This window comes from Pseudonaja textilis, chromosome 1 (genome assembly GCF_049901715.1).
Source record: "Pseudonaja textilis isolate UNSWEBS1 chromosome 1, rPseTex1.2, whole genome shotgun sequence".
In the NCBI taxonomy this organism is placed as follows: Eukaryota; Metazoa; Chordata; class Lepidosauria; order Squamata; family Elapidae; genus Pseudonaja; species Pseudonaja textilis.
Window position 1 is genome coordinate 95,531,184 of NC_141990.1, and position 144,179 is coordinate 95,675,362.

The 144,179-nt window shown below is 37.9% G+C and overlaps 1 protein-coding gene across 1 annotated transcript; it reads left to right on the top strand.

Annotated features, from left to right (window-relative positions):
* The first annotated feature begins 49,078 nt into the window (after nt 1–49,078).
* MAN1A1 (mannosidase alpha class 1A member 1) lies at nt 49,079–117,053 on the top strand. The gene is made up of 12 exons (XM_026705437.2): nt 49,079–50,363; nt 68,312–68,408; nt 81,927–82,042; nt 97,318–97,398; nt 97,944–98,038; nt 100,464–100,587; nt 102,453–102,546; nt 105,197–105,312; nt 106,612–106,831; nt 108,826–108,998; nt 110,480–110,595; nt 112,103–117,053. Exons 1-12 carry the CDS (start codon nt 49,737–49,739, stop codon nt 112,221–112,223), a joined length of 1,980 nt encoding a protein of 659 aa, XP_026561222.1. The 5' UTR covers nt 49,079–49,736; the 3' UTR covers nt 112,224–117,053.
* Nucleotides 117,054–144,179: the final 27,126 nt, after the last annotated feature.

Sequence of the window (144,179 nt, forward strand, 5' to 3'; positions counted from 1 at the left end):
CCGCTGTTATTGGAGTTTGGGCTTTGTGAGAAAGGGACAGCTGCAGCTCGGCCTGGGCACTTGGAATGCAGGAACAGGCTGCACACTGGGACTTTTGAAAACTTGCAGAGCCCAAGGCTGGAGCACCAAGCATAGCAGCAGCAGAGATGCTCTCTCGGCTCTTCTCACGCCCGCTCAGCTGCTCGGGATTAAAGCAAAATGTAGCGCACAGCGCTCCCAGGTACCTCAAAATGTTTTTTTCCCTGTTGTGGGGACGGGGGGAAAGCGGGAGTGACTCAGATGCTGTTGTTGCAGACGGTGCTGGTGAGAGAGGTGCCAGCACTGGTGGGAACCATGGAAGCTATGGAGGCGTGAGTAGCAGCTGAAATGCTGCCAGACATCCATGTTGATGCCACCCGCTTGCTGATCCGGGTAAGGGAGCCCTCTGTGCTCCACCATGGTGTTAGGAGAGGCTGATGGTGAGGCATAGCTGCCTGCTGGGCACTCCTAATGGCAAGTTCCCCACCACCTTCCCCCTCCCCAATTTCGCATGTTTTAAACTAGGCCTAAATTTGGGGGCAAGGGCTTAATTTCATTTTATGCCTAGAAAACATGCTGGGTCTTCCTATGGGGGGGTGGCGTATTGTTGGAGAAACACGGCATATATATATATGTATATGTATATGAGACAGGCTGAGAGAAATGTGCAGTGCTATTAGAAATAAAGGGTATATGGATAAGTTCAGATTTTATATAATTTGGCTGATAATTTGGTGTTTTAAAAACATTTGAAAATAGCTATGGTAATACAACACCAATAAATAGTCAGCAAACCAGATGGCCATTTTCTTTAGTGCTGCTCCAGAGAATATCTTGTTCATAAAAATGCATGTGAAAAGCCCTGTCTTCCAATTACCTTCTACTTTTACATGCCTTTTAAATGCTTGTTCCTGGCTAATATTTTTCCCAAGTTGTAGCTATGTTGGCACTGGTGTGTTATAACTGTAAAAGACTTTATCTGATTGCCTAATACAGATTATCAGACCCCATTTTGATTAGCTTTACAGACAACATGTGAGAGATCTCCCATCCTCTTCTCTGTCTGTAGAGGCTCCGAAGAACCAGTCTACTTACCAGTTCTTCAGTCTTTGCTGTGGCCATTGTCTCTTTCAGAAATATATTTAGTTTCTCATGCTTCTCCCAGAAGTCTGTAAAAGATTATTTAAAGGATATTTTTCAGTGTAAAATTTGACTCGGAGATCTGGGGTGTAAGATTTTTGTTTTGAAAAGGGTTATGTGTCACTTGACAGATCACATTTTACATTGAAACTCTTTGATCTTCATTGTTCTTTTATTTTTTCCAACTAATATATGCACATATCTATTACATAGCTATGACTATGACCTTTCCAGAATCAGTTTGATTTGGCATCTTTTATACATGCCTTAGCTATATCTTGTTCAGACTTCGAGCCTACCCCATATACAATTACAGTAGAAAGTATCCAGAAGATTTAATTAGTGCAAAATGTGGCAGGTAAATTATTAGGGCTGTAATTCTGTGGTCATTGAATTGTGGCATGTTATTATTATTTTTTTGTTAGGGAAGGAAAGTCCAGCCTTGTATGCCAGGTTGTTGGTTCATTCTTCATCAATACTGCAAGACAAGAAATCAATATACAGGTGGTCCTTGTTTAACAAGCATTTGTTCAGTTATCATACTAATTTGCAGCAGTGCTAAAACACTGGTAGTTATGACCAGCCCTGAAAATACCAGCTGTTGCAGCAACCCATTGCAATTTGGGTGCTTGGCAACTGGCCTGGATTTCCAACTGTCTCAGGTTCCCATGATCAAATTGTGATTTGCATCCTTCCCTGCCCACTTCCCACAAGTCGGTGTGGAAGCCAGCAGGAAGTCACAAGTTGTCATCACATGAGGTACTTGCTTAACAACCTACATAGTCTTTGCTTAATGGCAGCAACTGGGATTGCCAGAGCTGCTGTCCCTAAGCAGCAAGATCATATATCACATTTTATGACATCACTGTTTAGTGATGGAAATCCCAGTCCCAGTATAATCATTAATAATCATTAAGCAAAGACTACATGTAGCCTTCCCAAACCTGGTTCCAAGAGAACACAAGACAAAGGCAGCAGCAAAATCTTTTAATGTTTCATCTATGAATCCTGTTTCTTCACAGATAAAAGGCTGTTTCCAACTAATTAGCTCTGACAAGAAAGAACCTTGCCAAGTTTTTTGCAAGGCTGCCAAAAACCAACATATAAGAAATAGTTTACAACACAAGAGTCTTCAAATACCAATTGTAATGTCCACGAGGCTGAGTTTCAAAATGTCTTTGCTTCCTACAAAGAATGTTTGCTTCACAGCTGGCTTTTATCTTCTTGAAGGAGGGGCCATTACCTTGCAGCCTTACTCCCGAGTCGCCTGTGTTGTTGTAGCTGCTCTTTCCTATGAGCAATCCTATTTGCATGCGCACTTGGCACAGGCTCCTCGGGAACCTCCTCATCGCTGCTGCCAGCCCCCACAATCTCTGAAGGCAGCAGTCCACTCCCTAATGGTCCTGGCCCCTCATCTGAGTCCTCAGTCTCCTCAGCCATCCTCACCTGCTGCCAGCTAACCAGTTAACCAGTCTTTTAACAACCAAAGTTATGATGATCTCTTTAAAATGTCATTTACGACCCATTCTCAAAATTATGACTGCTGCATCACTCCCACAGTCACATGATCACATCTTGGGCACTTGGCAATGGGCTCACATTCACTATCCCTTGCAGCACTCTGTGGTCACATGGTTGTGTTTTGTGAGGTTTTTTTTTTTTTTTGTAATTTTCTGGAAAAAAATACCCATTGGTTAAACTGGATTTGGACTTACAACCATGTGATTAGCTTAACGATAACTGTGACTTGCTTAAGAACCATTGTAAAAATAATAATAAAAATGAGTTTGCTCACATTGTGATTCAACTTATGGCCACAACAGCATAACTAAAATTCTAGGTTCAGTTGTGGTCAAAAGTTGAAGACTCACGGTATATTCAATTATTTAAAACTAAACCAATGAAAAATTGGAAATTTTCTTACCCTATGATGCTTATAGACTCTTTCCCTATACATATACATATACAATTAAAAACAAAGGAATTGAATGTTTCCTCTATGACAAAGATAGAGGTGACATCCCAAAGATATGTTCTTTAAAATGATTATCAAAGCAATTTCATGACACAGCAAGGAGAACATGATGAGGTTGTGAAAAAAGAACCCAGAATGTCACATGTGCATATGAGCAGGAGGAAGGAGGGTAAAGAAAAGATACAGAAATTTGAGGTGTCACAGAAAAGTATTTTATTGTTCTGGAATTAGTTATCTAATCTCCTAAAATGCCAATGTGAAAGATTTTACTTAATTCACAATGGTCAAGAGAATATATATAACAATGTGTAAATTAATAACCTTATTATATTCCGCCCTGACTGTGAATCCATTAGTCATCTAACACCAATGAATTCCAATGGATTATGCCATGGGCATTGGTACCCAAATTTTGCTAATAGATGTCAGAAAAGAGCATAAAGATGTACCATTGATGTACCAAAGAGCATAAAGATGTAACACCATTGTATTGTCCAAGCCACTCTATCTTACCTTTTTGGATCTAGGTAGGGAAATGGGGAAATGAGGCTAAAAAACATAATACCCTGGGCTGCCTGCCAGTGCCATCATCTGCTTTATTTGAGGAGGGCCAGCAAGTACACCAGGTATTCCTTCATTCTATCCAATTTGTTGTCTGCTATGCCTGGTGAATCCTATGAAGACTGTTCATCATTGAACCTTAAGGTGATTGAAGCTAACAAGCAGAGGTCTATCAACGACCAAAGATAGGATAATGGAAATTAGGCTGAAACTTTGTCAAGTGAAATTAGAGTGCATGAAACGAAGGAATAATGACTGTTTTGCCTCAACAAGAGCATTTTTTTTTGTTTTTGTTTTTTGTTTGTCCCAGAAACAATTTTTGGAATTTGCCATTGCTTTTTAACGTAATGCAACTCTCTTGCATGGCTGTTCCATCCACACGTATATAACAACAATGCTACTTTGGTATATCCAAGCTGCATTCCAAGCAGCATAGCCACTACTTTTAGATCTCCACAGATGTTCCAGTTGTGCTTGGTATACTGGATATTCTTCAAAAAAAGGTTCCATGTTTTCATATGTCTCTTTTGTGTGCTCAGCAAGCCAACTAGTACTGAAAGACATACATTGCCATTGTATAAAATACAGTAGTTTTCTATAAAATGGTATGCAATAGGTTAAATTATGGTTTATTTTTGTGATTAGCAGCCAAACTATATAAGATACACCCAAGTGTTCATGAAGCAAATTTTTTGTTATCCACTTTTTTTAAAAAATAGACAAATGCATCCCAAAACTTATTGCAGGCATTCAGTAGTGGTCTAATGAAGCATGTTCACCCCTTTTCCTCACATACTTTGCTTTGGTAATCAGGCTCCTGGTTTTCTTCAAAAAGGGAAAGTTGCTTTGGAGTTTTACCAATAAAGGAGAATATTTGTAGTTTTGGTTGACATGAGGAGTCCTTGGTGCTCTCTGAGTTTGGTTGTTTTCTTGCAAATGTTTCATTACCAAAACTAGGTAACATCATCATCAGAACACAAAGGACCGCTCAGACTATTTAAGTCACAACATTTCCCTTCCTAAATTCTCATTTCATTTCTGACATTTACTTATCTATTTATTGTTGTTGTTCTCCCATAGTGAGACATTAATAAACATTTACATTCTTTGTGGGAAATAACCAACTTCTATCTATTTGCAGCTGTTAAATTGTTAATATTCTTACAATAGCCTTTAGGAATTCTCATTATTATACAAATTAATAATAATAGGCGAGGTAATGAGATTTAGAAAATGAATTTTAAGAGGATACTTTCAAATACAGCTACCCAGAGATGTTATTGGTGAGGCTCAGGGAATTAGGTCCATGTAAGCAGATAAAGAAAAAGACTTTTTAATTTACTTCAGATCTGCACTTTCTTTCCTATCTTTCCCATAGCAACATACTCAACTCCCCTGAATATTGGCATGAGACTTTTTCCAGCACATTTAGAGAGATGAGGAAGGAGAAAGAAGAAAAAAATGTAGGTGAAGACTTTACGATTTCAAGACTTACTTTCAGGGGTTACTTTTTCCGAGTACTAATTGGAATAGTTCCTTGTCACCCAGAAATCTTTTTGTGCCAGGAATAGTTTTGCCTTACAGGGCAGCTTTTCAGATGCATTATGAGGATGAACAGCCCTGAACAGTTGAGGAATGGGGAGGGTCACAGGAATGTAGGCGCAAATGTTATTTAATGGAAAGAACAAAGTTAAAGAAGTTCCTGATTCTGCTATTTTCTCTCAGTGAGGTCCAATAGACTAATAGACAGTGGGTGCTCCAAGGTCAAAAGCTCCATGGCTGAGTAGGCACCTCTATTTTCCCAGCTCAACTCCTACTCTGTACACTAACCATTATATCATACTGACTCCCACTTTTTAAAAAAATGTCCTAAAGATTATTGGACCAGAGCTTTTGAATAAACATCATTGGCGAGATTCACATAACATACTATAAGCCATAAACCATGATTTATAAATGATAGTAATTGAATTCATATACTAAGCCGAATGAAAAAAATCATGTTTAACAGAATAGCAGCATAACAGAGTTGGAAGGGACCTTGTAAGTCATCTAGTCCAATCCCCTGCCCAAACAGGAGACCCTATACCAGGGATGTCAAACTCAAGACCCGTGGGTTATACCCGGCCTGGCCCGCAGGGTGCTTAGATCTGGCCCACGGAGCCAGCCTGGAAACAGCAAAGGATTGGCCCATGGTGCCTCTGCCAGAGAAAATGGAGCTTCAGGGGTGCCGGCAGAGGGCTGCAGGAGGCCTTCGCAGCCCAAAAAAGGGCCCCCCAAGCACCGTTTTCACTGGCAGAGGGCTATCAAAACAAACTAAAAACAAAACAAAAGGAGAAATGTTTCCTCTTTTGCATTTGAGCATGCAACAAGGGACAGGAAAGGAGAAAGGGAAAGAGGAAAGACAAAGAAAAAGAAGGAAAGATGGGGCGAGAGCAAGGAAGGAAAAATAAGGAAAGAGGGGAAGGAAGAAGAAAAGAGAAGGGAAAAAAAGAAAAGGAAGGAAGGAAGGAAGGAAGGAAGGAAGGAAGGAAGGAAGGAAGGAAGGAAGGAAGGAAGGAAGGAAGGAAGGAAGGAAGGAAGATAGATTATGATGAGAGTGAGGGAGGGACTCAGGTAAGTCCTGCCTTAGCACTTGGCCATCACAGGTGCCTCCTGACACAAGTCCCATGTCACGCCAAGCCCAGGCCAGCCATGCCCACCATGGCCACTCTCACCCCTGGCCACATCCAAGGTCAAACACAACTCTAATGTGGCTCTCAATGAAATCAAGTTTGACACCCCTTCCCTACACCATCTCTGACAGATGGCAGTCTAGTCTCTTCTTGAAAGCTTCCAGTAGTGAAGCTTCTGAAGGCAAGCTGTTCTATTGGTTGACTGTTCTCACAGTCAGGAAATTTCTCCTTATTTCTAGGTTGAATCTCTCCTTGATCAGTTTCTATACATTATTCCTTGACTGGCCTTCAGGTGCTTTGGAAAATAGCTTGACCCCTTCGTCTCTGTAACAGCCCTTCAAATATTGGAAAGTATGATAGATGATAGTATATAACAGATCATTGTCAATGTAATATTCTCTATCGCTTTTTGTGTTTTGAACCCAATACCTCAATGAAAAAGAGTGTGCCGCAGAGCTTAAAGTAATTAAAAACTGGGAATGATATTTTAAGAGACTCAGTGACTGACTTAAATGAATAATTCCAAGTTCTGCCATTTCAATTTGATATTTGATGATGAAAATACCGCCACAGTTCTTCTAGAACCACAACTATGGAACTGGAAACATTAACAGAAACAGCAAATGATTTTCTTAATATCATGTCACTACAAACAGGCAGTGGCAGATTTCTAGTAACACATTATCTCACTCTCAATAATGGCTATTATTTTTGGCTGCATAAGCCGTAGTTGCAGATGTCAGCTTGTCTCTATTGCAAAATATAACAACTGCATCAAGGCTGTAATAGACTGATTTATCACTGTCATATTTTTTATTATTATTATTCAATTTCAAATGGCTATCATTATTAAGGTACTTTTAGTGATTACACACATATTTATAAGTATATTTTCTGTGGGCTTATAAGAAAACACTACTAGGGCCATGGAGTTTTCAGAGATTATTTGATCTTTGTTAGGTAGTATGGAGTTTCTCATTCCCCATCTATGATAATTGTTGCCTGTAATTGAGAGCATCTGCTGTGTTTATTGCACAAAACCTTGCCTTCATATGGATTTGCCATTTTCTTTAGGCCAAAAGCAGATTTTTATCTTGATAATAGGCAAACTCTATCCCAATGTACCAGAGCCAAGGGGCCCTACATTTTCTATCAATTCAAGGAATGATATGGAGGTAGGGGAAATTCACTTGGTTTGCTTTTTTTATACAAATTGCGCTCCTGTCAATACAATTTAATAATTAAACAAGTATTCACTGTGGAAAAGGTATACCTTTTCATATTTGTAGACTTTAAAAATGAAACGATACAATGCAGAAAAATTACTTTACAAAATTATAGAAACCAATCTGATTTGTCCACCCTTGTCCACATTTACTTCATAACTCTTATGCTAATTGTTATTATTGAGGTCTATGTTTCTTAAATTCTTTTTTTCCAAGGACCCCTTCTCATGTTTTAAAAAATATGGAAAGCGTTTGCTTATGTGGGTTATATTTCTTTGTAGGTTTTAACTATAGGTATTAGAAAAATTCAAATAAAATTGCTGTAATCCATTAGTTCAATACATCCCCTTTAATATTAACAGGACTATTTGTCAGGATGCGCTTTTGTATCTTCCTTGCAGCTGTTGCAACCAATGCAATAGAGTTATATTTATTGATATTTTTTCATGTTAAAAAGTGTGGTCATATAATATTTATTTATTTATTTTAAAAGATTTATATTACAGTTGTATAATATGGGCAAATATGAAATATTCATAAGTGTCCTCCTCTCCCATTCTACCCTTCCCCTTCTGCCATTCCTAAGCTAAAGGGCCTATGTTACTTAAAATAAACAACAAGAAATAGATTAGATCCATCTAAGCTACCAATAGAAGAGGACACATCTCCCTCAGGGTTGAATTATGGGGTCTTTGGTGCTCTCTGAACTTGGTTATTTTCTTGCGGACATTTCTTTACCAATCTAGGTAACTTCTTCTGTGCAGTAAAGGAGTGGGTTTTGCTCTCTGTTTATACACAGTAGCTTGCCTTGTCAGGGTGAATAGGGATGTTGTTTTCTCCTTGGTAGTTCCTTGATTAAACTGTTGTTTATTGCTTGATTGTTTGTCTGAGTTGGTAGTTCCTTGATTAGAGTATTGTTTACTGCTTGTCTGGAGTTGCTTCTGGTGTTAGTTCCTGTTTATGTTGATTGCTGGCAGGAAGTATTCCGATCTTTTTCTTCCTTACCTATTTTGTTCTCTTTTGAATAGTTATGGATTGGTTTATCTTTGTCTTCTTTAATTCTGGATGTGCTTTCACTACACAGTCAGATCTGGTCTGCAACTTGGGAATTCTCCTGGACTTGTGACTCCTGCTCAAAGAGCAGGTGGCACTTGTGGCTAAGAGAACCTTTGCACAACTTTGGATTATGCACCAATTGCGACCTTTCCTGGGTCAAGAGTCAATCATTTAGGCCATAGTTATCTTATGATTGGACTCAGGGGTGGGATACAACAGGGTTAACTACCGGTTTGGGATTTACGAGCTTCCCTGCATGCTGTGAGCTGCGCGTCTGTAAATCGTCATCAGCATGCTGTGTGCAGATACACAGCCTTTGAAACAGCTGGCTTTTCCTGCTTTTTTAACTGCAGCTGTGGCTTGTTCGGCAGCTGAAGTTGAAAAATCAGGAAATAAAGATCAGGTAAGAGTCCAGGTGGGTGGGTGGGCAAAAACATCAGCAGGCATAGAACTGGTTCTACGTCTGTTGCTCTTCAGAGCTACTAGTTCTACAGAGGTGGACACAACTGGTAGAAACCCACCCTTGATTGGACTACTGTAATGCACTCTACATGGAGCTCCATGGTGCAGAATGCAGTGGTGTGGGCAGTTCTTGGGGTCCCAGGAATGGCTTATATAACACCACCTCCGCAAGCTATATTGGCTGCCAGTCTAATCCAGGTACAATTCAAGGTATTTGGTAATCACCTTCAAAGCCCTTCATGGCATGAATCCGGGCTTCTTCAGGGACCATTTCATCCCACTGGGATTGGCCTGCCATACCCATGCTGGAAAATGAGGTATGGTGAGGGCCCTGTAAGCACGATTATTCCAGCTGTCCAGAAGGCCTTTTTTGTCATTGCAGCTGCCCTGGGGAACATCTTGCCCCCACCCCCACCCCTGTGTGAAGTTGGTCCCAATCATCCTGACCTTCTGAAAGAGCCCACACCTGGCTCTGCTGGTTAGCTTGGGGGCCCAATTGGAGTGAAGATGATTGATTAACAACAGATCCCATCTCCCTACCCCATCCTGTTCCTACACCAACCCCCATCTTTTAATCGTGCTGTGGTGTGCTGGATTTTATATTTCTTATGTTTTTATTTTATATAGTTTTATTTTTATGACTGTAAGCTGCTCAGGGATATCTTCAGGTAAGGCAGCATATAAATTTAATAAATAAACACACATGTAAACAAACCTGTTGGTGGCTGATTTATCTAAATATCAAGATTCCAGGAATTCCCTAGCATTTTTGGATTTAGCTTGGTCTAGGATGGTTAGTTTCCCAGCCAAGAGGCTATCAGTCACCCCAACATCACTCCAAATGCAAGGGATTACAGGGCTGTCCAAAGGAAAAGATATTCTTTAAATTAAACATTCATGATGGTAAAGTAATCAACTGGCACTCAACCACCAAATTCCTTTGATAAATACAGTAAGGGACATCTGATTTTTAATGAAGTTTCATTTTTATTCAGGCAGCTATTTGAAAACAAGGGTGAGATGAGTCTGCTTCCCCCTTAGTCTTACTGGTTCTTCATATATCCATGCAGATATTCAGGCAAAACTGAAATCACTTCTCTAATAAGAAGATCAAAAATTCATCTGTCAAAGAAAGGTCAGTTGACAATCTGTTTGATAGAAATGCCAACCAATACTGCTTTAAGTCATTTCTTAACTCTGGACAGAAAGCGTTAACATAAAATGTTATATACATTATACATCATACTTATAAAAGGTATGAGTTTGATATTAAAGTAAAGGGGAAATATTTTCTCCTATACTTTTCAACGAAATACAAAACAATTATTCTAAAAAGTTTGGCTGAATGTCTTGTCTCAAGTGAATAGTATTAAAAACATGAAAAGGTGCACATTTTTCCTCTTTTAATCAGATTCTTTGAATCTTTAAATGTACTTCATTGTTACACAGATGAAATCATAGGCATGAACAGATTTGGCACAGATAGAAGGATTCTAAAAAGTACAAATACCAGGATTCAAAGGTTTTGTAAAGATGCGAGTTAAAAAGATGCATAAATCATATTTCACCCAAATGGTCTGTAACCTACTACATATGAAATAATCCCTGATTTAGTCACTACCACTGAACTATGGAATTAGAAGGTATTGCAAGATTCATCTAGTTTAACTCTCTGCAATGTACAGGGAATCCAATTACTGTAAACCATCCTTGAAATATGGCTTTCCAAATTCTTAAATTATTTGTTAAAAACAGAGTACCGCAACTTATGAAGGTAGACTATTCTATTGTTGTACAAGTCTTACCATCAAGAGTTTTTCCTTTATGTTTAAGTGAAATAGACAGAGTTACTACTTCTACCTATTATTTCTGATCTAGTTTACCTGTGAATAGAAAATAATTCCTGACCATATTCGTAACGGTACTCTTTTATGAACTTAAACACTGATATCATGTTTCCCCTTCAGTCTTTTTTTTTCTAAACTGAACATATGTTCCTTCAACCTATTTTCATAATACATATCCTCAGTTTCTCGAATAATGTTTGTCATCCTCCTCTTAACTTGTTAATGTCCTTGTGGTGTCTAGAACCATAGAGACCTCCAAATGTGGTTTTCTTACCAGTCAAATTGAGATTAAGGAAGCAAGGATTTCACATGTCTGTGCAATGCTTATTTTAACATAACCCAGAATGGTGTTAAACCTTGTATCAGCTGTCTTACACTAAGCTCAATGCAGAGGTGGTATTCAGCAGGTTCTGAGCAGTTCTGACTGGAGATTTTACTGCATCCTTCCCCTGCCATGCACACCAAGCTACGGTCACAGAACTGATAGTAAAAAAAATTGAATCTCACCACTGGCTCAATGATCACACATCCGGTTCTTTCTCAAATGTAGCCATAAAACCCAAACTTATATATATGATCTGTACTTTTCCTCCATATATGTAATGTCTTTTTGAAGGATATCTCATTCCTCTTAGACCAGTGGTTCCCAAACTTTGGCTGATCCAATTTTTATGTCAACTAAAATTCTGACGACTAACACTCAGCTGTTACTCCAATCCAATAAGGAAATACATCTGTTCTAGTTGTCTGAGCATGCTTAGCCAGCCAACTGTGGACCCATCTTATTGAAATGCCATGCAAGTCATCAAGAACTTCATCAAAAAACTTGGCTTAAATTAAAATAGATAATAGTCCTAGCATTTTCCTTATCCAATAAAGTAGATACCTTATCAAAAGAGATTTGTCTCACATGATTTGCTTTTGACATTGCTGACACTTAAGACTCTCAGCATTTCCTCTCAACCTGCTCACAAATCACCTGTTTTATTACCTTCTATAACATCTTTCCAGATATTGACATTAAGTTTACTAATGGAAAATTGCTAGATCTTCCTCTTTTTTAAAGAAGGGGGGCTGTATTTGCACTTCTTTTGGTCTTCTGGCACTTTTCCAGTTCTCTATGATCCATCAGAGATAATTGGCAGATAGCCCTGATAGTTCTTCAGTCTTCCCTTTCAGTTCTCCAGAGTGTATTTCATCAAGGCTTGAAGACTTCAAACTCACTTTAATATCTTCAATCAAGTACTCCTATTAATAAGAACCAATAAAAGCAGCAGAACCCTAATACTTATCTCAAACTTTTGAAAAAGAAAGACTTGTCATAAACTTGTCAATTTATGTGACATCTTACAATTGGTAGAGTATTTTTCCAAACATCAAAATAACTGAAATATCCCATTCCAACCACTTCATGAGATATTTTTGTTCTTGAAGCTTCAGAATCAGCTTTAATAAGTCTTCATTTATCTTTTTTAACTTATTTAGCACTATGTTCATTTGCTTTTTATCTTAATTTGTTTCACAATTTACAAATTTGCCCACCATCTTGCAAATTTTGACACACAAATCCCTGTGCACACTTATTAAGTTTAATGTTCTGTGAGTGGAAATTATTCCACTATATTTCTGTATTCCATATTAGAACATACTTGCCTTTGTGCCTAATAATATTCATATTATCTTACCCATACTTAATACATTATAAATTATATGTGATAATGGGTTTCATTTCCTCTGTTCAGTCTCTCCTTTTCAGTTCCACTATTTCTTTGTTAAATCATTAGATTCCCAAACACTATTTTACTGCTGCATTTAATTCATTAGATGCAAACTGATTCCTCACTAATGGGCTTATGTCTCTGACTTTCCTGTATTTCAGCCACAAGCACTCCAAATCTAGTCAACTAGGTATTGTTCAAAGATGTACTTTGCCTCTTAGTGTGATGAATTCTAATCTCTGCAAAGGACCCCTTCATCCCTGAAGTTTGCACCACTGTTGAAAAATCAAAATTCTTTCACTTATATCAATCTTTCGATCTGTTCTTTGAAAAAATAGCTTCATCTTGCAGGGCTTTTGCCTTCAACGTGAAGTTCTGATGAAAACACCATCTGGGTCCCAAGATCCTTCTCCTTCCTCTCCAAAGCCAAGAAATTGCTCTTGATATACAGAAGTCTTGGCTTGCGGTTTCATTTGTGTCCATGTGGACAGGTCAGCAGGTTTGGTTGAGCTTTGCCAGTCTTTCTGTCACATCTTAGATTTGCTTCCAAGGACATAAAATACATGTCAAGATGAAAAATCCAGATGATAAATAGGCAGTTCTCTGCCTCTTAAGCTCACTCAGGATTATAGAATCCTGAGATGTTCATAGTTGGAATCAGTTGCCATGGTTCAGGGGAATCATCATTTTTATCTTTTTATTAAAACTGTTTTCTTCAGATAGTTCAGGTTTCATGAACAACTGCTTCCAGCAGCAACTGTTAGAAGTTACAACAGTCCTGAAAAAAACTTTTTGCAACAAAGCACCATTTATGACTGGTGCTTTCTCTGTAAGTATAATGATGAATGCATGTTCATTATTACATTCAATACACATTGCCCTGTGTCTGACTCTTTTCCCCCTCCCCCACAGATTATTTACACAAGCTATCTGTTCCTGAGCTGCTTTTCTCTACAGTGCAACTTTCCCTCCCAAAAGATCCTGACTGCAAGTTAACAAGCTTCTTCTACTACCCTAATTAGCTGGCTTGCAGCTGCTACCTGTAACTGACAATATTTTAATCACTTTCATAACTTTTGCCTCCTAAGCAGCTGAGGATCAGAATCAGGAGCACACTAGGCAGATAAACAGTAGCATTTATTTCAATGTGTATTCACTACTATGTGCCTGCTTACTCTCTTGCAATCACTTTCTCTCCAATAAATGTGAATACCTACTTTAATTCTCTTTCTGCTAATTATCCCAGCAGTAGGAGGAGCATCCCACAGTACAGGGGAATGGGAGGAAAGAAAGCTGAAGTAAAATTGTAAACACAGTTGCAGTCGGGGATGGGATTCTACAGGTTCGCACCTATTCACTAGAACCGGTTGTTAACATTTTAAGCAGTTCAGAGAACTGGTTGTTAGAAGAAATTACTGGCCTAATCCTGTAAGGAAGGCAGGAAGGAAACATTCTGGTGTTGCTTACAGAAACTGCCTCTCCGTTAACCCTTTTTACATTCTTGGCAGGACTACACTTCCTGTCTCTGGAACTTCTCTGGAGGTTTTTTTCCTCTACTTTGCTGGTACTTTGCTTGTGTCGAGTGACCATTGAAAAAAGTGACTTATGACCGTTTTTTATACTTACGACTGTTGCAGCATCCCCACAGTCATGAGAGGCCAGGCAAGGAGATGCGTGCCTCGATGTGAGTGATATTGAGTTGGCCACACCCAGCCAGTAACATGACCACCAAGCCATATCCACCCAGTCACATAATCACCAAGCCACGCCCACCAACTAAGCCACACCCACCAACTAAGCCACGCCCACAGAATTGGTTGTTAAAAAATTTGAATCCCACTCCTGGTTGCAGTCACATGATTTTCCACTTAGAAGGTGCATCACTTAGCAGCTGTCCCAATAAACAAGGCCTATAAGTTCCTCCTTCAATTTATCCTATTATTCAAGATGTGTAAAGGAAAATGGCAGTTACCTTGAAGGAGGAATTGAACAATGATTATGGAGACATTAACTTAACCTGGATAGATAAGAGGGGTGAGGATTTTATATATGAGGGATGAAAGAAAATTTCTGTCAGACTTTCTAGATTCTATTATTGCTCTCTGTGACAATAGAGTACCGGTAGTTCTTGTGGTATCTATTTCCTGATCTGGTCTATCTGAAAAGGGTGACAAAGAGTAGTTATTTTGACTGAAATGAGTGTAGGAATGATGGGCTAGCCTCCAATTCATTGATCTTTGTCTTCCAAGTTTCCAGCTGCTGACATGTTATCAAGCTGAAGTCTGCTTTATCTTTGAAAAACAGATAAACATAGTCCATCTATTGCAGGTGAGTGCCAGGACGCTATCTCCCATATTTTGTATGGCAGATAGATTTGTTAAATTTCACATGCCTTTACAGAAAAGTTTATTTGATACAGGAGATGGGGGAAAACATGTTAAACAGACTCAGATTCCACCTTAATTATGCTAGGTATAAGTTGATCTGCAGAACTGTTTGCTACCTCACTAGCAATAAAGATCATTCTAAAGAGTCCAAGTAGTTCTTGTTCCTGTGGATGTAAGTTTCAAATGACATAATGTCATCAGGCATGTGGGCTGCTAGCTTGAAATGGTCAGAAGTCCATCTTTTCCAGCTCTTGCAGTAACTTCTATTCCCTTCCCCAAATATGCCAGAATGCTCCTATAAATATACATCAGTTGATCCTCAGATCTTGGGTTTTTTTTAAAAAAAAATCAAAGTCATGGCATACACACAAATGTTTTAGTCGTTATGCACAAGAAATGAATATTTTGCTTCTGAGGAATGCAGTGTGATTACATGTCCCAAATATTTACTGGCAAATTTATATTATAGCCAAGCCTATATGGTTTTCCAGTACACAATTAAATGTGCATTTTTGAAAAAGCTCTTGGGATCAACAAATTACAGTCCACTTTGCCTTGAAATTGCCAAGCATATCCCATATTAATATATCTGGACAAGAAAGCTTAACCTTGGAAAGAGATTAAGTGAAGAAGATCAGCAGGATGTGTAGATTTCTAAGCTAGATTTCCCTTGCCTATATTCAAAAAATTGCTTAGTAAATAAGAAATGCCACAGATAAATACATGAAGATGCCAAACCATCCAAACCAGTGAGGTTTATTGGGAGATTGCGGAGTTGCTGTCTGAATGCTGAAGGAAGCAGTCTGTCTAGTTATGTGAGCATAATTCATGATAGATGCTAAAGCCAAAGTGCCAAATAGTAATTAGCCTAGCAATCATTAAAACTGGAGCTAATTGTGAAATTAGTGATTATATTAATATCCTGCACTATACTAGAATATTTCAGGAGCACATATGAACTGAAGACCAGAACATACATATTGATTTTATTGGCAGTGCTTGAAATAAAGATAGTTCTAAAGAGGGATGATGTTATAGTCTCTTTATAGACCTATACAAATTAGAATTTGCATGTGATTACATTGAGTAAGTAGGCATTTCATCATGTGTCTAGTAAAATCAATGAGGCCATTAGGATGTAACTACAGATAATCCTAGCTTAATGACAGTAATTGAGACTGGAATTTCAATGAAATCATAAATTGTGACTTCACATCACCATATCACTTAAAGATGGCAACCCTGGTAGTCCCCATTGCCACCATTGAACAAGGATTGGAGTTGTTAAGCAAAGACCTCATGTGACCCTGATTTATGACTTCCTGCTGGCTTCCCACAAGCAAAATCAATGGGGAAGTCAGAAGGAAGTTGCAAGTCTCAGACAACTTGCTAGCAGGCTGGACAGTTGGTAAATATTAGGTTAGAGGGGAGATGCTCCAGCAAGTTTCTTTGGAGAGGTTTTTGCACCGCAACATGAGAGTGCAGGTAGGCTGGAAAGGTAATGTTGTGAAGTCACAAGAGTGCATGTAGACTGGGGAAGGTGTGGTGCAGATCCATAGGAACACAGGTGGTATTCAGCAGGTTCTGACCAGTTCTGGAGAACCGGTAGCAGAAATTTTGAGTAGTTCAGAGAACCAGCAAATACCACCTCTGATTAGCCCCACCTCCACCTATTCTCTGCCTTCTGAGTCTCAGCTGATCAGCTGGGTCTTCTTTTGTTTCCATGCACAGGAGAATGGAGCTGGAAAGCAGGTTAGTGGGATGGGGAGGGAATGGGGATTTTGTAGTAACCTTCCCCCAGGAGTGGGGAGGGAATGGAGATTTTACAGTATCCTGCCACGTCCTCTAAGCCATACCTACCAAGCCATGCCCACAGAACCAGTAGTAAACAAATTGAATCCCACCACTGCACAGGAATGCATGCAGACTTAGGTATCCTGTGGAGCCAATAGGAAGTTTGCACATCCTGGATGATTTGCAAGTAGGCCAGAGTGTTGATAGATACTATGCAGTGGGAAAGGGGATGCTTCAGCGAGTGCATGCAAGCTGGGGAAGGAATTCTGCAGAGCCACACAAATGTATGCAGGCTTGAGATGGGGTGCTGTGAAGCTACATGAATGTGTGTGGGTTGAGAAAAGGATGATGTGGTGCAATTGCATGCTACTGAGGAAGACATCTCTGAGGATGTGTATGGGATCGCATATGCCTTAGCAGGGAGAACAAGTGGGAGCAACTTGCAACCTTCCCTGCAGGCTTCCCCATTGATGTTGCTAGTGAGAAGCCACACAAAGAACGCACGTGGTAATCAGGAGATTATGAGACAGTGCAACCATTGAAAGGGTGAGCTGGTTATCAAGCACCCAGGTTGTGATCGCAAGGCCACGATGGTCTGCCTATGTAAGGCAAGGGGGCAGGTCTTCAAAGACAACAGCGCTTTGAAAGAACAAAGAGGCAGGATTTCATGAACACTGTGCCTTTCTAGGGAGAAATTTTCTTCTACTTTCCCAGAGTCCTGCTTGTCTCCAGTATATCTGGGGTCCCCAACTCCCAAGTCATGGGCTGGTACTGGGCCACAGCCCATTTGGAACCAGACTGTGCAAGTAGTGAGTGAGCTCACTGGCGTGCGCAGCTCCATTTGTGCAAATAGTGAGCATGTGCTCATATGTGTGAAGCTCCATTCGTGTGAGTAGTGGGCATACGCACCTGCCACTTGCACAAATGGGGCTGCCCAGGCAAGCCCACGTGCTGCTGCTCATGCCCATCATCCCCTCTCCCCACCCCACTGCCAATGCCACTGGGCCACAAAGCTAGAATTGGGGACCATTGCAGTATATTTTCCCAGTTTACAGTACAGGTAGTTCTTGACTTACAACAGTTCATTTAGTGACTGTTTGAAGTTACAGTGGCACTGAAAAAAGTGACTTATGACCATTTTGCACATTGATGACCATTACAGCATCCTTGTGGTCACATGATCAAAATTCAGACACTTGGCAACTGTCATGCCCCCTGGTGGAGACTGACTCTGAGGGAGAGGAGGAACAGCTGACAGGGAGTGGAAGTGTCACTCCGGAGGTTGTGGAGGAGGCTGGGGAAAGGCAGAGGCCAGCTGAGCAGTCAGAGGAGGACCCAGGCCCATCCCCTATCCATCCTAGGGCATGCAGGGAGGAGACAATAAGGGAGAGACGTGGTCTACTCGGGAGGAGAGGGCCTTGATCCTCTTCATGGGCTGCAGCTGTGACAACTGAATAAGAGGACGGACCTGTGTATGGACGAATGCTGGAAACAAAGCATGGAAATATCTCTCGTTTATGGTTCCTCTCTGAATTTGGCGTCCTTCCCAGTGTGTGTTATCTGTGGATGCCCTCCAGCCCTTATCTTGCCTGGTTTGTGTTGTTTTTTCCCTTCTTCTTGTAACTGTTTGTGTGGGAAGGTTTTCTTTTTGCTTCCGTCAAGAATATTCAGAGCTTGGAAGCAAAGTGAAGAAATAAAAGGGGCTTCACCTATTTTCTGTGACTTGCTTGTTTCCCACCCTGGGTCATCACAGCAACTGAGTCACATTTATGATGTTTGCAGTGTCCCAGGGTCATGTGATCATCTCTTGCGACCATCTGACAGGCAAAGTCAATGGGAAAATCCAGATTCACTTAACAACTGTATGACTAGTTTAACAACTGCAGCTATGCATTTAACAAATGTGGACAGAAAGGTCGTAAAATAGAGCAAAATTCACTTAACAAATGTCTCACTTAGCAACAAAAATTTGGAGATCCATTGTGGTCATAAGTTGAGGACTACCTATATCAGCAGTTTTTGGCCTTCGAAATGTTTTACGACTAAGCTAAAAATATTAGCTTTTCTGAGAAGCTGTGTATGGAGTAGTAGCTTTTAACTTGGCTTAATTTCCTATTTAGTTTCTTACAGATTCCCTTTGAAATGTGTCAAATAATATATAAATGTTTTTGAAATAAAGGTGAAAGGAAAAACAATAATAGGATTGAGTACAGAAAAAGGCAAGGTGTTCTTCAACATTGCCTACCTTACAAATATCTTAGTCTGTTAAAGAAAAACCTGACAACAATAACACAATAACATCCCTAAAGGATGTAATAATAATAATAATAATAATAATAATAACAACAACAACAACAACAACAACAACAACTCAGTTTTGTTCTCAAAGTGCCAGGCATACTGATCACACAGCAGGAAATGTATTGTTTTATTTTATGATAATGAGTATACTTTGATTAATTTTTCATCTGAAGTTGTCTATTGAGATCCTTTCCATGTTTATTTAATAAAAAAAAAAAACATTGCCTGTTAATAGATAGAAGTTTTTTATACGATTGGTGGTCTGCACAGAAATAAGACAAACATCAGCCTGATATTCAGCAGTTTTGAACCTCACATAAGGGGTAATTATGCAAGTAAATGTCATGTAACTCTGTCCATAGCAAAACACTACAGGTACTGTCAAAAAGGGATCAGCCTGCCTTAATATTTCTTCAACATTTCCTCTGAATTTGGTCTGATTTCAACCCATCAAAACAACAAAAGCATTGACTTCCTTTATGAGTTTTCCACGCTAATCAATAGCAGACACAAATTAGACCACTTCTGATTTGATCCTAATATTTTTTTTTTCCCTATGTACCAAAGAAGGCCCAAACTTGTGGCAGATGTACAAACTTATTCCCTTTATTTCCTTCATAGAAATTCACCTCTGACAGTAAGAAATCAGCTCAGAAAATAAGATTTATCCTCCAGCTTTTCCATGTTTCTATGCAAACCTTCCAAAAAGGGAAGTTGCTTAGTGATCAATGAACTGAATGTAAGGTAAGGCCACCCAATAATTACTCTGGCATAGAGTCAATGTTCACTGCACCACACAACCTGCAATACTAAAACAAAGTCATAAATCAGATCACTTCCCCCCCGCCCTTTGGGACACTTGAATCATCAAGATAAACTGTAAGCCCTCCTCTTCCGATGCAACCAGAAAAAAGCAGAAATTTCCATTTAAAAAGAAATCAACAGCACATTTTAGTTTTAAGTGCAAACATTAAATGCTGGCAAATTATGGTTAGAATAACAGAGTTGCAAGGGACCTTGGAGGTCTTCTAGTCCAGCCCCCTGCTCAAGCAGGACAGCCTATACCGTTTCAGATAGGAGACTGTCTAGACTCTAGACTCTTTTTAAAAACCTCCAGTGATGGAGCGCCTACGATTTCTGGGGCAAGTTGTTCCACTGGTTAATCGGCCTCACTGTTAGGAAGTTTCTCCTTAATTCCAGGTTGCTTCTCTCTTTGATTAATTTCCAACCATTGTTTCTTGTTCTGCCCTCTGATGCTTTGGAGAATAATTTGACACACACACACACCCCTCTTCTTTGTGGCAGCCCCTCAAATTTTTCAGTTTTCATTTTATAGTTTTTCAAATATACTTCAGTATTATTGAGAAAGTGCTGATGAGAAGTTGCATGGTCATGTTAACTAGCTAAAATTAACATCTTATATAAACACAAATATTTGATAACTTCCAACAAGCCGATTTTAGATTTTTCAAATGTTAGAAAAAGCATTTGTTATGTTTGATTATTGCTTGTCTTCAGGCAAAATGATATGTTATTATTTATTTTTAAAAAGGAGTGAAATGTTCCCCTCTACTCCTTGTTCCCAAGACTTCTGACATGTAGAGATAATTTCAACTTATAATCAGTCGCTTAATGACCATTTAAAGTTCCAAAACCTACCTGGGAGGTACTTACAACCTGCATTCAAAATTACAACCGCCATTCTCATAGTCACATGACCACACTTCATATGCTTGGCAACTAGGCCACATTTACAGCCATTTGAAGTGTCCCACAATTTTGTGATAGTTTTCCTGAAAACTCTCTCACTTCCAGGTTTTGGTTTTTACCACAGCAAACCATTGGCTCATTTAACAACTAAAGATTTGCTTAACTGATGATTTGCTTATCAAACATTGCAAGAAATCTAATCAAACTGACTGGGAATTGATGCCACAAGTTACGACCATGATGAGCAGGCTCCACTACAATCATAACTCAAGGACTATCTGTATTCTTTAATATATACATATAGAAAATATCATCAAATAAGAAGGGTTTGCCCATAGAGGCTTTCTAGTATTACTAGAAAGCAGCCTTAAATTGGCCTCTCTAAAAGAATCTAAAATGCAAATGACCAGCTGTCTACAAGAAATATAAATCCTTCCATTCTCCACCATCCAGTCGGAGCTAAGCTTCTTGAATGAAAAGCAAAACATCTTCCAAGAAATCAAGAAAGTTCAGTTGCCTCTTGAAAAAGCACCTTTGGGATAATCATGAATGACTGAGAATCTCCATAGACATTCTAAGCTAGGAACAGCATTTTTCTGTGCCTCTCCCCTTTATCTATCTATCTATCTATCTATCTATCTATCTATCTATCTATCTATCTATCTATCTATCTATCTATCTATCTGGCAAGATGTTATTTCTGTCTAACTAATACAAGCTACAATACAATACTAAGAGACAGCAAATGCTGCTGAATAGATTGTTTTGCCTTTAACTGGACAAAATATTGCATGATAGGGAAACAATTTTTGATTGAACCAACTCAAATGGGCTAACTTACAGAATGTGTCCAAAATCTGGGACCCATAACTTCCAAGGGAATGTAATTTGGCAAAACCAGGTCTTGAGGGCCTTTCTAAAGAGTGTCAAGCTAGGATCCAATCTTATTTCTGCAGGGATTATTCTTCACAGGGAAGGAGCCACCATGGAAAAGGCCCTTCTTCTTGATCCCACTAGATGGAACTCCTTAAGAGAAGAAACCCATAACATACCCTGTCTCCCCCTTCAATGGATCAGGTAGATGTAGCAATAGCACTTAGACTTATATACCATCTCACAGTGCTTTAAGTGGTTTACAGAGCCCTCTCTAAGTGGTTTACAGAGTCAGCATATTGCCCCCAACAATCTAAGTCCTCATTTTTACTGACCTAGGGAGGATGAAAGGCTGAGTCAACCTTGAGCCGGGTGAGATTTGTTCTGCCAAATTGCAGGCAGCTGGCAGTCAGTAGCCTGCAGTACTGCGTTCTAACCACTACACCACCATGAATGCAACTGGGGAATTTCCTGCCAGCTTCCCCACTGCCTTTCTCCCTGAAGGGTTTCCACAAGCAAAGCAAATGGGGAAGCTGACAAGAATTCCAGACATGTGAGCAGGAATTGTAATTGTTTGCTAGGCTATTCACTATTGGCAGAGTACACACATAACACCAAACTATAATGTATTACATTCACTTTTGGGTTAGTATGGGAAATGATTCCACTCTATATTATAGCAGAATGTGCAAATAAAGATGGCTGTATTTCTGGAATCCCCTAAAAATAAATGTTCTCTGAAACATTATTTTTAACAGACATGTCTACGGTTAAATACAGTATTTGCTAGTCCTGCTAACTAATCAGAGCTCATGATTAAAGATGGAGAGAAAGCAGATGAAAATCAACTGATAGAAATTTGGAAGGATTTCCACACTAGCGATTTATAATGTCATCCAAGCATCTCCATGATAACAAATCACTAATGCAGACAGGCTTTATATCACCATAGCGATGGAGAGGTGACGTTATAAATCACAAGTCAGGAAACAGTCTTAGTGATTTGAAGCAGATCAACAAGGATGTCTCACTCCCAATTGTTTAACATTAGCAAAGGCAAAATTAATACTTTCTAAATACAGTATGTGCACTGAAGAAAGCTTGTAGCAATTAAAATTTCTGTAGAACTGTGTTTTTTTCCTACAAGTTCTCATTCATTATATTGAATGAATACGATATACTATCGAAATTAATTCCAAAGAGAAAATAATTTTTGAGAAATACTTATACATGGAGTGTAGGTTTATAGCTATTAGGTAGTCAATCAGTATATAGGAATGTTTTTTAAATCAAATAATTTTCCAATAAACTGCACCCTTCCTAACTTGCAATACTTTGAACATACCCAAATAAAAAACATGAAACCATGCCCACTGTTTTCACACACACACCCCACCCCCAGTAATGATACTGTTTTTTAAGCTATCCTGGAAAAGTTGCTGAAGTTCTCTTTCCCTTGGAAAAAAATTAAGATAATTCTTTGATTTAATTTTTCTGATCATGAATTTGGTAGAGAATGTTGAAAGCTCAATAAAAAAAACAAGTCACAGGTCTCAGACTATATTAATCCTAATTCAGTTGCATCCAATTTTAACAATTGATTATACAATCTAAAAGCCTGTTCGGGCACAGACCTAATTTTGAAATGGGATTGAAATAATTTGATTTCTCTAACCATGAAATGAATTTGAAAACAACGTATTCTTCACTTTTTTCTTTCTTGCCTTTCATTTTTGTGCCTTCAAATCAATGTTGATTACTGCAAGGACAAGTCCCTACAGTTTTCTTGGCAAGATTTTGTAAGTGGTTTATCCTTACCTGATTCCCAAGATAGAAAAAGAGTGACTTGCTCAAGGTCATCCAACTGGCTTTATGCCTAAAGTGAGACTAGAATTCATGGTCTCCAAGTTTCTAGTCAGATGCCTTCATCACTACATCAAACCATCTCTCACTATTGCCAAAGGTTTGTACTTACAGAGAAGACCGTGAGAGAGAGTGAAGGTTACTAACATGCTCGCTGCTAGAAAGTTTAACATCCCAGAATAAACTATTAATAATAATAAAATAAAATGTCTCAATGGTTGTACCTAGCCAACTTTGACTGCTCCTGAATTGAAAAGTTAATCAGGTTTTGTCCTGTTTAGTACTTGAATGGGGGAACCACTTGGGAATTTCAGACTATATTATAAAGTAAGAAAAAAATCTTAGCATAAAACAATAGCCTAACAATGATACCATGTTTCTCCAACAATACGGCCTCCACCAATAGAAAGGCCCAGCATGATTTTTAGGCATGAGGTAAAATTAAGCCCCACCCCCAAAATTTAGGCTTATTTAAACCATGCGTTTCCCCAACATTTCTCACATCGTTCGTTAGAACTACACGAGGTGAAGAGAAATGGGGGGGAAGGGCGGGGCGGGAGAAAACTTGCCTTTAGGAGTGCCCTGCAGGTAGCTTAGGCTAAAATACTACTGATCTACTACTGATAGAACATCAGCCAATAGAAGCTCCCCGAAGGCAAAGTCACCAGCTGCTTCAATTGGCTGGTAGAAGCTTCGGGGCGAGGCGTGGCTGCCCATGTCCCCTCACCATTAGGCAGTGTCTTTTGGGCAATGGAAGCTCCCCAAGGGCAGTCACCAGCCACTTTGATCAGCCGGTAGAAGCGGCCTCGGGGCGAGTACGCATGCACACTCCCCTCACCGCACGGCCACTTCTATCGGCTGATCAAAGTGGCTGATGACTGCCCTTGGGGAGCTTCCATTGCCTGAAAGACACTGCCTCATGGTGAGGAGAGTGTGTGGGGGCACTCCTGTCAGGCAGCCACGCCCTGCCCCGAAGTGGCTGGTGACTCTGCCTTCTGGGAGCTTTCATTGGCCAATAGAAGCGGCCTCACGGCAAGGGGAGTGTGTGTGGGTGCTCGCCCCAAGGCCACTTCTACCAGCCGATCGGAGTGGCCGGTGTCTGCCCTTGGGGAGCTTCCATTGCCCAAAAGACACTGCCTCATGGTGAGGGTACGTGGGCAGCCATGCCTCACCCCAAAGTGGCTGGTGACTCTTGCTTTTGGGGAGCTTTCTTCAGCTGATAGAAATGGCCTCATGGAGAGGTACGTGCGCATGGGCCACTCTAGGTGGAGGAGGAAATTAAGTCACCCCCAAAAAGACAGCCTAGCCGTTTTTTTGGGGGGGTCAAAAAAAGGCCCAGCCTTATTTTGTGAGAAACATGGTAAAAAAATATGCATAAAAGCAGCCCCCAGTGTTCAAGCTTGATTTGTGGATATCTTTACTTTTAAAATGATTTTTAAAAATTGTATTCCATTTTTTTTAAAAAATGCTGATACACTAAACAGAATCTATTGTTGTCATATCATTTGTTCACTTGAAATACTTTTATATATTTTTCAAAATAGCATTGCAATTCAAATGTATATTTCGCTGTGTTGATAAAAATGATGCATTATGATCTATCATATAATTTAAGGTATTCTCTATTTATAAGAATACAAATTCCAAATGTAGCGAAGGAAACACAAAATTAAAGATTTAAAGTTTATATTACATATTGCTGAATTGCCTGAATTACTGTACCTGTATATTTTATCTTTTTAAATTCATGCTACCTTGCTTTTATGTATACTCATTCCTGAAAGCTACATGGACCTGTAGTATATCATATGAATAAGTCAACTGCATGGCAAAAGAAAAATACAACACATGATCAAAGAGCTGACTCCTACAATCATTTTCACAACAATAAATGACAAGAATGTTATTGTTTTATCTACCAAAAATAAATGATTTCTATTTCAGTTTACTATTTTTAATAACTTGTATATGGCAATGTCTGAGTGTATAATAATTGTATTTCCATTCTTATATTTCTAGTATTTTTTAAAAAAAACTGTTTTACTTTGGGGGGAAGAATACCAATGCTATGCTCTCAAGCCTTAAGGCTAAAATCACTTATACCATACTGTCATCCACTGTGCAGCTCAAACTCATGTTTTGTAAGTAATGCTTTAAAATGCTTCTTCTTATTGCTCATTGGTTTAACACTGAGGAGAAAAGTGTTTAAAATATGTGAAAATGGCTGGAAAATGCCACCAAAAAAGTTGTCATGTTGGTCTTGATAAAGGTATTTGTTTAGTTTTTATATCTGGTTTAATCCACATTCAGGGTTCTTATAAATACACTGGACTTGTCTGGATATAAGGTTATGCCACTGTTTAATCATGTTATATTGAATAAGCCAAGATCTGTTTTTCAAATGCTAGGCCCTCATATGTGAAATAATTTGTTTCATAACAGGCTGAAGTAACCTTTACTCTCTCACACACACTGCCTTCTCTGTAAGTACAAATCTTTGGCAATAGCCAGTGAGTTTTCACATTACCTACTGTCTGGACAGTCATCAGCTACAAAAATGAAAGAAGATGAATGCTTTGTTCCTCAGACTACTTTGGCCAGTCTTGGCACTATTAAGCAATTGAGAAAAGAAGGAGCAGTTTGAGAAAATGTTGCACTTCAAATACTGAAGAAATTATTGCCATTTGGGTCAGAAAGTACCAGTACCAATACAGTACTTGCCTCGATACAAAGCAAAGTAACCTAATATGTAACCTTTCAAATGTTATTTATAAATGCTGGCTCTGTGGAAGCTGAATTAGTTAGGGACCACAAAATATGTAATTGAGATGGTCCATGCATCTTGATGCTAAACTGAACTCAATTATCATTAATTATATGTACATTATACTACAGCATCCTATAGAAGGAGGCAAAGAATGGAGGTGTAAACTATTTATTCTTCCTTCCATGGAAGTAAGAATCTTATCTCTCCCACATTTAGAGATTAAAATAAGTGAATGTTCATGAACAACAGCAGAAAAAAACCATTTCTGCATTCATTCTTCAGAAAAAAATTTTTTTTAAGAACATTCAGTTATGGAACAGATTACCTTTATTTTTTCAAGGTCGGTATCTACGTGGGCTGTCTCCCAAGTAATTGTCAGTCATTTATGTTGAAAAGGACCAGGGTCATTTTAACAAACAAAAGAGAACACAGACATTTGGTGTTTTCTTCTTTTTGTCTTGTGTTATTATAGAATTGCTACTTTGACAAAACACATCAGGAAGATGTACTAAGCTGTCATTTTAACCACTAAAGGAACTTACTAGATAGCAAAAATTTTGTGGTTAGCACTAGACTTCTGCCACTGGGGGGAAAAGGTTGAATTGTTCTCCCATAAAAATAAATCTGGGCTCTCAATTTTAAATAGTTTAAGACAAAAAAGTGTTGTCAGGAGGGGTTAAGTGAGAAATCTGCAGAGGATGTGAGTTTGAGTGACTTATTCAGGACAAATAAATCCTAGGCAGCTTACTTAGAATTAGTTGTAACCACGGTTTTGTGCATTCACCTCATAGTCACAATTACAGTTACTTTATATAATACTCTTATCAATACAAATTTATAAATCCTAGTATCTCTATTAAAGAAAAAAAAATTTGACTAAACTTTTATTCGGTCATGCCTTTATGAGATAACTATATTTTAAATGCACAAAACCGATGGACCAACCGACTTACGGTGTGTACAAAAATATGGGGGAGCTGATACTTTTATGTTTTGTTGTTGTGTTTTTTATGTTAAAAAAATAATAAAAATTTATAAAAAAAAAAAAAGAATTAGTTGTAACCACTTGTGATATAGATTATATTTTTGACTGGGCCCTTCACACATCCTAACATTACCTACTTTAGTTTCCTCTGTTCTTGTTAGAACAAACTTCAAAAGGTTAGAAAAGGAACCATCCTAGAAAGAGTGCCAATGTAATTTACAAACATGACAGATATCAGGAGTAATCTGCTAGCACCTTTTCAGACTAACAAATGTCATTTTAAGGCACAGCTTTTGTAAGCTACAGCTCATTTCATCCAATGCACTCTTATCGAATCATGAAACTATTCCTTTTGATAACATTTGTTAGTCTGAAAACGTGTGGCAAGACTTTTGGTGGGGGGGGGAATTGTGATGTATGCAAGTTTATGCAGCCTTTGCATTCCCCTGTTGAAGAAATGTCTCAAATTCCCTAATGTCCTTTTTTAAGATTCTATACACTATATACTAGTGCCAACCAAATATATATTGCAGAATTCTAAATATCTTTCTCCTAGAAAAAAGATTAAATGGCATAGCAGTATATTTGCAAAAGGTTTCTATCCATTTCAATGGAAATTATCTAAAGCTTCTTCTGCAGAAAATGTAGCTGAATGAATATGGAATATGTAACATTAATATTCCCTCTGGGGCATTAAAACATATAGCCTCTCAATTTCCACTCATCAACACATATCTATAGCTGTTGTATATTAAATAGGATACTGGAATAATCAGTGTTTCCTTTCATGTCTTGTAATAATGCATTTTGTTTGTTGGCTTTCTGGCCAATTTCACTTCATTCTCATTTTCCCAAAAATAAAACTGAAATAAATAGTCTCAGGTTAATATCAGTCCATAGATTGAAAGTATCCCTGGTTTGCTTGTTAACTTTGATCTGAAACAGTACTGTGAAAGAAAGAAAAAAGTTCTTCCACGTTATAAACATTATTGTGACAGTTATTTCACTCACTCTTTCTTTTTCAGATCCCTGGTAGGCAACCCTCAAAACCATTGTGTTTGTATTGATTTATTTTGTTTTTCTATTTATCATATCCAGCTTGTTAAAATCAGAGAGTAATATACTATGAAATCAATGGATCTGGCTACATTTATTCATGCCCTGGTAACATCTAAACTATACATCTATACTTCTGCAATTGCACTCCATGTAAAAGCTGATTTTTAAAAACATCTCAGAAGTTTCCATCAGCAAAAACACATCAGTCTGGATGCTTCTTTAGGGTCTATTCTGTATACATGATGTTATTTTCAGTAGAAAGAATTTATATTGACTTTGAAAACATCCCCCAGTTGTTGAGAGGCTTCTACACTCATTTCTTTATCTTTAGACAATCCCCTTGTCTCCTTATTGTTCTTTATAGTTTCATGCATGTTTCTAAGTATCAAAATTATTTCTTCATATTCCTCTATTATCCCCAGTAATCCATTTTGTTACAATTCAATAAAAATTACTCAATATACTTCTATAGTTCCAATGTCTCAATATATAAACACTCCCAAGAGCCAGATATTAGTAAAATGTAATCAATCTCGTAGTTATACCTCCAAATCCCCCAAGTTTATAATTTTTAAAATTCTTTAGTATTTTACAGTCTTTTGATTTTCCAATTATTTTTATTCCCAATTTTAAAGTCTTATTTCATTTTTCTCCTTTTCTTTTTTTTCTAACACTTTTCTTCTTTTGCTTCATATCATGTTCTATCAAATAGCCTTAGTAGTCCAAATCCAGATTAATCCACTGTTTTCTCCAGTCTTTCAAGTCCTCAATCAAATAACCAGTTTCAACAGAATGTAGTTATTTGCAATTTAATTTGCCTTAAAACTCTTCAAGAGTGGTGTTCTGTCTGTAGACTGCTGGTTGAATATAAAGACAGACAGGCAACTCTACAAAGGCTTCCATACAAAGTTTCTTAATTGGGTCACCAGGCATCCTCAAATATAACTCACGGTTATGTCGAGATTCATCTAATGTCCAATTCTTTGTATAGCTGACTTCATAGTGTAAAAGAATAGTGATCTTTCATCCCATAATGAAGGAGCAAGGAGGTGAGGCACCTGCACGCTGCTGGGGTCCAGGCAAGAGTGAAGGAACCTCCCCCAACCCAACCAAGAGTCAATTCAGTGACCAATCAGGATTACAGATGTGACCACATGACATGAACTACATTTCCCAGGATGCATTAACTACATTTACCATGAAGCATTCCCTTAAGGGGAAAGCTCCCAATTCTAACTTAACCATCTCAATTCCCATTACTTATATATTGTCTGGACAGCACAAGTGGAATGAAACTTGTTCAGTAGTTCAAAATATCCAAATTGCCTTTTAAGATAAAGTTAAGGTCAGGCCGCCTTCCACGCTCTGTTTACTTTCTTCTGTTATGTATATTAAACATTCTTCACTTTCACTGAGTTCTCATGCTGTAGTGCTCCTCTTCTTCCAGTAGATGACACTCCTTCCAAGTTCCAGCATTAAACAGTATGTCAAAAACAGCTGATTTTCCGATAAATTCAGTGGGTTTAAGAATACAAATAAAAAACAGTTTCTCCCAAAAATCATCTTTCAAGTTGTTTAGCCTTTTTCCAGGCTTTCTATATTTTAAAACTTCCTTTGAGCATTCTTTCGCCTCTTAGTTTTCAATCTTTAATCTTCTCCATGTGTCTAATTGCCGCTTCCTTAGTGCTTGGAGGTTATTTTTTTTTTAATTCTTATGTTTAAATTAAGCCTTTAGAGTGAGAGTTGGACATTATCTCACCCAGTTTCAGTGCTCTGTCCACACACCGCTCCAGCACAAATCTTACTGTCCCGGTTGTCCCAGCTTGTGACTGCCAAAAGTGGCCGTCATCCCTACTGCCACTCAGGAGAGCTTGCTTCTGACCTAATAGGAAATTGCGAGTTCCTTGTGGTCCACAAAGTGCCTCTCCTTTCTTTGCCTCTCCTACAAGGTGGCTTTGATCCCGTAAAGTCCCCTGACAGCAGTTGCCGGCTGGCTTTTGTGGGGCTTGGAGGAGCCCGGTAATTTCCAAGCTGTTCTCACTGAGACTTCACCCAGAAGTCTCTGACTTCTCAGCAGCTTTTGATACTATCAATCATGTAAACTCAATGTATCCTATAGACTTACCTGTGGAGATTGAGGATAAGGGAAACTATTCTACAATGATGTCATTCTTTTCTCCATAGACAATTTTGGTCTGTTGTAGTGGGAGAAACTAAACCACATACCATCACCTATGGGCTATTACAGGGGTAATTCCTAAACCCTCTCCTGTTTAATGTCTATATGAAAACACTCAGGGAAGTATAATTCTTGTATGCTGATAATACCTAACTATTCATCAGTACCCCTCACTAGTGGGAAAAGGCTGTTATATATATGCCAATGCTGGAGACTGAGAGTTGTCTGTCTTGGCACTACTGACTGCTAGCCAACAAGAAACTAAGCTGGATACCTGCCACAGTCCAGCCATATGCAAACTCTGAAGGAATTTTCAGAAGTGTCTTGTTTGCCTATATCGAAGTACAGCAACAGTAAACACAATCAAAGGCTTGGCCAAGACAGAGACCAGGAATCCAATAAAACAAGTGACAAGTCCAAGGGAAAACACAAGAATCGCAGTGGGCTGGAATCCAGATTTCAAAGTGTGGCACAGCCAGGTAAATATGACAGGCTGAAGTTTGAAAAGTTGATTTCTTAGCATTTTCTTTCAGCCTAATAAATAACCCAAGCTGTGCTGAGGTGCATTACTCCTTAAGTCTACTGTAGTGCTGTCCTACTTTTTTGGTTGGTCTATCTGACCTGCAGAACTCACCCTCTGCTGTTAGATTTTTAAAGAACGTCTCTAGGACTGGATGAATTGCTTGTGGGGGGAGGGTGCGGGTAAGGAATCCTGAAATCTTGTTGGATCTGCCTCAGCCAGAGTGAAGTCATTGGATCAAAAACTACTGGAATCAGTCCCCCAGGACTATTATTCCTAGATGCAGCTGGCTCTATTCTCTCCTTCTTTCCCTCACAGAAAACAAGTCCAGTAGGGTCTATGGAGATTCTCGGTCATACAGCTCATTGTCGTCCCAAAGGTGCTATTTCCAAAAGGCAGATGGACTTTGTTTTTCCCTTGAAGATGTTTTGCTTCTCATCCAGAGAATGAATTGAACTGAGGAAGCTTCTTGGATGAGATGCAAAACATTTTCAAGGAAAAAAGAAGTCCAGCTCCCTTTTGTAAAAAGGAGCACTTCCAGCAGGGTCACTACAGTGAAGGTGTGTACGGGAAGAGAACTGGCTCAAATTAAAACCAAACAATATGGAATTGCTGTTAATACATTGGGGTCCTCCTTTAGTCAGTAATATCCTTAGACGAGCACTACCACAGCAGGAGGAGGTTCATTATTTTGGGATCCTTCTGGACCCATGGCTCCTGCTTGAACCATTGGGAGGGGGGAAGCTTTAAAAATTGCATCTATTGCATCCTTATCTGATGCAGAAAGGCCTAGTGATTGTAATGCCCTCATCTCCGCTTAGATAGACTTCTGCATCAGTTTTCCATAGGGCTGCCTTTAAATTACCCAAGAAAATACAATTAATCCAGAATGTTATATCATTATATATAACTATAATATAATCTAATATAATATATAATATAATGATTATAATATAATCATTATATATATATATATATATATATATATATATATATATATATATATATATATATATATATAATTATATATATAATGTTAGATCATATGTTAATTAGATCAGGCTGCTGAAACTGCAAACATATTACACCTGTATGCAGAATGCAAAATAAAAGAGTTGGAAGGGACCTTGGAGGTCTTCTAGTCCAACCCCCCTGCATCGGCAGGAAGCCCTATATCATTTCAGACACATAGTTGTCCGATCTCTTCTTTAAAACCTCAGCTGTTGGAGCATTCACAACTTCTGGAGGCAATTAATCCACAAATTAATTGTTCTAATTTTCAGGAAATTTCTCCTTGCTTCTCTCCTTGATTAGTTTCCAATTATAGGCCCTGCCCCAGTTTCTAGTTCAGCTCTAAGAACAATTTAAATGCTAGTAATAAGCTATAAAGCCGTTCATGGCTTGGCATTTCAGTATGCTAAGAACTGCCTACTCTAACTGGATTCAACCTAGCCTGTTGTCATAATGTAGGAAGGGCATCCTTGTGTCTCTCATTTCTGGGATGTCAGTAGAACCCAATCTAGATGGCACTGTTTCTGTGCAGCAGTGCCAACACTATGGAATCACTCCTCCATGAGATCAGACAGCTTTCCCCTCTAATTAACTATGCCTAATAATTAGGGAAGTATTAAAATGGAGGTTTTTTCAAAAAAAAAAACCTTTCACCTGCAACTATTGTTATTACTTTGCTCTCTATTTTCTACTGGTTCTACTGTCACCATCCAAATTGTACCATTCCAATTCTATTGTTGTTTTGATAAATATCTAATGGCAATAGGATAAAAATCAAATCAATAAATAAATGTAAAGCATTCTTAAAGTAAGGGAGGAGTAAACAACCAGTAAGAATTTAAGTGTTTAACTTGGTGTACTTTCCTACAAAATTTAGATCTAAGTGCCTCCTTCTTCAGGATCACTGGTCATCTTAAGAAAACTTGTTTTGAAAGATGGCATAGAAAGTATCAAGTAAAACTTCTATTCTGTCTTAGTATCTATCTGTTCCAAAGTGCAGCTCATTTTTTTCAGTTATTTGATGGATTTAAATGTGTCTGATGGCAATAGATTGATAAGATGTCAGTGTTCTTTTCCTAAAATGGAAATATAAAAAAAAAGAAAATGTAGAAAATAGAGAATATTTGAAGATGGAATAGGAAATATTTAGGACAAATTATGAAGACTGCATCCTATTCTCTTATGAGAGCTAAAAATAAGTATTTTCATAAAACCTTCATCTTTAAAAACTCTCCCAAAAACGGCATCCAGCCGTCAACCAAATGATAAGACAGAAAAATCTGACAAGATTCCTATTCACATGCACCATAAAAATGGATGTATTATTCCAGTCAGAAAGCAAGAAAGATAATAAATACCATATGGCCACTCACTAATAAAGAGACTGCAAAAGAGAAACTTCACAAGAGTACAAAGTATGCAGGTTCCTTTTATACTCATGGGATACTTCCTCCACAAAGAAACTGAATCCATGTAATACAAATGACAGGGAGATTTAGGATTTAATGAGTAGCTTCATTCAGAATATTCCAACAGCAGAATATTTTAATACCAATTATTATTGCTCTCATCCTGTCACTACCAAGTGCTAATGGTGTTTTATATTATAATAGCTAAGCACCTAAAATATCTATGATTCAAATAACTCCCATACATGGTTTTTAAGGCAGGACTTGGGATCTACTGCCCTTGTGCGGTTGGACTAACAATTCTAGTCTCATGGCTAGTTCTAAGTTAGCAATTGGCAGCAAGATTTTCAGCCTCTTTTTAATGCCTCCCATCCACCTAAAATAAAAGGACATAATCTTTATATAATATTTAAATTTTTAAAATTTCACAGAGCAAACTCACAATTCAATATTCTATAAGGTATTATATTCTATTACAACTTGTATATTATTATTATTATTATCTCTTATTCATTAAACATGAAACTCAGTCAACTAAACATTTAAAAATGTATCACAATATAATTGACTGGCACTAATGGTTGATACAGTTGGCTGCCAGCATCCTAGGTATCAACCAAGTATTTTCTTAAGATGTACAATGCTCTGAGTAGCGCAGTTTTTTGCAGTTCCACTGGTGTTATTGCAGGAAGCCGCAATTTCTTGATGTATTTTATAAAATTCTTGGACATGGTATCAAGTGCCCCAATGACAATGGGTATCACTGTTACATGTTTCATCCATAATGATATAGTTTCGATGGCCAGATCACAATATTTCATGATTTTTTCCAGTTCTTTCTTCGACTCTGGTTCTCCTGGTACAGCGATATCAATAAATTGTACGCTACGATTTTCAACAACTGTGATATCTGGTGTGTTGTGTTCCAAATGACAATCTGTCTGTATTCAAAAGTCCCACAAGTTCTTCACCTTCTCATTTTCAACAACTTTTTCCACTTTATGATCCCATTGCTTTCTGGATACAGGTAAGTCATATTTTTAACATAATGACCAGTGGATTAATTTAGTAACTCGATCATGTCTAGCTTTGTAATCAGTTTGCACTCACATATTAAATGTGAAACAGTTTCAACTTTGTTATTGCAAAGTCGGCAGTTTGGATTGTCAGTGTTTTTTTGTATCTTTGCTTTCATGGCATTAGTTTATAATTCTTGTTCTTGAGCAGCAAGTATTAAACCTTCTGTTTTTTTCTTGATAGTTCCCATCTTAAGCCATGCCCATGTCAAGTTGTTATCACATTTTCCTTCAATGTTTTTCAAGTGCTGTCCATGCAAAACTTTGGTTTTCCATCCATTTAATCTGTTATCCAGTTATTTTTCTTATATTCTGCCTTTGTTTCTGTTGTTTTTATATTGTTCTCCATTTTCACAGTCCACAGCAATTTTTCTGTACTTTGATTCACATTGTCATTCAAATTTTGTTTCTCTTCTACTATAGTTTGATGGATTTGCAATCGCCCTCTGCCCCCTATTCTTCTTGGAAGGTACAACCTGTCAATGTCATTTTGTGGAAGCAAAGTGTGGTACATATTCAAAAGTTTGTGCATTTTCCGGTCCATGTTTTCCAGTTCAGCCAAAGTCCAGTTGTTGATTCCAGCTGGGTAGCATATCACTGAAACTGCCCATATATTAATGTCTTATGTTTCCAGCATTTAGCTTTTATTTTAATATTTTGTGGACCTCCTGATGTATTCCTTTTGCATTATTATTATTATTTATTATTGTTACTATTATTATTGTTGTTGTTGTTGTTGTTGTTGTTATTAATTTATTTATTTTATTAGTCAGTGTCAACACTTACTTACACAAAGATTTTCTCCAGGAGAGTCTGTCATCAACCTCTTCCTTCAGGGCTTACAATGGAGCACCTATCACCACTAGAATTGAGCCCATCTATTTTAATACTAAATATTCTCTCCTCTTTCCTTTTGCCTTTCACAACATTACATACTTCTCCAGAGAGCAAGGTCTTGTATATATAATATGCCCGAAATAAAATAATTCCAGTCTGGTCATGTGTGCCTTCCCTTATCCATTTGTTTGTTTTCCTGGGTAGCCATAATATGCTCAACATCAAAGATCAAAAATGTCAATGCTTTTCTATCTTGCTTCTTCAAAGTTCAGCCTGTTTCCTGGGATTGCTACAGGGAAAATTATTTCCTGCACAATTTTGATCGTTGTATGTATAATCATGCCATGGCATCCAATCTGTTTGCTATGTTCTGTCCTTACTGTGGCTTCCTTATCTCTGTATAGATTTTGTACAAGAACAATTAGAAGTTCTGGAATTCTCATTTTTTAAACATATTTCACAACTTGACATAGTAAGATCAAAGGCTTTTCTATATTCAATTAAGTACACATTGACTCTTCTAGTCACACTTTGCTTTCTCAATTACTGCATCCAGTGTGCATCAGAATTAACATTTTTTTTCTAAAACCAGCTTGAACATCTGGCATCTCCCTTTCCATTTAGGGCTTTAATCTGCATTAGATGATCTTAAGCATTATTGCGATAGCACATGAAATTAAGGATATTGTATGTAGCTTGCACTTGTAATTTGTTAAGTCCCCTTGGAATAGAATAGAATAGAATAGAATAGAATAGAATAGAATAGAATAGAATAGAATAGAATAGAATAGAATAGAATAGAATAGAATAGAATAGAATAGGAATTCTTTATTGGCCAAGTATGATTGGACCCACAAGGAATCTGTCTTGGTGAAAATACTCCCAGTATACATAAAAGAAAAGATACATTCATCAAGAGTCAAGAATCATAAGGTACAACACTTAATGATAGTCATAGGGTACAATAAGCAATCAAATCATACTAGAAACAGTCAATATAAGGATACAAGCAACAAAGTTACAGTCATACAGTCACAAGTGGGAAGGGATGGATGATAAGGAGTGATGAGATGATTAACAGTAATAGTAATGCAGACTTTGTAATAGTTGAACAGTGTTAAGGGAATTATTTGTTTAACAGAGTAATGGCGTTCGGGAAAAAACTGTCCTTGTGTCTAGTTGTTCTGGTGTGCAGTGCTCTATACCGTCGTTTTGAGGGAAGGAGTTGAAAAAGTCTATGTCTGGGATGTGAGGGGTCTGTAAATATTTTCACAGCCATCTTTTTGACTCGTGCAGTATACAGGCCCTCGATTGAAGGCAGGTTGGTAGTAATTGTTTTTTCTGCAGCCCTAATTATCCTCTGAAGTCTGTGTCTATCCTGTTGGGTTGCAGAACCAAACCAGATAGTTATAGAGGTGCAAACGATAGACTAAATAATTCCTCTGTAGAACTGTATGAGCAGCTCCTTGGGCAGTTTGAGCTTTCTGAGTTGGTGGAGAAAGAACACTCTTTGTTGTGCTTTTTTGATGATGTTTTTGATGTTAGGTGTCCATTTTAGGTCATGTGATATAGTAGAACCTAGAAATTTAAAGATACTGTTGATACTGTGTTGTCTAATATTGTAAGAGGTGGTAGTATGGGAGGGTTTCTTCTAAAGTCTACCACCATTTAAGTCTATTCAGTTCCAGATTGTTCCAGTTACATCACGAGGCAAGTTGTATTACCTCCTGTCTTATACATATTTGTCGTTGTCTCAAATGAGACCAATCACTGTTGTGTCATGAGCAAACTTCAGTATTTTAACAGATGGATTGTTTGAGATGCAGTCATTGGTATATAGGGAGAAGTGGAGAAAGCACACAGCCTTCAAAGGGGGGAGCTGTGCTAATTGTACAGGTATCAGATGTGATTCTGCCTAGCTTCACCTGCTGCTTCCTGTTTGTTAGGAAGTTTATGATCCATTTACAAGTGTGTTCAGGTAGCGCTAATTGATTTAATTTACTTAGAAGAATGTTTCGAATGATGGTATTGAATGCTAAACTGAAGTCTACAAAGAGGACCCTTGCGTAGGTATTTGGAGATTCAAGGTGTAGGATGTAATGCAGAGCCATATTAACAGCATCATCTGTCAATCTATTGGTGTATCGGCTGACCTCTTCCAATCTATTGGTCACTGTGCTATTCTCCAGACTTGCTGGCATAGTTTGATTAGAACATTTACAGATTATTCTTCTGTTGCATGCCACATTTCTATGGATACTCCATCAACTCATCTAGTCCTCTGACTCAGAAATAGCTTCATCTTCTACTATTAGAGATTCTTATAGATAGGGGATATCTTCAAAGGTATTATGGATATCAATTTCACTGTACAGAATATGGATACATTCATTCCATCTTTGTTTGATCTTTTTTAAACCCATTACCTTCTCTTCATTAGTATTCTTTAGCCTGCCAAGGCTGGGTATTCCTTCTGAATTTGATCAACTTTTGGGGAAAAAATCATATATTTCTGTTCCTACTGGTATTTCCATCTTTAATGTGTTTACAGATGTCCTGAGTAGTAAACAATATGATCTTCTGACTGCTGAGATTATATGCAGATAGTCCTTGACTTACAACAGTTTGTTCAGTGACTGTCAAGTTATAGTGGATTGTTTTTCATACTTACAACCATTGCAGCATCCCCATGGTCATATGATGAAAATTTATACACTTGACAATTGGCATGTATTTATGACAGTTGCAGAAAAGTTGTAAAATGGGGCAAAATTCCCTTAACAACTGTCTTGCTTAGCAATGTATATTTTGGGCTCAACTGTGGTAATAAGTCGGTCTACCTGTACTCTTGGCATACATTGCCAGCATTTTTCATTAATCTCTTTCGGGAACACCTCTTTCCTCACCAAAATGAGGAAGCCTATATCCTTCTTTGAAGCTTCTCTTGTTTTCTATTTGCATTGATTTCTAATTATAATTATGGATTTTATTTTCATGCAGTCATGCTTCCAAAGAATTGTTTTATAGGTGCAGCCTATGATACAACAATGAGGGATGAGTACATTGACAACTTTATCTGTATATATATATTTAATATAAAAATAACTCTTGGTTCCTGCAATGATTTTGGAAAATATTTTTTCCTTTTTTCAATCATTTAAAAAATCCCCAGAAATAAGTATTCCAACCGCGGAATATAGTTTGGTTTTCTATGAAATAAGAATGTATTTTTTATAAGCAGAAAACTATGCATTCAAAGAAATATGTTGTTTTCTAACTTTCATTTCTTTTAAAATGATGTTCTGTTACAACTTAGAGATTCCCTCCCCAAAACAGCCATTTTGCAATAGCATTTTCTCAAACATCCAAACATTTCTACAGCCTCAAAAATACTAAAGAGATATTTATGTTGAGGTTTCCTGATTCAAATTAACCAAAAGAAGAAAATATGTGCTCTTCATTTCTTAGTCTATCGCATTCTCTCCCTCCATTTAAGAAAAAAAAAATCCCTCTGTACTCCACTTACATTCACATTCAGATGATCATGCACCTCATAATTGGTTTCTGGGTACAGATGGAGGAAAGTGCAATCTAATTTGCACATCTCAAATAAATGCATGAATCAGGTTAGTTCTCTTTCAGACTGTACACATCTAAGAATTCTGCTATACAGTATAGTTTTTTATCTATATTGTTTTTTTATCTTTTCCACCTCAAAAAAATTGTGTCCCTTTAAATTAACCTTATTTGTTTCTCCTCAATTTTCCAAGAAGATTCCCTTGGTTTTATTGTTGAAGATTAACGTGTCTACTGTTCTTGTCAAAAATGAAAAAACCACCTTTGGATTAAAAAGAAATAATATTTGAGACTGGATTTTTGTTGATTTCAATTGGAAAGAGACAAGTATTCATAATGCCTAATCACCTATACTTGAGTTACCTTAATCAACCAGTGGCAGTTTTATCCCAAGAACTACTATCTCATGAGTGATTGGACTACCTAAACTTTTTAAGGCTACTAGACCAAAAATGGCAATACCAGCTTGAACATCAGAAGTCACTAGATCACTGTTGAAAATTACTTTCAAAATAATGTTCTTATGTTCCAAAAGAAAGTTAAAGGCATACAAATACCTTGGCAGCAATAGCAGGCATACAGGGTAAGGTATTCAAAAGTACATGGCTCTTTTCTCTATTATTGTTGTTGTCTATGAATAAGGTACATGCGATAAAAGTGGGGGCGGGAGATACTGACTAAAGGTGTTTCTTTCTCCACGAAAGAATACTTAAGGAAACTTAACTAAGCTTAAATTAACTAAACCAACCTTTTTCTTGAGTATTGTTTGATTCGTGTACTTGCACTTAACGCTTCCCTAACTTGGAGAATAGAATATAGTAGCCTGTTATATAAAAAAAAAGAGTTAATCGTACTTCATTATAGAGGTAAGTTAGCTAGCTTTCATTTTCATACAACTAAGAAAAGAATGGCTTGGTCTGACATTGTGCTAGAAAATAGTTAACTAAAGTTGGCAGAATTTGCATGACATATTTTCTACAAGGCACAATTTGAAAAAAAACACAAAAGATGGGGTTAAAAAACAGGTTGAGCCAAACCCAATAAACCACATTATGACTTCGTGCATAATGTAAAATCAGACAGTGAGTTATGATATGTTCAACACTAATCTGATGAACGCTTAAATTCAATAAAAAAAATACTCGCAAGGAAGGTCTTTCAGGCATGCTGGTGCCAAATCATGAAAATATCAAAAGAATTTCAAATTTGGCCCAAATACAGAATGGAAACCAGCACAGTTTGGGTTCTCATATTATGTTAAGTCATAATGGCGTTTGTTTTAATTTTATTAATATATTATATGAAATTGCCCATTACGTTTTAATCAACAAATTGTGATTAAACAATAGTTTAAATACCTAGGCCTGGTATTTAAATAAAGGATTTACATGCTTTCAGAAACAGCCTTGTTAGGAAGTTGCAGCACTATTAAGATAAAGCAGTCGGACTGGAATTCATTTTCTCATACCTATTCCACTAACTATATATCATATTCATTTCAAAAAATATATATCAGTATATACTCGAGTGTAAGCCGAGTTTTTCAGCACGTTTTTTGTGCTGAAAAAAAAACCCCTCGGCTTATACTCGAGTGACATTCCCTCTGAAAAAAAAATGGTGTGGAGCTCTGGAGCTGGGCAGCCGCTTCCCTGCTTCCATGTTTCCTTTGCAACTTGTAAGCATGGGGGTAATCGGAAGCAGAAAAGTTCTTGCATGAGGATATATTGTTTTTTTCTTTTTTTAACTGTTTTTAGGGGGGGAAGACCCACCGTCATGTGAGAATGCTCAGACACGAAATCTATCCGCCTGAAAATAAATGTGTGTGTTGGGGGGTGGATTTTAACAGAGGGAAGACATAGGGAGAAGTAGCTGCTGCATTTCCCACCCTAGGCTTATACTCTAGTCAATAAGTTTTCCCAGTTTTTTGTGGCAAAATTAGGTGCCTCGGCTTATATTCGGGTCGACTTATACTCGAGTATATACGGTATTCCAAATGCCCAGGGTTTTATAGCATTTAAACACAAAATAACAATGTATAATAAATACAAGAAAAAAGCTTTCCACCCATTTCATATAAGGATAATTTCCAAACCTAACAAATCAATTAAAATGATGCTTGGAGAATAATTTTTAAGCATTAATACATGGCAGAAGAGAAGCCAAGAAACAGTATAATGAATTTCGTTTAGAAGAGTTTTGTAGTTTATATGGGTCCACTGGGAAGGATCTCTAAGTATAGTGACTAACTACATAGACAGGAAGAAAAAAATATCTGACTGATCAAGCAATATTTATTTATATACTTACTCAAGTTGTTATTTTAAACCAAAATCAATGAAAAAGGCAAGAAAAGAAAAAGAAAAAAACATATACAAACAGTGTAAGATTGAATAAAAGTTTTAAAGTGATATTAATTTGATGATGCATATTAAAGTATCTTGTATCAGATTAAGATTTTAGAACCATTATTATTAACATCAATACTTCGTAATTGACTAAAGCAGTCTGTATAATATGAATGATTATTTATTTATTTGATTTGTCAATCACTTACAAGATAATAGGTATAAGTATAAACATGAGTAAGAATACAGGAAATAATTATGAATACATGGGGATAAAAGGACAGGGATGGTAGGCATGTTTGTACTTATGCATGCCCCTTACAGACCTCTTAGGAATGAGGTGAGGTCAATAGTGGATAGTTTGAGATTAAAGGAGTGGGGATTAGAGGATGTAACAACAGAGTCAGGTAGTGCATCCCAGGCATTGACCACTCTCTTGCTGAAGTCGTTACTTTCTGCAATGAAGTTTGGAGCGGTTTTACATTGAGTTTGTATCTGTTGTGTGCTCTTGTATTGTTGTGGTTGAAGCTGAAGTAGTCATTGACTGGTAGGACATTGTAGCAGATAACTTTGTGTACTATGCTTAAGTCCAACCATAGGCGGCAAAGTTCAAGGTTGTCCAAGCCCCAAATCTCAAGCTTGGTGATATAGGGTATTCTGTTGTGAGCAGAGGAGTGTAATACTCTTCTCGTGAAATACTTCTGGACTCACTCAATTATATTAATGTCCGATATACAGTGTAAGGGTCAAAGATTGCAGGACATTTTTTTCCTGAAACCAAATTGTTTTTTGGAGGGTAGATTGTTTGACTCTAGGTGGACGGTGATGAATTGGTTAATGATTGATTCCATTATTTTACACGTGACACAGCACAGTGAGATTGGTCTGTAGTTTTCAACCCGGCTGGGGTCACCTTTTTTGAAGATAGGGATGACCGTAGCTAAGGACCATAGGTTTGGTAAGGAACTGCTTCTGAATGACATCTCATATATAATGCTTAGGGGTTCCGCTATGGCAAAGGAGAGCTTTTTTAAGAAGTATGCACATAATCCATCAGGACCAATAGATAGGGACGGTTTTACATTATGTAGTGCCTTTTCTACATTATCTTCTGTAAAGTCAATATGTAGTAGATTAGAGTTAGTTGTGGTACAACTAGGAAACGTGGGGCATGAGCCATGTTTACAAACAGTGAACTGAAGAATGTGTTGAAGAGGTTGGCCTTAATGGCTTCATCATTGCAGTCTTTCCCATTTGGTCCTTTTAGAGGTGGGATGGTTCTTGAGTCTTTAAGTTTGGTGTTTACAAAATTGTAGAAGGCGCAGATGGATTTTGTATGGAGGTGGTTTTCCTCTTGCTTGCAGTGGTAATTTGTGCATTCTGCCTTTATCTGTCAGCATAAGGTATTGTATTGGTTTTTAAAGTTTGCTACATAGCTAGTTTTGTTTTTACACCATAGCTATCTTTTTTTTTATTGAAGTTTCCTTATTGTTATGGGTAATTTGGTTTTTTTTTTGTTTTTGATACTAATGGTACATATAGTTTAATGACTCCTTCAAGTTCAAACAAGAATGCATTATAATGGTCTTCTGTAGTATTAGAACTAGAGAACACAATATGCCAATCAAGAGATGATAGGTAGGCATCTATGAAATCATAGTTGGCTTTTTTAAGTTGTATTTTGGGGATCCATCAATATGTTCCTCTTTGTGAGGGTGTAAATTGAGACAAAAGTCAATCATATTGTGGTCACTGTTTGCAAAGGGTTCTTGTATTTATAGGCCATATATTGAGTTTGAGCTGTTGCAGAAGATGAGGTCCAGGCAGTTGTTGAGTCTAGTGTTGTTAGTTACTAATTGATCCAGTCCCAGTGTAGTAACGGCATTGTACTGGGTTTCATGGATGGGTTCGGATGTACATTCATTTAGGGTCCAATTTATAAGAGGTAGATTGAGGTCACCAAGGAAAATAAGAGGGTGTGGGCAAGAGGCAGCCCATGTTAGCAGTAAAGTTAGCTTGTTCTGCATGAACTATGTCATAATCAGGGGCTCTGTAACATAGTAAGAAGCAGATTGTGGTATTTGAGGACAGTTCACAGATAATGGTCTCTGGAAGAGCAAGTTCCTGTATAATTTGAATCTTTTTTAGATTTAGGGATTTTTTGTAGAAGATAGCAACTCCACCTCCTCTACAGATTTCGCAATCTGACGATAAATGTGATATTCTTTAACTGTGGTAATGGAATCTGGAAAAGATGCATTTAACCATGTCTCACAGACAAATATGTTAGATGTGGTCATACCTAAGATGAGGAATTCATGCATTTTGTTTACGAGGCTTCTTGCATTGAGTAGTTTGCATTTTAGATATATAGTAGCGGGTCTGGAGGAAGTTAGGAGTAAAGAATTAGGAATAAAGTAGAAAAGTTTCTATCTTAATCTAAAAATTCTATCCTTATTTAATAAATTAAATTTAAGCTAATATATTAAAACCCTGTGTTGGGAGAAATATAATAACCACAGAATTTAATTAAGACATTCTGAAAATTATCTGGAAAGAATAATAGCCAAGAATTATATGTTCAAGGAATTTTTGGGCTAAATGAAAGTGAGAAATGGACCATAATATCTAAATGAAAAAACTGAAAATTTTGAGGCATGAAGTAACATGAAAAGATTTAGCCTATAGTGTAGCGTAATCTTAAATAGTTCTGATGATCACTTACAATTACAGAGTACATATAGAAAATTCCACATAAATAATACCAGAAAATGCTAAAGGCTTACCAAAACAAAATACAACTATGAATACTGAATTTAAAAAAATTGTAACTAGAATATAGGGGTTTTTTTCTTTCTGGATTAGGATTTTGTGTAAACCCAGCCACTGTGGGTTTATCAATAGTATTTTAATATTTAGTGTGCTGTACAAATTCAGCTGTTGTAGCTTATTCAATAAATTATCAAACAATAAAACAAACCAGGGCTTTGTATGAACTTTCAAGTGCTTAACCAAAAACAGCATCTCAGAGAGGACAGCCATGCCTAAGGCAAGCAATGCTTATTCTTCCTTTCCTTTCAGGTTCATACGCTGCTCTATCAAAACATCAGAAACTGAATTCAACATAGAGGAAACTGTTCTTTTTTAACCTTAATATGAGGAACCTGGTGGTTAAAAAAACCCCAACCACGTAGTAATCTATAAAAAGCATTATCAAACAGAATATTTATTAATTATTGATTTGAAAAGTTATGTTAGGAGTGCTTTTTATTGTCTCTTAGTAAAATTCTACCTACAAAGCAACCTCTCAGAAATCTTGATCTTCCTTTAAAATGGGGGAAAAGGTAATGTTATTATTGAGTTGTGATTTGCTTTGCCTTCCTCTTCATATACTATTTTGATCATGTGATTGAAAAATAGCAGCAGGAAATTACACATGTTCTGAAGTTACTGTACCATAAATGTGGTTTAATGTCAAAGACTTCACATGTTACAAATTGTTGGATAGACAGTTCAGTAGCTAAGCAAAAGAACACAAAGAAATGCTCATTAAAAAGATGCGTTAGAAATAAAATCCACCAAATTAAAAAGTTGACAATTTAAAAGCCTGGTAAAGTGAAACAGGAGTCTGCTAGAAAATAAAGAGAAAAATTGATGCCCCTGTACATTTTTTTCTTATAATACAACAGAAAGTTTTCTCCTTTGCATCTATTTCTTCGTTCATAAAACTCACAAACTAATAAGATTTCTGATATCAAAAATCAGTACTGTATCCTCTGCTTACCCCTCTGCTTACCAAATGCCTTTCCCATTATCACCTTTAAGCCAGGAAAAATGCCTGACCATGGAACACATTAAGGAGCACTTGCTCTGAACATCTGTAAATTTGCTCATCCATTTGTACTTTATAGTACTGCTCATTTTCTACTATTGCTGGAAGGGCAAATTTAATAATACACAGATCAGCCCAAGCAGCAAGAATACTTGTGCAGAGAAAGAAAATTTTTAGTCTGGTTAACAATTTACGTTTTAACTACAAAGCTTTCTATGTTGCATCACAAGCATTTAAAACTCTTGAAATATTCACCAAATCAGAAGTGTTTTGAGTACCTACCTAACAACTTTGGAAATCTTTCTCTGAAGAATCACTTAAGCTATTGAGAAATGGAGTACTTCCTATTTTAGCAAATGAAAATAAGTTATGGTGCAAAGAAGGATAATGAAGAATTAGCATATTTTACCTGCCCCCAATTTTTGAAATATATCAGGTTGAAAATAAACAAAGAGAGACAAACTGTTCTATTAATGAAGAGATTTGGACAATTCAAATAATCAGTGATGTAGTACAAATAGGAAAAACTATTTGCATGCATCCTGTCTATTGGTAGTATGTACTGAAGCCTCAGCTATGTTGAAGAATTCTGGGCATTGAAGTCCACAAATCTAAAAAGTTGCTAAGGGTGAGAAACACTGGTATATACAGTCCACCTTCCTTTAAGTTTCAAGGCAATTATTATATTGTTATTCCCCCACATTGCAAAGTTTTACATAATTTCCATCACTAGCTCTTGGACCATGACCATGTAAAATAGAGGTGTCCCCCTTTCTAAGCCATAAAGTATGAAAGTCTCAGAGTTCAATTTCTGGTAGAGGGTTTGAACCTTCCTGAATAACACTTGGACATTCATTTTCTGAAGAGCCCCTATAAAAAACAAAAATTGGTCACAAAGTACTTCCTGGTAGTTAATGTAATTGAAATAAACCTTATAAGAGTCTCACCCTTATCTTCCAGATTTCCTTTTGCCCCATTCTTTGACACCATCTATAAATGAACATAACATCCTCATTGACTGCTGTTCCCAGTGCATTGTAAACTCATTCTATCTTTGCTGTGTTGTCACTGACAGTTCACAACTACTTCCAGAACCTCACTGAATATGTGCAAAGGTAAGTAAGTATACAATGAGCAGTCAGTCTTTCTAATGAAAAAAAGAAAGCACCAAGACAGATATCCACAATTGTATTTTCCACCAAAGCAAGAGCATAGAAGGAAGAAAAAAAGCTGGGTTTCCCAAAGCTATAGAGTAGTTGGTGGTTTTAAGTTTTTGTTGCTTTCAAAGTACCATACCATCCATCTAGTGCTGCATGATTGATAGGAGCATGTTCTTAAGCAGACACAAGTCTAATTTTTTTTGTGGTAGACCTCAATGATTGGCAATTAAAGTTAGTGGAAGGCTGCATATCAGATGCAGAATAAAAATACAATTTACAGATCTGGATAAGACTGAAAACTTGCACAGTGCAATGCTTATTCCATGTAAGTAAGAGGAAATACAGTACAGGTAGTCCTAAATTTACAACAATTCCTTTAGTGACCATAAAGTTACAAGGGCACTGAAAAAAATAACTAATGACAATTTTTCAGTTACACCTGTTAGAGCATCCCCAAGATCACGTGATCAAAATTCAGATGCTTAGCAACTCGCTCTATATATGTTGGTTACAGGATTCCAGAGTCATGTGATCTGCTTTTGCAACCTTCTGACAAGCAAAGTCAATGGGGAAGCCAGATTCACTTAACAACCATGTGAACAAGTTAACAACTGCAATGATTCACTTAACAACTGTAGCAAGAAAATGGGGCAAAACTCACTTAACACTGTCTCACTTAGCTACATAAATTTTTGACTCAATTGTGGTCATAAGTTGAGGACTATCTGTATAAGAAATAGGAGAGCAGGGAAAGTTTGAGATTTGCTAGATTTATATTTTGCCTTTCAAGAAGTCAAGGCACAATGAAGGAATCTCCATTTTATCCTATCAATTTGGTGGGATAAATTGGACTGAAAACAAGTGGTTGTCTAAAGTAACCAGTGAATTTCCATAACTGAAATTAGTTATAGTTCCCCAAAGTGGACAATATAGACTCCCCCAACAATTGATGGGACTATAGAGCCATGTGATGCAGTGGTTATATTGAAGAAGAGAAGAGAAGAGAAGAGAAGAGAAGAGAAGAGAAGAGAAGAGAAGAGAAGAGAAGAGAAGAGAAGAGAAGAGAATTCTTTATTGGTCAAGTATGATTGGATACACAAGGAATTTATCTTGGTGCAAATGCTCTCAGTATACATAAAAGAAAAGATTCATTCATCAAGAGTCAAGAATCATAAGGTACAACACTTAATAATAATCATAGGGTACAATAAACAATCAAATCATACTAGGAAACAGTCAATATAGATCATAAGGATACAAGCGACAAAGTTACAGTCCTACAATCACAAGTGGGAGGGGATGGGTGATAAGGAACGATGAGAAGGTTAATAGTAATAGTAGTGCAGACTTTGTAAATAGTTGGACAATATTGAGGGAATTATTTGTTTAGCTGAGTGATGGCATGGGGGGGGGGAACTGTCCATGTGTCCAGTTGTTCTGGTGTGCAGTGTTCTATAGCATTGTTTTGAGGGAAGGAATTGAAACAGTTTATGTCCGGGATGTAGGGGCTATAAATATTTTCACATCCCTCTTTTTGACTCCTGCAGTATACAGGTCCTCTATGGAAGGGAGGTTAGTAGTAATTGTTTTTTTCTGCAGTCCCAATTATCCTCTGAAGTCTGTGTCTGTCCTGTTGGGTTGCAGAACCAAACCAGACAGTTATAGAGATGCAGGTGTAGGTTAACTCTGCCAAATGCCAGGAATTCGATCCTGACCAGCTCAAGGTTGACTCAGCCTTCCATTCTTCTGAGGTCGGTAAAATGAGGACCCGGATTGTTGGGGGCAATATGCTGACTCTGCAAACCACTTAGAGAGGGCTGCAAAAGCACTAGGAAGCAGTATACAAGTCTAAGTGCTATTGCTACCCAAGGAGTTGACGTTATTTGTACTTCCATTAGTTAAATAGCATTCATTATATTATTTCCATATAATAAATGTTTGGGAGTCAACAAACTGAAGACTTTTGAGTAACCCTGCCTTACAGCAAGGCTAAAAAAATGTCCCAGTTTTATAAAGCAGCTCTAAGTTGCTTGAAAATTCATCCCATTCTGTACAGTAGGGGATAATTCTATGCATATTTACACAGAAGCGAAAGAAGTAACTCAGTATTTCACTCCCTGGCACACAACCTCCGTTACAAATCGTCAAGCGTTAAGTAACTATTTTTTTTAATAAGTGTCGCCGTGTTGCAAAAATATAGAGATAAACTCCGTGACCCTCCCACTCCGTGTATGAGACAGATACGAAAAAAGCCTAAACCCGCGCTTTAAAAAAAAAAAAAAACACCTCCAGGTCCACCAGACACACACACACACACACAAACAGAGAGAGAGAGAGAGAGAGAGAGAGAGTTTTGCGCGGTTAAACAAACGGGCATTTGCAATTTAATGTCCTTCCGTGAAGCACCGACCCAAGTCGCCTGAATTAACAAGAGGGGGGAGCTAACGAATCTGGGGCTACCCGGGACTGTCTCTGGCGTGAGGGGAGACCCTCAGGGAAACACGAGAACTGTAGCGGCACCCTCAGTTCGCAGGTTCGGATCCGGGAAAAGCGGCCCGGAGCCCCCTCCGCTATTTCTAACGGAACGTCTTCCACGCCCACGTCAAACGCCCGCCTCGCCTCGCCTTCTAAACTCCGCCCCGCTTTTTCCCCCCTGTAACGTTTCCCTGCTCCGCCTACTCTGTGATTGGCCCGGCTCGCTCCTTCCCCGCCAAAAGGGAGCCGCCTCTTCTTTTCCTCTTTAGCTCTCTGGGCTCGGCGAGCCTCTCTCAGTTCCGCACTCCGTGTCCGGGCGAAGCGACCGTTCTGCTTAGCGCGGAAGGGGTCAGGCAGCACCTCGGCCGGGAGTAGAGGTTGCCCTTTCCTACGGTCGAACCGGGGCGCCTCTAGGGAACCGCAGACGCTCCGGGACCCGCCTTCCCCTCCGCTCGTCGGATACCTGACAGTCAACGTTGGAGGCATGGCCAGTCCTAGAGAGAGTAGCGGCAGCACCCGCCCCAGGAGCTGACAAGAGTCTGCCCTCCATCCCCGGTCCGTCGCCGGCCGTTTAACCACGGGTCGCCACCGCCTTCCTGCATTCAGTCCGGGGCTCCAACCGAGCGGGCGTCGTCTTTTTGCGAAGAAGAGGCGGCGGCCGTGGCGGCGGCAAGCACTCGAGAAAACTTCCTGTCGCTGGGGAAGGCGGCGAAGTTGCCCCCGGCAGCGGCGACCCGAGACGACGGGCGCGGGCTAGTCCCGCTGCTCGCCCGCTCTGAGTGGGGCTGGGGAGGCGGCAGCGGCGGCTGCCGCAGGGGAGCCTTGCAAACGGGCCGCCCCGCGGTTGTCCCGCGGCCGTCGCCATCCTCTAGCAGCCTGACGTTATCAGGGGGGCTGCCATGCCAGCCGTCAGCTTGCTGCCGCTTTTCGGCAGCCCCGCGAACCCGGGCCCTTTGGGGGGCTCCTTAGGCGGGGGGCCTTTGGGGGGCCCCGGGAGCCGGAAAGGGCCCGGCCCCAGCGGTGCGTTCCGACTGACAGAAAAGTTCGTGCTGTTGCTGGTCTTCAGCGCTTTCATCACGCTTTGCTTCGGGGCCATCTTCTTCCTGCCGGACTCCCCCAAATTGCTTAGCGGCGTCTTCTTCCACTCGACCACCCTCCAACAGCCGCCGCCGCCGCTGCCCGCCCAGGGCGATCCACACGCCCCGCCACCGGCGGGGGCCGGGAGTAGCAGCAGTTTCGGGGCCGGCTCGGCGGCGGCGGAGGAAGCGGCGGAGAACTTAGCGAAGATCCGCGAGGATCACGAGCGCGCTTTGCGAGAGGCGAAAGAGACTCTGCAAAAGCTGCCCGACGAGATCCGCAGGGACATCCACCAGGACAAGGTGAAGCTTCTCCTGCAGGACAAGTTGGGCCGGGGAGAGCCGGGGGCTCCCGGATTGCCTGACCTGCCTTTCCGCAAACCTATCGGGGCCGTCGGAACGGAACCCAACGATCCCGCCATCCAGCAGAAAAGAGAAAAGATCAAAGAGGTGAGTAATTACTGCAGGCATTCAGATATACAGCCCTTATGGCTAACACACACACAAACACACACACAAACACACACACCCACACACACTTCATTTTTCCCCTTCTCCGAGTGTAAATTGGTTTGTTTATTTGCGCTCTTTATACCTTTACTTGGTAATTCGCGACCTTCGACCTGCTTCCGCTTGTTTGCAAGTGATTTAAAAGCTATTGTGCTTGGGTGCGGTCCTGTGATGGGCAGTCTTTTGACGTGAGCAGGAACTTCTAATGGGGGAATAGATAGGACACGTGTCACTCTTGTAAAATTGACAACGTGGGCAGTCTTCCGAGAAAGCAAATTGTACCAATCCATATTTCTGAAGCCCTTAGTCCGTAGCTAAAACATGGCGAACAAATTATAGTGATTTAGTTTTAATCTCTATAGTTGGGAAACCACAACTACAAAAGGTGTGATGAGGAGAATGGTATCAAAGGCAGAAGAAGGGGAAGAAAGAAAATGTCTTATGCTTTTGCTTTAATTTTGCTATCAGAAACAACTACTGCCAGAAAGTTTGAAGGGGGGGTAAACAATACAGTATTGGTATACTTCTGTGATCAATTGTCACCCTAGATTTCAATCCACAATTGTACAATTTAATGGATAATGGGGGGGATTACTGAAAAACATAGCAGCTTTATAAACTGATTACATTAGCATACCAGTCTCTGAACTGGAATTGTTTAATATTTCAAGACAAAATTGAAGAACTTAAACCTTAACTACATATTTTAAATTAATAGACTCATCCCTAAGATGTTAACTGGTAAGAATATAAAAATTGTTAAAAATACAGTACTATTTTACAATTGGTATTGTTTATTTTCTAATGCTGTAAAGTTTAGAGTACTTTCCTCATCATACCTTGAAATTGTTTGCCACCTCTAGTGAATTAGAGGTTTCCCTACTGTGCTGGGGAAACAGTGATAGAATTGTCTTTTAAACCGTTATTAAGAATTATTCTATCCAAGTATATCTCACGTTTGTTCATTGAGGGAGTACTAAAGCTCTTTAAACTATAACGAGTTTAAGAGAAGCCTTTATATGGAATAAAACACCTGCAAGTAAAGCAAGTTATGTAGCAATAAATATGAACAGGTAGGTGTTTATAGGTAAGAGTGATAAATACTGTAGAAATTATTTAGTGTGTCATATAACCCACAAAAAGACTATCCTATGGAATATAAGTAACTGGCTGCAATTGCAATAAGATCTGTTTAGTGCAAAAATATCTATTTAGCATGATATATTAAGCAATATATTCCATAAAACATTTGTGCAATTAAGTACCACTTTATTCATGCTAGGAGTCAAAGGTGCTGAAATAGAAGAATTGGATGAACTCCTAGGAAGGTATATCTAGTATCTAGAACAAAGTGCTATGCAGAGTCTGGCTTGTGCTATCTATAAAACTATGTCACATGTGACGATTCAGGGTATATTATAGGGCATTTGATCTCTGATTTATAAGTTATTTGCTGTCTGAACTTTGAAACAGTAAATAGAACTGATAAAAATGTTCTAAAGGTTGTATATAACAGTGGTGGATTACATGCATCAATTTTAAAGTTTTTTATTTGGGAAATTCAATATAGTTAATCTCTAGGGTTGGTCTAAGTTTATGAGTTTGAACTGTTCATTAAATCAGCAAAGCTTCAAATTAAAACTGCTACTGCTATCAATGACTATTTGATTGGCATATCTGGCTTATAATTCTTTGAATCTGATATTATGGAATTGTAATACTATACCTGTGGTGCATATTTATATGATAAGAGCTTTTTCACATATTTCTGTTAGTATTAGTGAAAGATATTAAAGCTGTCTTCAAAGCTTTGTTAGAGTCATTATCAAAGAAGTTGAAATTGTATACATTGTATTCATGAATTTCTGCCTAGAATTTTTTATCTCTTAGAACAGATCTTTTGAGTAATAGACTCAGGAATATGCTGCGTGCCAATACTACATTGTTCATTCTAAAATGCTACTATCATACTCTGTAGACATGTGGCCACTGTGAAGTTTACAAAAAGTAAAAAAAAAACATTTTAAAAAAGATGCAGCTCTTCTACAGATGTGCATCTATCTGCAAAATTACAGTTGCGGGACATTCCCCAAGCATAAAACAGTTCATTTGCCTTAGTTGTTATCTGTTAAAAAAACCACAACTTATAAACAGAAGTATGCATAATTTGAGTCCTCATTGAAATTCATGAGGTCTCTTAATGAAGCTGGAAGAAAATATTATATGACTTGTGGGGCAGTAAATTTTTATTGTTGCTCTAGGGACGAGAAAAAAGAACCTGAAGAAAATCTATACAAACTGTTGGAAGAATAAAAACATTTGTAAATCAAATGAGAAATAAAATCATTCATAAATCAAATGAGGTGGGTCTTGAGATCCTTCTACTGTCCATTGCAATAGATGAACACCAATCTTGATCCATGCAATGTCATCTACCGCAGAACATTTTGCTTGATTAACATGTTCAAAATTTTGTCATGAAGGCTTTCATTTTCTTGTCATCAGCATACTTTCCACTAGAAAAATGTAAGCTGTATTTAGATAGTTGGGCTCTCTTTAAGTGTCATTGCATGCAAAATCCTGAATAAGTTAACATAAAGATAACCTCAACTTCAACATTTTTGATGTCTCTGTCCCTGAAGTTTCCTTTACTTTCTTGTCAGTTTTAGGGAAGTAATTTGCACTGCTTTCTTTGGCATGGGGGTGGGGTGGGGGGTTATACTCCAGAGTTGACAGTTGTAGAAGTCCCAGGTATTCCCCCTAGACAATAAAAGTCTATAAAATTTCCAAACCAGAGAAAAAATACTTTTAAATATCTTTCATCAATCTGAAGTCATTTTGTTACAGTATGATTGCTACCTGAATAAGAGTGAAAAATTGTTGTAATGAACTAATTGGAAAGAGGGTTTGTCCATTATTCTCCACAGGGCTGGTAAATTGAAAAACTTGTCATTGCAGCAATCCAGATAACTTCATTTGTGTTTCCTATATCTGCATGATAATGTTGTTTGCTTCATGACACCACATTATGTCAAGAATGTTGTTTTCATAATGCTATTGCATAAAATGATGTAAACTGCTGCAGAATTTAATCCACTGCATTGACATCTAGAAAATTGACATTGCAGTGATTTGGTCCTGCCAGATTATCCTGTATGTAGTTGATCTATAGATTTAGTAGCATAATTGGATAAGTGATTTTGCAACAGCTAGACTATAAATAAAGCATTCAGGTTATAAAAGGGCTTCCCTATTTTTCATTGTATCTGATCAAGTTTTTCTTCCTATGTAAACTACTACTTTATTAAAGAGTTGGCTGAAGTTCTGAGATCAGTGTAGTATTCTGCAGACAAAAATATCATATATTGAAATCTAAAATTAAGTATTTAGCTTTAGGACATTAACCAACTAAAGGGATGATATTCCATCAATATAGGCTCCTTTAGCTTTTTAGCTTGCTATCATGGTGGGGTTTTTTATGATTCAGTGGTAAAAGTAATTTTTCCATATCTTGAGTACGTTAGTATAGCTTCCTGCTGGTTTTTTATTTGTTTGTTTAATTTTTGGTAATGTTTCTTTGAAATATATAATACAAGCATCTTATAATCTTGAGCCCAATCATAATAAAACTATATGATACAGTGTTATTCTGTTCATGTAAACTTTGAAAATCTCACTTGTTCAACAAAGTTTTTTAGAAAGGATGCATTGAATATACAGTAATTTGAAGAATACTTTAGAATACACTTCTTGAAATATAAATTAGTAGTGCTAGCAGAGATAAAAAGATTCTTGGGCATTAATTCAAGAATGTAATAGTGTAGTCGTTAACTTATTAAAGCTGGTAGTTCTTTTTTTAACATAAAAATAAAATAAAACTCCTTAAATTTGCTTTCTAAAGATTATAGTTTGGGCTACAGTTTTATAAGTTTGCTCAGACTATTAAATTAATAGAGCTGTGCAGAACAGGGATGGACATTTAAGTCAAGGCAAGACTGCAAGTGAAACTTTCAAAACTTTTTGACCAATCTCTGCTTGACAATTCAGAGCAGCCTTATGATAGCCTTCTAGCCCTGGTTATCTGTTTATGCATCAATTTACGAAATAAATAAATCTATATGGGCAAGCACAATGAATGTTGCTGCTGAAACTTCCAGTTTGTCCCTGAAGTGAAGCAGCTTGCCTCATTGCAGTCCCAGTCAATTCTCCCAATGATTTGTACAGCCGTAGCATAAATGCCATAGCATTTAGAAACTTTAAAAAGAAGCTAATTTTATCTTGACAAAATAATAGCAAAAAAGAATTTAAACTCCAGTAACACAGTAATTTAAATTTCAAAATAGGATGTATTATCATCAGAGCATAATGGATTTTACATGTTTTAACCTGATTTGATATTGCCATGTGATAATTTAATTACATTTCCATTTGGCTAAGCCATTCCCCCCAAAAAACCCATTAAAATAATGTAGGCACTTGACCCTTCTTTTTAATTATGTCAATCTCTAGAGACACAGTTGTCAGGAAAAGAGCAGTAGCATGACATGAGATTCTTCATCACTCCAGTGGTTCTTTGTTCTCCCAAGAAAGAGAGAGAGAGAGAGAGAATCATACGCATATCTGGGGAAAACTAAAGACCATTAGAGTGATCGATGTTTATTTTTTGCATATCCACAAGTAGGAGTGACTTCTCACTTCTCTCCAGTTGATTATTCCTCACCTTTGCTAGAAACATATCGTATAATGGTCTAGAACTAGAATACAGGGTTGCTGTTGTGCTTGTCTTTGAGTTATTGTTGACTCCTGTCAACTGCCTGGCCCAATGCCTGCAGTTTTCTTGGCAAGATTTTTTAAAATGGTGTGCTATTGCCTTCTTTCTAGGGCGGAGAGAATAGTAACAGATAACAGATAATCAGAGTTGGAAGGGACCTTGTAGGTCATCTAGTCTCCCCGCCCAAGCAGGAGACCCTACACCATTTCTGACAAATGGCCTAAAGTCACCCAAGTGACTTCTTGCCTAAAGCAGGACTAGAACTCATAGTCTCCCTGTTTCTAGCCTGGCCCCGTAACGACTGTATCAGTCTCATAATGCAGTTTAGGATGATGCGTTTTTAGGAGCTACGTAAAATTACTTCTAAACATATTTTAGACAAGAGTTTTACTCTATATTGAATCAAGTAAACCACTTAATTATTAGAAATAAAATATCACAAGGTTATTGACAATGACATAATATTCCATCGACTAAACTTCATCTGCAGACATATGTTTAAGTATTTTATAATATCGTTAGCTCTGGCATGGCTAACTGCTGAATAATTATCAAAATACAGCTTTCCCAGGAGTTGCTGTATAAAAGGAAGAGATAGGCTTGCTTACATGGTTCTTGTTCTCCACCCATCTGCAGCTTTGAGAAATGCAGTGCATGTATAAATTTACAGGATTAAAAGTAAAATGTCAACATCGTTATCATTGTTCCCAAATCATTAACACATTTATAGTGGTGGTTTATCTATGAAATTTATATAACATTTTGTATAATATTCAGACTCAAATTGCTAAAATAATTGAGTCTTGCTTAATTTATAAAAGTTTTCAGGAAAGATTAAAACCATAACAGAATAATCCAAAATCAAATGTTTAATATATTTCTTTACCAAGCACAAGAACCGTAGTTTTCATTCAAAAATGAGAACTTTAGTTCATTGCTACATTATATTTTCCTGCTGTAAAAAGTTTCAGTGTTCTTTCTGACTATCTCTTGCTGTCAGTATATTAATACCTTTGTACTTTGAAAAGAAACAATCTTTTACTTCCTTCCTTTTCTTGACAATGCAACAGCTGATACACTCAAATCAGCAACAATCCACAGTTTACACATACTTGTTTCCACAAAATATTCATATATAAATCATCACCGAGTTGATATTGACTTTGGAGACCCATCAGTCATAACTGTATGTACTCATCAAACTATTTTTTTTCTGAGATAAGCAACACAATACACAGCACAGAAAAAGAATAAAAGTAGGAGGCAGCAATTCAGTATACTTACTTGACGTCATATTTCCAAATTTTGCTCTTTGCTGCCTGCCATTTTTCAGACAACTGCCAATATACTTTTCCAGATGAAACCTCTAAATTAATCTGCCTGATGTTTTTGTATCTAATCTCTTTCTGTAACAATAATAGTATTGTTGGGAGAGAAGCAATCTTCATAAACATGTTTAACATCATAAATATAAGGAACCCATATTTGTATTTTAGCATTTCTGCTGAGACGCCATCTATACTTGCAACTTTTTCTACATTCATGACTTCAGGATTTTTCCCTTAGACATTATCGTTTATAGAATGTTTTTTAGTTCCACTCTTCAACATATCTTTATTAGTCCTATGTAGCTCTCTGAAATATGCCTCCAGTATACCCTACTTTAAGCATAATTTCAAATAATTTAGCCATTTTTGTTTTAATTCTCTTCACTTTGCCCTCTTAACCCACTTCCAAAATCCTTTTTCCCCATCAATTCTGTGTTTTTGTCTCTTAATTTTAAGCATTTCTTACTCTTTTTATCTATAGCTATACTTTTCTGTATATCTTTCTCTCACTCTTGATTATTAAAACGTTTACTTACACGTATTTTTTTTTCTAATCCTTAGCCTGTATATTCTACTTTTTACTCATTTCCTTTACTTTTTGTAAGCAGTGAAACTTTTGTAAAAAGCCTTTCCAGTTATCTGAGATGTGTTGTTACGTATATAAAGCTATTTTTCTATCTCATTTTATAAATCCATGTTCTTTACTATACACTCTTTATACATTGCCTCATTCTTTATATGCCATGGTCATCAACAGATGGCCTTATGAACCTCCACTATCCGTCATTCCTCTGGTCAGCCAAGATTTTGACATATTTCTTCTCATGGCTCTTCCACCTAGGAGAAAGCTAAGCAGACTAAATAGAGCCATGCAGATGTTGTCACTTTTGTTGCTATTATTCTGCAGCCACTATCTCCTTTGTTTCTCTGTAAATAATTCTGAACCACTATTACTGGTTCTCAACTTTGATCCTAACTTGTTAAAAGAAGCATATCACAGTGGCGATAATAAACCATGAGCAGAACCATCTGGGTTAATTACTCATATCCCACTAGGAAGCAGAGTCCAGTGAGAGTGATTGAGTAGTATATAACAGCATGCTTTTTCTTCCTGGGTAATCTAGAATCCTGTTCAACTGTTTGTGGAAACACTTCCATTATCACTTCTTCATTAATAAAAATGAAATAGTGTTATATGGTTGTATACATACATTTTTAACCCAAAATGTTTTCTATTATGGCATCAGTTGTGGAGTATTTAGGTTAATTCTGTTCTTCTCTAGGGAAGATGTAAAACCTAGTGTGGATTAAAATTTATCTTCTTGCTTCACACTGAATTGTTTCCCTTGTTCTGAATAGGATTTATTACTATGCTTGTAAATCAGTTTTAGTTAATGCTCTACAATAAGTATATGAAATTTGTTGTACATGTGTTAAAATACACACCAGAAGAGGATGACAAATAAATTGATCAATATCTTCAAGTCTTCCATTTCATACGATGCATGTTGCTGAGATATTTTTTTGGTGCCCAGACTTAGGAATCCTAACTACACATGTATAGTTGGGCCTTCTATTTTTGATGGTACATACACAGGACAAGAAAAAAATAACAAAAAAGTATCTTTGGTTTTTATATATATTTATATGGACTTTTACATTTTATATCCATGTTTTTTTAATATTGTTGTTTTATTTCATTGTGCCCTGCCCCAAGTTGCTTTTGGTGAGATAGGCGACTGTATTAATTTGAGTAATAAATAAATGTGTGAACCCACACTGTTCTTCTGCTCTATACCAATTATAAGGCAAAGGGCTTTTCATCGCATTTTTGCTGCGTGTATTAAAAAAGAGTTAATCCCTTTATTGCTATATTGATTAGGTCAGGACCTGTGGCACAAATGAACAGAGTGTTATAAAAAGTTGGATTGTTACTAAATGGGATTCTTTGCAGTTGCCAGGAAAAAATCAGATCTGGATAACCAAATAAAGAATTCCTCTGTTGATTTCCTCAAACTATTTGCATTTGTGTTATTTAATAGCTGTTGAATTATATTAGCTTTACATCTTTGGATCGCTGAGGACAAAGTTAGAAAGTCATTTGATCCTTTCTTTTTCTAATGGCACATATCTAATATGCATACATGACGCAGTTTGTTCACTCAGGTACATTGAGTACTTGATAAAAAATAGTAACTTGTAAATAAAAGTACAACTTGTCTCCATTGATCTTTATGCAACAATGGTGACAGTATAACAGTGCTGATATTGTGGGGTAGATTTCCTGGGAATTTTCTGAACTTTCAGCAAGTTCAGTGGATTGGCTTCCCATTTTATCCTCCTTTATAACTTCCATCAGATGAAATAATTGAGGTTGGCTGGCAATCGAGAGAGGAACCTATTGGAGTTAGTTTTTTTGTCAGGACTGGTAGAAGGTTCCTGCTTTCGTTCTTGTCATCTTCTATCCCTCAGTGGTTGAAATTTAATCCCTGACGCAAGAGGAGATCCAGGAAAAAAACAAATGACTTCGCTTCAGGTTGTCTTTAAGAAATAAGGAAATGTTTAAGCAGAAACTGCATTACCAATTTCTTTGGTCTGGGCATGTTCTTGCACTGTACACCCTTGTACTTCCAACAATCTACTCAGGGTCCTGATTAAAGCAACATATAAACCGCATCAAGTAACCAAGTAAGTGATAAGCAAGTCAACAATATTATATGTACTCTAATCTTATATTGCACAGATGAGGTTTGTGTGAAAACACTTCATTGCTTCCAATCACTTGTAACAATTTTTCCTGAGAAATTCTTAAGAGCTCAGTAAAACTCAGAACCTGGGGTAGGAAGTGAAGTTGGAGAAAGATTTGGGGAGAATCTAAGCAATCACATTGTGGCTTCCCAGGGAGGAGGCAACACACATTCAAGAGACAGCCCAAGATAAGAGACTCTGCAGTCCTGAACTGCATGGGGGAGCGAAAGAATCTCCCAGGGTATATCTATTGAAGTTAGAATTCTATAGCTTTAGCCTGGAAAGATTCTGTTAGTGTAAACTAGGGTTGTCAAAGTCAATCCCATCGCGGGCTGTATCAAGATTTTGTTTGCCCTTGGGGGCCAAGGGGGGGGGCATAGCCTGGTTGCAGCCGACTGGGTGGGCATGGCTGAGGTGGGTTGGGGCAGCACAGGCCAATCCCCCGCCGTCTCCAAGACAGCCCTGCATGACAGTTCTGGGCCTATTGCAGATCTGGCCCATGGGCTGTGTGTTTGACATGTCTGGTATAAACAAATAAAGAATAGGACTCAGTTGGATTTGAGCCTAGGCCTGACAGAACCTCATGGAATTGTAACAGCCCAGCCCAGAGGTATCCTATGATTTTTGGATTTTTATTCTTGTTCTTATTATTAAGCCAATATACCAGCTGCTGTACATTGTAAATTGGTTCACTCTACATTTTCAGTCCTGCATATTTACAACTGTAAGATTTAAAAGTTGAGAAGTGTTTTTGCATTTCTCTTTTTTCCCTAGTAAAGTTTGATCTTTCTTGCCATCTTGGGAGACTGGGAGTAAGAGAAAAGCTGATATCTCTACTGTGCACTTCTCGATGCTATATGATAAGGAGGCAATGCGATAGCAACTATTTCATTATTTCCTCCTTATATTCCGTATAAACAGAAAGAGGCTGATTAACAGAGAAGACACTAGGGAGTGTCCCCTTGGAAGATGGGTGATAAAATGTCTGCCAAGCTGCTACTTCTAAGAAAGAGGCAGGGCCACAGTACTAAGAATCTCTAAAGAGAGCTGATTTGTATTCTCTTATTTTCATGTTTTTCTTAAACAAAATTATTTCAGACAAGTTTAATTTGGATCCCAGGAGGATGTCATTAATAACTTAAACTGTTATTTATTAGAGCAACTAACAAAACTTAGGAAAAAGTGGAGTAAACAACCACACATCCACATCCACACAAATACTTCATAATTCTAGCATCTGGCTAAAGCAATAAAGGCACACATCTGCAATATATTTAAGTGTTGTGGAGATTACTGCTTGCACGAAGAATGAGCCGTGATAATATGCCTGCAGCTTGTTTAATGTTGGCAAATCCCTCCCTTTTTTTCTTAATCTTTATTTAGCTGTGTTTTATTCTTCATTGTGAAAAGACAAAAGCTCTGTTTGTGAAACTGAAATGTCCGTCCCTTATAGCTAGTTGACCTGTGAAAAGGAGCCTGACAATTATTCAGAAAGCTGTAGAAAGTTTGGCAGAATGCTGTTCCTCTACTTGCTCACACAAACTCTCCTACCTCCCACAGAGCTTTCAGGTGGCAGTAACAATCCATGGTGCTTGCATTCATGTATAACAGGGATGTCAAACTTGTGGCATCACGTGACATATCAACTTTTTCCCCCTTCCCTAAACCAGGCATGGGCATGGCCAGTGCATGATGTATCCGGCCCATGGGCCACGACTTTGACAGCCCTGATGTTTAGAAGTGACTTGCTACTATAACAAGTAGCTCCCTTGAAGATGAGATATGGGTTAATGTCATTAAGCACAAGTTCAGGGATAAGGGCAATGTTTTCTATTTTGATTTAAAAGTATTATATAAAAAGTATTATATATTATAAAAAAAAGTATTATATCATGGTCACCTCTGAATTAACTTCTGTGATGTCATCATACATTGAGTTAAGTCTTGGGGGTCCATGGCCACAAAAGGTATTTAAAGGGATCAGTGGTGAAGAAAAGGTTGCAAATCATTGCCTTAGGATATTGTAAGATATGGCTGCTGGGAATTGCACAATGTAATGTAAGGAATATGAGAGTTCAAGAGTTCTGCAAGATTTATTCTGATTCCAAACACATACAATATGTTAGAAAGAGAAACCGTTGTCTTAAAACAAAACTAGAAATAGTGGAGATATGGTTCTTATCAGTTTGAAATAAATCCGACATCAGTTCTTCTTGCTGCTAAAGTGCTGTTGAGTGGCAAGCAAGGAATGGCCATAAATTTGCAGTTTAAGTATTGAGAAGACATTGGACTTGGCACTTACTGAGATAATTGCAATGGCTTGTTTGGCCTGTAAAGGCTCCTTTCTGTTCATTAGAACAGATAATAAAATAACTTTTTGGTTCTCTTGAAAGCTACTTGATGGCACGTAGTCAGTCAATAGACTAAAATCACAAATAATTATATGCATAAAACCTCAGTGAAAGGCAGAATAATTCAACAGGCTAAAGAAATGCACAATAAATAACCAGCTATAAAAACAGTACAAAAGAGAGGTTTTGGTTCTTACTTTCTGAACAGTTAATTAAGATTGAATCAATTTGCATTTTTAAATCAAGTGGAAAGGAGAAAATTAGCTTATAGTTCACAATTTTAAATAGGCCATCTCCTCAAAGGTCATCTCCAGAATAGTCGCTGGGGTGTAACCAGACAACTTCAAATTGTCTTTGGTAGACTGTGTAAGCAGAGATTGTAAAGGAATATAAGCTAGGTTCTAGGAAATGAACCCACTGAGCCTGTAAACAGGGAGAGTAAATGGGAATTGTGAGTCAACTTCAGCAGGCAAATTTAAAGGGAATGGTATAAATGTAGAATTGAAAGTGACCAGAAGGATCACCGTAAACTAGCCTCCAGTAGTTTGTACACAAGGCAATTAAAATATCCACAAGAAATGGCTGGTCAGCCTCTTTTAAAAGTCCTGCAGAATTAAAAATCCACAATCTTCTTAAGATTTGTGCTTATTGTGGCACAAATCTTTGACTGTCAGGACATTTTGGCTTATAATTCAACTAAATTTTGATAATTGCTGTTTATACCCATTATTTCTTAAAAACATGAATTGGATTTGGAAACAAGACAAAATAAAAGCTGGCTGCTCTTGATTGCTTGGGGGGGAAAAGGAACAGAACCTGTGGTCACACTTGCAAGGCAGTATGTTTGGGTTTCCGCCTGAGAACATCCTGGCATATACAAACAAAAATTATACAATTGTAACACTCATTCAAAAAGAGCAGCAAGCAACAATACTTTAACTGAAAGATTTAGATCACAGAATGAAGGGCATCACAAGAAACCAACACAAAGAAGCAAAGAAGCAAGTGAACAAAAACAATACAGTAATGGATACAAGAGATGTAGAAGATATTCTTCTGTGTAAGAATGAACTCAGAAACAGGCGAAAATACAGTAAGTCCTTGTGAAGATTGTTTGCTATCCAAGGACATGGACATGCCATAGTGTTAGTGTAGTAAATATATATAGGATTACTTTATTACAAAACACATCTTCCCCAAATAACAAGGCATTTGTGATGACCCAAGGCATGGCACAAAGGCAACGCAGTCAAATAAGCAAGAAGAGTCCCTTCAATACCTCCAACTTTGCCCCCAATGTCCAGATTACCTTCGGCTGGAGAAAATACTCTCCCAAGGGCAGTCTTTAAGTGGAGGAAATTCAGTCTGAAAACAAAGTATATACAAACTGTAAATAAAAATCCACACAAACCAGCTGCAGTAATTAATTTGACAGGGCAGGAGAAGGAATTGCAGACTTGAAAGGCCAGCAAAACACACATAGTTGGGAAGACGCCAGATAAGCCTCGACAGATAACTCACAATTTGTTTCCAATAACTTTGCTGTGCGTAGCTTCCCTTTTTAAACACTGTTCCCAGCTGCAGCTAATGAAGGGAATCTGAACCCTTTCCTCAACTCATGTTGTTCCCTTCTCCGTTCCTCCCTGCCTGCCCTAGGATGAAGAGGGGGTGGCCCTGAGTCTTCCTCTGAATTCCCTCTGCCTTGCTCTACCTCTTCCCTGCTCTGCCCTTTCTCAGTTTCTTCCATAGCCAATGGAGCCACACTCCCACTCCCTGTCAGCGGCTCAGCCTCCCCCTCAGAATCAGATTCCAACAGGGACATGACAGTATTGCTCTGGGTTACCCCCTCACTTCTAGGCTTCACAAGGTGATGTCATATGAATATGTCTTAAATACTCAGTCCTTTAATGTTTATTCTTTTAATACTCAGTTCAAACTAAAGTCTCAAAGTCTTTAAAGCAACATACAACTTTTGCCTTTCTTCAAACACTCTTGTACTAGTTGGGATGAGGTGCTGTTTTAGTGCTGTTGCTGCTTTTCTAATTGCTGCCAAGGTCAAGCAAGGTTCCAAGCTCCTGTCAGGATAGGCTGCTCAGCATCGCTTATGGTCCCAGCAGGGAACTGAAAGTCCTCTTGCCTGCTTGCCTCTTGCCAATCTATAGATATCACTTCCACTTTCTTGTTTCTAGGCTGTATGCTTTTACCTTTCCTGCTACACATACCCCTCTCTCCACTCTGTCTTAGCATTTGCTTGGTAAACAGCTGTTTTTCCAAGCATAGGCAACAATCCCAACCTCCCTCCCTCCCAGTCCTTAGCCTTTGGAGGAAAAGGGGGGAAAATATACTGCAGAATAGGAGATAAATTAATGAATCCGTAAATGGCAAAAAGGATGGAATTGTTCCTTGCAAAATGGGTAGGAAAATAGGTATGGAAGATGGTGACTCACTAGCACAAAGCAAATGTGTTCAAAGTGAACCCAGAGGTTTAATATTTATTCTCAAATAGGACCAAAGGTTATATAGCAGTTTAATGTAGTGGTCAAGGCATCAAGCTAGAAACCAGGAGACCAAGATATGACGCCAACTGGGTAACCTTGGCCCACTCTCTATTTTAGCCTTAAGAAGGCAAAATATGGCAAAATAGTTCTGAAAATCTTGCCAAGAAACTTCAGAGATAGGTCCAGTCAGTTGCCAGCAGTCAGCACTGACTTTTGACCTTGGCCAAATAACTACTCTGCATTAACATTGTAGTTTCCTGGCTAATGTAACAATGCTTATGCAAAACAAATAAGCACTGACTGGAAGACATTAAAAAAAGAACCATGGATCAGGGATGTCTAAATCCCGCCTAAGACATGCCAAAGCCACTGATGATTTTTCAAATGTGCAGCATTAGGAAAAAAATGTTTCACAGTGCATGGGAACATGAACAAAGCATCTCTTATCAGATTGCTAAAACTGCCATGTTTTTTTCAGAAGCGAATGTGCTCTAAAAGATGTTCCCAGATGATTTGTCTTTGTAAAGAGAGAAAAGGGAAGATGCATGGTCCATAGACCAGCCAGCCTTCATCAATACAAAAGAAAGTGATTCTTCTTTCTGGTGAAATGATTCTTTTGGTCAAAAAGGATACTGAAAGTTTTGCTTTGTTTCCCTACCCACTAAGGTAATTGTTAGCGTTTTAAAGAAAAAACAAACAAAGAAGCACAGATAAATCCTTACAGCGCAAGCTGCCAGGAAAGATTACTAAAGCATATAAAAAGATCTTGAGTAAAGTATAAAAATTACCACTAGTTGGAAATATATAGTGTGGCATGCAAAGTTTAAGAAGTTCTACATAGATGAACTAGATGTGTAATAATAAAAGACAAGTGAGAGAGAGAGCTAATTTAATAGTTAAAAATACCGGACTAAAAAATGGAATACAGTGGTTTCTAGTGCTACTTTAGGCAAAAAGTCAAATAGATGACTTTGGGCCAGTCCACTCTCTCAACCTTAGGAAGAAGATGATGGCAAATCACTTCTGAAATGTTTATTTGTTTATTGTTGCCAAGAGAACTGTGTAGACTTACCCAGGCGGTGGCCAAGACTGACTTGAAGGTGAGATGGAAATAGATAGAAATGATATGTGAAGGTTAAAAAGATTGGAAAGAATAATCTGTAAAAATTGGCAGCCATATTCAATTAGCATATGCTTAGGATGGAGTTTTCAACATAGAAACATCTGAGCTTTGATTAAGGAGATCTGATCAAAGTTCTGTGCTTCACCATAAAGGGAAAATGAAAACAAGAGCCTGCAACACTAGTTCCAGTAGTCCTTGTAAAGTTTGCCTGACCTGCTACTTTGAAGGACAGTAACACAATGAGATGTATTAGGGGCAGATATAGTTCTTCACTCAAGAAACGTAAATATAAAAGCATCAGATAAACAATAGCTAGTATGATGTAAAAAAAAGATCCTGGAATTACAGTTGTTTCCAAACTGAATATGTATAAAGTAATGGTTAAAAAGACATGCGATTCTAAGTTGCATGAACAGAAGCATAGTTCCCAAACCACAGGTTGTAAGAGTTCCAATATATTCTGCACTTCTCAGACCTGACCTCGGTTATGATGTCTAGTTTTAGGCTCTGCACTTTAAGGATTCAGCGAAACTTAAACCCAGGTTGAAAGAAATTGGGTCTATCTACCATTGGAAAAAAAAGAAAACTGAAAGGCCATATGTTGACAACGAGTCAAATACATATGTAAATAGACATACTGTTCTGTACCATCTCAGAATACAAGACAGAAAAAATGGATCCTCCTTGCATGATTGCAATTTCTCACAGAACATTTTTTTAAAAACCACCTAATTGTAGGAGCCATTTGACAGGAGGATCCAGTGTACACCGAGATGATTGTCTGCCTTTTATTAGTACATGAGTATATTCATGTAGAAGCTAGGCAACATCTGATCCAGAGAATCAGATGTTTGGATTTGTTTAATTTGAATTTCTGTACTCCGCAGGACAGTTGAGTTTAATAATCTAGTTGAATATTTCTGATTCTGTCTCTCTAGATAATTAGTTCTTCAGTCAAACATTTCATTTAGATGTTTTATTCAAATACATTTCTTAAATGCGACTATTCTGAGTATTCTTGAAATCTAGCCACAGTACAATATTTCTGACTAGCAGATTTCATACTGGAATATTTTATCTGAATCCAAACTTTTACTGCAGAATGACTTAATGGAGTGCATACATTGCCAGTTTTAAATATAATATGAACACCATTTTCCATCCAAACTCAAGCAGAAGCAGAAAATGATGTATATGAGTTGAATATTGCCAAACTTTCTCTCAAATACAGAATGTTAACACAGTTTAAAGAATATATAAACATGGAAGATTAGATTTGACTTATCTGGCATCTTTTTGATAATGCCTTTTTCTTAATAAAAAAACCTATTTTAGTACTCCATTAAAGTTGCTTTTTGCTAACTTGGAAATCAATTTAATAAGCTTAGATTAGAATGCCGATGTGTTTTGGAAAATAGTATCTGATCACTTAGCTGATTCACTTCCCAGATTATTTTCTTAATTCAGCCTTCATTGGCTTGTTGCCCTTTAGCATATAACTTTGGTTTACAGAATTCCCAGAATAATAAGACGACACCAGAATGAGAAAGTTGGCCTTGGTTATTTAAAAATTAATTTGAGTGAGACAATCTCTGTACTACTGAGCTGTTTTAGCTTTAGCTTTATATATCATTTGGGACATCTTAGCCCAAATGATATAGCTTTGGCCCAAATGATATATAATACTTGAACAAGCACATAGGGTAAAAACAAACAAAGTTAATCTTGGGAGAATTGGAACTGATAGCAGAGAGCTCTCTTCAAGAAGAGAGATCTTTCAAAGGGCAAGTGATACATTTATACCAAACTGTGGTGGATCATGATGAGACTCTGAAATATATTTCTTTATGGAAAGGAATGCTGTTTTGCACAGAGGAAACATGTACTTCTACTCTCTTGTTTGTGAGAGGAGAGTTGTGACTATATTTAAATGTGCACATTCATATCTGTTATTCAGCACCTTCCAAAGGCAGTAGTATGAATTCTAGCCTATATATCAAAAATAAACATTTAGGGGATGCAATAGGAGGGTTGATGGGAATTTGCAAGCATTCTGGTGTTTGCATCTGGCCTGTGCATTGGAAATCACATCTGTCTTATGAAGGAAGTACTGTTTGCTGTAGAACAGGCATTAATTTGATTGCATCATTTTTTAAAAAGAATAATCTCAGAGTTATACTAAGGTCAATATGAACAGATATTTTGTTTTTAATGCCAGGAAACACTTTGGAATAGTAAAGATACTTTTCCTGTCCTATCGTCCAGAAAAAAATTAGCAGCATGCTAGGGTATTATAGATAGAAGATTGTAAAATTTATTAAGCATTCTTTCCAAAATCTTAGGATTTAAGCATCTCAGTAGATTGTAGATATTTAAATTATTATTTATTTTAAAAATACGTTCATTTAGTATCAGTCTGCTGAAGGTATACATCTTTGTGCCAACAGATGCCATTTTGCTGATTCCTAATTTGCATAATAGTACTCAAAGGTTTATGAAATATATATATAAGATTGAGATATAAAATAAGTATTTCTGCTTACAAAAAGGATGCCATCCTGTGTTGTGAATTAAACAGCTTTGCATTTGCTGAGAATGTCCATTAATTTTTCTTTTACCTTGCTAAATTATTTCAGTAAATTCTGCAATGACTAGAGTTTGGATTTTCTTTATGTCATTATATGCTGTAGGTGAATAAAATAACAGAATATTATTATTGTTGTGGTTGTTGTTTATTAATTTTAGCCAACAGACTTAAAACAGAAATTCTGAACAGGAATTCTTAGTCTGTTCGCTGAACTGGGAATATATGAGTCTCTATTATATATTTCTAAGTAAGAATTGGGATTAGAATAGAATTAAAGTAGGTTCCCTGTGTAACTGAGTAACTAAAACAGCAAACATCAATATGGTGTTGCTGCTAATAATGTTTAACATTAAAATATATCTATAATATAATAGACATTTAATTTACCATTGAATGAGGTGCATTGATCTTTGGTTACAGTATATTTCCTGCTAGTTTTCTTGCCAAATCCAAATTATAATCCTGTTTACATTTCCCACCAGATGATGAGCCATGCCTGGAATAATTACAAACATTATGCCTGGGGATTAAATGAATTGAAACCCATATCAAAACAAGGACACTCAAGCAATTTATTTGGTAAGTAGTATGTGCTTTCTATTTAATGATGTCAGCTGATTTACTAGTCTGAAGTTAAAGACTACATTAAAAGCAGTGTTTTTATCAAAGTTTTAACTCTCTGGTTGTATCATGTCTACTGTTAAGAAAATTAGCAGCTCTTGCAGCCAGAGTGAGAGGCAATGTTACTTCATATTCCAAAGATGGCAGAAGAAACTAACTTGCTACACCTTTCCCCTTATATATTTTGCTACAAGTTTTTATATATTTCCCTATGCATAAATCAGTAAGATAATGCAAACAAAGGAATTGATAGAAACTGTGAGATCCTGATAAGTTTAGTGGTCAAAAGATTGAACTCTTAACCGCATGCTATCTGTTAAGATAGAGGCACTTAACAAAAGTCTTGAGTGTAAAAAGGAATATATATATATTGCAATGCATGTTTGAGATCAGCTAAATATCAGTCTTAGCGGAGCTCCATCTGAGAGACTTAATCACTTCAGTGGTAGAAGAAATTATATGTTCAAATCAAGCATATTTTAAAAGACCATTTGCCAGAAAATGTTACCAAATACTATTCACTTAAACAAAATCTATGTAGAAGTACACAAAAGGTCAAATGGTGGTGAATGAGGGGCTTTCCTAGTTTCTATTGGCTATCCTGGATTATAGGCTGCAGTAGGTAAACTGGGAAGCTTCTACAATATTGCTTCTTTGCAATCATAAATCCTGGTGCAAACCACAATTTTTCATCAAAGATTTCATTTTCCTTCTGCTTATATGCTCAATTTCATGGGCTAAATGAACAAAATATGGAAGCAGTGCCTTGGGGGCCACTGAGTATCCATCAGAGGAAGCCCATTGACTAAGAGTATTAATAAGAATCTATGAGAGCTCCAAACATGCATTTTTGATTTGGAGTTCTACAGAGACATCTGGGCCACCCTTTGCCGAGTCTGGAAAGGATTTAAATAAGTTTGTGAGGGACCGCACGTTTGACAAAAACATCTGCCATTGCATTTCTAATAGCATCAAAAATACTCTGATGAGACAGAGAGTGCAGAGGAGAAGAGCAAAGCCTCTAGGAGATTTTTTTTACCAAGGAGACGTGCTTAATAGGCGAATCTGAATTAGTTAGATCTCAGTTTCCATAAAGCTCAAATTATGCATAACTGCAAAGACATATCAAGAATCTACATAAATATTAGCAGATTTCCCTTTGGCTAATTTGAAGGCACATGTTAGCACATCTAGCTACTTGAGTCTGGCATTTAAGCAAGAGAGAAGAAATAACATGTGATAACAAAATGCTGATGGCCCAAGGCAAAGATCCACAGACTAAAGAGCAGCAGCGATTGTGCCCAATCATGGAAGAAAAGCAAGAGCAATTAGACCTAACACATTTTGCTGTAGCAGGCCAGTGGTTTGTTTTGTTCCCTGTGTTTTGGTGTTGATAGATTGAGCAAGGATATAGAGTGCAAAGAATGCGAAAGGCAGTTAGAGCAGTCAGGAATTTCTACAGCAAAAATAGAAACAAACACAAATGTTAAAGCCAGAAAAGAGGATTTTGGAGATTTAGGGCAATAAAAGGGAGTAGCAGAAGTTTTCAGAGGAGTTAGTTAACTCTGCAAAGTTCAAAATCCACTGGCAGCATTAGCCCGTTCTCTCAAAAGTGTACACCTGGGCCACAGAAGTTTTCAAGAGAAATTAACACGGAATCAATGTGAGAAAATGAGCCTACCTTTGGAAATACCATGACCTAGATAAGGCACAGAGGTTTTTCAGAGCTGCAGCTTGGTGTTGGAGACCTTGTGTCCTTTCTTGGCTGTAACGGACTGTATCGGTCTGGCAAGTTTCCTGAAGAAAGCCACAAGGAAATCATCAACATACTGAATTAGAGCAGACGATGCAGAACAAGATCTAACCGATTATACAGGTACTCTACATACAAAACAAAGCTGTTTATTAGGATGAATAGAAACAAAAAAGAAAAGTTTACAAAGACTCCATTTCATGAAAATAGAAATAGAATAACAGGGTTGGAAGGAACCTTGGAGGTCTTCTAGTCTTACCCCCTGCTTAGGCAGGAAACCCTACACCACTTCAGACAAATGGTTATCCAATCTCTTCTTCAAAACTTCCAGTGTTGGACCATTCACAACCTCTGGAGGAAAGTTGTTCCACTGATTAATTGTTCTAACGGTCAGAAAATTTCTCTAAGGAGCTGACTGAAAAGTTAGGAGCATATAGAAAAATGCTGACCAGAAGAGGAAAGGTGATGATCATAAGTCTATTTGTCATTCTTAGATGCTACACAAAGTGTCATTTATTATTCTACCACCATTTTTAAATGAGGAAGATTGAAGTGCTGCTTCTAGTGATTACAATTATACCCTGCTTCAATAGTACTTCAGTTACTGGTTTAATTCCTTCCTTAGCTTCTAGGTTTAAGGGATATTGCATTTTCCTTGTTAATGGGTATGTTTTAGTCAATTGAAATTGAAATTTTAACAGACAGAACTGAAAGTATGCATCCCATTTCATTATTAGAATGTTTTGTCCACAAAATATAGCAACTTGCTTCAACTTGTAGTCCTCTAAAACATAAGACTGGCTTACTTCCCAAAGAGGCATTGCAAATAGGACCATTGTTGCTTCTTCATCCTGTGAAAGTATATCTAAATAAATCCCATTTGGTACACAATATGTAACGGCTGTTAATTTGCATAGCCAGACCCAGTTCTGAGGCCATTTGCTACAGAGAAATATTGGGAATTCTGATATCTTGAAAGCAGAACACAGAGCAGGAGTATCTGGAAGGCAAGGAATAGTTTTTCCTCCTATAGTGCAATCAGCAAATGGTTCAGAGACAAAAAGAGATAAAAGAAGGTGAGATGCTATTACTTTCACCTGCACACATCCTTGTGCTATGTTTGGGACAATTTGTCTTCAAAGCCCAGGATCTCTATAGGAGTAATGTGATCCTGAGGGGGTTTGAGCCTGAAAGGATAAGTCGAAGACTTGTTCCAGATTTTGTTGCCTCTTGCTGTATTTAGAGATGTCCTTCCTTTTCCTTGTCTATGAGTTTGGAAAGTGGGGAACCTGCAACCTGACTCACCCCAAGAGCCATAAGCAGTGTCTTCAGCTTTTCCTTTTCTATAACAGTGGTTGTTGTAATAATTTTATTAATATTTTCTCCTTCCAGCCCAGTAAGATAGAAAATGTTCCATAAGCAAGCACCATAAGGCAAGGAGGGTGTTCCATAAGGCAAGCACCACAACAGAAAAGGCCCACTTCCTGGGACTCACCAAGTGAGCCCCCCAGTTTGCAAGTGGCACACAACATGGAGCCATGCAAAGGCCTTCTGAGGCACATCTGCTTTTTAAGCAGGAATCATGAGTCCAGAAGGACTTCCAGATTGCTCACTGGGTCTGTCTGGGACAGTGCAACCCCACCCAGAACCAAAGATGATATAAGCCTAACTGGCAAGTCCCCAAAGTCACCCCTACATGAGTTCACCCAGCAGCCTCATGTAGATGTTGAATAGGAGTGGAGAGAGCAGAACTGCAGAGTTCTCTGCAGTGCCCCCATGTCATATGATCACATTTTAGGTATTTGGCAGCCCACCTTGGCACACCTTGTTAGCAGCAGGAGCAAGAAGATGGCAGTGGTGAACTGGGACAGTAGAGGGCCAAAAGGGCATAGATATGGGAGAGATAGGTGAGTGGGGGAAGTTGATGTGTCCCTGCAGTTGTAAGTGCAGGTGGGTTGCCAAAAACCCAAATTGTGACCACAGGGGCACTGCAGCAGCTGTAACTTTCAAGATGAGTCATAAGTCTTTTTTTTTCTTTCAGTACCGTAGTAACTTCAAATGGTAATTGAATGAATGGTTTGTAAGTCAAGGACTACCTATATTTTAATTCTGGAATTGGGAATATTTCTCTTCACCATGCTATGTCCCCCATCCCTCTTAAACAGTATTTTGGTATAGATTTTATGTATTTCTTGTGCATTTAGTCTGTGATGATTATTGCACATCTGAAAATATTTCTGTGTGTGATATAATTCTAACAATTGATTTCATTGGCTCATGTACAAAGACCATCAACAAAAGGTTTTTTTATTGTGGTATAGTTCATTCCTAATGCATATAATTACTGTGTCCCATAGATGACATTATGAGTCAGTATTATATGAGAATCAGGCTGTTTAATTCTTATTATCTGATTACAAATATCTTCATACTTTATATTAATTTATAATATTTTTGTATACTATTTCTAATATATATAATACTTCTAAAATTGGAATTCATAAATATATGCTTTATACTTTCCTAGTGAATGATGGCTTCAGGTAACAATACTTTTTAATTTGAGGTAAAATTTTAAAATAAAAGAATATTATGGACAGCAACATAATAGGATGCTTATATTGTATATTTTAAAGAGTATGGTCATTTATCTTTATTTCTTAATGGCATCCTAACTTTCATGTCACTTTATTTGTTTCTTCATCCAGTTTTTTTTTAAAAAGGAACGTGTGTTGTCCGTTTTTGGAAATAGCTACTTTTCATCAAGGGGAAATTAAAGTTTGCTTTTTCAATCTAACATACTGCAGGAAATTTGTGAAGAACATAAATATCAAGAAAACATTTACACTTGACTCACAGGTTAGGGAAAAGTATAATAATAAAATAGTAATAACAATGATAAATCTGAATTGTCTGCTGTCAAAATTAGGAGCTCTGGTTTTCTACTATGGTATTGATGCTGTGTTTGCCATACTGTAAATTTCCCCACTTTTATCTCACTTCATTAGTTTTGAGTGTAGAAGGAAACTGGAGGAAACTGTGGTAATTGTATTATCTTCTAAAGTATACCTTTGCCTACCTGCTCTTTTTAGCAGAAGCCTGTATTTCAGCCAACTAATTCCAGATTTCATTTCACTTCCATAATTTTCTAGGATCATTTTTAATTGTTTGGGTCTTCAATCTGTCAGACCTCTTTCCTATCTAATATTGTCTATATTGCCTTTCAGTCACATCACAAACTAGCACTGAAGCTGATTGTTTTATTTATAGTTAGTTGAAACCAAATTGTTTTAAAGTTTGAAATGATAAATCACAAGTTAAAAGTATAATTCAGTTATATAACAAATAATTTAGATATTTTTTATCTCACTTTTTTTAATAAATAACTCAAGCCAGCAAACATAGCTAATACTCCTTCCTCCTATTTTCCCTACAACAACAACCCTGTTGGGCTGAGATAGTGATCAATCACCCAACCAGTTTTCATGCCTAAAGTTTTCATGCCTCACAGTCTCTTGGTCTCTTGCCTGGTGCCTCAACAACTAGACCAATGATAAAATATTATTAAGGGGAAAGAATATCAGTGAGTGAGAGTCATATGTTTCAGTTTTTATTTGTTTTATCTTTTAACAATAGCCCCTGAATTTAAAGCATTTCTTATACAACTATGTACTGTCATACTATATGACAAAAGATGGGAACCTGAACCTTTGCAAGCTTAGTGTTTGAAATATGTATTGTCTAGAGTTCTCCTATTACCAGCCCAATTGCCATTAACCCTTGCCCTTGCTGGAATTATTAAATATGATAATTACTGTAAATTAATTTTAGTGGATGACTGTTTTGATTAGCAATTCAGAACTGCTACTTTTCCTCTTACTTTAGAACTACAGTCTGAAATGTCAAGGTTGAAAATTAAATGTCAGACTCTTTTCTGTCAGGCCTTCCATAAAATGACCTTTGTACATGTTCTTCATTTTTAGCAACCCAATGAGCAAACAAAACAAATAAGGTTCAATACCACAGAAAATCAGATGCCGTACCATATTCTAGCTAACTCAAAGCTTATCCTTATGTAATTGGAGGAATATATTTGCCTGAGCGTGCCATGTGAAATAGTACCAGATCACTTATTGTACCTAGTAGTAAGTGTTAGATTATTTTCTATTATTTACTATTAAGTTCAATATCTCTGTCACTTTCTGGCTTTATGTTAGGAACAAATGTTAGCAAAATAAGTGTTTCCAAATTTGCCAGCTTTTAATTTTATAAAGAAACATTTTTGAAGCAAAATTACCACAGCCCCATTGGAGAAGTGCCAACATTAATCACAGAATCATAGCATTGGAAAGAGCCTTTTAAGTATTGAGACCAAGCTCAGTTCAGAAATCCAGATTAAGACATCTCTGACAGATGTCTCTCGAGCCTTTGCTGGAACACATCCAGCAGCAGGGAGATCACTTTCAAACAACTATCTACTCTTACTGTTAAGTAACTTCTCTATCACCCCAATTTGTGGGACACAGAATGATGATCTCAAGTTAACAAGCGGGTAGATTCCAGTTGAATATTACATAACATTTCCTAATAGTATTACTCACCGGTTGATTAACTGACCTGAATTGATTGATGTAGCTAATTCTTTCTTCTTTATCCAGCAAACCCTGCCAAAATATAAACTGGACAGTAAACATGGCTGCAGTACTTAATAAGCAGATAATCAGACTGAAGTTAGTTACCTATTCTTAGTTCTTTGCATGTGTAAAAAACTAAAAAGATAACTGAGTTAGTAAAAGGAATGAAAACCTAAAGTTTACACAATGCTGGACCGGAAATCCTTTGTATGTTATCTATTTACCATTAGGACATCCCACCTTTCAAGATGACTAATAAATTCAATACAAATAATTGTAATTGAACAAGTGTCAGTATAGTGTACTAAAAAGGCAACTCCTCAGCCATTTTTTTTCAAAGCACTAACTTTTCAATACTTGGTTTCTCATGGAAGGCAGGCACTCTCCTGCAGGACATTGTGGATAAGAGCGATGTGAAAATACAGCCAGCTAACTTAGTCATGAAGTCTAGCAGCAACAAATCTTAGGTAATAATATAGAGAGAAGACACTTAGTTGTGGACTTAATTCTGGGATTGCCTGGGGAGGAGCTGAAAGGGCCTCCTCCAGATAATGCTTTGAAATATAGTTGCCTCTAGATATATCTGCTTACATGTTTTCTAGGGAGAACAGGACACTCTGAACCAAATTAAGAAAGAATAAAGGGGAGTGGAAGGAGAGGAAACCATAGAACATTTATGTCATTGCTCTCCCCAGCTGTGCTCTAATGAAAAAAAAATCACTATTCTTTTATTGGTGTGTGGTTAACTTAGAATGTAGAATTGGGAGAAAATCTTAGTGTGAAGTGCTCATTTTCAGAGTCCCACTACCCATACTTTGAGATAAGTATGTTGAGATTTAAGAGAAGGATGAAAGTGGACACAGAGTATAACATTATAGAAAAATACAGTGGAAAATAGTGTTCTTGCTTTCTTCTTAATTCCTAGAAATAGAGGAACCCGCCCTATACTAGTATTCCAAGTTGCAGCTCAGCCTACTTTATTTGGCTTTAGCTCTTCAAAATAATTGCTCCCAAATGTAATTATTTTATCCATGAAACTGCCGAGCTCCTGGTTTTTTTCTTTTGCTAAATACTGGCATATGCAACCAGTATATGCTATACAGCTACTAAATGTAATAAAATAACATGAAATCATTGTATTTTCTGATTCCACAATACATTTGGGTCTTTTTAATAATTTTAAATGAAGAGCGCATTCAACAAATAAAACTAACACAACTGCATACTACAGAAATACATTTAAAGAATTAAACATTTGAAAAAGCGCAGATAAAAAATTACTTCTATCTTCAGCTTTAGCAAGCAGCAACAACATTAACAATGTATCACTGTTAAAATACAGCCACACATTCATTCTCTATAAGTCCATCTCTAGGTCTTCATCTCTCCATATTCGTCAAAGTCCAGTGAAAGTAAGAACATAAGTATTACAAACTATGTTTATTACACCCAATTTGAATCCTCTCATTTATATATTGAATCCTCCCATTATATCTCGATTTTCATTTAAACAAATCCCCCCTTTTGTCTCTTCAGTCTAATCCCAGTAAAAAAAAGAAAAAAAGTAAGATTACAAAAAATAACCATCATCATTCAGTCCCAATCAAAGAAACTAATAAACATCATCAGAAATAGCAACCTATTATTTGTATACAAAAACTAAAAAGATAGTTTTACCTATTAAATCTTTTAACATTCAATTTGAATCATTCCTTTTATATTTATGTCCATTTCTATTTAAACAAATCCTCTCTTTCTCTTCTAACAATCCCAATCAAAAAAATTTGAACCTCATCAAAAACAGCAAGCTATTATTTTAACCATGATAAAATAAATCAATTTTCCTTTTTTTTTCTTATTCCCAGCAATCTTTAAAGTTCAAAAAGAAATTTCTAACTTATGCTTTCTCATACAAGTAATCCTTGATTTACAACTATTTGGTCATGTGATCAGAATCTGGGTGTCTGGCAATTTGTTTGCACATATATACGAAGTGCTCCACAATCATGATCACTACTTGTAATTTTCTCTGTTGACTTCCTTGGAAATCAAACATTGGCTGGCTGAGTGAAAGAAAGGACTGCTTGCCAGAGAGATTCAGCTCTACAAAGAGCTGAAATCCTTTGGTAGGCAGTCCTTTTGCTCTATTCTCTTAACAACCTTAGAGATTACTTAACTTGCAACTGGGAGTGCAAGGATTGTGATAATTGACCAAAGGAGTCACATGACATGACTGTCTGAAATACATGTGTGTTCTCAAGATCTCTTCTTGATCCGCAGAGAATGTTTGGCAGTATGGATCCAGTATCTAGCCTCCTTTGACCATAATGCCTCCTGCTAAACCATGGAATATCAGTTCAACATATATCACTAGATGCTTCTCCCAGATTCCATAATACATTTTGGTGGTATTCTAAAGTTGTACTTGCACAATAAACCTGAATGAGCCTCAAACAAAGGATGAAAGATATCCATTATTCTAGTTACTCTTGCTCTTCATAGGTTGTACTAAATTGCATTTGATTGAAATCAATGTCTCCCATAGTTGATAACTCTCACATGGGTTTCAGGAGTGATCTCTTAATATGGTTTAAATATCTTACTCAAACAATTTTTTAGGATTTCTTTAATTGAAATATTTGTAAATATTTATTTGAGAAGTCAATGTCCTTTGCATTCAACAGCTCAAGACAGCATGAATGATCCTCCCTCACATTTTTAGTAATATCCTATATTATTTAGATCTTAATAATATAAATATTATGTATGTTTATTTAATAGTAATTCTTACAGAATGAAATGGAATTCATTACCTAGTAAGTATGATCTGGATCCAGCCTGAGGAGAAGGACTGGAAATACTTAAAATTAAGACATTAAATATTAATATGCTCATGTATCATGCCAGCTGTTGGCATACATATATGCTTCCTAGCAGTAGGCATCTGGGGGGAAAATTAAATTTTGTTGATATTGGTTCCTTTCCAGTTATTCAATTTATCTTGTGTAACGTTCAATCATTGTAATGAACAATTAGCTAGTATAATTAAATTTCTATTTTCAGGACTATGAGTTTCTAATGTCTGAAAACCATTCAGTGTAAAAAGTACAGTACTCTACTGAACCTTTTGCACATAATATTGCTGTGCATAAGTTTTCTCTTGTCATTTTACCCTTAGAAAGCCTATAATTCTTTATCCACATATGGCGGTGTAATGTAAGAAATGTCTTTCATAGATAAGCACTTCTGGTCTTTCCATATGTTTAGTATCCTCCCAAATGATGTCAGCTTACTAACTTGCTTTGTCCTACTAATCTTTCTTCGCTGTGTTCAGTTGTGCTTTCTTCTACGTTATGTCTCTTCCCTCTATCCTTTCAAATTTGATCCCAGTGCATTAGGGCCATGCAAATTTTCTACTTACTATGGGGTGTTTTATTGTTGTTGTTCTTTTGGAGGGGGGGTTACAGGCAGTTGTGCATTCAACAGGTATTGTGAATTAGGAATAATAAAAGATTGTCACTTACACAGCATCTGAAAAGCTGAAGTCAGGGCCAAAGATATGTGATTTCTGCTCAGCATGACACTGTTAAAGTCAGACATTAAGGTTTTTGCAGACTATCACTGCTGTTAGAAATGATTAAGGAATGGTCAGTAAATTGAATTGTTTACTGGAGCCATAAGCTGGAGTTTGTATTTATTTCCATTAAACTACTTAAAATCAAGGAACATTTCCTTCTGACAGTTTAGATAGATTCTAAGATTAATTGGTAAATCAAATAATTTTCTTCTATATGAGCCATGCTCATTTTAAATAGAGTTTTGTGAGATTGCAAATACGTTTCTTACAAAATTTTGTTTAGTTTTTTTAAATTTGTATGATGTAAGATGTTTTGAAGATCAGAAGTAATCAGAATCTACCTTCCCAACATATCTTGTTTAAAAAGCATTGCATATTTGTGAATAAAATAAATAACTGCATGATGATACTTTCCCCAGTTTTCACAACAAATTGTTATAAACTATTTTACTGAGTACAGTATAGGAAAACAAATTTGATGTGAAGCAACTCTGGACTAATACCCAGAATAAACATTAGATCAATAAAATGCCTATGGATTAATCGGAAGGAGTTACTTCTCTGTAAATATGTAAAAGATTTAAACAGAACATAAAAATAAAAAATGCATGATATACAGAATAGCCTACATTTGTTTTTACATGAATAGTAATATTCTTTTTGCTCAGTATATGCTGATTTCAATATTTACTTCCTGCTTCATTTAATATTTATTTATTTATTTTTATTTGTCAATTGCTTACAAGATAATAGGTATAAGTAAAAACATAGTTATGAATACATAGATACATATAAGAAAAATTATACATATACATATACATATACATATACATACACACACACACACACACACACACACACACACACACACACACATATATATTTTATCACACACACACACACACACACACACACACACATATATATATATATATATATATATATATATATATATATATATATATATATATATTTAATGTGATAATTGGTGCATGAAACAATAGGACAGGGATGGTAGGCACATTGGTGCGCTTATGCACACCCCCTACAGACCTCTTAGGAAAGGGGTGGGGTCAATAGTAGACAGTCTACGGTTAAAGTTTTTGGGGTTTGGGGAAGAAAACACAGTCAGGTAGAGTATTCCAGACATTGACCACTCTGTTATTGAAGTCATATTTCCTGCAATCAAGTTTGGTGTGATTAACCTTGAGTTTGTATCTATTGTTTGCTCTAGTGCTGTTATTGTTTATTAGAGAGTGGGTTGTTTGTCTCTAAGTGGACGATGATGGATTGGTTAATAATTGATTCCATGACTTTACAGGTGACGCAGCATAAAGAGATTGGTTTGTAATTTTCAACTAGGCTGGGGTCTCCCTTTTTGAAAATGGGGATGACTGTGGCTTGTGACCATAGTTTTGGCAGGGAGCTGGTCCTGAAAGATTTTTCAAAGATTATGCTTAGAGGTTCGGCTATGGCAGTGGGTAGCTTTTTGAAGAAGTAGGCACATATTCCATCCGGTCCAATAGATAGGGATGGTTTTAGATTGTGCAGTGCTTTTTCAACAATGTCTTCTGTAAAATTGATATGTATTAGATCATTGTAGTTGTCTGTGGTTCAACTAGGAAATGCTGGACATGATCCATTGCTGTTTATAAATACTGAGCCACAGAATGTGTTAAAGAGGTTGGCTTTAATAGTGTCGTTGTTGCAGTCTTTACTATTAGGTCCTTTCAGAGATGGGATGGACCTTGAGTCTTTTAGTTTGTTGTTTATAAAATTGTAGAAAGCGCAGGTGGAATTGGTGCGTAGAAGGTTTTCTTCTCATTTAATGTGATAATTGGTACATTCAATTTTTATCTGGTGGCATAAATTTGTGTGTGTGTGTGTGTGTATCTACATCTATCTATCTATCTATCTATCTATCTATCTATCTATCTATCTATCTATCTATCTAGTATTCAGCTTTGTTCGGGTATTTTCCCACGTCATTGTAGTTGTGCTTTTAAAGTTGTAGCAACGTTTCGGCAGAATCTCATCTGCCATCATCAGGCTTCTGTATTGTATTTGTCTGTGTTATATAATATAACATTGCTCAACTAACAACAGAACTGCTTTCTCATAAATATTAGTCATATTTTCTAGTTGAAGAGTGGGCATAATGGCTTAGCAGTTAAAGATGCTGAGTTTTCAGCTGACAATCCAGATTTGAGACCTCAGTGCTATGTAATGGGGTGAGCCCTCATTAATGGCCAGCTCCTGCCCACCTAGCAGTTTGAAAGTGTATGCAAATGTGAATAGACAAATAAATATCACTTCAGTGGGAAGGTTACCTGCACCTCAGCGCATAGTCATGCTGGCTACATGACCATGGAAATGTCTTTGGACAATGCTGACTCCCCCAGCTAAAAAGTGGAGATGAAAATGGCCCCCTAGAGCTGGACATGAATGGACAGGGGAAACTTTAACCTTTACCTTTTCCACTTGAATCCTTGACAACCGATTCAGTTTTTCCCTGATTGAAATTTAAGGTATTATGGAAAAATCAAAGTATTTATGCACATAACAGATCTGGAATAGTGTGGTAGTATTATTTTTGAGCTATTGGTGTAAGATAGTTTCATAATGTTACTGTTGACAGGGGTAGTCCAATTAACTTGGATAATACTTTCAGAGAAATAATACTCATCACGTCTAGGCATTTTAATGTGCCTGTATTGCCAGAAAGATATTTTAGATATATTTCATCAATCACTGAATGAAATTCAACCACATCAACCATTGAGAGCCTTTAAAGTTTAATGTGGTAATAGAATCTATCAATCAAAATTAACTTTTCTTCCTGGAACTGATGGATAAACAACTAGAAAAGAGTCGCAGAACTTTGCTTTTAATATATAAGATTATTGAATGCATCAGCATGGAAAAATTAGCAATTCTTGGAGATAATAGAACTTGCAAAATGTCTGTGGAGATTCTCAGTTATCCAGATCATAGTTGTCTCGATGATGCTTTTTCAAATGGTTTTTTCCTTTTTTTAAAAAAAGCACCTTTGAGACAACTTGCTGAATGTTTAAATTGATGTTTGGTTAAGGAAAAGATAATAGCTACATTTATTGATAACTGGAAACCCACTGTGGACTTTTTGTGGGAGGAAAATGAACCTATAATTTATGGTTTTGATATCAAATAGGATAGATTATAGAAAGAAGAGGGTTAAATATAACTGTAATTATTGCTACTATAAAGAAGATCAGAAGCTTCATTTTATTTTTCCTTATATATTTTTTTCTTATCTGCACTTTTTTTTTCTCTTTCTGTTTTTTTCATTCTATTTCAGTTTTTGTTAGTTCTCATTGTTGCTAAAATATCAATTGTACAATGGATTAGACTGTACAAAGGACTAGAACAGTTAACTAATAGTCTAGAAATTTAAACATGAATATTGCTATAACTTCTCTCTTCATAAATATGGGAAAAAAAACTTATCAATAAAGTTGCTGACTCTTTTTCAGGTAATATTCAAGGAGCAACTATCGTTGATGCCTTAGATACTCTGTATATCATGGAAATGAAAGAAGAATTCAAAGAAGCCAAAGAGTGGGTAGAAAAAAACCTTAATTTTAATGTGGTGAGTATTAACCTGTAATGTTGCTTCTGTATACACAGTTTGCTGATGTGACTGGAAGAATGTTCATTTGCTTACATTATTTGTCATTCTTCTCAAAAGGCACAGGCAAATTCTGATAAAACTAATAAAAGGTTAAAAAATTAAATTGATTAAAGTTAAAAAGATTAAATAAGAAACTAAAAAACAAGATAATAGGCAATGTGGGGTTTTTCTCTAACCCATCAACCACCTCGCACTTAGAGCACCCCTATCAGAATACCAGGCAGCCAACAGAGCCAGGTTTAAGGCTCTTCCAAAAGGCCAGGCGTATGGAAGCCAGGCTTATTTTCCAGTGGGAAAATATTCCAGACGGTGGGGGCCACAGCCTTAGCTTCTCTTCTGACTCTGTGGATATTTGTTTATTTAGAAGGTCGATTCCTTTCTGCTGCTTGAAATATAATACATAGATAGGTGATTGGATCATTTTTAAATGAAAAGGTACAAACTGCTTTAATTAGTGCCAGATTATATAGCTACTGTTCTGGAAACAGTATGTGAATGAGAAAGCAGAATATGAAAAATAATTGTGTTGACATGAGACCTGGCAATAGGTATGGTCAGTTCAAAATTACTAATCTCACATATGTTTTAAAGAATCAGCATTGCCCACATATTTCAGAACACTTAAAATGGAAGAAAATCCTTCTCACAGGAAGGGAAGCAAGTGCTGACTTGCCTGATTTATTTCCTACATGATTTTTATGCAAATATATTTTTGTCATTATTATAAACATAGAATTTATCATTGCCTATTGTAAAATGATCTGAAATGGTATAGGATCTTAGCAGGGGTTTGGACTAGAAGACCTCCAAGGTCCCGTCCAGCTCTTTTCTGATTGATTGATGATGATGATGATCCATAGTCCTCATACAAAGGGAAGAAAAAAGACCTTCTATGAGGCCCCTCAAAGAAAAAGATATGACTCAAGAAAATAGGCATGTCTCAATCAGAACTATTAAAAAAGAGCTTTCACTTCTATTGCTAAACACCTTTCCGGTCTTAGACCTAACCTGTATGGAACTTTAGCATCTGAAGTCAGCTTGTTTGTTTTCCTGCGCTCTCACATTCCTGCACTGCAATAAAGTGCACAGCTGCCATAAAGTACTCTAATCTGTTAGGTCTGACCTCCTGCACTTATAATTACTGGCATAGAACAGGTTTAAACTGTCTGCAATTTATCATGGAGATGTCTTCAAATTATAGTGGATAGTTCACTGGTCATGTCAATTCATTGTACATGGCTGATGTGGGGGGGGAAACAAATTTCATACTAGGCGTTCTTTAAGAGATCAACAATAAAACTGCATTGTTAACACTGTAATACCCTTATACAAATAATGTGTTGTATGTCTGTATCTGAAGTACTTTATACAGTCTGGTTGCCACCGTTAGAGAAAAGGATATAAAACAACATGCAAAAAAGAGCAATGAAAATCATCAGGGGTTCAAAATCTTCTGTATGAGAAAAACCGAGAATGTCTGGGAATCCTTAGCTTGGGAGGAAAAAACATCTGAGCAGGGATAGGGCCATCTAATGAAACTGATTCAAAGAAGTTTAGAATTGGGAGGGAGGGGGAAGTTATTCATACAGCATGTAACAAACCTATGGAATTCATTAAGGGAAAGTTGGTAATTACCATGTAATTACCTTTACATGGTGATTTAAATAGCTTTAAAAGGGCTTTGGATAAATTCATGGAGAATGGGTCTAGTCAGAGCTATTGTTATTGAAGATACAGTGCTAACTCTCAGCAGATACCTCCAATTACTGGTTCCTGGGAAAGTGATGGAAGGTGAGCGTGTCTACTGCTTGAGAAACAGCCCAGAAGCATCTTGTTGGCTAATGTGAGAAATAAAAACAGAAATAAAGTGAACCTGGACCTGACTAAGAGCTGTTCATATGTACAGGTCAGAAATAAACCAGCGTGCAATATTCAGGCAGTGGGTCTAGAGTTAAAGCTCTTCAAGTTGCAATAAATGCATTTTTTCAAACAAAACAAAATGTGACACTGAGATATAACTTATTGTGAGCAATACACCAAAACCTTTGTTTGGAATAGCTTCCTACAAATCTAAGTGAGGATTTATTTGAGAAGCAGAAGTTGGCAACTCTGAAAACAATTTTTATTAAATGTGGGCTATTCTAAAGCATAGTGGTAATTGTTTTCAAACTCTGATATGAGTAAAAACAGCATAATTTTCAATTAAGTACACATTGATTTCTTAAAATTGCTGTTGGCAGCCCCATGTCTGGTGTTACACATTTTATTTATTTATCATTTTGATTTATATTCTAAGATTCCAACCTAGACCATTCACAATGCCTAACAAAAACAGAAACAGTTAAAACAGCAGCCAGTATAATCATTAACCTCAGAACAATCATTCAGCTCAAAAGAATCCCGAGGCACTCAATAATTCAACTGCTATGAAGAAACAGACATCTAAATAGAAGTGGAAGCACTTTAATACAGTGACCTCCTCATCCTAACTCCAACAGCCTATCCAGAAAAAAAATATTGAGGGAATCAAAAGCTGCTGATAAGGTCCAGCAGAACTAATAGGGATGCACTCCCCCTAGATTGGGTTAGATTGGGTCTTTTATGTCACAGGTGATCACATAGAGAAGGAATGGGCAGTTAATTTTCCCAAAGGATGACTTGAGAAACTGGGACTATTGTGGAGGGCTGCCCTCTCCCCATTGCTGCCTCTCCCCACCAGACAGGGACAGTCAAAGGCCAAATGCCCAAGTCTGCTACAGAGCAACCAAAATAATTTCCGTTCCATAACTAAACTTCAACTCACATTGAAAAAGATCTAGAAAATATGTCTCATTCAAGCGAGCCTGGAGTTGATCAGCCATTGATAAGGAAGAAAGAAGGAAGAGCATATTAAGTACTAGCATGTTAACCAATTACAGTTGTTTTCATCCTCTGGAACCACATTTGGTTTCTTCAGAAATGGCCTGAGAATTGCCTCTTTTGAAGAAACTTCACTACTTCTTGCTTTGCTGAGGTATTTATAACTTTTGGCGCTCACCCAGCAGCCCCTCCCTATTAAATACATAAGATAAGAAGGGCAGGGATTGAGTACATGATGCTATTTCAAACACTTCAAGCTCAGCAATTGAAACTCATGCAATAAAACAGAACAGAGTGGTGCTTTGAACACTTCCTCTTCTGGAGTTACTTTAAGTGCAGTCTGTGCTGTATGTTATATTGGAATCAAGAATAGGGAGCTGGCAGTGAACACAATTCTTTTACCACAATTAACATTAAAATTCTATTACTCTAATGTTTTATATCATACTTTTTTGTATATATTGTATGCATAATAATACATATGTAAGGCATCCAGAAAGTATCCATGATATCAATCACTCCGAGACATTTCTCTCTAATTGATTTATTTAGGAACAGATCTGGCATGTCAAAGGAAATTTCCCAAAGTGAAATTATTTTCACGCGTTCCACAGAATCCATCTTCTCTCCTCCTACTTCTACAGTTCATAAATCACGAGAACCAATTAACTGCCACTGGAATTTCTTAATACGACATACAGAATAACCTTGAACTTTTCAACTCCTCCAACTCTCTTAAAAAAATGTGGCAGCTGAATTTTAAAGCTGACAGGCGTCCCCCCCCTTGAAAACTCCTCCTCCTAAAAGAAAAGAAAAGAAAACCAGATACAGGGGTTAATACATTTTCTTTAACCCCCTCTCCACCCTCACGAGGACCCTTCAGTTTGTGGGGAAAATCCTCATGGAATTAGTTAACCAATTGATCAGCATGAACATCCCAACTCTTTACCAAACTAGCATCCGAGAGACAGTATCCTTTCCATAAGACCAGATATTGCAATCAGCCATGCCGTAATCTACAATCGAGAATTTTTTGAATTTCATAATGTGTTTCCCCTGTACCATTAATGGGTTGGGGTGGAGAGTGATTGGTGGTGGTCTTATCATTGATGTAGTAGCTGGTTTTAATAAACTACAATGGAATACTGGATGAATTTTCCCCAATATTCAAGGAAGACTTAATTGGACAGTGACCAGATTGATTCTCTTTGAAATTGGGAACAGACCCAAGAATTTTGGACCCAGCTTCTTACTGGGCAGTTTCAATCTAAGATACTTGGTCAACAAATATACTTTATCCCCAACTTTAAAAGGCGGTTGAAGGGATCTATGTTTATCCGCCTGTTTTTTATAATTTTTTGCAGCTTTGTTCAAAGCTTTTTTTGTATCTTCCCACTCTTTCTTTAATGAGTTCATTCTGTTAGGGACATGGATGACGGAGGTTGTCTAGGTAACTCTGACATTGGGACAAAATCCATTCCAGTGTTGATTTGGAATGGAGTTAATCCCCTGCTGCTATGTACTGCATTATTGTAAACAACCTCTGCAAAAGGCAACTCAGCCCAATTTTCTTGTTGATAATTTACATAGTATCTAATGTATTGTTCAATCATGGCATTAGCCCTCTCTGCTGCTCCATTACAAGAGGATGGAAAGAGGATAACCCTTGAGAGGAACCAATGGATTTCAGAAATTCCCTCCAAAATTTTGCAGTAAATTGTACCCCTCTTCTAATATTCTACAAGGTACTCCATGTAGTCTATAGATATGTTTCACAAACAGCTTTGCAAGATTTTTCGCAGATGGAAGTCCTTTGCAGGCTATAAAATGGGCCTGTTTAGAGAATAAGTCAATTATAGTCCCAATGGTCGTATTCCCTTCACTCTTAGGTAATTTAACAATAAAGTCCAGTGCGATCTCTTCCCAAGGTTAGGTTGGTTCAGCAACTTGTTGCAGGAGGCCAGGGGTTTTACCAGTTCTGTGTTTCATTGTGGCACAAATTGAGCAACTTTTTACATAGTCCTCATCAGGTTTCATTTTTGGCCACCAGAACTGTCTTCTCAGTAAGTGTAGGGTTTTTAGGAATCCGAAGTGGCCTCCCAGCCAGGAGTCATGGCTATGCTTTAGTACCAGTAGTCTTAGGGTTGTGGGTACATAAAGCTTAGTCCCTTTCCAAGCCAGTCCATCATTCATTATCAGCTTGGTTTGATGGTCCAGGAACCAAGGGTCGGTCAATAGGGCCATTTTCAATTCTGTACTCGGCTTATCTTCCAGGTGTTTGGGTTGCAGTTTGCTTGGGCTCGAGTGGTCACTTAGCCTGCCAATTGAGCTTCTGAAATTAAGGTTTGTACTATTTCCTCTCGGTGGCTGTCAAACTGAGGTTTTCTGGACAGAGAGTCCACCAGTATGTTTTTCCCTCCAAGGATATATTTAATGTTAAAGTTGAATTGTTTGAAATATTGGGCCCAGTGGACTTGTTTGGGCGATAATCTCCTAAGAGTCTTTAGAGCCTTGAGGTTCTTATGATCAGTCCATACCTCAAAGGCCTCTGGCACCCCTTCTAGAAAATGCCTCCAAGTCAACAAAGCCCGTTGTATGGTGAATGCTTCTTTCTCCCAGACCGCCCACCTTCGCCCTGTGTCTGTCAGCTTTTTGGACACATAAGCACAAGACATCAGTCGGCCTTGAGAGTCCTTTTGCAGCAAAACAACTGCCACCACTACATCACTTGCATCCATTTGGACAATAAAAGGCTTGGTTGCATCTGGGTGCTGGAGGATGGGCTCAGCTGCAAAGAGGCATTTTAAGGCCTCGATAGCTTTCTGACAGTCCATAGTCCAAGCCAGGGGTTGACTTGGCTTTGGTTTCATGGGCAACGGGCCTGTTTTTAATAGCTCTGTCGATGGGAGGGCAACTTCAGCAAAGGACGGAATGAATTGTCTATAGAAGTTGGCAAACCCCAAGAAACTTTGAAGTTGTTTTCGGGTTCTGGGAGGTTGCCAGTCCAGCACCGCTTTCACCTTTTGGGGATCCATTTCAATCCCCAGGTTGGATATTCGGTAGCCTAAGTAGTCCAACGACTCTGTGGAATTCACATTTTGAGAGTTTCACATATAATTTGGCGGCTAGAAGTTTTTCTAGAACTTGTCAGACCAATTGAACATGTTCTTCCATGGTTTTGCTGAAGATAAGGATGTCACTCAGGTACACGAGGACCCCCCCGGTAAAGGTGAGGGTGTAGCACCTCATTGATGAGCTGCATAAACACTGCTGGACCCCCTGAAGTCCGACAGTCATGACTTTGAATTGGAAGCTACCCAGAGGGCAGTTAAAAGCAGTTTTCCACTCATCTCACTCTTTGATGCGGACCCGGTAGTAAGCTTCACTTAGATCTAGCTTGGTGAATATCTTGCCCTTCGACGGGTGGTTCAATAAGTCCTTCAAAAGGGGGAGAGGGTACATGTTTTGATGCATATGGTGTTCACGCCTCAACACACAATCTCAACCCGCCATCTTTCTTCTCCTTGAACAACACGGGGGCAGCTAGTCTTGATTTGGCAGGCTCAATAAAACCTCGCTCCAAATTGCTGTCGATGTATTTCCTTAATTCAGTCATTTCAGCAGGCATCATGGAATACATCTTTGGTTTTGGTAATTTTACCCCAGGCTCTAATTCTATGGCGCAATCAGTGGCTTGATGGGGAGGTAAGACATTACATTCTTCTTCACTGAATGCTTTAGCCAAGTCTTTGTATCGGTCGGGTGCCTGGGGGTTATCTGGGAGATGGTGGGATGCCATGGATGCTGGCTCAGGCTCTGGGTTCAAGCTGACTGGTGGCTTTGTAGTGGGTGGAAGAGGGGGGCAATGGGCCCGGTCCAATGAGGATTTTTCTGAATCCATCCTCCCATTTGATCGCTGGGGCCCATTTGCCTAGCCAAGCAAGTCCCGGTATGATTGATTCTGACATCTTGGGGGCCACTATGAAGCATATGAGTTCACAATGGGGCCCTAATTCCATCTTGATCAATTCAGTCATCTGAGTGGCTGCCCCCCCAATTAAGGTACCATCCACTCGCTCAAATCTGATTGGGCATTTTAGCGGGTTAGTCCTTATGCCCAATTGTTCAACGATGGGGAGTCCGATATCTAGAACATCCAGTATCAATGACAGCTTCTAACTCCCCAGCCTCCCTCATGTTTGGTACCACTAACTTGACCTTGACTGTAAAAGGTATTATGGGATCACTCACCATTGGGTCATCTTCGCAGGTCGGGTTCTCACATGGTGGCAGTCTGGTGGTCCATTGCTCCCATCTGTGCAGAGGGAGCTTTCCCAGCTGTGTTTGGTGAACCTGCCCCTGGCCGGAGCTCTTTCTTGATTCTTCTGAATTCTAACAGCTGGATTAGACCAACTGCAGAGGTTGTAGTACAGGAGCAGGGGCCAGACAGTCTGCTGCTCTATGGCCGGCTTGGCCACATTGGTAACATTTCAGCACCCTGGTAGGTTGGGTTCAAGCAGGTTCAGCTGATCCGGTCGGCAGTCTCCAAGCCACAATTCTCTTAGGCAGGGCTTCTGGAAGGGGTTTCCTATGTGGGTTGATACTGCGATCTAAGCAGAGGGATGCAACATACCACAATTGTAAGGTCTCTGGGATTCCCCTAATTTCACAGGCTGCCTTTACTTCTGGATCAATGGCGTTTTTAAAATAGTGTAAAGTCATTCTTTCAGGCCAATCCATGAGGTGGTTTTCGACCCTTCTAAAGTCCCAAATAAATTCTGATGAGGGTCGCTTGCCTTGTCTCATTTCCATTAACTTTTCTTCATTCTCTGCTACCCTGTCTGGATTTTCAAATCTGAGTCTTAATAATTGAATAAATCCATTTACATCGCATAATTTCGGGGATTGTTCATTGTGTAGTTGGGCCACCCAGTCTGAAGCATCCCTTCATTCATCCCAGTTGTTATGGCTGTAACCAAATCGTGCTCTGTGGCACATTGATCTCCAAATTGTTCTATATGGGATCGGATTCGAGTGAGGAAGTAATTGAAATGTTCATGGCAGCCATCGAATACAGCCTTGAAGGGTATTTGGTCCAGCCTTGGTCGTGGTTGCGGAGATGGCATAGGCCGGGCCCCTGCAGGTTGTAGTGGAATGAAAGGAACCGGCCTGGTGGCATACGTAGGCTGGGTAGGCCCCCTGTATCCTGGCTGGATGGTGCCTCTCTGGAATAGGGGGTCCCTGTGGCCTTTCTGCTGGTTGAGGCTGCATTTGTGGTGGCCAGGAGGAAGATGGATGTGACCTGGTTCCCTGATCGGGTGGAGGGCAAGGGGCTGCTGTCTGTTGTCTGTGCAACACCCCCTTCAGACCAGGGCAGGGTTAGTGCTGGCTGCCATTGGCATTGAATCCACCCCTAGCCTGGATAAAATCCCCACCCTGGAAGGTACTCTCTGCAGGGGGCAAACTTCCCTCTGGAAAATGAGGGAATTGCCTCGAAGGCTGCAACATACCTCTGTCAGTTGATGTGTCTTTCTGGCTTCCTCCAGCTGGCATCTGTACAGTCTCATCAAAACAAAGGCTTTCAGATTCAATTAATGTTCTGGAGGGAGGGCCCCCATACTCTCCCCCCAGCATATCTCCAACTTTGGCTGATTGTTGATAATTCTCAATCTCAGGAAAAAGAACTCCGGGGTATCAGCCAAGCTCCCCCTTCAAAAAATAAAAGTTTGACTTGGGAAATAAATTTAAGGCATCCAGAAAGTATCCATGATATCAGTCACTCTGAGACATTTCTCTCCAATTGATTTATTTAGGAAAAGATCTGGCATGTCAAAGGCAATTTCCCAAGTGAAATTATTTTCGCGCGTTACACAGAATCCACCTTCTCTCCTCCCTTCTCTCCTCCCACTTCTATACTTCATAAATCACAAGAACCAATTAACTGCCACTGGAATTTCTTAATACGACATACAGAATAACCTTGAACTTTTCAACTCTTCCAACTCTTTTTTAAAAAATGTGGCTGCTGAATTTTAAAGCTGACAACATAATAATTTATGTATGCAAATGTATTCCTTCAATTTTTGAACATGTTACTTATGTTAGATTCTATCCAAACTTGTTAGTCTGGAGAGAGAATATATATTCTGCTTTCACCGGCTTCCCAAGATGCAAAGCATTCCATTTCTGAGATTTTCTTCATTATTAATAGGTATGGCCATCTGACTGAGTATTCATTAGATTCTTCCTCCTTTTTTTTATGCTACTAACCTAAACTTACCCTCTTCTCATACAAATTTTCTAGGTAATAAAATAATTTTTTTTTCCACCCACATGGTTTCCCATGGCCCTCCTGGTGGGTTTGAGGATAACTATACTAAAGATAAAAGTTTTCATATCAGCCCTGGATGCTATCTTTTTTCTATGGGCCTCAGCAAGCTTTTCTATGGGCCTCAGGATATATTATGCCAGAGTTGAGATTGGTACAATTATTATTAGTTTCAGGAAATCTGCTAAAATGTTGATTTGGAAGTAAAATTTAAAATGATACTATCTTCATGTGGTTCCATAATTCATTTTAATACTCATAATCATTTAACCTACGAGAAGGAGTAGTAACATTGCCTTTTAGAGGATGAGAAATTGTTTTCCGTAATGTTCTTGAGCAGGGGTCGCCAACCTTTTGGGTCTCAGGGACCACCAAACTCATACTTTTAAATCTTGAGGACCACTAATATGATTTTTTTTTAAAGCTAATATATTTAATATAATTCTTTTATGTTAAATATAAATTGTGTGTGTGTGTGTGTGTCTTTGGTTATTCGGGTTTTCTCCCGTGTAAAATTGGAAGTATCTAGGCAACGTTTCAATGAAGTCTCATTCATCATCTTCAGGCTTGTGTCTTCAGTTCTGTGCTTCTCAGAGTAAGCTTCTCGTGTGTGTGTGTGTGTGTGTGTGTGTGTGTGTGTGTTTCTTAAGTTTTCACGGGTACTTACATGTATGGGATTCAGTTTTGTTCTGGTATTTTCCCACGTGCTTTTAAAGTTGTAGCAACGTTTCGGCAGAGTCTCATCTGCCATCATCAGGCTTCTGTAATGTGTTCGTCTGTGAGTCAGACTTTTACAGTTGTTTCAGTTTTAAATTTGGGGCTAGCCTACTGCTGTGCCAGAATGGTTTTTTCTTCATCCTGGTTGGTTGGGAGTCTTGGTTTGTATTTATTGGTCTTGAAGTTTGCTGTGTTCTGCTTGATTGGTGTTTCTAATATCTTCTGTCTGTTTTGTGGCTTTTTTTGTCTTGGTTGGCTGGCAACATTGTGTTCCTGTATTGGAGGCTTTTAGTGCAGCTTCGCTCCGAGTAAACGGACGGCTATCATTTATTGGGAAGCTAGGTTTCATCTGGGTGCCTGGTTGGGGTGTGTTTGAGCTGGAGATATCAGGGGGGATCTGTTTGTGCCCAGCTGTTTGCCTGGCTTGTGGTGTGGAGATTTTTTTTGTTTGTGAGTGCAGGCTTCCAAATAATTGACAGTCTGGTGGAATCATCTCTTCTATTCATGCTTTCAGGTCTTTTTTTCAATCTCTATGGCTTCTCTGATAATTCTGTGGCTGGGGTTTTCTATAGTGGCTAGGGTTTTGGTGCCATTGAAGTTGATGCTATGTCCTGTGGCTTTTATGAGTTGGATTAGTGAGGAAGTGTGATCTAGCTTTTTTACTGCATTTTTGTGTTCATCCAGGTGGGTACTTATTCTTCTATTGGTCTGTCCAATGTATGTGGCCGGGCATGATGCACAGGGGACTTCATATATGCCTTGGTTTTCCAGGTCAATTTTATTTTGGGGGTTTCTAAGGATGGCTGCTATTTTTCTGTCTGTTTTGAAGGCAGTCTTGATGTGATGCCTGTGTAGTATCTTACTGATTTTGTCTGTAGTACCTCTTATGTAGGGCAGGACAGCTGTTCCATAAGTCTGTTCATCTTCTAGGTCTCCATTATGCCTCAGAGTGTTTTTGTGAATCAAGCCGGTGATTTTGCTTTTGTGGAAGCCATTGGCTGTCAGTACTTTAGTCAGGGTGCATAGTTCTGTCTTTATGTGTGTCTAGTCTGCCACTTATTTAATTATAACAAAAATGTAAATGCTTAATGATAGCAAAATAAAATGTTGCGGGATGGAAGCCTCCCCCACCTGCACCTTCCAAAGAGACAGAAGAGCGGGCAGTGTGTGTGTGTGTGTGTGTGTGTGTGTGTGTGTGTGTGTATGTGTCTGAGCTGAGGGGCCTCGGGGCAACTCCTGCTGGGAGAAGCAGAGTCAGAAAGGTGGCTTTGCTCTCCTTGGGGGGCAGAGCCCCTTGGCTGCCACTCCAGGGGCTTCTCATCAGGCATCTGCCTGCAGAAGGACTGACACACTTGGTGATGAATTGGGGGAGGGGAGGGGGAGAAAGTGGAGCTCCTTTCAGATCCCTGGTGGAGGATTGAGAAGCTCAGATCTGCAACCGAGGAAAAGCTTGGGGGGGGGGGCTCTTCCAGCGTCACTTGGAGACAGGCAAGGAAAAGTGTCCCTGGGGGCACTTCACTCGCTTTAGCACTTTGCTGCCAAACCCAGCCACAGCCAGTGATTAGTTGGTGGGGGGGGGAGAGAAAGCATCTCATGCATTACCAGGAGAGGAAGGGAGATGAAACAAAGCTCACTTTTTCACTGAGACCTACAAAATGCCAATCTACCATATTCCGGGAGTTCTTCAAAATCATCAAACGCTCCCACTTGCAGTTCCCGTGCCTCCCAGCTCAGATCCCTGAGATGCACGCTTCCATACACGGTGGTGGTGGCAATAACAGTCCCCTCCCCCAGCACCTGCTGTCAGCTCTCCCCATTAGTTTTCTAGCTTTGAATTGCTCCTGGCTCTCTCTATTTCCTCCTCCCCCCACGTGCAGGCAGGAAGGAAAGGGAGACAGAGCTGTGCACAGCTCTCCCCTTTTCCAGCCCTTGCTACCTCTCCCAACATTGAACCCTCAGAAACGCAGGCAAAACCACCACAGCAGTAGCACCCTGAGTTGCTTGCTTCTCCACTACTGCCTCCTCCTCCTCCAGCACCACTTCCTTCTCTAGGTAGGGTGATTCTTAACTAACCAAGCATGCTAAGGCAACTCAGGACGCTACCACTGCAGCGGCTTTGCCTTCGATGTTGGGAGCAGGGCTGGAAAAGGGGAGAGTTGTGCACAGCTCTGTCTCTCTTTCCTTTCCTGCCTGCACGTGGGTGGGGGGGAGGAAAGAGAGAGAGCCGGGAGCAATTCAAAGCTAGAGAACTAATGGGGAAGAGCTGACAGTAGGTGCTGGGGGAGGTGACTGCTGTTGCTGCCGCCACCAGGTGTAGGAGCTGGTTGGTGAGTGCATCTCGGGCCTGACTCCGGGGTCCCTCAGAGAGCCGGGAGGCACAAGAACTGCACGGCCCAGATTAATTGCTTTTGGGGGCCATTTCTTCTGCGGCCCACCAAAATTTTTCCGTGGCCCACTGGTTGGTTACTGGTGTTCTTGAGGATTATGTTAAATTATATAATATACAAAAATTTTCAAAATGCAGAGAAAAATCAAAACAAAAGAAGTAAAAAAGAAAAATAACAAGTCAAAAAGCAAGAATAATCAATAGTAACAATTTCACTGTGTCTTAAAATGTAACCAAATATTTCCATACTTCACCCCTTTTTCTATAAGCCCATCTCTTGGGCTTATTATTGGGCTTATTAGTCTCATTATTAATCAAGAAAAGTCCAGAAAGGATGATCAGAAATAAAAAATATTTATATCTCCATTTCCATTTAAGCAAATTCCCCTAACCCCTCTCTGCAAATAGGCAAAGTCTGGTCCTAATTAAAAACAAACATAACAAACATCTAGTCCCAATAAAAAAAGCATTAAACATCACGAGAAATAGTAAACTAATATTTATGTATAAAATAACATATTACAAATAAATCCATTGCAACAAATTAAACTTTACCTAAAGTAACCATCACTTTCTTGTCCTAGTAAAAAAAATTAGATATCACCAGAGAGAGCAACCCATTATTTTAACCATAATTAAGTGAACCAAGTTTATATTTTTTTCCCTTTCTCTCATCAAATAAATTTCTGACATTTGATTTCTCATATTCTCTTTGTCTCTTCACTTGAAATTCTTGTCTTTAGCAAAGTCCTTTTGTAATTCCAGTACAATAAATCCAGTAAATCCCTCATATTCCAATATAAGAAAATAATCCACATTGTTTTTTATTATTTGTAGATCTTTTTAATTTTTAAATTTGTCCAATTCCATTTTTAATCCAATATTTCCATTTCTTTCTTGTAATGTATAAATTTTGAATTCACCTTAAAATCCATTTCAATTTTATTCAATGGGATTTGTTCCTCTTCAGTAATACCTTTTGATTCCTTTCTAGAGTTAAATATTTAAAAACCTCTTGGACCCAAACATCAAACATTCTCTTTAAGATAACAATCTGGTGCCCTCCATTGTCCACCTTTCAAAGTTTTCTTGTCAGTTCAAAATATAAACAAAAGAGCTCTTCCCACAAAAGGGGATCCTTTTAATTAACTTCAAAGTCTTTTTTTTTTAATTCAAATTCACCTGAACCTTTAATCCATTTTAAAACTTTTTGAAATCAGCACCGTAATCATCCTTTTGCTGTAGTAAATTGCAAAGAAAACAGTTCTTATAAAACTTGAAGCACATAATTTTCTTCTAAATGGATTGAAGAGAAACTACCCAGCAAATTCTAGAGTTGCAGTTCTAAAGGTTTTTAAATCTTTAAAAAGCATAAGGAAAAAAAAACTCTTCAAAGTGATTCAGAAGATAAAGTGTGAGAGACCTTTGAGTCCATGAAAAGCTATATTAATACCTCTGAGCATGATGGATTCCTGTGACACCTAATTGTTAGCAAGAGACTGCAAAAACATTAGTTTCTGCTGTCTACTCAAAACAAAACAACATAGATACACAGAGTATATAAGTATAAGCTCTGGACGTCTTTTTGACAGTCTGGATGTGATATTCAGCTGCTCTTTTGGCCACAATATCTCCCATGATCCAATAAACGTCAATTTGCCATTCCTCACCAGAAGTGATTCCTGACAGAAAGGAGAATTGATAATCCATCTTGTAAAAAGTGTAGGTGCTTCTGGAAGTCAACAATGTAGGGCAAATTTACATTTTATATTAAACATAATTTTTTTTAAGGAAAATAAGGAATATGAGGATAAGGAAATGAAAATAGGAGCAAAGGGCACAGCAGCCAGTTTTCCACTGATAATGTTGTAGCTGATAGTCAATGGGAGGATTCATGGAGCAACAGACGGTGAACCCCTATTATATCAAGAATATATTCTGAACATCTTGAATACATGGGTTGCCGAAAATAGAAAGAAAATGCTGTATCTTATTTACAACAGTGGATTGTGAATATGTGTGTGAGTGTGTATGTTTCTCAGTATTTGAAGGTGAGTTGGCAAAAGGGGAAAGGTAAAATATTTCAAGCAACATAATCCAACTTTTTAATTACTGTGTTATAATTCCCGGACTCATGTGCTTTCTTTCTTTTTTGTCAGTTTTGAAGTTACAGTATTTTTTTATCCTTGCTTATGCATTTATTGGAAAGCTTATGGCTGCCTGATTGGCAAAATAAAAGTCTCTAAATCAAGACTCCACATAGCCTCTTTTTCCATAAGTCTATTTTGTCAAATAATCCTTGAGTTATGATTGCAACTGGGACCAGGATTGCCATCACTAAAAAGAAAGTGGCCATAAAGTGCCGTGTTACATGACCACATTTCTTAGGGATAGCAATCCAGGCAATCCCCGTTATCATCATCATCACCCCAAGACACATGGTTCATTAAGCAGAGGACAGAGGAAGTGCCAGGTAAAGGATGAATAGGTGCCACAGGGTATTGGGGAGGCCCTTAGACCACAGGCCATGGCGGGTGCTGCAGTGCAGTACCAGCTCACAAAGGCAGGAGAACAAGAGCATAAAGTGGGTCAGTATAGGTGGGTCATAATAGTCCTTGAGTGAGACTCAGATGCACATGGGGGAGAGAAGTGAGAGAATAACTCAGGTGCAGGAAACTATAAAAAACACATAGCTGTAAATCTCAAATTACTTGATTGAATTCCCTTTAGATGAGATAGTCTTTTAATCTTATTTCCATAGACTAATATTCCATAAATAGGTTTGTACTTATTTATGGAATAAGTGTTTAGAGGAATAAAGCATAACTTCCCTCAGTATTATGCAAAATACAGATACTAACAGTATTAAGAATAATAGGAGAAAGTTATTACCTTTCTTGTGTTCAAATTAATGTATAGCTTAAAATATATTTATATTTCCAGAATGCAGAAATCTCAGTTTTTGAAGTAAACATCCGTTTTGTTGGAGGATTACTTTCAGCATACTATCTTTCTGGAGAAGAGGTAAGATTAGATGTGGCATTTGCTTATTTGTTTGGTGCCTTTGCAATCAGTATTGACCTCTGGCATTTGCCTTGACTAGTCCCTTTAGGTTTTTTCCCCCCGGATTTGCTCTTGCCTCATTCTTATGGCTGAAAAAAAAAAAGAGTGTCCCAAGGTCACCCAGTTGACTTTGTGCCTAAGGCAGGACTAGAACTCACAGTCTCAGGGTTTCTAGCTTCGATCCTTGTTTCTTCTGTTTTGTTACAATAATCCTGTTTTCTCTGTGTTTTGAGTTGACCCTCTGTTCGCTGATAGGCAAGTTAATTCATAACAATTTGAAGGATCATATCATGTTCACCCTTATTCCCATCATTTTTAAAAAAAAAATAAAAAATGTAATTAATACTGTTTGTATTAACAGAATTTTATTTAGTCAAATTGCCAAATATTTCTAAAGAGTTTTGAAAAAATATTCTGAATTTTATCTGAAATTTCAGATTAAAATATAGAAACCTTGTTTTCATTTCCTCCTGTATTGCCTAACTCTTGTTTATTTGCATTTTTAGATATTCCGAAAAAAAGCAGTAGAACTAGGAGAAAAGTTACTTCCAGCTTTTAATACCCCCACAGGAATTCCTTGGGCATTATTAAATATCAAAAGGTAAAAGCTTATCATTTAATTTGAATAAGTTAATCTTGCAGACCAACTTTCCTTTATTCCTTGCCAATTAAGTTCCTTGATCCCCTGAATTGCTACCAGGTAGTCATTTCTCCTATGTTTTTGTTGCAAGTTGCAAATGTGACTCATTTTCACTGTAAGACAATGGGAGCAGCAGGGAGCAAGGCAGAGACTTTCCATCACTAGCAAAATCAGGTTTATCCTAGAGACTTGGTCATTTTTCAGTCAAACCATTAAGCTTAATGTTTCCTGCTTTGAAACTGGAGATCAGTGAGATAAATAGTTAGAAAATCTTGCATATGTCTGAATCTGAATCTTTTTTTAGAACTGAAAGCAATGGTGGATATCCCAGTCTTCCATGATCCTAAGTAGTCCATTTCTGATCAAAGTCTTTTTGCCACACTGAAATTAAAATGTATGGACTGGAAGCATTAATAGCTTTTGGTTCTGAAAACAAACCATGAACATGTGCTATAGAGGTCATAATGAAGTATATGAACATGTTTTCTTTCCCAGATCACTGTTCCCGAAACATAACTCATAATTGCAGAATCATCTCAAATAAAAGCTGTTTCTAAACCTTTTTTCCTAAAATTTTGAGTCAACCATTTTTTTTTCAAATAGATCAGCTATATTTTCTTAGAATCAATGTAGTTCAATTAACAAAATGTCTAAAATCAGCAGTTTGCTCTATAGTTCAGGTATATTAACTCTACCAGAGTAAAAACAAGTCACATCAAGAAAGTTTTAAAAAGTCAACGTATAATTTTTTTCTTTTCATATAAGATGATATGAATTAAAATGAGAAATATGTTGCTTTCTTAAGTAATGAAGGAGGAGGGATAATTAATAACCTAGACCTGGAGTAGGAGCTGTATAGTGTGGAATAGTATATCCTGCATAACTCCCTATAGTTTTGGTACAGAATTCCTATGCAACTTTGGGAGGTCATTCACAGGTTTTGAATTGGTGGAATCATAAGACTACCCCTTTCAAAGTAGCTGTCTCATTATAGAGCTCCTTATTAAGAGAAGGAGATTAGCTCCTTCCTTACTCTTCTTTGGATTGACAATATTTATATACAATGTCTTGGCATACCCTGATTTTAACTGTCTTCTCAGATTTTATTGTATGAGGTTTGCACCTATATTTCTTCGTTCTGTAATATTTAACTGATGTGTCTGTTTTAGTTGGCAATATTCATACATTTAATTAATAGCCTGGATACTCTTCTTCCATTAATCGGACGTTAAATTTCTTAAATATATATAGTTATTTTTCAAAATAACATTCATGGAAATCTCATCAGAAGAGTGTGATCTTGAAGCAAAAACCCCCAAACATTTCTGGCTCCATAATTTCCTAAATATATCCAACAGTAGTGGGCCTTCTTCAGTATGATAATGAGGGTGATTACCGGAAGGAGGTAAAGCAGGCCTGTCAAATTCCCGGCCCATAGACCGGATGCATTACGCACTGGCCACACCCATGCCCAGTTTAGCGAAGGGGGGGAGTTCAGATACATCACATTGCCATGACAATGTGAGTTTGACACCCTTGTAGTAGAGGGTTTGATAAACAGGTGCAATGAAAATAGCCTGATTTTAAATATAGGAAAAACAAAAGAGGTCATTATCTAGTTCACCATAGCTATACATCAGCTATACATCTCTGTGTATTAATGATTCATATGTGGAGCTGGTTAGCAGTATCAAGTTTCTAGGTGTGCAGCTGACAAGCAGGTTGGCTTGGTCGCTTAAAAGCGAAACACTGGTGAAGTGGGCACAGCAGCGCTTGTATTTTCTGCATGGTATGAGAAGAGCATTGTCTTCATTCCCTGCCCTGACCACTTCCTTTAGAAGGACGATTGAAAGCATCCTGTCATATTGTGTGGTTTGGAAGTATCACTGTTTCAGACAGGAAGGCTGTGCAGAGAGTGGTGAGGGTGGCAGGATGTTTATTGTTAACAAAATTCTTCATTTTACTCTATTTTTATATAGGGACTTCATTTATAAGAGTATTCATCACAAAAAATGATGTAACAGTACAGCTGCCCTGAGACTATTGATGAAACTAGATTCTTAAGTAATGATCATCTCTGGCTAATTAACTAACAATATTGATAGGGAAGAAAAAGCAATAGGTGTATGCTTAGAAAATAATGTTCAAAAGAGACATTCCTAGCATCTATTGTGCTGTTGAGCTCCCGAAAGATATCTTGTTTCAGCAAATAGTGTAACACAAATGTTGGACTCCAGTTTCCTTCAACCTCATTTTATTCGAGGATGAAGAGAGCTGGGAGTTCTAAACCAGAAGAAATGTAGATTACATTCAATTTCACACTACTTGAAATCAAATTGTTCTATTTCTCCACCTCAGTTAATTTTACCCTACCTTTCTTTTTTAGTGGCATTGGTCGAAACTGGCCCTGGGCATCAGGTGGAAGCAGTATTTTGGCAGAATTTGGAACACTCCATTTGGAGTTCATACATTTAAGCTACTTATCTGGAAATCTGCTGTTTGCTGAAAAGGTTAGATTTCTACTTTAAATGGCCTATCAATTGCTGACCACATAACTGGAATTTATACATTTTAAATTTAATTATAAATCTTCTGGATGTATTAGTTTCAAAGGGCAGAAACCTTTCTTCTGCGAGGTTCAAGAACTTTCTTGAAATTACTGTACTTACAGTGACCTTGTACTACTAACAAATGAAACTTTGAGAAAGTATTCATGTAACACTAAAACAAGATTTAGCATTAAAGTAAAATCTCAGAGTCACATGTTTCTTCTACCCATGCAGCTAAAAGAATAACTCTTTGGCATTCTTGGAGATCTTCTTATTCAATAAGAGACTAGTTTAATTCAAATATTGATTAGCTAAACAAAAAGTTTAGTACAGTAATTTCATTGATTCATCACACAGCAGTTGATGTTTTATTTACTTGCCTTTAGATTTCAAGCATAGAAATATATTTTCCTATTATATGTTTTATTTTTGGCTGTCCTCCACCTTATTAGTGGAAATAAATAAATAGTATTAAAATAAAATAAATCAGAAAAATAATTTGAGGGGTGTGTGTCTTCATTTGGTTGGTTTGAATGTTGCTGAGAATGAAACTAAACTCGAGCTCTTCTATTAGCTACATGAAAGGAAAGAACAGGAATAGTGAAGTTTGGTACTATAGGGCAGGGTAGGGTATGGTAGGGCATAGTACAGTATAATATATTGATTAACCAAATGACCATAGCCACCAACCATGATAAGACACAGTTAAATGAGGTATGGTAAGGTGCAATGAAATGTGATAAAATAGCCTACAATGGGATAAAATATATTAAAATATAGTCAATAAAATAAAAATAAGGTAAAATAAGATTGAAATAGTATAACATAAAATAGAGTACAGAGATATCAAATGACTCTTAAAGTTCAAAAAAGTGTGTGCTTAAGTGAATTCATCACCTTTGCATGCAACTCCAGTGTGTTCTATAAACCATATTCTTTATTGGACAGCCCTGACTTTAAATGTAATAGTTTTGGTGACTACATATATAATGGAAATAAAATAATCTTTAACAAAAGTCTTAGTGTATGGTTCAGTCAAATAATGTCTGTAAGTACAGGGTCTTTGCTGCAGCATATAACTGACAATTGAATAGAACATGTGCAATAACTTCTATTTCTGACACTCCACAAACACATGTTCTCTCAAGACATGGCACTTGAGGGAGTTGTCCGTATTTGACCATAGTATATAGATGCTCAAATCTTGATCTAAAAAGGGCCATCCTATGGTATTAGAAAGCACAGAAAAAAGATAGGAGGCAGCCAAGGTTTCTCTTAGGCTCATTCCACATTTATGCATTAGATCCTTATATTCATAAGCAGCATCTTGTTTGTGCTTCCATAATGCTTGTTATGGACAGTAGTCTTATCTATTTCAATCACTGAGCCTGGAAGATACTTTCTAACTTTTGTGTTTATCAAATCAAAATCAATTATAGCTTTGAATATGCTTTAGATATAATCATAGGCTCTGTATATAATCATAGATGACAATAAGAGACAGTAAAATGAGATTACTTCCCCAAATGCAACTAAGCTATGTATTCAGTTCTGATCTATTTTTATGTTTCCATCCACGGCGGATAGGTTTCCTTTAAAAAAATATTGTTGAAAAAGATCCATTGTACATGTGCTTTGGGCAGATTCATTTCTGTAGAGTGTGTATCATGAAGGAAGCTATTGCTTGAGATGTTAATTAGTACCTTAAAGAAATACTTTAAAATTAGAATAATATTATGACCAATATTTAAAGAATGCATTTTATGTAAATGTATTATATAGATATATTTATTTTTAAAAATTTACATTTTTTTGTTTTGAAATAGGTTATGAACATTCGAAAAGTGTTAAATAGATTAGATAAACCAGAAGGACTTTACCCTAATTATTTAAATCCCAACAGTGGTCAATGGGGCCAGCGTAAGTACTTACGTTTAACATAGTATACACAAAAGAAAAATATGTTTTCTAAGTTACTTGAATTATGCAGTCAATTTGGGTATTTCTCCTTGAATGATTGCCGCAGAACTTAGTATTTTGTTTTCTGAACATTTGAAGGTATTTAATTTATGTACATAATATTGGGTTTCATGGCATCTTAAGTTAAGAATTTTCTTGTGCTAATTGTGGTAGAAAAGCCAACAACTGGAGAAGATTCCAAATTATTGCTTATTTCATTAAATTAGCAGATTGCAATGAGTCATTGATCTGTTACACACTGAAGATCTAAGAGCAAAGGCTACAATATTACATCAGTTTTGTATAAAATGTTAATCAACAACAGCTTATGTATACATGTATATTAATAAGAGACCTGAGTTAGGACAGAATTATTGTGTAACTCATAAGGATACAAGGTAACAGAAAAGAAGAGACAGATACTGTATTCTTCATGGAATGGAAACTACATATACCTTATTTGAAAGGAAACATAATTGATTTGTTACACAAGTTGTACCAATTATCTGTTATTCTAACAGGTTATACAGTACTTTATTGCAGGAAGAGAGTTAAGGAAACAGAACAATATGCTTTCTTGGAGGTGTGAACTTTATAGCCAGTTAGTGAGTAACAGGCACAGATTGGCACAGTAGTACAAAATCCCATTCTTAAAAAAAATGGGTACATAAGAGGTTCAAGAAAGGAGATGTACTATGGTATTAGGGTTATAATACTATGTTAGTATGTACTATATCAGTATGAGTAAAATATGCTTTTTTTATTGATAAACATTTTTAAACTCAAGTTCTTATTGAAACTCTCTGCACTAATAAACCTTTCTATAGCAAAGTTTTCCTCTTTATTTATTTTTATGTATTCAAGTCATATGATTGCCCATCACAACTAATGACTCTGGACAATAAATAGAATTAAAATAAAATAAAAACAATTATAAACTTTACAAAAGTTAAAATGTGCAGCAACCAAGTAACATCAGCCCCAAACACTTACATAACCAAGATGTCTGCCCTTGCACACTTTTAGGGCCCCAGACCCAGCAGAGAATCATGGCCTTACAAAAGGCCAGCAAGCTCGGGAGCATCCCTCATCGCTAGACAGAGAAGGTTCCAGAAGCAGAAACAGCACATATTCTTTGGCTAGCAGAATCTAAATCATGCTCATCCTGCCTGACTGGATGAGCCCTCAGGTAGCCCAGTTCTAAGTCAAGAAGGAGTTTAAAGGTGATAACCAGCACCTTGAATTGTACCCACAGTGACAACCAATGCAGCTCATGGAATAATGGTATTATGCCCACAAAATAACTGGCAACATTTACTACCCATGTTGCTATATTTTGCACCAGCTTTGATAGAGAATTATTAAAATTTCCAAGACATTATCACGGTAACTTATAAATATTGAATTGGGAGAGAAGAACATACTTAATGGGGCATTTAGGAGTATGTTATTGTGAAACTAGCAAGCTATATCTTTGAGAGTCTCCTCTGGTTTTATTGTTATTTTTTCTGCCATTGAGCTTGGCTTTTTTTTTTTACTTTAGAAGTAAATTGAAAGTGATTTGTGGAACCTCAGGTCAATTAGATTTGTTTCAAGCAACAATGGCTACAATAACAGGACTTATTATTGATGAGTCTCTGTGTATGCTATTTAATTTGCAAATGTCAGGATTTTCAGAGGTAATTCATTTAGGAAACTGTAAAGGTCATTTATATGGTGCTATTTAGAGATCAACCTTCCCCTCCAAAATACATTTTTAATCATTTGTTTGTTGGAGCTCTCATTTTTCTATTAATTGAATTCATGAAATGTTCTTTACAACAGATAAACCACTCTTCATACTTCTATCCTTTTATCACGTACGGTTTCTTTGGGAAGGGAAAGCAAAAGTAGCATTTTTAAAAACAAAATGCTAAGTCACAGGCTGATAGACAAGAAAACATTCTTTAAAGAGGAACATTCTTTAATAAGGAAAAAAAATCTGTGCATGTCTGGTTTCTTAACCTTTTTTTAGAGGACAACCTATCCGTCTTCATTTTTAATGGCCATAATTTGAGAACTTTTCATGTAAATTGTTCTTTCTCCCATGTCCTCACATAGCATGCATATAATTCTTTTTAATTTAAAACTATATTCAGTTGCCCCCCCAAAAAAATCCAGATTTGAATTATACCATTTTTAGAGCTCAACTAGTAGCATAAAAGTAAGTGTTTGAGTTCTCCAGAATTCTTAACAAGTCAAAATGTTATAAAAAGCAGGGGATACAGAAAATGGAGAAAACACCCCACTACACCAGAAGCTTAAATTATTCACAAATAAAAAATGAATAGATCCAAGCAAAATAGGTTTGTTGTGGGTGAAGAGTTGCTTGTTTCAACATTGGGGGCGGGGAAATTGGGGCACGCATTTAAACCTTTGTTATGCCTACAGAGCATCATGTTTTTACATAGTGTAGTCTAATGGGACAGATATATCAAAGAAAATATAGCTTGAATAAAGCACCATGCTGAAAGTGGTTTGATGTAGCTTTTCTATAGTATTTTGCCATTAATTTTTTTTGTCTTTGGGATTGTGGGTACATAACATTACCAGATTGCTCTTTTTTCCCCAGATCATGTCTCTGTTGGAGGACTTGGAGATAGTTTTTATGAATATTTGCTGAAAGCATGGTTGATGTCTGATAAGACAGATGAAGAAGCCAAGGAAATGTATTATAATGCTGTTCAGGTAAATATTATGCAGAGCTTTAGAAATTATTATATATAATTGTAAAAGCTAATATTATGATAGGTTTTTTTAAAAAAAATTTTTTTGACTTCCTTTTATAAATATTTTTAAGTAACTTCACTTAAAAATTTAGTAATCTTTTCAGTAAATGACAGTGTTATAGATATAGAGAAGCAACTTTTTAAATACAAGCAAATTAAAACAGTTTTAGTGAAGATGGTTTGCGTTGTTGGAAGATATTTAGGTTTCGTTTATATCTCCAAATAAATAAATTTAATCAATTGGGCTATTGCTTATTAAAAAGTTGAATCAAAACACCTAAAGCCAGTCTCCAAAGGAATATTGCATTGACAAAGCAGTTCTGACCAACCTTCCCTTTACTGTGGCAGCTACTCCATTACATATAGTGCTTTTGAGGTGTCTCGTGCTTTAGAAATGGGGAAAGGGAGGTGTGAGAAGAGGGTTTCCTGATCACCCATTATGCATTGAAAATGAATTAGGATTTTTTTTTTTGTCCCAGTATGTCAATGTTTACCACACATTTTCTTTTATTTGACATTCTATTTGCAAATCCTTTTTTTGCAAGACCAACTTGATTTAACTAGGCCAGCTCACTCATCATTCTGAACTCCAAATCATTTTAAACAAGTTCCTTGTTCAACTAATACGATCAAACTCTTCCTTGGAGATAGATGTCAACAAAACCCACTGATTCTGTTTGCTTTTCTTAAGGAAATCTAATTGAAAAATCCATAAGAAGATGTGTTTTCCTATCCCATATCTAAATCTACTCAGAAACCTTTCCATTTTGGGCTGGGTTGGGTAGGCAAGGTTTTGAAAGTTCAAATTCCCTTCACTGGGTTCACATACCACAGTATACCATGTTATTTTAGCCATGTTCCTTGAATGAATTACAATTGCTAAATTCAAACATTATGCCAAGCAGGCCACATTATGGCTTACTATAATGTATGATTTAACTATTGTTTGCCAAATTATCCCTGCCCAAACACTTGTTAATGCATACAAAGTTAATTCAAAGGTTTTTAAGATACTGATTCCTTTTGTCCAAGTTGTATTAATTCTTCTACAACAACAATTGCATTCTGTGTTCATTAATTATGTTTCTTCCATCCTTTGGCTGGATTAGGGATAAACTGAGCAATCTATAACAAAATGGGCAATCCCCCAATTCATTTTTAACAGTGTTATGTTTAGTGCTTTCAAGTATGTGAAAAATATTTAGAGACCTATATTGTAATTATTTATTGTAGATTAATAAGTGTTTTTAACTTCTAGTCCATAGAAACCCATCTAATCAGGAAATCCAGCAATGGGTTAATGTACATTGCTGAGTGGAAAGGTGGCCTCCTTGAACACAAAATGGGTCATCTCACTTGTTTTGCTGGAGGGATGTTTGTTCTGGGTGCAGATGGAGCACCAGCTGATCAAACTGGACATCACACTGAACTTGGAGCTGAAATTGCCCGCACATGTCATGAATCTTATGATCGTACAGGTAATTATAAATTGTTGAGTGCTCTTGTTCTGACTTTAAAATGTTACTTGTTCCTGTACTTGAATGCAGGGCAATGTATTTGGGGCTTTTTCCAATCAAACTGATATAAATTGTGTAAGACATTTTTATTACATGTAATTCCTACCTTTACATATTATAGAGTTAGAAATGTCCTTGGAAAGTTTTCCATCTGTAACGTACTTTATGTTTGTAGGGGAAGTAGTTGGATTGCTTATAACAGAAATGAAAATATATCACCCTACAGATTTGCTGTGTTATAGTTCCAGTAATCCAAGCTAGCATGAGCAATGTTGAGAGAGCTTTAATTAGATAATATCTAGACATCCAAATGTTATCCTCTCTTGCCTGTGAGTGTTCTCCTTTGGCATTAGCAGTCTGATGTAAAGATTAGTATTAAAAAATTCCCGGATGCTGCCTAAAAATACTTGGTTAATACAGTATATTCAGAAACAGAGTAACACTATGTAGCAGGGAAATTGAATAATTTTCTTAAATAGCTAACCATATGCATTGAAACTTAAGGGAAGACACTCCACAACGTCTAGAATCTTAGTAGGTCAGAGTAGCCAGTGTAAGAGGTGGAGGATTGTTTTTTGCCCTTCCCATTCTGATTGTTTTTCTTTTTAAATTCTTCGTCCCATGGGAGTTAATGGGCAAGAAAATATCAGACTAAGAATTTGGGGAAATATCATGAGACATCTGGTAATTTAGGTATCAGTCCATACAACTTAATGAAGGTGAACCCAACTCCTTTATTGTGTATATATTGTCACAAAGCTGTTCTCCATCAACGGTGCAACATACCAGTATCATCTACCTAATATTTTCCAGCCAGAATTTTAAGTAACAATAGCAAACTCAGTAATAGCTTCAACATACTGATTGCATAAACTACTTTCAGAAATAAGGGAAAAGCTATCAAGTTCCCTCATTCTGAAATGCTAAAAAAAGTGTGCAATATGAAACCTAGGTATGCTGTTGTTGAAATATAGCAGATGCTAGGCAATTTCACAAGCATCAATAAAATAAACACATCTCCAGGTCCATGTGCTTGAACATGCAAACATTCATGACAATAGTCATGCATGATACATTTTAACTTCATATATTTAAACATTTTGGTTTATTTAATTTGGGGGTCTGCAGATGCCATGTTGGTTTGTTAACAGCTCTGGCACTACAGTTGCCACATATTTTCTTTTTTTTAAAATAAAAAATAAAGTAATGCAATGTATTCCCCAGAATGTTTTGTTATGTTTTTATATCTGAGTTTAATTTTCCTCATTTTTGTTTGTTTGAATAGTTGCGTTAAACTTAAAAGAAATTGTTTAAACAAAATTTATTCTGAATACAATAAAACAATGTTAAGGAACATTTCATGGCTTTAGACACCCTTACACAATTTTGTGAAGTATTCCAGCTAAACAATTTGCTGGATAACACACACATACACACACACACACACACACACCGAAAAAGTATTCAAGATTGCTTCAAACATTGTTTTTCTTATATTTTGATATTTCTCAGCTATGAAGTGCCATTAAGTGCACAAACATCACACGATTTCCTATCGTGTCAAGGCAAGAATCCGATTAAAGCTACTGTATAATGTAATACTTAACAGGGTTCCTCCTCTTCAAACTAAGTAGAACAGTTCTACACACTTTTTATCATTTTTCTGCCTGTTGTGGCTCTTCAGATTCCAACACGGTTGAGTGGGTAACAAATGTTTATCAACCTGGTTGTACAGCAGGATAATCCTATAATTTGGAGTTCAAAATTATAATAATAATAAAGTAATAAATAAAATTATATAATATATAATTATATTATATATATATTTATTATTATATATAATAAAATTATATAATAATAATTTACATACCTTAAGATCATGGTTCTTTACTAAGACTTTTGAAAGGGTTTCATTCCAGTACTGATAAAGCTGAATACTTGAATATTGTGTGTAGGCATGAAATTGGGGCCAGAAGCTTTCCGATTTGATGGTGGAGTTGAGGCAATTGCTACCAGACAGAATGAAAAATATTACATCTTACGTCCTGAAGTTATAGAAACTTATATGTATATGTGGCGATTCACTCATGACCCCAAGTACCGGCAGTGGGGTTGGGAAGCTGTAGAGGTGAGACATTTAAGTTATTTCTTTGAAGTATCTTATAATTTATAGGTTTGCCATTTTAAAGAATTATTTGAATTTAGTGCACGCAACAATATATTGTTTAAATGGATTGGAAATATAATTGGTAGGTTGTGATTTATCTCGGGTGGATGAAAGTCATTTGAGAGATTTCAACCATTTTCATTTTTTATATCTACTGTTTAAGAAAAAAAGAAAATAATTTATTATGCTTAAAACATAATTAGCCATAACTAATAAAATTCTTTGTTTTTATCTTTAAAATCCAATAAAGTCAAAGCAACAAGATAGGAAAAGAAACATTTGATTAATACATGGTTTTCCCCCTAGTATTTGATCTCCAGACATTTCAATACTCCAAATAGTTTTAACTATTATTGATATAAGATGTCTAGACACAATGATCAAGACAATTTTGAGAACAAACAGAATCCTTCGTATCTAACAGAATTAAAATATCAAATGAATCTTCACCCTTTTCTATCATCAGAAACCTTTTTCATCTTGAAATATAACCAGGATTTAAAGCTTCACAATTCCCCAAGAGGGATTATGGTCACTTTCTTTATCAGCATCAATGTGGGGTTTGTGGCTATAATTTCTTTTTCCAGTTGTTGCAATGGAGTCTGCTATGAAAAAATAGCTCCTCCTAGCCATCTGTCAGTTTGCTCTTCCCAGTCCCAGTAAGAACTGTACCCATTATTATGTTAATTATTTATATATGTTTATATTTTCACTTAAATTAATGCTACACCTACTAAAAGTGGAATAAAATTACCAATTTAAAAGGATAAAACAGATACAAGAATAAGCATTAATTGTGGTGTCTAAATAATGCAGTATAAAAATATGCATAAATGAAGATCTGTAGGTCCAAAAGTACTTGATGGAAATAATACGGGCAAAGCACTATTATTTTATTCATTAAACATGAAACTCAGCCAATTATTGTTGTTGTTGATTATGATCATCATCATTATCATCACACAGTCAGCCAGATGTTCAGAGTGGGTTTGCCATTTTTGTTTACCTATCAAGTCCTTACCAAGGACCTAGGGTAGACAGATGTGGATGTTTGACAATATTTCAGATATCATTGAAAGATGGAAGTTGTTCCCAGTAAAGCCGTCTTCTGCAATTGAATGGTGGCGAATTTGTCAATACCAATGGTGTTCGAGTGGTGCTCCAGTTGTTTATTATTATTGTTGTTGTTTTTTCAAACAAATCAGGTTTCTGAATTACAAAAAGGCAATAAAAATAATGTGAGTTGTAGTAAGATTCTTAATTAATTTGACTCCAAATTTCAGTTCAACACGACTGAGGTGTTTTATGCAGAATATACTATTGTTCTGATAATTGCTTTAAATTTTAAATTATGAAGCAGTATCATAATGCAAATTACCCTACAATGTTTTGCTTTGAAAAAGATACTTATATAATACCCTATTTTTCTTTTTTAAATTCAGGCATTGGAAAAATATTGCAGAGTAGATGGTGGTTATTCTGGCCTTAGGGATGTTTACAGCAATCGTAAAAGCCATGATGATGTGCAACAGAGTTTCTTCCTTTCAGAAACGCTCAAGTAAGCAATTCAGCGGATTTTTAAATGAGTTATTAATTACTATTTGCTGAGTTGGAACAGTAAGTAGATGAAACTAGCCCTGTGCAAAGCAAACATACATTTGCTTTAACAAAATGAGGTGGGTTGAAGAGGGGATCTGATTTACTTCAGAGTATCAGAGGTCAGCTGAATCTCCTTGATGAAACATGTTAGATCATCTTGAATCACTGGGCAACCAGTGCTGTGGCAGAAGGCTTCTGCCAACTTTCTTGCCTAGCACTAGCTGAATTGCTTCTGGGCTGGGTGGCTTTGGATTATCTATGGTCTTTTTGAAGCTACCCAGCCTGGAAAATATTTGACCTGGAGACCTGTTTGAAGCTATGTATAGCCAGAGGTGGTATTCAACAGGTTCTGACCAGTTCTGGAGAACTGTAGCAGAAATTTTGAGTAGTTCAGAGAACCAGCAAATACCACCTCTGACTAGCCTTGCCCCCATTCTATTCGCTGCCTCCTGAGTCCCAGCTGATTGGCTGGGTCTTCTTTTGTTGCTCTGCACAGGAGAACGGAGCTGGAAAGCAGGTTAGTGAGGTGGGGAGGGAATGGGATTTTGCAGCAATCTTCCCCCAGGAGTGGATGGGAATGGAGATTTTACAATATCTTCCCCTGCCACACCCACCAAGCCAAACCAATCCCACCAAGCCATGCCCACAGAACCAGTAGTAAAAAAATTTGAATCCCACCACTGTGCATAGCTTCAGATGATCTGCCTTTTCATCCATGAATGTTTTGATAACTTTTAAAGCTTCTCTTTTTTAATTTTAATACTGCCCCTTGGGGAAAAGGGAAAAATACGAAGTTTTTAAGAACATATACATCCTTGATTTATGATTAGTTGTTTAGTGCCCATTCGAAACCCATAAAGCACTTCCAGCTACATAAAATGTTGCACACATACCTTGCAGTTAGATGACTGTGTTTCAAACATTTGACAAAGATTTACAACAGATTACAGCATCTGGCACTCACGTGTCTGGAATATTTTTTTTCTGTGTTTCTGGTACTTTTTGCCAGTTTCCAGCAAAAAACATCCATTCAACCGAATGGACTCAGACTTACACTATGTGATTTGCTTAATGACCACATGATTCAGATTTATGGCTGCATGATTCACTTAACAACCACTTTAAAATAATTGTAAAATTAGGTCCTATCACATAGGTGCTTCGAGTTACACCATTATGAATTACAACTGAAATTCTGGTCCCAGTTGCAGTCATAAGTTGAAGACTACCTGTATGTTACTGAACAAATTCAATATATAAGAATACAATTTATGAAATGTAACCAGATTGTTTTTAAGTTGAATAGCTGATATATTTCTAGTGGAAGTTTGGATATTTCTCAATGTAATACTAAGCAAATTCTTCATATAATAAATTTGCAGTATAAATAAAATAAATATGCTACATGTACTTGTACTTCTAGTTTTATAATGTATTAATAATGCATTTTTGTTGTTCTTTACTAGGTATTTATATTTATTATTCTCTGAAGATGATATTCTTCCGTTTGAACATTGGGTCTTTAATACGGAGGCACACCCTCTCCCGATTATTAAAAGAGGAAAAGAGGAAAAAGATAGCAAATAAAGCTGTTTGAATTTTATTTGGCATATTAATTTTATTTGGCTGTTAATTTTCTAGCTGGCATTTTTTTAGTTTTAAACCAGGTTCTGTTTCATGTTTTGTTTGATTCTTGTTTTTTTGTTTGTTTGTTTTTGCAGTCTGCTATCAACCTGGCAATTTTTCTCAAGGGACCTAACATTATTAATATTTATGTTTTCCCAGAATGTAACATGTCATCTCTAGTTTTTGTTGACCATCAGTATAATGAGTACTTGGTCAAATAGAATACAGAATTCATCGTATTACTTACTTTTTACTTTATGTTTAGACTGCAAAATTGTTTTCTCCTCTGTGAGGAGATGTCTGCTTTAAGCTGTAATACTTTGCTGTGTTGCAAAAAGCCATAAAGAATTAAGTACGAAGAGCTTTTTTCTTTTTAAATCTGCTCCAGTGGGATTTGTCTGATCAGTGGAGACAAATCGAACTGTGACAGCCTCTTCTTATGCGGGTCTATCATTAATTGGTAATCAGAATACTTAGAAAGATGTACTATTTGTATAAACCAGATATAGTTTTATCTTATCTGTATATACCATTACATTGAACTGTGGCTTGTGTTAGAAGCCTAGATTATGACATCTTTTTCACATATTTACATATCAAGCCTAACCACAAATAACTTTGATGCCCATCTATTTCTTTGTCTCTGAATTTGTTTCATAAACAACTGTGAAATTGGGTTGACATTTGGACATGGCTTCACAGATACCCTTTGAGGCTGCACAGTTCTCAAAGCCTGTCTTGGTGAAAATAGAGCTTCAGCAGTATTTTCACCGAAAGGAAAAATCTGTTTCCTGTAAAACTTCAGTTGTTATGCAAGATGAATTAATCTAATGTGTGATATCCTTTTTGTGCTTTCAAATTTGTCCTATTTAGAGATTGGTTAGTCCAATTCTATAAAGTCTGTTGTTGCTATTTCCAACATTCCATTAGCTTTTTCTTCCACATGACAGATATTGGGCACAATGACGTGGAAAGAGGAGGATAATATACCTCAGAGGTACCATATTTTAGAAGTTCACATTATGTGGCTCTAATTCTCCCTTGAAAGAATTGGCCACAGTACTTTAATGCTTTACTGCAGGGGGCGGGGGAACCTAAACTGTTCCCTACTTTATCAAAGTGATAATATTGACTGGTTTTGTTTTTTTAGTTTTGTTATGGAATGGTTTTTTTCCTGTTTACATGTTTCTGTAAATATTATAGTTTTAATAAGCAACAGTAAACAATGTGAGTAGGGATGAACTTTATATGATATGTCATGTTTAGCAACCTTCATGTAACGAAGCAAAATTTTGTTGAAAAGAAAGCTGGGGATTGATGTACAACAGAAAGGAACCTGTTGTGTTAGCCTTTCTTCATTGTGCAGCTTTTAAAACTGAATTTTGTCTATCCTCTAGTCCTAAAAGTTTCATTGCAGTCCTAAAAATTGTATTTACTATACAGTGATACATCCTCCTACCTGGACACTCAAATCAGTTTACACCATTACTGCAAGTAGGTTTATGCTATCAAATTTAGCTATCCAGGTTTTGAGCCAAGATAAGAGGACTAATTATAAAAGTTGCATAAATTTACTCCCTGATCCACAGACAATCTGATGATACATAATGTCGTGAGTGTCTGCAGTGAAGTGAGACTTTTCAAAACTTGCTACACCTCAGTACAAATAGTTTCTTCTGCACTATGGCTTAGTCATGCTACAGTGCTGCTGCAACATCACAACTCTATTTATGAACCCTATGGATGAACATATTGTGCTGGGTTTTAGATTTGGCCATAATGATGATCTGGTAGGCTGAATAGGGAGAACCACAGCAATGATTCCCTTTCATGCCCCTATACTCCCAATTTTATCTGAATCTTTTTCTGTGACTCTCTGTGCCAGTTTGCATATTACGTTTCATACCCCTCTCCAATTCTTAAAAACTATTCTGAAAATCAAACATGGCAACTGAAAAATCAGCAAGTAAAATTATTGGAGGATATTCATGTATATTTGGAACAGGATTGTTGCAGCTAGCAAATCATTATTATATTAAGACATTTTTCTACAAATGATGTCATTTTTTGATCATATAGAACGCTGCTCACATGCATATAATTTTGAGTATCAAACTGAAAAAAAATGCTTCTCATTTATTAGGTGCTTGAAATTTTCTGTTTGGCTCTTTACATCCTGAAGTATCTTCACATTAAGTTTTTCAAATGCTGATTTACAGAAAAGAAAATACAATTTCTATCATGGAGCATTGAGGGAAATTAATTTCTACTTTATTTCTAGATTTAATGCCAATAGATGTAACTTGGGTAAAACATTACAAATTATATCTCACAACCTGTTTTTACATAGGGACAGTTGATTTTCTTGCCATAGTAATGGAATAAGTAGTAAAGTTTCTTTTGGGTTATAGTAAGTATTATAATGCAGATATAATATAAAATTAATTACCAAATAACATTAACCTCTTATCAGCAAAGAAAGTTTCTGTAGCTGCTCAGCATGTTAACTAGTAAGACATATATGCAGTATATAATTACATAGAGTGAGAATCAAACTATATACTGCTGTACAGGATTTATTATTAATATTCATCCTGTAACAAATCACCTGGTATTGGTTGACCAAAATACTTTTAAAATCAATGCACTTTCTGAAAGTAAGTATAATAGGGCAGCAATCATTTGTGTAGCTAATAATGTGCAATATTATCAATTCAAAGCCATCACATGATTTTTTAAAAAAAAATTATGTAGCAGTTTTAATGTAAAAAAGTGCAGTTGATTTCCGCTTCTTAATCTTTATTGTCCCAACTAAAGTGCCATTTTTACTTTCTTTGGGAGCCACCATTGATGGTAAAAGTCTGTTATAACCTCTAACCTTGGAATCCTTTTCCAAAAACACACAGTAAGTTATTCTCCCTCCTTATGACGCTGTGCACTGCCATGACTTGCCTTGCATCATCCAACAGCTGATAGTTAAATTTTTAACTATCTTCAAAAAGGTCTTGAAATTCCTGTTTAAGACCTTTTGAAGAATGCATTTTGTTAAAACTTTTTAATTTCCTAAGAGTAAACTCATAAAACTAAAAGTGGTTACCTGGTATGACTATCTCTGATGCAGTACTTCATGTTTCTTTGTGTTGTCAGTTGTTCTCTAAGGCACTACTGTTTGGTAGGACAATCAGTAGTCCTTTATTGTACCAGTCCACTGTTTATCTTCCACATACAGTATATCATGAACATGTCATGAATCATTTCCTCATTGTTATGTTTACATGAAGACATTTGGAATAGCAAATAATTTGTTCCTCTTTTTAAGACTTTGCTTAAAATTGGTATGGGTTGGGGGGGGGGTTGTTTCTTCTTTTGTTTTGGGTTTTTGTTTTTTGTTTTTTACTTTTGTTAATATAAGTGTTCCAAGACTGTGTATCATTGGACTCAAATATCCTTCACAGAAATGCTGTGTTAGGCATTCAGCAATCCAGTTCCAGTACTATACCAGCTTGTTCCCAAAAATGTGCAGTTTTTAAAAAAAATAAATAAATACAAGGGAATTATTTCACTTATTCTTTCTAATCATTATATTTAGTTTTGTGATTCTGATATTGACTCATATGTGGCATTTCCCCTCCTCTCTTTTCGCTGCCAGTCCTCCAGTGTATATTGCATCAAGGTGCCATTTGGGGTAAATTGGACTCTGACCTGTTCACATGTAACTTTAAGCTATAATAGTCTAATTTCGAGTTCCCATTGTGATTTATTTAATAAATCATAGGCCAGTGATCCATGGCTTAATTTAATGTCTGTGAAGTTAATATTTTCCTATAGTCATCTTTGTCTGCTTCTATAAATTGAATGGAAAAATGAACAATTAAAAAATTATACCCTCCCCCTTCCCATCCTTTAGAGGCAATTAATTGCGCATAATCTCCTCAAACGCAGTGACTCAAATGTTTTTATCAATTTCATATTTCTTTCTAAAGGGAGTTGTAATTTTCTCATAGGGGTTATTATTTAAAAGAGCACAATGTTTCTATAGTTCTATAACTTAGAGGTAATCAGGTTGTATGTACAAGCTGCACTAATGTATCTTTTTTGTAAAGTGATGTAAGTAGACAAAAAGATTGTATATCCCTTAGAATTGCTAAGTAAAGAAACATTGTTTTATATCTTCAAAATGGCAAAGTCGAGTTTTACAGAAAACTGCCAAAGTATAAAGTTTCAGATTGATTGCCATTTTAAAAGTTATTGCTGAAATCCTGAAATTATTTACAATGGTGTGAATAGCTTCAATTATCTTTTTTAGAATTTAGTCACACAAGCAACTTTGGGATTCCCTTTTATCCTTCCAGAAATGACTGAATTAATGCTGATCTCTATGTATATAGTTTAACAATAAAGTAACTCTATTTTTTTTAAATGTCTTTTCCAGATTAGACAGCATCTAAATTTCCATTGCTTTTTAGCAAAAAAGCTAAATCAGCCACATTGATGTGCCCAATGTGGCTGTTCAAGAACTTAATTTACAAAACCCTGGAAATTCTTAATTTAAGTGCCATTTGCGTTGTATGACAGCTTTATAATCCCAAATGACACTTCGTTGGTAAAGTGAACTGATCATGCAGTCATTTTGTTATAATGTTTTTGTTTGTGCATATTCCGCTAGTCTTTTTCCACCTTTATAGAAATATCTGGTTACAAGAGAACAAAATGCTTAATTTTTAAGAACTATATTTGTAAAAAAAATCAATTGTGAATAAAGTCTTTTAATAAATGCTTTCATTTGGCAAAGTGTGTTCATGTATGTATGGTTATTGAAGAGACACAAATAATAAATCTGCAGTGGAGGAAGATCTGGACTGATTACATGGAAGATAATGTTTCTGGTGTGAAAGATCTATTTTGGCACTAGAGTCAAGTGAATTCAAGAGAGATTGGGCTTATTTTTGTGGCTACATAGAGACTAGGCTGATTCCTCATTTGACTCCACCCCCTCAGGTTCTGCCACTCCTATACTACAGGTGTCAAACTCAGGGCATCACATTGTTATCATGTGACATAGCGCGATGTTTTTTCCTTTTGCAGAGCTGGGGTTGGCTGTGGCCTATGTGTCACATCTGGCCCACAGGCTGCCAGTTTGACATCTTTGTCCTACACAAAACTAGGTTTGCTGGTTGATTGTTTTACTAGAACACATAAAAATGAACATATAAACTTCCTAATCCATGTCAGGCAGTCAACAATGTACAACAAATACTGTAAATAAATATATTTCACTGCATTCATCCAGAATCTAATAGGTTTTCTCAAACATACTTATCTGAAAAATTTCATTTCACAATTTATATCTGGAATATGCATTGTATTGTTGAACTATTTAATCCAGGGCTGTCTAACTCCCAGCCTGCAAGCATCACGCGCTGGCCATGCCCATGCCCAGTTTAGTGAAGCGAGGGAAAGTTGTGGTACATCACATGATGCTGATGTGACAACATGAGTTTGACAGCTCTGATTTAATCACTCTGGAATTAAATTGCCTTATATTGCCTATGATAGATGACTTGGGTCAGTAACATTTAAAATTTAGTGAAGAAGTTATGGATATGTTCACAAAATGGAATGGAAATTATGATCATTATAATGAAAACACTACCATAAGGTAAACGCATGACTTTCATATCTAGCTGCCCAAGCACCTCCACCTTTTGGGGGGGCATTATTTCTAAACAAAACAATGGTGGAGTCCGTTACTTTTTAAATTTTTCTAATAACCCCTGTAGACAACAGCATCCACAACAAAGCTCAATGACACCAAAATGTCACCACACAAGACTATATATTTATGTGGCTCAACTATGTAAATCAGAATTGGCACAATAAATATTGGAATAATATTGAAATTTATCAATTGACATTTTTGCTCTGTGGTGTCTACTCCGTGGCTCAAATATGCTAATCTAATATGGTGCTTGACAAAACTGCTTTGCTTTTCAACCTACTAGCTTTGAAGTGTTTTTTTTTTTTACTTAAAATAGTTCAAGTAAAACATAATTAAGAGGGCCAAAATCTGGAGTCCTCTTGCAGATGCTCCATGTAAAAAGTCCATTGGGTTCTTCAGTATAGGGTGACAATCCAGCATCCTGTTTCCAACAATTGTACATTTATTAGCTGATGCTTTGTTTGTTTGAATATTTGTGATGGTTGCCTTTGGATTAACCATGGAAATGAAAGGGAACTTGAGAAATGTTGCAGAAAGGAATGTAATGGCTTTATTTTCTACAAATGTAGAAGCTACAGAAAGAGCTAATAGGAAATAAATACCAACATTTATATACCAATTTTAGAAATATTAATTTTTCCTTGTATCAATTCAATTACTTGTACTCATGCCCAGAATCAGCTCTACTATTAAATATGGTAAAACAGTCCACTTTGAGCACATCAAACTAGTGGAAGAGTGAGCTGTGTCAAACAACTTACACATTCCCTCCTTTTCACATTAGGCCTCTGCTTTCAGGAGAAGTGGAAAAAATATTCCTTCATCAGTATAGAAAACAGTAATCTTGTATATTGAAGGAGACAGAAAGCTATCCTGTCCACTCCAATAGAGGAGAAAAGCCTGCTTTAGCAATGCATTTGAAATTTAGAAATTCACAATACGGACATTCTTGAAGATCAGAAAGGTTCTTCAATATATTTCTTTCCAATAGTCAGATTGTAGAAATGCTAATTAAATTTTAATTAACTTTTTACGTTTTAACTGAACATGTAACTAACCTACCCAGAACGTGTAACTAAGCTACGTGTAACTAAGCTTACCCTATGATTAGATGGGTGACCAATAAAAAATTTACTTAAAATATCTAAGAAGGGTTAGAGTTAATCCTATCATGTAGAGTGCAGACTACTGAGCAGTACTACAGAAATATGGAGTTACATTGATCTGATAATAGCATTTTAAGATAAGGCAAATTGGAATGACTGGGATATTTAATAAAAAGTGGAAATAATAACTCCTGGTGTGCTCCTGTGTAGAAGGATCAATAGAACATAATATTGCTTCAATAATTCCCCCATCGCATGGGCACAGGCTTTTTGGAAGAGGGATTTTTTTTTGTATCTTCCTTTGGTAACAGCTGTTGGAAGGACATTGAATCTGGCTAAAGAAAGGGTGCTTCTGAATTTTGGGATTATTATGCAACTGAGATGTCTGGCTAGTGGGAGAGAATGTGCAGAGTGGCTCAAAAAGGTATTTCTGGGAAGATTGAGAAGTCAACTTGCAGCTCTAAAACAGTGGCCTACTATCTGAGATTAGTTAGAGCATGTTCGTAGCCCATCAAAGTGGTTGGCTATGAATAGCCATAGACTTGCAGTTTAGATTGCATTCCCTGGCTCCAGGAGCACTGGAAGCTGTCAGTCATCATTAGAAAGGTCAGACCAACTGGAAAGAAAAGGATGTTAAGTCAGTGGGAGAAAATATGAATCCAGGCAGAAGTTTCAATTTTGAGAAGGCCAACTTCACAGTAAAGGTCTGTGCTCAAAACATAGGGAGGCAGTTGAAAGCTAGTTCTCAGAAATTTGACTGAAGTCTTTCCAAGAGGAGGAATGTCCTGTAGGGACCCAACTGAGCTCCAAAAAGAGTCTTAGCTGGGTCTTAGCTGAGAAGACTTCAATAACTGCAGGGACATAGGCAGCCCAGATACAGACAGTTACGTAGATGACCCTACACAAAAGGTGCCAGGTTTTGACCTTCCTCACCAGCATTGGTCAACTCTGAACAGGATCCATACCCAACATGGTGTCTGCCAGGACTCAATGTTTAAGTGGGGTCTTGTCTCTACCCCTCAGTGTGACTGTGGTGCTTCTCAACAAAATATCCATCACATTGTGTCCAAATGTCCATCAAGAGCTTACACCAGCCCAATGTCTGTTTTGTTTTTTTTCAGCATAGACCGCCCTGTCCTTGAATGGCTGGGTGGACATTAACATTTGAACTACTGTAAGTCCGTGTATTTGCCATATGCTAAATAAATAATAAAACTGCTGGTATTTGCTGAGTTCCTTTGGAAAAGTAAAAGGATTGTAAGATTGACACTTATGTTGCATTTAGAGTGAGGTAGTCAACCTGAGATTTGCATTTACCTGTAGCTTGGAAGACAGTCACCACATATTTGAAGGTCTTGACTCATCAGCACGTCCTAGGCTGAAAAGTATATTGCCTAAGATCTTAGGCAGAGATTACAGTAGGAATTTTTGGTAAGAAAGGGACAATGCCAGTCTATCTTTAGAAGCCATATACTCATGGATGGAGCTGAATAGTAGCCTATCTAAGTAGATAAAAATCAATCACTGAAAGTTTATGTCTTCATTATAAATGAGGAATACAATACTTTAATATTAAAATCTTTGGGGAAAGTAGAGTTTTGTTTCTAGCATGTTGGGACTCTGATTCTTTAATATAATGATTAGTGAAACTTAAGATAAGAAAGGTTGTGAACCTCCAACATATAGCAATATTCACAAATTTCCTACCCCTCTTGCAGATGGGTTAATAGAAGTCAGAAATGTGCAATTTCTCCCTCATTAATGGTGAAGCCTGTGGCATACAGGGAAGCTGTAAATAGAGCAAGGGAGCAGGGGAATCAAAATTCAATTTTGTCTCATTTCATTTAAATGAAATGTAATTGCAATTAAACACAGTTAAAATGACTAGTTATACATGTTTAATAATTGTCCCCTGCTATTCAATTAAAAAAATTGTAATGTGAGGGTGGGGGCAATATGTGGCCTTGCAGCCTTACATTTTGCATTTCTGTGTTAAATGTTATCAGCCAATAGATCTACCTTCCAAAGAATCTGAAAAAAGAATGATCATTATCATAATTAGTAGTAAAATGAAACAATTAAAATCTGCCTGTATGATAAATGCAGCACTCAAATATTCCAGCCAAGACAACTGCTCTCCCAAATCACTGAGTAAAGTCATAAGCTAGGTTACTAATTAACATAAATCAGTCAACATTTTCTCTGACCCATAAAATCATTACAAATATGAGATTGCTATTTACAAGCCTGCTAGCTATTTCAACAGGCTTTCTTCAGTAGAGAACTGCATATTAGATTCCAAAGCAATAAGATTAGCTTCAAATAAAAAGAGCCCTTTACAAATTGTGAAGCAGACACAAATCTTCAAGGCTTGTTCAAGACCCATGGAATTGATTGGATGTAGGGGACACAGTAGCCTACCCATTAAGACGCTGGGCTTGCCTACCAGTTTGAGACCCAGGTACCGTGTGATGTGAGCCCATGAATGCTCCAGCTCCTGCTACCCTAGCAGTTTGAAAGCATGCAGATTGCAAGTAGATAATAGGTGCCACTTCAGTGGGAAGATAACAGTGTTCCCTTGAGTCTCTGCGTATTGTCATGCCAGCCACATGACCACAGAAGCATCTTCAGACAACGCTGATTCCCTTGGCTAGGAAATGGAGATGAGCACCATCCCCTAGAGACAGACATGGCTGGACAAGGGAAACTTTTTAAAATCTCTTTTTATATGGATGGAAATGGATCTCCACATAAAGCATCAGTAATTGCAAATAAGAGGTCTGTACATGTGTATGCTATCATAAACCTCCTTTCCAGATCTTTTTAAAAACTTAGATTCATCATACACAATATTTCAGAAGCTATAGCCACAGATACACATAGTGAACCCCCTAGTGAGGCATGGTTCCCATATCCCTTTTACTTTTTGTGAAAAGGGACTCCTAATTTCTAGTATTTGCATTATAGCAATAGCAATAGTACTTAGACTTATATACTGTATATCGCTCTTAGGCCTTTACAGCACTCTCGGCAGTTTACAAAGTCAGATTGTTCCCAACAATCTTTTTCATTTCTGCATATACACATCAATGTGTGAACACCTGGGTATCATATATTTTGGTGCAAATAAAAATAGTAACATTAATCATATCTGTTACATTCATCAAACTTATATAATTCTAATGTTAACACACATCTTTATATTAAATGATGGTTTTTCATTATTTGATTATTCAGTATTCGAGTATATTATTTTAATGCCAATTGCAATATTGTTTATGGTAATTCCATTATTCAATTTCTAATCTTCCCTCTAATGATTGCTTTTATCTCATTATATAAAAGTGTGTGTGTTAATAATTCCCCCTCAAAAATAATAACATTAATCATATCTGTTACATTTATTGAACTTATATAATTGTAGTGTTAATACACTTATTTGTATTAAATTATCAGCTTTCATTATTTAATTATTCAATATTCCAATATTTCCCAACAATCTGAATAGTCATTTTACCCACCTCAGAGGGATGGAAGGCTGAGTCAATCTTGAGCCGGTGAGAATTGAACTGCTGGCAATTGGCAGAATTAGCCTGCAATACTGCATTCTAACTACTGTGCCACCACAGCTCCTATTATCTGTAGCTTAGACTGTATGAATGTGTGGTTATGGCTGGGATGAAATCCTCACCCATGAAACTCTGAAGATGAGTTTGGTCCAATCACCATTTTTCATTTTATTCCATTTTACACAGATGATAGAGATGAAAGAACTGCTTTGGGGGGAAAAATGTACTAAAACCAGGATTTATTTATTTTTAATGCTGAAATAACAGCAGCTTGGACGACTGCATCAATCCCACTTTCATCAGTCATTTTGTATATGAATATCCTTTTACTTGTCATTTCCCTGTATTAAATCCCACTCTTTGAAAGTCTTAACCTTTAGACAACTGTTACTGATTTCTGAAAACAACTACAATCACATCATAGCTTTCATATCACTGAGCATTCAAAAGCTTAAGTTCTTCCAAGGGGATGTCGACTTGGCAAATTTTGATTTTACATTTCCTGGCCTAGAATGAATTAAAGAAACTATAAAGGATGGGGTCCCTTTCAGCTATTGCCCAAAAAGGCTGAACTTAATCAAGAATTTGGAACAAATCACAGGATAGACTCAACATTTCAAAATCGCATTGCTCAGGGGGACTGCCAGGAAAGAGAACAAAGCTCTTTTTCGTATTGTCTAAATTTTCTCCCACCAGCCGGTCCTCAAGGTTGCTTTTATATGGAATCAACAAAGGTGTCAGGAGGACAGATGTTGACAGGACAGAAGGGAAGAATAGGGCTTTACAAGAATAAGGAATTAATTGGAAAATGTAAATGGAACAAATAGAGGAGCAGATGGAATGGGAATTGGAGCTCCTTTCTAGGTTATATCCCCAAACATTTAGTTTCAAAGGCAATTTTGTTTATATAACACAAAATTTATGTACTGAGCAATGCTGCGGTTAGAGACGATACACAGATAATGTACAATGAAAAGATTTGCATTTTTAATAAAGCCCTCCCTTTTTTGGTGGAAATGCACTTTAATCTTAAGAAACAGTGCTTTCTGGTTCAAAGAATCTAAACTAGAAACAAAGAGAGTTATCAGAATAAACAATAAACTAGGTCAATGAGGGAGGAAATGAGACCACAAAAAGGTCAATTAATTCAATCAGTGCACCCACAGGAGGTTAGATAAACAGACCAAGCCATGCATAGGGTTAAACTACTTGCCATCAGCCATGAGGGTTCACTAGTTTTCATCTGTCCTGTGCTCATGCAAACTGTGAGAAGACAAACACTGGGAATTAAGAGATGGGTAAGATTCCTCTGTATAAGTTCTCTACTGGGGCTTCAACTGCACAAGTATTAATTGGTGGGGGTGGGGGGGTAATGCTTTAACTTAAAAGAAAGAAGAAGAAAAAATGACAGCTTGCCAGTTCCTGCACTGGAAGAACTGGATGAACTGCAACACTTACAGCCCAGGCTCTATTAACCTTAGCAGTGTGCTTCAACATTTCACAAAGATGAACGTGTGGCCAGAAGAGAGGGTTGTTGAATTCTTTATTTTGCAGGGATGGGAGTTTTTCTGGAAGAAAAAGGGGATGTTGATGTGGAGCTTCATATTAACAGAATTGAGTATTGTTTATGGATTCTAAGTGGTGGGATTCAATTTTTTTTTACTACCGGTTCTGTGGGCGTGGCTTGGTGGGTGTGGCAGGGGAAGGACACTCTCCAATCAGAGATGGAATTTGCCAGTTCTCCGAACTACTCAAAACTTCTACTACCGGTTCTCCAGAACTGGTCAGAACCTGTTGAATACCACCTCTGATTCTCTTACACCTGATCAGCCAGGTGGTTTATAACAATTATTTGGGTAAAGGAGAAACTGGAAATAATTTTTCCCAACCTGATACAGAATAACCACGCTAGTTCCAGCAATAGACATACAGTAGATTTTTTTTTAAAAAAATTTTTTTTACTGCTGATCTTAATTTTGTTGCAGTTATGGGTGAAAGAAATAATTATGAAGATCAGGCCCCAAAACACAATTAAAACAATTATTTTCCTTTTCCAGATATCTTCTGAAATATGAAGAAATTCATCTTTCTTTTTATACTTATTTCAGTCAGGTAAAATATTGTATCATTTTAATATACATGATATAAATAAGCATTTCCCCAAATAAACAGCTTTTTTTAAAAAATAGAGATTAATGAGTTTATTCAGAAACTATGGGTAGCAACCTAGGAAGAAGGCTATTAAACACAATCTTTATCTAATCAGTGTGTGCGTATTAGTTTATTAAATTAAGATAAGCTTGATTGGATAGAGCCAACACCATGCTCAATCCTTGGTATTTTTAATACCATTGGGTGATGCATATGGGTGACATTTCTCCAAAGGAAGCAGTGTTTGTATATGTTGTAAAGTAGGATTGCCAAAGTTGAGCTTCAAACATCTGGATGACTCGTTAAGTGTCAGCAAAAAAATACAAGAATTTTTGAGGGATTTTTTGCAGCCCATATGTAAAAAGTAAGGAAAAATATTGTCCTGGATTTCTGAGCTAGAATATTAGCCCCAAAAAGTTAGATATAAAATAAGCAATGAACAATTTGTGCAGGAATCTAAGCTTTTCTCTATGTGCTAAGTTATTAATAATTCGCTATTTTTACTGCTTCGGTTTCTCAGCTGTCAGTGTGACATTTCTTGTCAGACCCAGAAGTCAATGGGCCTAACATGTCTTCACACACAAATGAACAAATCCCATACCTAAACTTAATGCTTCTCATACAGTAAAGCTTCATCTTTAGAAGATCAGCCATTCCTATAGATAGACCATTGACTAAAATAAAATTGCTATTTTCCTTTTAAAAGAACAGATCTTTTGCCATTAACCAGATTTTTTTTTAAAAAAAACAGTATTTTTAATGAAGCAGATTTCCCAAAACTGTAGGAAAATATTGATCCAATCTAGTTTCTGAGACTTAACTGAAACCTGAAACCTATTGAGTTTTTGTTTCAAACACCAAAAAGAATTTAAACAGTTCAGTTTCTTTGGGGTAGTAATAATATTCATCACTATAGTTATAATAGTACATTTTCCTCCCAAAATTTGATGGTTAAGAGAGCTGATCTGACTTAATGATGTTTCTTTTATTTGGCTATAAAGAGTTATCTCAAGAAATGTCTAAGTTAGTTTACAGTAGTAGCAACAAAGCCCTAGGCTACCCCATTTGCTTAAAAAAAACCCAGCAATGTTCTGTAAGAAGCCATAAGATTAAGAAATGTTTTGCATAAGACTTGATTCATGTTGTGGTTAAAAATCATTTTAAGAATTCTGGGAGTTGAAGTTCACAAGTCTTAAAGTTGAAGTCCAAATCTTAAAGTTGCCAAGTTTGGAGATTCCTGTTGTATATAAAGCTGGAGGGATCTGATTAACCCCTGATTGGGGCTAAAAACAATCCACGTCAGGCACTTCTGCGAGCAACATGCACAAAAGTCAGGGATAGTTGTGTGAGATGACCCTCTATAATGAAAATGAGATTTAATTCATGCAGATGCATACTCAAGTGGGTAGACTGCTGGCAGTTCAAAACCTGTCTCCTCGTTGCAACCTCTTTTTTTCTGAGGGAGAAGAGCAAGGCAACTCTTTTACATAGGACAAGAAGTCTGATCACATGGCAGTGAGTGTAGCCTACAAGGTTCCCCACCCAACCAGCTTCACTGTGGCTAAGATACAGGCAGACAAGCTAACTGGCACTCACTGATGCCTCTGACATCATGGTTCACTGTATGGTTCGAGCTTCAATGGGAGCATATAAATATAGTCACAAGAAATAGGTAAACGGAATGACGCTCAAACTTAACAGTACGGTTCTTGCGTTACTGGGTTGGGTGCAGTTAAGCATTTAACAAAAGCATTGCCGTAAGAAATGATTTCTCATCCAACTACCATTTAAAGTGGTAGATTTAGCTTTTCAAGGAACCAGGTGTAAAGGAAGGTAGTTGGCCAACTCAGGCATTTGTCCAGCTTTGCTAGGGTGACTCACTCAATGCATCATCACTTTTCAAAATCTAAGACACAATACTCTAGGGAGTCAAGAGCAGATCTGAGGAGGGTTGAATTGTTTCCCACTCTGCCTAGACACAGGCAGTGAGCTGATGGTACCAGAAGCCATTTGGGGGCTTCAGGTGCCAGGATAAGCCTTCAATGGTTTTTGTATCAACATACAGGCAACTCAATCTACTGTAAAAAGTCATCCAAGGCACCAGCCAGGATCGTGTCATTCTTACCTTCTGTCACTTTGCTCCCTCTTTCAAGGATAGTTCTTCCAAGGATTCTTCCTTGGAGTCACCATGACAGATACTGGTGCTCAGCCTGCCTACCAGTTCTAGACAGCTTGAGCACACTTGACATCCCATTATGAGGCATTATTTTCCTATGTCATGGCACCATAGAGTTGGAAAACCTCTGCTTTTCATTATAGTTGTCAGTGATGTGATCATCAAAATTAAATCGAAAAACCAGTGTTAGAAGAAATATCCATCTGGTTCAGTTCCAAGCCAGGAGAAAGACACTGGAAACGTGGAGGCTGATTGGAAAGATGTTTAATGATGAAGCAGAACCACACGGATGGTGCAGCTGACCACATGGAGTTGAGAGTGACAGGCTTTCATACTTTCTCTTGGGCTTTGAACTTGAGCTTCCTGTATTCTATTGGCTGTTGTCAGATTCCTATGGGGTCATGTTTGCCTGAGTTCCCAGGTTTGGTTGAAGTTTGCTGGGTGATGCAATGTCCTTAGGAGATTGCAATGCAATGGGCTCTGTGTCTTCTGTTAAATGGTCCTATTATGTCCTAGAGGGCCATGTCTTAATCCCATCACCCTGGAGCTGAAGGTCTTTCATCTTATAGATAGGTTGGCCCAGTCCTACTGGGGATATTAAGAAAAGTGTGGGCTGCTTCCCAAGAGCATGTTTCTCCTTTCTGCCTTTTTAATATTTCCCAAAATATTTCATTCTTCTAGAAGAGAGGTGGATGCTAGCTTTGTACACTGGGATTTCTTCTGTTGAGAAATAAAAATAAATGGATATTGATGAGAATAAGAGAAAATTTTAATTCAGTGTGCATTTTTATTACAACTTACCCAATTGTAAAGTTTTAAACAAAGCAAAACAGAAAAAATACACAATTATCTTTTAAATGCACATTTCTCCAAATACAATTATGCTGTTTTCCCAAAACAAATCACTCACAATACTATATATATTGGTGGAAGTAGTATACTGGGGAAAGCTGCTGGCAGCTTGGGAAAAGAATATGTACAAAAAGATGAACATGTATACATGTTTTCACATAGATTTACCTTCACACAGTCTCACAAACTGCACATTAAGGAGGAAACTGAAACTGTCAAACTGAAGATATGAAAACTGAAAAACTGAAATGGATACATTTTCCTTTTGAGTCATGCCTACATCACTAGAAAAGGGGGGAAATGAATAACCACACATGCTCCTGTAGTCTAGAATTCATTAAATTATTGACATGGGTAGCTCTTTGTTGCTATCACCTGACTTTGTGAAGTTATTCAAGGCTTTTATTCTGTAAAATACTGTAAAAAAATCCATGTTAGAACATCTTGATTAAGCCTCTGCAGAGATCATCAAAAGCAAGATTTTAAGATGTTTCAGCAAATAAGATGATACAAAAGGCAGGTGAGGGGGAAGAATTATGATATTAGAGTCATGAAATCTATGTGATTGGAAGTCTTGTAGCCTACAAAACTATATTCTTTTGGATGTTTCCTTCTTCTTTTGGGTAACCAATTAGCTCATGCCAACATACCTCCTTCTCAACCTCTGCTATTTTGGACCCATTCAACAGAAATAATTAATGATTTTCATACTTAGCTTTTATTTTCCAAATCATGTCATTTTATTCATGTGAGTAATAAATTTCTACTTACTCATTTCAATTTGGGAAACTCCATTCTTGTGAAATCAGTTGCTTGGGGTTTCTCTGAAACAATGTGTGATGTTCAAATGAACATTTATCCAGAGATCTGACTGAAACTACAATTAATTCTTGCTTAGGAATTTTTTTAACAGTTCATGATTCTCTTTTCTCTCTTGAGAGTGGGGCTGGCTTTAGGCTAAGGCTGAGTAGACGTTGGCCTAGGGTGCCAAAAGTTATGGGGCACCGATGCTGCCCCTCTTTCCAAAAGCAAAGGCTATTTTATTAATGCACATATTTGCATTTGCAGGAAGTAGCAGTTAATATGGCCTAGGGGTGCCATGTACTCTTGAGTTGGCACTGGATGTGGGTGGTCATCTAAAGCAGCAAAAGTCCAGATGTGGTATTCAGCAAGTTCTGACCAGTAGAGAACCAGTAGCAGAAATTTTGAGTAGTTCGGAGAACCAGCAAATACCACCTCTGACTGGCCCCGCCCCCATCTATTCTCCGCCTCCCGAGTCCCAGCTGATCGGCTGAGTCTTCTTTTGTTGCCCTGTACAGGAGAATGGAGCTGAAAAGCAGGTTAGTGGGGTGGGGAGGGAATGGGATTTTGCAGTAACCTTCCCCCAAGAGTGGGGAGGGAATGGGGCCTTCCTTCCCCCTGCCACGTCCACCAGCCACAACCTGCCCACCAAGCCGCACCCTCAGAACCAGTCATAAAATTTTTTGAATCCCACCACTGCAAAAGTCCCTTCACCCCATGCAAATCAGAAAAAAACAGACATCTTTGCTCTTGGCCCCTGTACTTTATACATAGATCTTTTTAAAATAGCATCAAGTGGAGAAAAAACAAATGGAAGGCCTGATCAGACCATATATACAAGACCAAATCTGTATTACTGAAGAATGCCAAAATGCAGCACATAATCCAACTAATGAAACTATGTGGCGGGCTGTTTAATACAGAGATCTGACCGTGTGTATCTAACCTTTGAGCTTTGGAAAGCTGCAATGACCTCCCTTGTCACTGAATGCAGCAAAAGACTAATAGTAGTCCTTAACTTACAACCACAACTCAGCCCAGAAAGTGAGACATTTGTTAAGTGAGTTTTGACCCATTTTACAGCCTTTCTTAACACATAACAGATAACAGGTAATCAGAGTTGGAAGGGACCTTATAGGTCATCTAGTCCAACCCCCCGCCCAAGAGGGAGGCCCTACACCATTTCTGACAAATGGCAATCCAATCTCTTCTTGAAAGGTCCCAAGTGATGACACTCCCACAACTTCCAAGAGCAAACTGTTCCATTGGTTGATTGTTCTCACTGTCAGAAAGTTTCTCCTTATTTCCAGGTTAAATCTCTCCTTGTTCAGTTTCCATCCATTATTTCTTGTCTAGCCTTTGGGTGCTTTAGAAAATAGCTTGACCCCTTCCTCTCTGCGGCAGCCCCTCAAATATTGGAAGACTGCGATCATGTCTCCCCTGGTCCTTCTCTTTACTAGACTAGCCAAGCCCAGTTCCTGTAACCATTCGTCATATATTTTAGTCTCCAGTTCCCTAATCATCCTGGTTGCTCTCCTCTGTACTTTTTCTAGAGTCTCAACATCTTTTTTATAATGTGGTGAACAAAACTGGATGCAGTACTCTAGGTGTGGTCTTGCCATTGTTGTTACGTGAATCATTGCAGTTGTTGTTAGTAACACAATTGTTAAGTGAATCTGGCTTCCCCATTGATTTTGCTCATCAGAAGGATGCAAAAGGGGATCACATGACTTTGGGACACAGCAACAGTCATGAGTCAGTTGTCATGCATCTGAAGTTTGATCATATGACCATGGGATTCCATCATGCTCATAAGTGTGAAAAAGGTCATAAGTTACTTTTTTCAATGTTATTGCAACTTCAGTCACTAAACGAATGGTTCTAAGTCAAGAACTAACTGTAGTACAAAATAGAGGGGTTTGTATCTCTTCTTTTTTTCCCTCTATTTAAATTTATTCAGAAAAACAATAGAAGATGTCAAAAACCAAATTGAGTTTTTTTTTTCCATGAGCTTTCAGGATGTTAGACCTTTCCTACATAGGAGCAGGAAATGTGTTTGGAAATGATTTCAGGCTGAAAGCAATAGAATGTTTCATTTTGTCACCAGCACACATACCTTAAGAGCAGTTTCATAAAGTATCATTTAAAAGCACATTTCAGTTATAAACGGCATCAAGAGAGTCTTGCAAGTCATCCAAAATGTGTTAGTCTTCTAATTTTACTTACTCTCTTCCGCTCTACTCAGTTGTGATCTGATTTTATCCTCAACTTTGTTTTTAATTTGCCTGGTTTTCATGGAGCACTTACTTTGCCTTATGATATTTGTAAGTCTAATGTGCCCTCTTGTACTCATTCAGCTCTCAGCAGAAAATTGCTGTAAGTATTAAATGACTCATTTTGCCAAAGTGCCTGGTGCGGGAGACGAAAAAATTCGCAGAAGTGCAAGGAAATAGCGGGGGGATTGTTAAATGCCAGCTCTCCCTTCACGGGCTGGAGGGTTAATAAGTAGGCTACAGGTTCCTACAACAGGATAATACAAAATTCTCTTCAACTCTAAACTGAAAGCTGCTTTAAAGAGGATCATTCCTCAAGCTCCGTAACTAAAACAAAAGCACAATGCAGAAGCAATAAGCAGCTGTGGTCTTTCAGCTATTGTTGGACTACAGTTCTCAGCATACCTCACTGTGGGTCATAATCTTCAGCCTGATCTGGTGCACCACAACTACCTCTGTCAATGGAAAGCAAGACTTTGGTGTGTATAGTATCGTTGTGCAACCCAGTGGTAGCAACAAAGTTGGTTCATGTTAGGAAATCTTCAATAAGACTGATAAGATTGCAGGATACAGGTAAGAGAAACAGATTGCCTTTGCTGTTAAAGATTGTGACAATCACAGATTACAGTTTAATTACCCCTTAAATGTCAGGAATGGGATGACAGAAAATAATGGGGGCGGGGCTGGTTCTGGAATTAAGCAGAGAATCAGCTCAGAGTTGTTGAAAAACAAATTTTAGATGCAGCAAGTAAGAGCAGAGATAGAAAAAAAGAACAAAAAAGAGTGGTGGGCCGTGGTGGGATTCCAAATTTTTTACTACTGGTTCTGTGGGAGTGGCTTGGTGGGCATGGCAAGGGAAGGATACTGTAAAATCTCCAGTCAGAGGTGGTATTTCTCCAAACTACTCAAATTTTCTGCTACCGGTTCTCCAGAGCTGGTCAGAACCTGCTGAATACCACCTCTAGTGTTGGGACCAGTAAACCAGGGACCTGCTTCTCCTTTGCCTGACTCACTGTAGGGTACTTGTGAGTAAGCAAGAAATAAAGGGAGAAAGCATTTCTCCTTCAATCTCTCTGCAGTTTGCATTCTATTCTTTGTAGCTAAGAAGGGGAGAGGAACAGCTTGGAGAGTGGGGTGTCACAAATTCATAAAATCAGTTGGGATGTTCGGCCAGTGTACAAAAGGAGAGAGAATGGACAGTCTCTTGTCTGAAATGGTATAGGGAGCTTGAGCAGTGGGATGGACTAGAAGACCTCAAAAGTCTCTTCCAGCTCTATTCTTATTCTGATTCCGAAGTGTCACCATGAGGACATTGTCCAGGGCATTGGCTGAAGGAAGACTGAAACTTTAGCAATCAGGAAGAGAGTGTGAAGAGGACCAGCCAACTGAGGCTTGATCCAAGATTCAAGGAACCAGAGAATATGATCATTTTACAAAGATTGTTGCAGTGAGCGGTTTTGGGGAACTGAGTGGAAAAGAGTTGTTTGTTACTTTTATATTCCATCATTGTTCAGAAACTCAAGGTGGCATATACTCTAGTGCTTCCTTGTCTTGTATTTCCCATAATAGCAACCCTGTAGAATCAGTTAGACTGTGAAAGTGACCGGCCTAAATTCATCCAGTGAGCTTCTGTGGCTGAAAGTACACTAGTCTATCTGCTTCCAGTTGAGCACCTTAATCAGTACAACATACTGTGTGCTGTACCTTACTGGAGAAATTCCGAAGAGTTTGTTTAAAGCCAGAAACCAGCATAAAATTCCACAGAAGCACAGATTGCTTATGATAATACTGGAGACAATAGGTAAAGCAAAAGGATCCTGTAATGCATACGTGCTAGTTATTTCCAGCTCTAGGGGGCGGTGCTCATCTCCGGGTGAGACAATAGACAATATTGATGAGACAATAGACAACAGACAATATTGTCTCTAAATGGAGACAATAGAACAACCCTAAAGCTAGGGATCCAACTACTCTATATAGATATGTTTCAAGTTACAATAAACATTTAATCAGTATATTAAGTCTTTGATTGGATTATGGTAGGTCTCTTAATATAGATCAGGGGTGTCAAACTGGCTCGCGCCTGCGAGCCAGATGCATCATGCGCAGGCCGCGCCCACCCCAGCTCCGCAAATGGGAAAAACATCGCGAAACGTCACATGATGGGAACATCACATGGTGAATTTGACACCTGTGAAATAGATGGAATACTGGAGCAAATTCAATGGCATTTTGGAGTGATGTTTTAAGAACATTCTTTATTAAGTGCTTATAAAATGTTTGTTATCTAGTTTCTCCCAGATATTATCTAATGTGCTTGCTTTACAATTTTTACTAACTCATAGTGTCTCAATCATCATCACGCCTTTGGGTCTGAAGTGTTTTATGGGTTAGCTAATAGTTTATTTCCCCTGAGAAAGTATATTTGGGAAATGGGTGATTTATCTAACTTAAAGCCATTTTCCTACTGTGTAAATCCATATGCAGTTTCTTTAAAAAATACAAAAAAGTTCATAGCAAGATATACAAAAGTTCTTATTGTAGCACCCACTCCCAAAGAGGGAAATCACACCTGTGAGCCTCCTGCTAATGAAACATTTACCAACAGGATGTTGTAAACTAAATTCTATAGAAGCTGAAAGAGATCCTGTTAAGAAAACTCTAAGGGGGAATCAACTCCAAGCACATAGCACCATGCTTATTTATTTATATTTCATATTTCTAAACTGCCCATCTCTCTTAAAGAGGGGGGGATCTGGAGTATTTAGTTGGAATAAGCCCACCTAAACTTAATTGGAGGTAAATTGTACAGGAAACAGCCTACCATTGTTTCCAAACAGATGGATTCTAGCATTAATGACCACTGATGTTCTGCAGTAAGTTATAAGCAGGCAGCAAAAAGGCAAGTCCAGACTGCGTTCTTTGATTTCATTAGCATTTGCTGTAGTTTACACCAACATACTAGAGAAATGAAGAAATTAGAACATCTAAAGAAAAAAGGGTATTAAATTGATTTCTGAGCTGAATATTCTATGCTTTAAAGGAAAGAAGTACAGTTACCAGAGTTTATGGTTTGTTATAACGTTTCAGCTTTTTAGCCTTGTTCTGCAAATCTCAGCAGATACTTTCTCTTTATTAAATAATGTGTGGCTGCGGCTTCAGATCTACTGATGTTAATGGAACAAGAGAGGCTTACAAGTTCACAAGAATAATAGATCACATGTCTGCCTACAAAACCACAGATTCAGGCTGCACTATAGAGAGAGTTGGTGGGAGAGAGAAAGAGGGAGGAACTGAAATATAGATAATCCTTGACTTACATCCACCCATGAGCCCAACATTTCTGTTCTAAGCAAGACAGTTGTTGAGTTTTGCCCCATTTTATGACCTTTCTTGCTACAATTGTTAAGTGAATCTCTTAGTAACATGGATGTTAAGTGACTCTGGCTTCCCCATTGACTTTGTCAAAAGGTCACAAAGGGTGATCACATGACCCCCAAATCACTACAACCATCATCAATGTGAGCCAGTTGCCAAGCATCCGAATTTTGAACTTCAAACAGTCACTGAATGAATGGCTGTAATGGCTGTAAATCAAGGACTTTCTTTCAATTCCCACCCCACCCCACTAACCTGCATTCCAGCTCCGTTCTCCTGTGCAGGGCAACAAAAGAAGACCCAGCCAATCAGCTGGGACTCGGAGGCAGAGAATAGATGGGGCAGGGCCTGTCAGAGGTGGTATTTGCCGGTTCTCTGAACTACTCAAAATTTCCGCTACTGGTTCTCCAGAACTAATCAGAACCTGCTGAATACCACCTCTGATTAAAAGATACCTTCTACACACCTTGCCACCTACAACCCTACAGCAGGGGTGGGAATCAAATTTTTTAACAACCAGTTCTATGGGTGTGGCTTGGTGGTTATGTGACTGGGTGGACATGGCTTGGTGGTCATGTTACTGGCTGGGCATGGCCAACTCAACATCACTCACATCAAGGCACGCATCTCCTCGCATGGCCTCTCATGACTGTGGGGATGCTGCAACGGTCGTATGTGTAAAAAAGAATCATAAGTCACTTTTTTCAGTGCCATTGTAACTTTAAATGGTCACTCCACACAAGCAAAGTGTTATAGTTCGAGAAAGGAGAGGCTAGACCAGAGCATTAACAAGGAATGGCTTTATTCAAGGAATAAAGGGCTGTCGCGTCTGCTGGCTAACAAGCAGACATGCTCAGCGAACAGCGGCTGGCTCGACCCTGCAGCCGGCTTTTATAGCCGGCTGTCGAAGGGAGCCAGCCAAAGGGAGCTGTAAACGCCCCCACAATAGGAACGGACTTGGTTGGGGACTTTAGTCAGTCCCAAAGACATAACACCCCTTCCCCCCAGATGCGAACATGTATAGTCTTTCAGGTACGCCGGTGGTCTGTGCTGGCGCCCAGAACGACGTAGCTCAGGTGAGCCACTGTGTGGCATAGAGTTCGGGGAAACTGGACTGGCTGGGGTTGTAGAGCAGTTAAGTTCAGGAAACTGGTTGGGCTCCAGTGCACGGTCGCTGCCATCGGGTTGGTTCGCTTCAAAGTCTCTGTCCCCCAACCCGGAGGCCTCGTTGGTCAGCAACGTTGGAGACTCTGGCGGGCAGTCTCGGTCTACTGCCCGCTCCCTCAGTTCGGATGGTGGTGACAGGTTTCTCTGATGGTCCCCGATTGGGCTCTGGGGAGGTGATTGGAGATTCACCGGAGTCCATGACTCCGCGTTGGTGTGACTGCTCCGTCGCCTCCTTATCTGGTCCAGGTGCCTGCGCCAGACGCGTCCGTCTTCCAATTGGACCCGATAAGACCTCGGACCGGTGATGGCGATGATCTTCCCTGGTACTCACAAGGGATCTCCGGCGTAGTTCCTAGCGAACACTGGGTCCTGCAAAACAAAATCCCTGACCAAACTGTCAGAACCTAGAGGGGCATCAGGGCAGTAGTGGGGGTGTAACCTGTCCAACACAGTTCTGAGGCGTCTACCCATTAGGAGTTCGGCTGGTGATTTGTTTGTGACCGTACAGGGAGTCATGTGTTGGCTCAAAAGGAAACAGGAGAGTCTTGAATGCCAGTCTTCTTGGTTGAACCTGGCTAACGCCTCTTTCGTTGAGCTAACGGCTCTCTCCGCCAACCCGTTGCTGGCAGGGTGAAAAGGGGCCGTGAGAATGTGCCTGATGCCCAGGTTGGTGACGAACCTGCTGAACTCTGCTGATGCAAATTGTGGGCCATTGTCCGACACTAGGGTGTCTGGTAAGCCGTGTGTCACGAATAGACGGGTCAGGGCTTTGGCAACCGCTTGGGTGGTGGTTGTGGGTAGAAGGGCCACATCGATCCATTTCGAATATGAATCCACGACCACCAAGAAAGTCTTGCCATGCATTGGTCCGGCCAAGTCAATATGCAGCCGTGACCAAGGTGCGTTGGCGCTTTCCCATTTAGTAGGTGTGGTGATTGGTGGTGATGGTCTGGATTCCTGACAGGGCCGACAAGAGCTTACCCACTTGACGATCTCATCGTCCATGCCGGGCCACCAGACGTAACTACGAGCCAACGCTTTCATCCGGACGATGCCCGGGTGACCCTCGTGCAGTGCTTTTAGAACAGATGTGCGCAGCGTGGTTGGAATGACGACTCTGGTCCCCCACAGCAGGCAACCCTGTAAACTAGAAAGTTCCTGTTGGCAAGTTTTAAATGGTGTGAATTCGGTTGCAAAGTTAGTGACCGGCCACCCCCTCCTTACCCAGTCCAGGACCTGGGTGATTGTTCTGTCCTTCCTGGAGTGAGAAGCGATGTCACTAGCGGTGACAGGTAGGTTGGGTTCGCTAACATCGAAGATGGCGTGGACCGGAGCGGGGTCCTCCACGGGGGCAGGCAGAGGGCAGCGGCTGAGAGCATCGGCATGGCTTAGATTTTTTCCCGGGCGGTGGACAAGTTTGTAGGAGTATGCCGCCAGGAACAAAGTCCATCTCGTCATCCTGGGCGACAATACTTGGGGGGTTTGTTTGTCCCCGGACAGAAGTCCCAGAAGTGGCTTATGATCTGTGACGAGCTTGAACTTGTGGCCAAAAAGGAATTCGTGAAATTTTTTTACCGCAGCAACTGCGGCAAGGGCCTCCTTATCAATCTGACTGTAATTACGCTCGGTAGATGAAAAGGTTCTGGAAAAGAAGGCGATTGGTGCCTTGGAGCCGTTGGGCAGTCGGTGGCTTAAGACAGCTCCTATCCCAAAGGGGGATGCATCTGCTGCCAAGACTAAAGGAAGGCGTTGGTCAAATTGTATTAAGACTGCATCTGAGGTAAGCAGAGATTTGACAGCTTTAAAAGCATAATCTTCTTTGGGTCCCCAGTGCCATGGTGCATTATTGTCTAGAAGTCTGTGCAAGGGTTCAGCTACTGAGGCTTTGTGGGGTAGGAATGACGCGTAGAAATTTAATAAGCCCAAGAAAGCTTGTAATTCTGATTTTGTAGACGGGGTGGGAGCCTCATGGATGGCTTTGACTTTAGATTCCAGCGGGTGGATGCCAGAGGCATCTATTCTATACCCAAGAAAGTCCACCTGCTTAGTGGCGATGGCACACTTCTCCCTTTTTAGTTTGAGGCCATGCTGCCTGAACTTGTCTAATACCGCTCTGACTCTTCAGGGAGGCCCTGAAGTATTCGTTCCATTAGTGACTGGAAGATACCTGGGGCGACACTAACGCCAAATTGGAGATGCTTGCACCTGAATGCTCCCCTGTGAGTCACGATAGTTTGTAAATCGGCTGTTTGACTGTCAACAGGGAACTGCTGATATGCTTGCGACATGTCCAATTTGGCGAAAATGGTGCCAGGCTCAAATGTGTGTAGCAGGTGCTGAATGACTGGAACTGGGTAAGCGCTAACCTGTAGGTAGCGGTTAATTGTGGTCTTATAGTCAGAACAAATTCTTAAACTGCCATCTTTTTTTAGAGGCGTGACAATAGGGGTCTCCCATTTAGCAAAATCCATGGGTTCAATTACCCCTTGCTTGAGTAATTTGTCTAGCTCCGCGTCCAGCTTAGGGCGAATGGCAAAGGGTACTCTACGTGGTTTTAAATGGACGGGAACTGCTTGGGGGTCTACAGAGAAGGAAATGGGTGTGCCATTGTAACAGCCTAATTCACTGCTAAATACATCAGAGTAGTCAGAAAATAGGGAGTCGATATCAGAAGCTGAGACAGCATGGATACCCATTATATTAAGGCCAAGATAGGGGAACCAATCCAACCCCAAAAGACTAGGGAGGGTACCGTCAACAACCACTAAAGGCAAATGGCCTTTGAAGGTTTTGAATTTAACGTAGAACTTGCCTTTGCCGAGTACTGGGATGTTCTTCCCTTGATAGTCCCTCAAGGTGAGATGGCACTTTTGAAGTCGGTTCCTCAACAGACTGGGTAGGATTTTCTTCAGTGTGCTCCACGAGACAATTGAGAGCGCTGACCCCGTGTCCACCTCCATGCGGCAAGATTTACCTTCTAAATGGATAGAAAGTGTGATTTTATTAGTGGTATGAAAAGTGTGGTTAGCGTGATAGCAAGTGTAACAGTTTTCTACTTGCCTTTGGGGCCCAGGAGGAGAATAAAAAGATGACTTTTGTGGAGCACTGTGCGTTGCCTGGCAGGCCCTGGCGATATGGCCTTTTTTGTGGCAGTTGTTGCAGGTAGCGTTCCGGAACCTGCAAGTTGTCCGTGAATGGGAACCCCCGCAGGATAGGCACAACAGAATGTGTTTGGGTGCATTGCTGTTTTCCTGCCTCGCCCCTACCTGTGGCTGCCTTGATGGTTTGAGACGATGAACATCTGAGTGTTCGGTCGGGTCGTCCTCACTCACCACCTCTTCGGAGTGAACAGTGGAAGCACTGGGTTTGGGTGTGGTGCCCTGGATCTCAGCGGCTGACTGGGATGCTAGCTCTGCTGCTAAGGCTTGCTCAATGGCTTGGGAGAGGTTGAGATCTTTTCTGGCCAGCAAACGCCTCTGGAGCCTCAAATCCTTGACCCCGCAGACGAGTTGGTCAAGCAATATGTCATCTAAGTAATTTTTGAACTCACAGTGGAGGGCTGCTGTCCTCAGGGCGGCCATGTATTGGTTGATGGACTCCCCCTCGGCTTGCTTCCTCATCCGAAAAGCAAAACGCCTCGCGATCTGTGATGGTCTAGGGGAGTAATGATTAGAAAGTGTTTCCAGCAGCTCTGCCCATGGGACGCTCTGGATTTCTCGTGGCGCGAAAAGTGCTGTTGCGGTATCGAAGACTGCAGCCCCACAGTAGCTGAGGAAATAGGATTTTATCCGGTGCTCTGCTGCATCAGCCAGACCGATGGCATCAATATAGTGATTGAAGCGGTTTCTGTAGGAGTCCCACTTCTCTTCTTCCGGCTTAAAAGGCGGGAACGCTGGGTTGGTGTTCATAATGGTGCTTCAGTCTTGGGTAGACTGATCTATCTCTCTGGGTATACGTGGCCCAATATGCGCTATTGTGAGCGTAGGCGGTTGTGGCTACTGCGCCTCACCTAGCTCAGTGACTTCAGCTCTCGAAGGGCTCGTGTCTTTAATGCTCCTGTGAGCGTTTGGAGGCTATTGTTATAGCGCCGTGACTAACAGCAATTTGAATCTCGCGCTCCCGGCGAGCGTAGGCGGGTGCAACTGACAGAGATTCAAATTTCGCGCTCTCTGGGGCGCGTTGGTGACTGCGGATACAGTGCTGAGCTTCACCAAAGCTTTTGAATTCAAACGGCAGCAGTTTGAATTCCGCGCTCTTTCGCGAGCAGGGCGGCTGTAGCTTTCAGCGCCCGACTTTCACTGCCTGTAGCTTTCTACCCGAGCGGCTACAGACGCTTCGCTTTCACTAACCAAACTCAGCGAACCGACCGAGCTCTCGGCTGCGCGTCTGCGGCTCAATTGCCAAGTGTGACTTTCAGCTCAATTTATTTGATGCTTCTGGTTAGCCGTGATCCCATTCTCGTCGCCAGTGTTATAGTTCGAGAAAGGAGAGGCTAGACCAGAGCATTAACAAGGAATGGCTTTATTCAAGGAATAAAGGGCTGTCACGTCTGCTGGCTAACAAGCAGACATGCTCAGCGAACAGCGGCTGGCTCGACCCTGCAGCCGGCTTTTATAGCCGGCTGTCGAAGGGAGCCAGCCAATGGGAGCTGTAAACGCCCCCACAATAGGAACGGACTTGGTTGGGGACTTTAGTCAGTCCCAAAGACATAACACAAAGTACCAGCAAAGAAGGGGAAAAAACTCCAGAGAGGTTCCTGAGACAGGGAGTCTAGTCCTGCCAAGAATGTAATAAGGGTTAACGGAGAGGCAGTTTCTGTAAGCAACACCAGAATGTTTCCTTCCTGCCAGGATTAGGCCAGTAATTTCTTCTAACAACCGGTTCTCCAAACTGCTTAGAATGTTAACAACCGGTTCTAGAGAATAGGTGCGAACTGGTAGAATCCCATCCCTGCCCTACAATAATATGGGCAATCCTCAGCTACCTAGATCAGTGATGGAACTTGTATACAGTAATGCAGTTTCCTCTCTTTGTAGGAATTAATTCAGAGTGAAGACCAAAAAGTAAGACAACTAAATATTATCCACGGTCCTCTACTTGAGCTTTTTTAGCTACTCTAGATATAAATCTGGCTTACAGGAAGTCCTTAACTTATAACCACAATTATGACTGGAATTTGTGTTGCTAAATCATAAAGCATGATGCCATATAACCACATCACTTAGTGATGGTAACCTTGGCAACCCTTATGCTGTCATTAACCAAATTCAACTAGTCAATAGGCAAGGACCATAATCCAAGTCATTTCTGGCTTGGTCCCTCCCAGCTCTGAGCCTTGGTAAGGGAGGGGATTCCCCCCTTATCTCTGCCCTGCACCATGTCTTGTGAGGCAGCAAGCAGTCCCAGAACTGTGCAGCGGTGAAGCGCACACTGATTGTTACACTGGTTGAATCCTACCACTGCTATTTAGGAAATATCTTTGAAATACAGATTCTTTCAGAATATGATTTATTAAATTTAACATATACAGTACGTGTAGCGTACAGCTTGTGTATGAGAACATTTGGAAAAAGAAGCCTCAGATGGTGGTAGCAATTATGTTTAGAGGCAGTCATTTAAATTTCTCATCACAGAAAACAGATCTGAACTCTAACCTCATAATTTGTCTGTTTACTATACCTTGAAAGGAGTTAGCCACTCAGTGAGACCTCCCTATTATTAACAGGCCATTTGTCAATGCTTTTAAAGTTAAAAGACAGCCTCCAGAAAAGACAACAGAACCAGCAGGAAATGATGACTAATGACTGGTGATTTTATTTTGCATACTCAAAAAAATGTCATTTAGTGGCTAATAAGCAGCCTCTTAAATAAAATCTTGCTTCCCCTGGCAACTAGATTAACACAATTTTATCTGAGATTACTGGAGGTAGTGGTAATTAAATATAGCAAGTATCATCTTCAAACTGTTTCATCTTGTTAGGAATTTCATGGAAAATTCATGAATGCCTTTGTTGGTTTTGGTACATGAGATAGAGACTGTCAGCCTGTCATTTTATCTACACTTTTTAGTTCTAACCTGAACGTGGCTGACTTTACATAATTTTCCTGAGCAATTACATTTCACCAGGACAAAGGGGGGGGGGGAAGCCTATTTTTCCAATTGTCACCAAATGGTTATGCCAATGGAAAAAAAATGCCTGTAACTAGGGGTGGGATTCTTCCAGTTTGCACCTATTCTCTAGAACCGGTTGTTAACATTCTAAGCAATTTGGAGAACTGGTTGTTAGAAGAAATTACTGGCCTAATCCTGTAAGGAAGGCAGGAAGGAAACATTCTGATGTTGCTTACAGAAACTGCCTCTCTGTTAACCCTTATTACATTCTTGGCAGGACTAGACTTCCTGTCTCAGGAACTTCTCTGGAGTTTTTTTTCTCTCCTTTGCTGGTACTTTGCTTGTGTAGAGTGACCATTCAAAGTTACAATGGCACTGAAAAAAATGACTTATTTTTCACATTTACGACTGTTGCAGCATCCCTACAGTCATGAGAAGCCAGGCAAGGAGATGTGTGCCTCGATATGAGTGATATTGAGTTGGCCACGCTCAGCCAATAGCATAACCACCAAGCCACCCCCACCAACTAAGTCACGCCCACAGAACCGGTTGTTAAAAAATTTGAATCCCACCCCTGCCTGTAACCCAAAGAATTTTCATCTGTGAGAATCATAGTAAAACTTAGTATCTCCTACAAAAATACATTGAATCACTACCACCCAAAGCCCCTCCCCAAAATCCTGTTGTGGAAAAAGCCTTAACTTTCTCTAAGAGTCGCCGCACATATAGCCGTATGCATTTTTATATGATTCAAAGACAAACATTCACTAGCGTAGAAGAATGTAAAAGGTTAAATTTGACAAAATCAGACAAAAGATCTATTTTGTTTTTTTATAATTTAACCCCATCAAGGAGAACATGTAATCCTCCACTTACTATTATGTCTGCAACTGGGGCTAGAACTTCCATTATTAAGCCATGCAGTTATTGAAAGAAATATCCATCTGGCTCAGTTCCAAGCCAGGAGAAAGGCACAGGAGACAAAATGGAGGCCGGAGGCTGATTGGAAAGAGGGTCCATTTATTGATGAACAGAACCACATGTTTGTTGTTCTAGTAAAGCTGACCACATGGAGTTGAGAGTGTGGGGTATTTATACCTTCTCCTGGGCTTTGCACTTGAACAGGAAGAAGAACCTGTTCAAGAACCTGTATTCTATTGGCTGTTGTCAGACTCACATGGTGCCATGTACAAATCCTAGAAGTTTGTCTGAGCTAAGTTTGGTTGAAGTTTGAACTGCTGGGGGTGGAGCAACTGAGATGATGCAATGAAGGGGCTTTTGGAAATTCCTATTGGGGCTGAGGACTAATCCTACATTTGTTAGATCATGGGTGAGGGTATTTGCTTATGAATAAACCTAGCTATCTCTTTATCTCTTAAGTGCTGACATCTGCTGAGGGCTATTAAGGGGGGCTGCTTTCCAAGAGCATGTTTCTCCATTTCTCATCCAGGGAAATATAATATTCTGCCTTTTTAATATTTCTCAAAATATTTCATTCTTCAAGGAGAAGGATGGGTGCTAACTTTCTACACAGTTGTTAGTTGTGCCTGGTTTTACAGTCTTTCCTCTATACCCTCATTAAACACGAAGTCTAATCATAAACCACTTATTTTGGTGCTGCTGTAACTTCAAATGGTCACTAAACAAAATGGTGGTAAATTGAGGATTGCCTGCAGTGATATAAAAATTACAAGACACACAAAATTACAAGACACACAAACCCCAAAAACTTTAACCTTAGCTGTCTACTATTGACCTCACCCCTTTCCTAAGAGGTCTGTAGGGCACGTGCATAAGCGCACCAATGTACCTACCATCCCTGTCCTATTGTTTCTTTTTATTTTTCTTATATGTATCCATTTCATGTATTCATAACTATGTTTATGCTTATACCTGTTATCTTATAATTGCTTGACAAAATAAATAAATAAATACCAGAACACCAACTGCAAACTCTCTTTTTGTGAAATTCCAGATATTGTACTGCACAATTTTTTTAGGGTGCAAGGAACACTTTAATGCCTTTAAAATTTAGTAGAAAAATCTCTCTAGCAGCCCCTTCTACCATCACACAAAGTTGCTAGTTTTACATAAAGTTTCAGGAGCACAGAAACACTCACATAATATTTTTTGCAGTTTTCCAGATGTTGTACCAATAATTCTTACCGCTGAATGTTTTCTTTCCTTAAAGTAGCTTAATGAAGTAAGGCCCTTGGAGCTGTGCCATTGTGAATGAATTTTAAACTGTATTAACTCCAAGTATTTAGCTGTTTGTTGGAAGTGCTTTGCACATATCTCATTTGATGACTGATTAGAACACAATGTGGAGATTTTAACATAATGCATGAATGAAATCATACGGATGAACTCCAGTGACAGAGATGTCCTCTTTTCTAGCAGTGATGCCTTTTTCTCTTCAAACATTTAGCTGTTAGTCATAAAATGCAGAACAATGAAGCTATCAAAAACACTGAATAGGTTTAAGAGCTCTATGTAAGTCTATAAATTGGTCTGTAGCATATGGACATTGTAGTTTGCTCAATTCCAATTCTCTGTCTCTAGCATAGCCATGGCCAAGCCTTCTCCTCTATTGTCCAACCTAAATAAGTTCTA

Excerpts from the sequence above, each read along its gene's own strand:
- MAN1A1 (XM_026705437.2), top strand. The coding sequence starts at position 49,737 with ATGCCAGCCGTCAGCTTGCTGCCGCTTTTCGGCAGCCCCGCGAACCCG. Across the intron at positions 68,409-81,926 it reads ACACTCAAGCAATTTATTTG|GTAATATTCAAGGAGCAACT; the intron begins GTAAGTAGTATG and ends ACTCTTTTTCAG. Across the intron at positions 105,313-106,611 it reads TGTATTATAATGCTGTTCAG|TCCATAGAAACCCATCTAAT; the intron begins GTAAATATTATG and ends TTTAACTTCTAG.